The 142,420-nt window shown below is 35.7% G+C and overlaps 8 protein-coding genes across 10 annotated transcripts in view; 3 read left to right on the top strand and 5 right to left on the bottom strand.

The window, feature by feature from the left end:
• LOC138325735 (acid-sensing ion channel 1-like) overlaps nt 1-8,195 on the bottom strand; it is a 34,160-nt gene extending 25,965 nt beyond the window's left edge. The window contains exons 1-4 of the mRNA XM_069271590.1: nt 7,949-8,195; nt 3,825-4,229; nt 1,184-1,344; nt 1-45 (exon numbers count right to left, since the gene is read on the bottom strand). The exon at nt 1-45 is cut by the window's left edge and continues 36 nt beyond it. Coding sequence (XP_069127691.1) covers nt 1-45; nt 1,184-1,344; nt 3,825-4,226 — 608 coding nt within the window. The 5' untranslated portion in view covers nt 4,227-4,229; nt 7,949-8,195. The remainder of the gene's footprint in view (nt 46-1,183; nt 1,345-3,824; nt 4,230-7,948) is intronic.
• A 2,925-nt stretch (nt 8,196-11,120) lies between these two features.
• On the bottom strand, nt 11,121-27,629 carry LOC138326355 (amiloride-sensitive sodium channel subunit gamma-like). Its single transcript, XM_069272471.1, has 13 exons — nt 26,310-27,629; nt 23,049-23,813; nt 22,003-22,169; nt 21,066-21,146; nt 20,123-20,214; nt 17,895-18,058; nt 17,379-17,468; nt 17,033-17,159; nt 16,325-16,400; nt 14,630-14,687; nt 13,811-13,893; nt 12,532-12,607; nt 11,121-11,739 (listed from the first exon to the last, which is right to left on the bottom strand). Exons 1-13 carry the CDS (start codon nt 26,502-26,504, stop codon nt 11,458-11,460), a joined length of 2,256 nt encoding a protein of 751 aa, XP_069128572.1. The 5' UTR covers nt 26,505-27,629; the 3' UTR covers nt 11,121-11,457.
• Nucleotides 26,639-31,966, top strand: LOC138326482 (uncharacterized). The gene is made up of 3 exons (XM_069272581.1): nt 26,639-26,661; nt 27,182-27,275; nt 31,640-31,966. Exons 1-3 carry the CDS (start codon nt 26,639-26,641, stop codon nt 31,964-31,966), a joined length of 444 nt encoding a protein of 147 aa, XP_069128682.1.
• Nucleotides 31,967-41,985: 10,019 nt separating this feature from the next.
• LOC138325734 (uncharacterized) lies at nt 41,986-50,393 on the bottom strand. Its single transcript, XM_069271589.1, has 3 exons — nt 50,354-50,393; nt 49,897-50,194; nt 41,986-47,870 (listed from the first exon to the last, which is right to left on the bottom strand). Exons 2-3 carry the CDS (start codon nt 50,171-50,173, stop codon nt 44,779-44,781), a joined length of 3,369 nt encoding a protein of 1,122 aa, XP_069127690.1. The 5' UTR covers nt 50,174-50,194; nt 50,354-50,393; the 3' UTR covers nt 41,986-44,778.
• A 356-nt stretch (nt 50,394-50,749) lies between these two features.
• On the top strand, nt 50,750-68,039 carry LOC138325733 (deoxyribonuclease TATDN1-like). The gene is made up of 13 exons (XM_069271588.1): nt 50,750-50,903; nt 51,057-51,106; nt 51,338-51,358; nt 51,743-51,787; nt 52,017-52,066; nt 52,275-52,338; nt 52,949-53,095; nt 55,592-55,634; nt 56,110-56,236; nt 57,045-57,121; nt 57,561-57,631; nt 66,447-66,579; nt 67,443-68,039. The coding sequence occupies exons 2-13, from the start codon at nt 51,061-51,063 to the stop codon at nt 67,546-67,548; spliced, it is 930 nt and encodes a 309-aa protein (XP_069127689.1). The 5' UTR covers nt 50,750-50,903; nt 51,057-51,060; the 3' UTR covers nt 67,549-68,039.
• Nucleotides 68,040-68,490: 451 nt separating this feature from the next.
• LOC138325732 (tyrosine-protein kinase Yes-like) lies at nt 68,491-93,054 on the bottom strand. Of its 3 annotated transcripts, XM_069271585.1 has the most exons (12): nt 92,904-93,054; nt 91,400-91,628; nt 89,676-89,696; nt 86,721-86,817; nt 86,177-86,281; nt 84,368-84,459; nt 82,256-82,414; nt 81,730-81,876; nt 81,020-81,279; nt 80,221-80,374; nt 77,061-77,192; nt 68,491-73,807 (listed from the first exon to the last, which is right to left on the bottom strand). In XM_069271585.1, exons 2-12 carry the CDS (start codon nt 91,560-91,562, stop codon nt 73,587-73,589), a joined length of 1,551 nt encoding a protein of 516 aa, XP_069127686.1. In that variant the 5' UTR covers nt 91,563-91,628; nt 92,904-93,054; the 3' UTR covers nt 68,491-73,586. The 3 variants fall into 3 exon arrangements, with proteins under 3 accessions (XP_069127686.1, XP_069127687.1, XP_069127688.1); XM_069271586.1 differs by lacking the exon at nt 89,676-89,696; XM_069271587.1 differs by lacking the exon at nt 89,676-89,696 and having other exon boundaries at nt 91,445-91,628.
• Nucleotides 93,055-97,175: 4,121 nt separating this feature from the next.
• Nucleotides 97,176-101,347, bottom strand: LOC138325731 (uncharacterized protein PF3D7_1120000-like). The gene is made up of 2 exons (XM_069271584.1): nt 101,146-101,347; nt 97,176-100,790 (listed from the first exon to the last, which is right to left on the bottom strand). Exons 1-2 carry the CDS (start codon nt 101,321-101,323, stop codon nt 99,424-99,426), a joined length of 1,545 nt encoding a protein of 514 aa, XP_069127685.1. The 5' UTR covers nt 101,324-101,347; the 3' UTR covers nt 97,176-99,423.
• Nucleotides 101,348-116,874: 15,527 nt separating this feature from the next.
• LOC138325730 (amiloride-sensitive sodium channel subunit gamma-2-like) lies at nt 116,875-131,597 on the top strand. Its single transcript, XM_069271582.1, has 12 exons — nt 116,875-117,043; nt 119,803-120,466; nt 120,936-121,093; nt 121,594-121,674; nt 125,133-125,224; nt 125,620-125,783; nt 126,388-126,477; nt 126,781-126,980; nt 127,573-127,630; nt 128,029-128,117; nt 130,185-130,260; nt 130,723-131,597. Exons 2-12 carry the CDS (start codon nt 119,903-119,905, stop codon nt 131,248-131,250), a joined length of 2,100 nt encoding a protein of 699 aa, XP_069127683.1. The 5' UTR covers nt 116,875-117,043; nt 119,803-119,902; the 3' UTR covers nt 131,251-131,597.
• Nucleotides 131,598-142,420: the final 10,823 nt, after the last annotated feature.

Genomic DNA, 142,420 nt, shown 5'->3' with positions numbered 1-142,420 from the left:
AACAGCATGTCGGATAGTAGGTGACCGGCCTGTATTCTTTCGTGTCTGAAATAAGATTATAACAATAACTTGTCAACACGGAATTCATTTTCCTAAGAGTAGATGTGGATATATGTGTAGATATATATATTTCTTATTATTACTATTATTGTTACATGTACGTCTCAATACTCATGTACAAGTGTAACGACGTTCTTTTTTTTCGGAGAACACGACGTGATTTTCACTCACAAAGTAATGACGTCACAATATAAAATACAATCTGATTAAAACCATGAATTCACTTTGACCCTGGTTATTTCCAATTATTTCCTCGGCATTAATACATAAATTGATATGGGACAAGGAAGTAATTTCAACCGTGTGGACAAAAAAAATAAAATAAAATTTTCGAGGCGATCTGCCCTTTAATCAAGACATAAAAAACGAACACGATTACATAATAGGATACGAACAGTAATGCGGGACAAAGTAGAAAAATATTCAACTATACAGCACAATGTAGCTCAATTTACCCTTCTGCAAGTGGCATACATACATTGATATATATATATATATGTATATATAAATATACAAAAAAAAAAAAATAAAAAATCAGAACCGTTCCTTGTCTTCTCCGAATCCCTAGGTATATTCCGGCATTGTTCATCTGAATTTATACTAACTAAGCATGTAAAATATGCTGGTTCAGGTGAAACACAGTTTAGACAAGTTTCATTATATAAGTAAAGCTACATTCACTAGCCAACTTTAGCTATATAAACTAACCAAGGAGAAATGAAGTCTATAGGGGTATAATTGTCACTCAAAACAAGACCATTATGACGTCACTAATGTTGACATGATAACGTCAACTGATCATCGTCAAAATGTCTGTTGATAAACGGTTTTCATGGTCTAACTTAAAAAAAGTGTTAATTCATAGACCCCCAAAATGAGTTAATAATGTAAATATCAAAATTAAACTGGAATATATGGAATATATAGTCTATATAGATGCCAGAGCTTTGCAGACAATATCTCATAATGCGCTAGCTCGCATTATGAAGATTGTCTACAAAGCTCTAGTTAATGCTTAAATATTCAAACTTTGGTTACAAAACACATAAAAACTATATATGCTAGAGCCTTTATGTTGTAACTTATGACCCATCACTGTCAATCATTCTTTTCAAATGCTTACCTAGGGTTATCCATAAGCAAACTTTGAAACGTTGATGTAATTTGCTGCAGTTTATTTTTCGGAGGTTTCTTTTGATCACTAGGTAGGGTGATGGTTTTATCGTATTCACTGGAATTCACTCCATCTATTCCGCTCGTAAACCGTTTCTTTCTCCTATTCTTCTAAAATCACATTTAATAATAAAAGCAAAATAGAAAAAAGAAGAAAAGAGAAATATATGATATGACTTTATCAACAGCTCCCTATGCCAATGGTTGTAAATCACAGAAATATCGCTGTAATACACGTATCATTAGGACTGATTGTAATACACGTATCATTAGGACTGATTGTAATACACGTATCATTAGGACTGATTGTAATACACGTATCATTAGGACTGATTGTAATACACATATCATTAGGACTGATTGTAATACACGTATCATTAGGACTGAGTGTAATACACGTATCATTAGGACTGATTGTAATACACGTATCATTAGGACTGAGTGTAATACACGTATCATTAGGACTGATTGTAATACACGTATCATTAGGACTGATTGTAATACAAGTATCATTAGGACTGAGTGTAATACACATATCATTAGGACTGATTGTAATACACGTATCATTAGGACTGATCGTAATACACGATCATTAGGACTGATTGTAACCCACGTATCATTAGGAATGATTGTAATACACGTTTCATTAGGACTGATTGTAAAACACGTATCATTAGAACTGAGTGTAATACACGTATCATTAGGACTGATTGTAGCACACATTAGGACTGATGTAATACACGTATCATTAGGAGTGATTGTAATACACGTATCATTAGGAATGATTGTAATACACGTTTCATTAGGACTGATTGTAATACACGTATCATTAGGACTGATTGTAACACACGTATCATTAGGCCTGATTGTAATACACGATCATTAGGACTAATTGTAACCCACGTATCATTAGGATTGATTGTAATACACGTATCATTAGGACTGATTGTAATACACGTATCATTAGGAATGATTGTAATACACGTATCATTAGGAATGATTGTAATACACGTTTCATTAGGACTGATTGTAATACACGTATCATTAGGACTGATTGTAACACACGTATCATTAGGACTGATTGTAATACACATATCATTAGGACTGATTGTAATACACGTATCATTAGGACTGAGTATAAATACACGTATCATTAGGACTGATTGTAATACACGTATCATTAGGACTGATTGTAATACACGTATCATTAGGATTGATTGTAATACACATATCATTAGGATTGATGTAATGCACATATCATTAGGATTGATGTAATACACGTATCATTAGGACTGATTGTAATGCACGTATCATTAGGACTAATTGTAATACACGTATCATTAGGACTAATTGTAATACACGTATCATTAGGACTAATTGTAATACACGTATCATTAGGACTAATTGTAATACACGTATCATTAGGACTAATTGTAATACACGTATCATTAGGACTGATTGTAATACACGTATCATTAGGACTGATTGTAATACACGTATCATTAGGACTGATTGTAATACACGTATCATTAGGACTGATTGTAATACACGTATCATTAGGACTGATTGTAATACACGTATCATTAGGACTGATGTAATACACGTATCATTAGGATTGATTGTAATACACATATCATTAGGATTGATTGTAATACACGTATTATTAGGACTTATTGTAATACACGTATCATTAGAGGACTGATTGTAATACACATATCATTAGGACTGATTGTAATACACGTATTATTAGGACTTATTGTAATACACGTATCATTAGGACTGATTGTAATACACGTATCATTAGGAATGATTGTAATACACGTTTCATTAGGACTGATTGTAATACACGTATCATTAGGACTAATTGTAATACACGTATCATTAGAATTGATTGTAATACACGTATCATTAGGATTGATTGTAATACACGTATCATTAGGATTGATTGTAATACACATATCATTAGGATTGATTGTAATACACGTATCATTAGGACTGATTGTAATACACGTATCATTAGGACTGATTGTAATACACGTATCATTAGGACTGATTGTAATACACGTATCATTAGGACTGATTGTAATACACGTATCATTAGGACTGATTGTAATACACATATCATTAGGACTGATTGTAATACACGTATCATTAGGACTGATTGTAATACACGTATCATTAGGACTTATTGTAATACACGTATCATTAGAGGACTGATTGTTAATTGAAATGATCTAAAGAGACAATTTTGAAACAAATCAATGAATAAACATCGATATATGTTGTTTCTGTATTTCTTGTCTGGTCTTACCTCAAGACCATGAAACTTTCGTCTTATGTACATATTTACATAGCCAATCAATCATTTATTGTATAATAAATTTTAATTTACGTAAATTCTGGTTGGCTAAGTCTAAAGTTTATTATATAGATCCTACTGTTATTAACTTGTATTCTACAAATCATTACGAACGCGTGAAAAACGCTTTATGTGCAGCTTAACTGACGTACATGTTTTCATTTTGAACTTATTTGATAAATTACAATACGATAATCCATACACATGTTAAACACCTGCCCAAAACTAATACCTGTATAGTGTGTGTACTAGGGTTGATGACTTCGTCTATAACCTGTACGTAACGTTGTAACTTTGCACTCATCCGAGTCAGCTCCGACCTTCGTAAGGTGTTGGTGTTGCATAAAGTGACCGATGGCATTTCTAGATTACTGAAGCCCAACGAAAGTTTGGTAATTACTGGCCAACTGAAGTACTGGTCAAACAAAAAATACAGGTGAAAAATCATTCCTCCTATTGCCCCGAGAAGTAACATCACCCAGACGACCTTAGCACCAATCAGTCTGGCATTGCTGATATACCCAACACCTTGAAGGGATGTCTTGTCCGCGAATCGTACGCATAGCCTCCGGAACGACTTCCGTTTGCCTGTCGAATCCAGAGAAACGGTGCCATCGTCCACATTTGGTTTCATTTTCTGCAAAGACATAACAATGAAACCTATTCATTCATATACATGGGAAATTCAATGTTTTATTTTACATGTTAGACCCGTGTTCTACGAACAGGATCCCCAAACCACACCCCAACCCTTCTCATCCGACATTACAACTAAATCCAAATTTGGCCTTTAGTTGTATAATAGGTGATGTCGGTGAAGAAATAGCGCTTTCTGTGCCGGACCGTCTGGTTCTTTTTGTGTTGTACGATACTTCATTAATCATTATGATCTTTGTCTCGTGTGTATGTTATGGTTTCATCTTATTCCAGTATCAGTCTTTTTTTTAAATTTTATATACATACATTCTTAATACATAGAAACATACTTATGAGGATACTATCTGAAGTTGTTCTTTTTTGTAACTTTTTTATTTTTCGAAACGACATGTTCATAATATGTGATATTACACCAGCATTGCCATCTTCATCATCCACATCATCTTTATTATTATTATCATCATCGTCATCATCATCATATCATCATCACCATCATAAACATCATATTCATTAAACTCATCATTGTCATCATCTTAATCATCATCATAATCATCAAAATCATCATTATCATTCATTATCGTCATAATCATCATCAACAACATGAAATATCATCATCATCATCCTTCTATCTGAAGTTCTTTACATGATGATCAAAATTCCCGAGTAGATTTTATTAAAGGCATTCATTATCAGGATAAATAAAAAATGAAAACATATTTGTAAATAGTTGTTTGTCTACAGCGTAAAAGTTTAAAAAATATCTCATCCAACTCAATCAGAAGTGTATTGTTTGTTTACCATGTTTATCTTTCTGTCGTAATGGTTACACTGCTGTTCTGGAGTATTGATCAATCAATAATATCGTCCGAATACTTTTAATTTGAGTCTCGAACTAATCATTATATTGACTATGGGATCGTCAAAACGAAACAGAGCTATGTATGCAAGGCACAGTCGGTTAACTTTGTAAATAGTTACCCAACCGTTTCTATCCCCAATGGAGAAAAACGACCCAATAGTTTTTCTCTGAATCTTTACTAGATATTGTTATGTATTGTTGATGTTCAATCAAATTGAAATGTTTCATCCATAAATATGAATACGTGTTTGTTTATCTTATCCTAGAATTCTGAATAAATTGTATTGTCTCTCAAGGAAGTGTTTATACCATAAAACACTCTTTAAGCCTACGATATCATCAGTTAAATGGGTAGATATGATCAACAGTACTTTAACACTTTATCGTAAGTATAACCACCTTATTGGGTGCAAATATTTTAATTAAAGTGCTTCAACAGTATGATCAATTTACTCAGATATCACTATAAAATAGATCTACAAACTATCGCTGTCGTTAAAACCCTATCATGAACGAGACTCAATGTATTTATACTACTTAACAAGCGGGTGCAAGTGACCATAGTGCCAGGAAGACGAATTCTCAATGGTATGCAAGGAGATATAATGCTTTATCTGTGGCTGTGTGGTGCCCCAACTTTTCTTACTCGCTTGACCTGTTTACAGGGACGAATGCATCGTGAACTATGATAATGCAGAGTCAAGCACAGGAGAAAGGTGCAAAACTACATTCCCCATCCGTATTTCCAGATGAATGAAATTGACAAGACAGAGAAAGACAAAGTTCAGTATGTTATATACAAAATGTGTTATTGAGTGACTGGGTGATGTCTATGTGATGGTATTTACCCCTGCAGCTTAACAATGATAACTAGATCTATTTCTGTATGCTTCATTTTTGTCGGCTTCCATGAGTACGTTATCCAAATAGCTTGATATATACACTTCATTATGACCAAGATTGAATTCCTTCAAAGGAAACCGTGTGCATATCTGATTATATTGATATTTTCGATAATTTTGTGTTCTATTTCACCCGTCAATACCAATATTTAGTTATTAAGACATATCCATTCATGTGTAACCATTCCCCGAGGTCAAAATGGCGTCTCTTTTAAAAGTACTAGAATTAAACCATTGGCGTAGTAATTTACCTATACATTTACATCAGGACCATACTAACTCTCAATTCGAATGGTTTCTGATGCAATAATCAACGTCACTATCCATGCGACACGACAAAACATGTCCTTGTCATTGTACGATCTAGAATAGCGCAGGCTAATAGATGTATTTATTGACATTTTAACATTCTTTTCGTATTATTGATGTTTTTAAATACTTTTATTCGTCTTTGTTCCTTATATAATCGTATAGCAGAATCTCGCATCACTTAGTGCATCGATAAAGAGAAATTGTGCCGAACTTATATGGTTTCTGGTTTGGAAAATAGTCGCCTATTTGCTTAAAATAAAGTAGGATATATATGATAAGAATTATGGCAAGTTTTCAGTTTCAGTAATTAAAGTTATATACATGTAATATTTGTATGGAAAGTCATCACTCATCAGCACCTATTGCATGGGTATCTTTAATTATTGAGACATCATTTGAATATCTGTGCGGTCTCCTAAGATGTTTAGTCAAGCGTGAAATACCTTATTTATGAAAACTAAGAAACGTTTGATACGTGTATAATGTAGACGTGATTGTAGTCATCGGGACATCGATACGCTTCATTAAGTATGCATTTAACTTTTGTGTGAACTCTTGATGTAGATGGGCATGATGGGGTACATTCTTAATCTTGAGAAAAATAAGACCCGGATATACATACATTGGTGTGTTGTTTATATATCGGTCATGGAATAAACAAAAACATCCAGAGATCGTAAACAGGAATGGGTTTCTTTCATCAAGCATGACGAATTGTAGAAACCTGTCTGCTGAGAGTTTGATTACCGTACCAGAGACGGATTGTGTCTCACCATTCATCGGTGATTTTATCAATAGTAAGTTTAACAACAATAAACATGCCCACCATTTCAGAAATATCGCAAACACTAGTACTCATAGCACCATTAGGAGATGGACTATTACCCTAATGAGGAATGATTACAAAGGAAGAGTTTTTAGATCAATTCTAACACAAACACATGCAGTTTAAAACCAATTTATATTAGTTCAATACTTCATTACACAATAAGCTTGGAGTCAAATAGCATCTTTAAATGAGGAACAAAATTATCCATGTTTAGTATAGCCATACGAGTGTAGCAATGCTTTGTCATGCCTTCATATATCTGAAAGAGGCAAAATTTGATTTAGGCTCCTCATTTAACAGTTTTTGTGACTGTATAAGTTGTTTGAAAGGCACCTGTACATTGTATCATTTCCATTCCCGTCACTCTCTAAATCTAATTCCGATTGTAATCTATATATTAGTATCACACAGATAACAGTGATGAGGAGATACATACATGTACATGTACATCACAAAGATAGTGAATAACAAAACACTTAACCCTCTTTAAAAGTAGGTAATAGTTGGCTGTCACAATGAGACCATATACAATACATATATATGGTTTAATATGGTTTATATCCATATAAGGTTAATGAGTATATATGTGTGTGACACATTAAAGAGTATAGTGATGGATGTACGTGTTTATAACGAGGGATGTAAACAGGTGTGGTTAATCAACAATAGGAGGAAACAAGACACCACACTATAACAGTAAAAACGATATATTACTCTGATCGCTTCGCTGTACATGTGTAGATTACAGATATTGATGTTTTCTACAAACGTATTTCATAAACATACAATGTACTTACCGGAGTAGTGTAGGTCCTAAATCGTAGTCAATGAAGTGTGTTGTTATCAAATATGAGTGAAATCTGTGAACTGCATGCCAGGTACATATGACTAGTGGAGAGCGACTATACGGTACAGCCTACATCTTATTATGGGGAGTCAGTCAAGCATGACAGGTGAACTCGGACATGGTTGTGTGTGAAACATGTTGCCTATCTGAGCCGAGCTCTTACGTGAAAACGTTGTCGCCTCTCCTAGGATTTAAATCGTGATCGGAAGAGACCTGAGATGATTCACACTGTCAATCTTATATTAGTAAATAAACACTACTGGAAATCGTTTATAACAAATACTGGAGAAAATATATTAATTGTGTTTACAATTAGTTATTAGCACAGTGTTGTTTTCGAACCATTATCGATATATTTAAGTAATATCAATTCATAAATAATTGAATTAAATTGATTGAATTGAGACAAATAGATATGTAGTTTACTGGCTATTTTCAAAAAAGAAACGGAAAACATATACGACCAGATAGGGGATCAAACAGGAGACCATACATGATATAGAGACGATCATTATCTACTAGCTGAACTAGATGGTTGGTGAACTGCTATGTTTGAAAAGATTATAAAAGGACAAAGAATTATAATAAATAAATCTAAATAATTTAGAAATATCACTGATTTAAAAAAAAATCGCCACAAAATGACATTCGCCCAGTTACTCTTACCCCAAACTGTCTTTATAAAATCGAATCTGGTCAATCTAGCGCTACTACTACATGCTATAAACACTAGTAAACATAATGGCATGGTTATTTGGCGAAAAAATATGTACTAAACGATGTGGACTTGCAAGACTGAAATGTACAAATGTTTGAATATTTTGCCAAAATTACAAACACCACAACAATCTATGAGTCAACAGTAATATATATGGTTAGGACGGATACATTGACACCTTTAACTAAGTTACGTTCAGCTACACCTAAGAAGTGATATACTGGCATACAAAAATCACTAGTTTAAACGGGGTCTCAAACCTGAAATTGTCTATCGAATTTATCGCCCTTCGCACTCGTGAAAAATGTCATCCTTTGTTTAATATACATGAATGTTAACACTGATCATGACGTCATTATGTCAAATGGAGAAACGAAGTTTATAACTGATGAATGTCAGTGCATACACGGACATACATGTATAGTATTGCTGGTTATAAAGCCTTGCCAGTAACTAGTGTTTTATGCATCAGTAATATTGCTAAATCAACCATATAGTACAGGATTTCGTCGATGAAGTGATAGTTTTGTGTGAATATGTTTTGAGACTGACAGATCATAGGATGCAGATGATTACTCACTCGTGATTCGTGTATTTAAAGTCTACAATTCAATGTGAATCATGAAGTCGACGTATTAGATACAGAGATTGAACAGTGTTTTGAATTCGTTAAAGGTGGTATGAACGCAATGGGATACAGGCATGTGAATCATTCAATGTAGCGCGTTAGCGCTACATGTAGAATATGTCTGTATTCCATTGCGTTCATACCACCTTTAACGCAATCAAAACACTGTTCAATCTTTATATTTACATAAGAAGTCTACTTTTACGTCAAATTTAAAACGGTGATGGTTGCTAAGTTAGGTAACTACGGTAGTCAGGATGACCGAAGATATAGTTCCGATTGTTGAATGTTATAGCTACAGTTTGATTTGAAATAAAACATTGACACCTTTCAATTATTTTTAAAATATGTTTTTTTTTCAATTTGATAATATATCAATAATGTCCATTTCGAATAAAAACTGAGATAACCGAGGCGGAACGACTACCGGTATGTATCGTTGTCATGGTAGTGATGCGTTCCAAAGTGGAGCGAGCCGCCATATTTGATTTTCAACCGAGGAAAGTAACTGTGATATAGCCTATTGATGGTATTACCGTTGAGCTGATGAATGTTTGTCATGTATGTGTCGGTCTACGAACGCGATATAGACTAAATTCTTTATAGTTATGACTTTTATTTTATTGTACGGAGGAAAGATAAGTGTTTGCATGGTGTGTGTAGGCCTATTTTGAATGCAAAGACGGGGGTAAAGCTGATGATACTGTTTCGGATAGGGTACTACCTGTACTGTTGTTCTTCTTCTGGAAACCTGTACATGGCCTGTTAACCCATTGTTTCCTTAGACGACCCCAGAATTGTTCGCAGACAATAAGATGTTCTGTATATTTAGGTGATATGAGTGACCGTACACACATACTGACGTAACTACTGTGCAGGTTCGGACTACTTCTAGTTCACGCCTCTATAAGATTTTGCGTCATAAGTTGACGGATTTCAAAATAACAATAAAGAGTTTTTATTAGATCCAATTAAATATATAATTGATATCAAAACAAAAGATGTGTTAAAGCATTGTAATGGTAATAAACAACAAAATAAATCGCTGGTCGGGGCTACAACCGGGAGACTTTTCTCAGGAAAGCTCGGGAAATTCCATAGTTACGTCAGTGTGTGTGTACGGTCACTCGTTTCACCTAAATATACAGAATATCTGATTGTCGGAGAAAATTCTAAGAGCGTCTAAGCGAACAATAGGTAAACAAGTCAGGTGCAGATTTCCAGAAGAAAAAAAACCCATTAGCCTATCCGAAACAGTATCATCAGCTTTACCCTTCGTCTTTGCATTCAAAATAGGCCTACACACACCATGCACACATTTGTCTATCCTCCGTACTCTTTCATGTAGCTGGTCAGCTCCATTTTCTCTCTCTCCAAGGTAATTATCCAGATATTATGTAGGACTTTTCGGCCGTAGACTTCAAAATTACTCCGGGTTGGGTGGTTTTTCAATTTAATACATTGATGTTAATACAAATTTAAAACATTTTAATAAGTTGTATTCTAAAGACGCACTTTTTTCTTACGTCTCTCGTTGTAGACTTGCACAATTCCAGAAACTCGCATTTTTAACAACAAAAATCTAATACGAATGATTTGAAATATAAGGATTGAATCTTGCTTTGGTCGATTTCATGGGGTGATGAATTGAGTTGCTCTGGAAACAAATTCAACATGATTCGCAGTTCATTCATTTTGTTTCAAGTGCAACTATATTCAACACCCCATGAAATCGACCAAAGCAAGATTCAATCCTTAAATGAAGAAGTAAAATGAAGGAAGTTACTCCGATGTATAACAACATAAATATCTATTGATTTGATGTGCATATACACTACTTTTTCATGTTTTAAAGTTGTATTCTATTTAAAACATATACAAGTCAACATCTTTCAAACTATACATCAAATACGTGTCAAAAAATAAATTCATACAACTATATTGAATACTGTAGCATGATATGCAAACATGTTAATAATAATTAAAGACACATATCTTCATGGTTTTACACATTCAGAGTTTAATCCAGTAACATCATGCATTGAAGAACTGGCTAAGGAAGCGTTTCTTTTGCCAATTAATAATTCCCTGGCTGTAAATCGCTTGACTTTCATTAATACTGATATCGTGCTGTAGCAAATCTACCATTATATAAATGTTCTTTAGCAAAGTGTGGCTGGTTAAAGTTCAGCGCATCAGGCGTCTGTCCATGATGTTTATTTTCCATTGAGGAGAGTTTAGAGACAGCCTCGTCTATACTACCGAGATGGCGAACCTTATATAATCCGTACTGACACAACTCGACAACTAGCTGGACTACCTCGAACACACTAAGGATAGAAAGTCCAATCCACAGACCTATAGCTCCTCCCACATCTGACGCGAACTGGGCTGTCTACAAACACACGGAGAAGACGCAATGTTAGCGGTCACACGTCAACAGTATTAATGATTTGATAATAATATTTTAACTTAAAATATCACAAAACTGAAATCCATATTTCCCGTATCACAGTTAAATAGAAAACGGGTAATTCGTAATACATTGGTGTACGCATTTAATTTTTAAACAATTACCTATTGACCTATTATCGAAGTAAACTACTGTAACAGGACCCAGTTTCTTGAAAATTCCTTAAATTCAAGAAATCCCTTAAATTAAAATTCTCCATAGGAAAGCATTACAGAATTTAAGGAACGTTCCTTAACTTATTTTTTCCTTTACTTCTGAAATGCCTTCCTATGGGGAAATTTAAATTATGGAATTCCTAAAAGGTAAGGAATGTTCATGAAACTTTAAACAGGAGAGGATCGGCACCTTTAAACACTAGCCCGTTGCTCTACCGATTGATATTTATCGATGATCGACCCAGTCCAATTCCAATACAATATTACAATACACATCAGCGTCTACTAGTGATCCAGTTCTATCACATGTGTCAAAATATTTGCAGTAACCTTTGTATCTACATATGTAAGTTGCAAGTCTCTTGATCCAAACGTTATGATGAAATAGCATAGACAAACGTATATATAAATAAGAAGAAAAACTTAGCAGAAGAACCTGTTATGAAAAAGTATGACTTCCTTAGTTCAACTTCAAAGTGTGTGAGCAGGGCGAGGTGGCATAATTACAAGAAAGATATACGATCCTAAGACGGTTTTTTGTTTTGTTTTACATACTTACCTCTATTTCCGGATCCTCATTTATTTCCTCGTGATTCAGATCCTGGTAATACACTACTATTTTCAGGAAGTTTAAACTGAATAAAAAAAATCATCTTCTGCTTATTTCTAGTTAAATGTTTTTATAGAAAGTGTGTTTAATATATGATACATATACCAAAACAATTATTCAAAGTTATACGAAAAACACATACGTCACTTATGTAGTATAACTAGGAACGTTTATCATTGGTTGAAAATTCATTGTGACTTCATGACTTAAAGACAGCAAACAATGACGCAAACTCATGACAAAATGGCGGCTTCAGCTTGATTTTTGTAATTAAGGAATAGATTTTTATTTTGTTGAGGTTATGAGGGTATAATGATAATGTAGCACGTGTAAATTATGTAACCCCAGCGAAGCCGGGTTACATAAAATTTACACGGGCGACATTATCATTATACCCTCATAACCTCAACAAAATCAAAATCTATTCTTTATATTTACAGTTTTTCACACAGTCGCATATTTTTTTATTAAAATACACATATTGCTGTGTTTCCCGTCATCGACAACTAATTCGATTAAACAGCTGATAAATCGGAATAGTCATCCATATGTCCCCACCAAAAGTGGGGTCATGACCCCACGTTGCTACGCCAGCGACTATTCCCGTAACAATAGAATCGCCGCACGTGTTGCACTATCATTATACACTGATAATGATAATACTAGAAAGCATGGTTATTGAGTCTATATAAGTGCAAACTGTAAATATTACATTTTAACGTTGATTATTTTTTCGGAATATACATTGTTTTTCAAATGCCATGGTTCGCAAAATTTAAAAAAAAACCCGAAAAACTCATTTCATAAAATCTCGAAATGAAATCTCATTTAAGATCCCATATTTATAATTTTGGAATATACATATATATCGATGGCTTATGACGACACTAAACAAATGTCCATTTCGGCATTTTGCTTTGTGGCACGGCAGGAAACATATGACGACCCGCGTTATGTAATTATCATTTAATTTGTTTTTGTTTTTGAATTGTTAACAAGTGATGATTAGTGTATTATCAGAATTACCAATCGAAATCATCAAACTCGTTTAGCATTCACAGTTTAAAAAAAAATGGTGTTGGTTACGTGTATGTTCCATTGAAAAAGACAAAATACACCTCGTACCTCTAAAGTATACTTGCAAAATCCTTTATGACAATATTTTATAATTCTATACGTATTTTTTATTATTAAAACAACATTCCGATCTATTTTTAAGTGCCCTCACCTGATTTGACGGTCGTCTGCTTTAGCTATAATATCAGCACATTGTTTCGGCCGTCTTTGACACAACCCCCTCAAGAGTGTCATCTGTCAAAAACAATTACCTTAATAGTTTGAATCTAATAAAAAAAAGAAGCTATAGAGTGCAAATGACTAAACCATAACATTCCCACTACTCGTAACATACATAGGCATCAATCTCTCTGCTCGTGTTAAATTTCATTAAAATCTGTCCTCATTTTTTGAAAGAGACTGTTGAAAAAGACGTTTCTATCAACAGTCAAGAAGGCAGACAAGAACCAACAAAGGGTATAAAATGGTAGTTCCAGTATACAACCTCTCACCTTGGTATGTGCACTGAGATACAAATGTTCGCTTAAATTCGCCAGCGGGCGTAAACACAATGCAATTACAAACGCGTCAAGTATTTGCAAATACAATACCGTATGTTCAAATTGAGAAAATAGTTTTTACGTGACGATAAAGAGGTTTATAGTATACACCAACCACGAAAACAGGATATCGTTAGTAGTTAAAATTTTTCTATTCCATTCATTTTTGAAAATGTTGGATGAATCGTGTTAGACAAAACTGTGATGGATATAATTGAATTTAGTTTCAATACAATGCTATCCAGTCTTTGCATATTACAGAGTTAATTCCTTTGCGGGTAGGTAATCACTGTGAGGTCATCATTTTGTGAGCGAAACTAGCGTTTTCTCTGTAAAGTATGACGTTACGCTCCCAACCGCATGACGTCACAATCGATACCTACCGCAAGGGCAGATAACTCTCTAATACGTAAATGCGGATTTGTCCTTACCGTGTAAGACTTTGTGGGCCATTGTCGTGTACTCATTGACCTCAACCATTCTTTCTCCCTGTTAAACATTCATTGAAAGTGTTATTGATGGAACAGAATCTTTTGATATTATTCGAATTACAAACAAAAAACTTCATATGTACAAGATAATGGCTCATCTGTATTCCTTCTACTAGATCGTGACAACCAAAGAAGGAGTTAAGTCTAATGAAAGTGTCATTGGTGGAACGAATCGAAATCCTATGGTTTTATCATAATGATAATATATATATATAGGTTAGAGGCTAACTTATATTTATCCCTGCTACCCATTATTTTAAATCAGGGCAATCATAGAATGAAATGGCGATAATCTTCCTCATTAAACAAAATTTAACATTGACATTCAATCTTCCATATGATGGCAATATATACAGAAATAATTTTAAATTCAAAATCGATTAAATAGGACCGAAATATTAGAAAATATGTGCTTTATCAAGATTTCTTAATATGTACAAAAATAAAACCAGGTAAACAACCGAACGTTTTCTGCTTAATTGACTACACCTGTCATATAAATCTATCACAAATCAAAGTCACGGCGATATCATTGTGAAGAAGCAACGTGATCGAATGGTTCTGTACACGAACCGGTCAATGTAAGGAGATGATAATTAAAGTTTTACTGCATTGATTGCTTTGCAGTTTGGTACTCCATACCCGCAACAGCAATCTTTTAAAGTTTTAATCCCGATAAACTAGGCTGTTCACCAAAGTGTAGCTTTTCAGCCAAATCTAACGTACACGTTAAAACGGACAACCTATGTTATCCATGTTGGCCAAGTAAGTATTTTGAAAGAAACAGTTTTCTATTAATATACGGATGCTATTGTGGGTACTCTGTACCAATATGTAAAAAATGAAGGTTATTAAAACGTTAGTTAGAGCATATTTGCTTTCCTGACTAGGACCGTGTATGATAACATTTGATCACCTGGCCTCCTCATATTCAATATGAGCTCCAAAAGGCAACAATGGGGTTTTGAGCTGCTTCACAATATTCTAAGTACTTTCTGGACGAAATCAGTTATATTCTCATTTAAATATCAATAAAGTTTAAAACTTACGTTGATCCCAAAACTAAGTTGGTAAAGTACGATTAACTGTCGATCAGTCCCACCTTACGATGATTAATAGAATCTGTCCCTACCTAGAGAGTGTGACAACAAAATCACAACCCGAGGGGTAATTTATGAACGTCCAACCCGAGGCTTGCCGAGGGTAGGACATTCAGGAATTTCCCCTATGGTTGTGATTTTGTTGTCACACCCCGATAGGTAGGGAATGATTCTTTTTTTTTCTCCAACATACAGAAGAAAAAGAAAAGATAAGTGCCTAAACAGAAGCATTTCACCGCGACATGAGCATGGTTCCATCGTCTGCGAGTCAATATTGATGACGTCATCGACAATGCACACCATGGTCATACCTAATGAAGTCATGACGTCACGTTATTGTCTTCAGGTTCAAAAGGTTAGCGTCACATGCAACGTCACAATATTTACGCCAAAAACTGATGTCACAATGGGACTAATTCACGTACCATATAGACCAGTCTGTATATATATACAGTGACAGTAGAGCAGTATGCAAGAGACAGATTAAATTTTGCAAGAGAATATCGTAAAACTCGACCAGATCAATGATACTTACGTGCATGGATTATCACACTCACACGTCCTTGTTTTGTCCTGGAACTCTTTTTCAATTTCAAATTGACATTGTAATTCTGAAATCGCGAAATGTTAAATTGCATATCGCAGTACAGAATTAGGATTATGTAAGACCTGTTCTGATCGATTTAAAATAACACCACTAGGTATGATTACTCCTTTTCATTTCCAACTGGTTTTACATTAGTTTAAAATTATTTTGTCGCAAAGACACGGTGGGATTTGAATCAAAAGTATTTTCTTCAATTTAGTAAACACCATCACATACAAAAAGACCAAAACAAGTATTACTGTTGAAAAATGAACAACGCAAAATTGACTGAATATTGACTGATATTAAATAGATATGTATATATCGAAATCTTCATCATGTAGACTCCCGAATTCTGTTATTCTTACATAGATTAGAAAGTATCTCCGTGTACGTGTACTGGCCTCTATTTGATCATATTTTGATTCCCGTTAATTGTTGAAGCGCATCAATTATCATACCCTACAGCCGGGTTGATTCAAGAAGTTGTCGCTAAAATTAGATCAGTTAAACAATAGCGATAGTAACGTAGGTCTACTAAGACCATAATTTACTGTGGAGAGTATATTAGGATTTTGTCGTTTTGAGGTAAACGTTGCTATTTGTTACCCGGGAAAGTAATCGACTGTACAGTTAGGTGTTTATTTTCATACTGACCTTTACGAGATCTACATGGTGTCACATTCTGTAGTACCGCGGATTGTGACAATATTTCCACTCTGAATCTGTCATGACATCCACATTGATCTATTATAGATTTACCGTGACAAACAACTTGGCAGGCCTACAAGTCAACATATGTTAGACATTACATAATTATAAGAAGATAGATTAATGCATCACAGTTAAACGGAAACTAGACTTAAAACGTTAAAGAAGTCCACATTTCCTAAAAACAACATATACTCTCTAGTCTTTGAAATATTTAACAGTGATCCATAAATTAAAACAAAAAACTTTTTAAGTCCCTTTTAATGCGTAACATAAACGTCTTGAAATCAACCTGTCTTGTATACTTGATTCTATAGAGCTGTTCAAACTCTTTGCCGTCGTTACATTGGCCATACGGGTGTCCAAGCCTCTCGATATTTATCTGAAAACAAACATAGTTTACAGTGCTAACCGGATGAGTCCTAAAACATCTCTAATCTAGGTTGGTCTTTTTTGTCTTGTTTGTTCTCTGTTTATAGTTAAATATCATGACTTTTAGAATTAATGTAAGATTTTTTTTATAATTTTTATAATGTTAAGATGCATGTCTTGATAGTGTATTTGTTGTTCATGCTGTGTCGTATAACGAGATTAAGATGTTTAAAGATTGGTAATAAAAACATCAATAAATAATTGATATGTAATTTAGTTATTCCCATTGTAGAATCTCAACATTTATACAATTTACATATTACAAACCATTGAAACTACATAGTATAGCCATCATCATTTTCATCATTATCACATGACGTATGAAGTTACAATAGTTAATCCCCATTGAATTACTATGACGTGAATAATGTCGAACCTGTTTTAGTCCAATGTGTGTCTCAAAAGCAGAGGAAACAAAGAACCCTTCGTCTGCTGGGAAGGGAAATGTGGACTGGTCATTTATGGTGACCCGAGCACCATAGCCTTGTGTTAACCCGGGGATGTATTCACTATTCTCCATAAAGAGTATTATAGACAAACCTAAAACCAAACAAAATGATTATTAGTATATGTTTTGTAACATATATATTGCTTTAAGATCTAAACTATGGTTTCCAAGCAAAACATTAAATTTCCGCATAAACATTTTTTGGCTGGGATGATATTTTCACGAAAACCGCTTAAACTTGATTTCCTCGTTTTTAGTTTAAATCGCAAGAAGATTGGCCCGCTAAAATAAGCTTCTGTATGATATATCGACAACTATCTACATACATCAATGTATTCTCGATATTTCATGGTTTACTATCACTGTTATTTCATCCATCCCTAGAACATGTCATAGTGAAACTGAAGGCAGTTCAGGAGAGAAAAACAAATCACAAGCCTGTACAAAGAGTATATTTGAATATTACAGAGACGATGTGCAGCTTCAAAGGCATATAACATTCCGTTGTTCGATTCTTTAGATGTACACCAAAATGCCAAACTATTTGCTACAATTATTATTACAAACAGAGCCTAAGTATGGTAGGTGGATATAACGAGAGTGACTCCTGTTATATCGAGAATGATAGAGCGTTTGAACAGAAGGTAAATTTTCTACACTATTGTAAAACTGAACGTAACAATCCCATACAGTCAAAATAATCAAATTTAAAAAAAAAATGAAATGATGTTGCTTAAATTGATTGAAATGATCACAATGTAAATAGTTTTATTTAAGTTGTACTGATATGGTCTTGTTTAAATTGTAATGACTATATATGTAATACAATGGAACTAATATTGTTTCAATTATAATGGCAACTAAAATGATATTATTTCAATTGCATTACACTAGAAAAGATATTATTTATATATTTACAGCAAGAAATTATTAATTTCGTCTCGTCACTTATCTCCTTATCTGTAATAATAAGCAATTACATCGCGAATTATTTTTTTCGCAAAATGTGACATTTGGTGACCGCTGGCGTGAATTATGATTTAAAACATGTTAATAATCACCAAACCGCCGACAGTAATATAATGGCATCATGCGGAGTTAAGATTCCCAATGCTATAAGCCGGAGGTAAGTATTTGTACATAGACGCCAGCAGACCAAACAGGTCTGTGACATGACCTTCGAAATCAATTACGTCTATTCTTATGTGTGTATTCAATACAAACGTGTAGCTTGTTATCACCTTAAGAGTAGTTTACAGCGTTTTATTATAGGTTCCGTGGGAAAGCTCTCTCCAAAAATAAACCACGTTTCATGTCTTTATTCGACCGATCACATTGGTCTACATCCAACTCCTTAGTATGACAAGTAAAGATAAATGCGATTGAATGTATATGTTGCTGCAACATATCATTCACGGCTTAATGGTGTTTAAAAGTAATTTGTTATACTAAATATTCATTCATTGTGGGTATGTTTGTAGATCTATATACATCTGACTTGTTATGTACTCAGCGACACCTATTACGAATCTGTAGAATAGGAGAGTATAAACATCAATGTAAATGCATGTAAAATCGAAATATGAGAGCACACGGGTAAATTCCAGGTTCGGAATATATGAAGCAGACTATAACTGCAATAGCAATATTACAACCCATTTATTATTTTTTAAAAGTGGGAGAAAGAAGAACAAACCTTCTTTATTTTGATAATAAGGTCGGAGAAGTTAATGTTATCATATTCCGCAAATTCAAGGGGAGTAACTGAGTACAAAAGTTTCATGAATATACTGTATAGTAAGCCATTCCAATAGGTGTAACTGAGTACAAAAGTTTCATGAATATACTGTATAGTAAGCCATTCCAATAGGTGTAACTGAGTACAAAATTTTCAGGTATATGCTGTATAGTGGTTAAATTTTGTGGATGGATTATTTTCGTTAAAGTTCGCGTTTTCATTGAAGTCCTCGAACTCTAAACACATGTGAAACATTCAGAAAATTATCAACGTACCTAAACAAACAAAGCACAAACTGGAATGTTTGTTTGTTTGAGTTTTACGGCCCACCGGCAACCAGGGTCATTTAGGGCCAAACTAAACTGAAATGTAGAGAGTGTTATAAATGAAATTTCCTTTATTCCCTTGCACAACTTACCGTGTTTTGGTCCCGGAATTTTAGACGTGAAAGTTGATGACTGTATTGTGTAGCAATTGCCGAACTCTGGTGTCTGGTACAAGGTGAAGTTACTGAAAACCACAATGTGATCAGTATTATAAGTATCATATTATGTATAGTTAATTTGTAATTCATACTAACAGATAAAATATCACTGGAAAAAATACATGTAAATAAAATTTTAGCGAATCATGGTCTGAGTATTGTAGATGCATAATTTACCAATATTCAAATCAAAATTTTGTGACAATGTTAATTGTTGAGTTGTAACAGCTGAATAAATTCTGCGATAAATGGGTTGTACAGTATCATTCCTTGGGTTAATGTATTAATTGTGACGTCGTTATAGTGTGTCAGAGAAATGTCATCATCATGTTTGAGATCATCAATATAAAATTATAAATTATTCCTGTTAGGGTATGACTACTTGATGACTTATAAACTCTTACGCCGACAAAGAGACAAACGATTGATCTCTATGTATTTATATATTTCACAAGGTTCTTTAATGTATCAAAATATTTTGAGATTATCATTAGAATGATCACAGATGAACGTTAAGCTATATTAAAGGTCTTTTTAGTGATCTAAAATCAATTAAACTATGTTAAACGTTCGCAAAGTTTAGATTTGTACTGACACACGGATATTATAGGCCCCGGGAGAGAAAACGGTCTTTCCTTATTTAACGACGTCCATCATACAGAGGTGATATAGTAGTCCAGTTTTTCACTGTGATTGATAAGGTTTTGGGAGGCTGCGGTAAGTGGGACCCTTGTCCCTTTTTTAGTTCACAGCAGTATTCCGTCAAAGACATAACAACACTTGGTAATAAGGTAATACTCAAATGATAATCTGATAGTGACAGTATACATACCGGACAAGGCAAGTACTTTCTGAAAAAGCATGAATGACCACTCACTGTGGGAAGCATTCGTATCCGTCAAAGGAACAGCTGATTAACATATCCTTGATTCGATGCCCCATTTCAACCCGGGTTTTCCTGTGACGAAAAATCAGCAATTGCATTGATTGAATATTCTTATTTAAAGAGATATTACCCTTAACAATCAGTATATTGTTTGTTTTACACCTATAAGATTTGAAGTGCTACACTAAACAGTCAGTATATTGTTTATTTCCATCTATAAGATTTGAAGTGCTACCCTAAACAGTCAGTATATTGTTTATTTCCATCTATAAGATTTGAATTGCTACCCTAAAACAATCAGTATATTGTTTGTTTTCCACCTATAAGATTTGAAGTATTACCCTAAAACAGTCAGAATATTGTATGTTTTACATCTCTATAAGATTTGACGTGCTACCCTAAACAGTCAGTATATTCTTTGTTTTACATCTATAAGATTTGAAGTGCTACCTTAAAACAATCAAAGTAATGTTTGTTTTATATCTATAAGATTTGAAGTGCTATCCTAAAACAACCAGTATATTGTTTGTTTTAAACCTATAAAATTTGAAGTGCTATCCTAAAACAATCAGTATTTTGTTTGTTTTACATATATACCATTTGATGTGCTACCCTAAAACAATCAGTATATTGTTAGCTTTACATATAAAACAGTTGAAGTGCTATCCCAAAACAATCAGCACATTGTTTGTTTTACATCTATAACATTTGAAATGCTACCCTTGTTAGGTTTCGAATTTGAAGTAAAAATGATCAACAGACAAAATTAACTTCTAATATAACTACTTATATTTTTACAAATACACAGCTAGCTTGATATACTTTAGAGCAATAATTGATTAATTAAACAAACCAGATAATGTTTAAACCATATATTGGAATTATATGTACTAACTGTCGTGATATTGTCATGCATTTGACACTGTACCTGCTTTCTTTGAAGTAGAGATTACGGATGGTGTCCTCCAAGTTAGCAACTGGGTCCCGAGGGGGTCGGGGTGGCTCGTGTTTTTCCTTGAATTCGTCTTCATCATAATCTATATACTCATCTATTTTATCATTGTCGAAGTCGTCGACAAACCGTTTCTGTCGGTTCTGAGAAATATTCAAATACATCTGTTAATATTTCTGCACTCACACCTTTCAATAGTCGGACTGAGCTTGGTACACAAAACAAAATAGTATTGCCCAACATAAGTATATATATTTCATACTGACTGCTTTTGTAAAATGGTTGGTGTGCAAGAATTATAAAATGTTATGATATTGCACTTCGGGGGATAGCATACAGTTATATTAACAATTCACAAAACTTGAAGAGATAATTTTTTGGAAAGAAACCATACAGTAATTAATTGTCTTTCGGTCATGTAGTCATGTAGTCAAGTAGGGTATCATGGTATAAAATGCTGAAATAATCCCACTAAGATATCGAAATTGATGATACTGGTGCAGTGATCCCTAAATTCAACAAGGTACAGAAAAATCACTTAACCGTATTCATTGCACCCAAACGAAAATGTTGGTTTCTTAAAGTGAACTTCAGCAATGAAAACCATTCAATTGGCATACCTAATAAACTCTTCGTCCTTTAATGACATGTCAATAGGGCGTGATAGGATGCTTAATCAACCAAGCAATCCTTTATTGGGGTGGGTTTCCTGTTTACATGGCAACCAGAATAAAGGTTGGGTTCAACAATCACCACAATTAGGATATCGAGAAATTATATTGCTTTTCTTCCTACACACATATTAAAATGATATGCATATAACAAGTTTGACGCCAGAAGATGTTTGTCAGTATAACAAGAATAGAAGACGACACCATTTTCTATGCTTAACCAAGTCTGAGCCTCACTAAATATGCACTCTTCTACTTCTAGAATATAATTACCGATCACTCGATAAGTAGCTATTTGAAAAAGACTTCTCTTCTAGGAAGAGCGCATGTTGACTTGACATATGAACTCACCTTAGTGGGCAAACCAATGTCGCCTGTTTCCGAGCCTTGAGAAGGTCTGGTCGTAGTGCGGCGATTGGGCCTCCCACCACCTGCAGTCCTGTCGGCGGGGCTATTTGTCACATTCTTGGGTTGATCAGGTCCAGCTATGTCAAGATTTTCATCAATCTTGATACCATTGTCGCTTCCGTTCATAACATTGTTACTTCCGTTCATAACATTGCTACTTCCGTTCATAACATTGTTACTTCCGGTAATATCATTATCACTTCCATTGACACCGATTGGTATATGAGTAACGGCACTGGTAATATCGGTTGATGTTTCAGCCACAAAGCTGAATTCAGTTGGTTTAGGAACAAATTGATCTCCATCCTCTTCTTCGCTTTCCCTACTGTCTATAAAATTGTCCGGATCAACGTAATTCACAAGGTCTTGTAATTGTTGTGACGCTTGACCGATGGCAGAAGTTCTGATTGGATTTACGTTACAAATAGTTACGGCTGGCATTTCTAGATTACTGAAACTGAGCTTAATTTTTGTCTGTATAGGCCAGAGGCGAAACTGTGCGATAAGATAAAAAAGATGGAAACACATCCAGCCGATAGCGACCACCAGTAAAAACGTCCAGATCAGTTTGGCATACCATAGTCTAGCATTGTTTATGTACGGAACCCCTTGCATGGACGTTTTTTCCGCGAATCGTGAAATCAGCTTCCGGAAGGATTTGTATTTGTTTGAATCGGATGATGTTTCCATCTCTACTGTGAGCTGGTCCTGAGGATAAAATAGATGTCATTATGATATTCACATTCTGTGTCTGCATATTACAGAGTTTTCTGTCCTTGTGGGTAGGTATTGGCTTTGGGCGTATTGCATACATTTCAGAGAAAACGACGTGAGTGTCGATCACAAAATGATGACGTCACAATGGATACCTACTCACAAGGCAGATAACTCTGCAATATCCAAAGACGGAACAACATGTACAATAAGATTATCATCGTGCACATTTTTGTTACTACAGTTCACAAATATCAATTACATGTATATATTGGTAATAGTATATTGCAAGTTGTTTATTCAGAGCAAGAAAAAGCTATAGGTTACCTGAACGAAGACAGAATCTTTATTATCCTTTTCTTTTTTTTCAAATAGTACAGATGACGCTAATGTTTCCATTACTGTTATCTGGTGGGGTATACACCATTTTTATGGATAACTGATCAAACCTATTACGGTAAGTCCTTAATGCGTTATATATATGTACACACACACAAAGTAAGTGATGATGGAGACGTCTCCATTTAAATGTGATGACGCTTTTACCAGCGGAAATGACACATTTCACACAAAAAACAAACAAACAAGGGTTTATTATGGCAATAAAAAAAATATGTGGAAATCAGAGCGGTAATAGGGGTTAATTTCATATAACATTTTATAAATATCGTTAGGAATCAATAAACCTCTCTTTGTGTCACGAAATTAGAGTAAAGTCTCAAAAACGTCTAGAAATGTTTCAAACCAACTTGGATAGTCCTAAAGATACATAAATTGTACTTGACTTAATTAAATTAAATCACTTGATTTTTTGCTAACCCTGTCGAATCCTGAAATTAAAATTTGAATCCGACATGCATGCATGGAATGTATGCATATCGTTACTAATATATATCAGCATTTTTATTCATTTGCTTGCAGTGATGCGTACTGATACATTTGGTGAACTATTTATTAACCAAAACTACAATAAAACGAGTTTTGATAACGCCAACAACCAACAACGTTAGTAATATTCGTATTTTTTTCATTGAAGGTTTTCGTCAATTCCGTATTCTACTCATGGCTGATGAATGTGTGCTTGGCTGACCGACCTTTACTAACAACTAGGGTTACTTAAAGACGGTCTTCCATGTATGTGTTGCGTTGTGTGCGTGTACTTGGGAGACTGCGGTATATTCGTTTGATGTCGCATCAAAGAAAACAATTTCGTATGTTGATCTTGTGTATACGATATCAAAGCAAATTCTCTTACTTATCGATGTCAAACTGAAACTTTCATAAAGAATGGAATCAAAGAGACGGTGTTTGATTAACGGAGTTGTTATATAGCTGATACAGTGTAGTTTCAATACGTTCTTTAATTAATGGAGATGTCACAAATTGATGGTTTCAATACTTTGTCATGTTCTCGAATATTTGTTATAGATACTTGCGATGTCTATTGGTTTTGGAATAGAAATGCATATACAATTCTTTCTATCGAAACTCCTTCTTTTTACACAAAAACATGAAGCATATGATTTAAGAGAAAGTATGGCTGGTTACGGGTTGTAATATTATCTTATAACATACAAAATAAAGAAGGAAACATTGAATGGACATAGCAATCAACAGACAAATCGAGATACATTGAGACGTGAAAATTCTATTTTTCCTTATGTGTTTAGAAGATTAATTACTCTCTGTAACAGACGACTTACTTTACTAAATAAAGATGAATTGCATATAGTGAGCATTCCTGTCATTTTGTGAAAATTATTGAAAGTAAAGTAGTATCTTGGTATATAAATTTCGGTTTCCACGAGTGCGTTATCCAAACAACATCGTCACACACTTTATAATGATTTAAATTAAAAGTCTTCGAAGCGGGGGACAATTTGCATATAAGATGTTAATATTTCCGATAACTTCATACCTAAATTAAGTTATCATTGCATATTCATGTGTAGCCATTCCCCGAGGTCAAACTCACGTCTCTCTAGTGACGCCTTGGCGTAGTAATACAGGCCTAGACTACATGGAAAATGGAAACTCCTTCTTTGTATTTTGCTGAGGAGCTCCGGTTTATAGGCATTTTTCGTTGGCTTACTACTTTTAAATGAATTAGTTTAAACGTTTTATTTGTACATAAATATCAAGTTTAAACATTACATCATGGTCTGATATGACCAGTTTTTCAGATTAGACTTTAACATGAAATTAGCAATTTTATGTATTTATTCGAAAATCATACATTCAAAAATGTATTTCTTTTATGATCAGTTAAAGCGTTATCTATTTCTTCCCAAAATCATATCCATACACCATCGGAACATTCTTTTTATAGTATATCTTCGTTTGTATACCTATGTAGGAGTATAGAGCAAAAACCCTTCAGCACATACAGGTCAGAGGTACATCTGAGGGTCGTAAAAATGGCGGAGTTACCAATCTCTTTAGGTTTCTGGATAAAAATGCGAAAGTAGCACTATACAATGTACTACATACCTCGTCTATCCTTGTTTCCGACTGATACCGATAGTCAGGCGGAGGCTCCCAGAATCCACCTTTGTATATAGTCGGGTCTCCCCTGTTAGGCCGTCCCGATAACAAAGAACTAGGTCTATGGGGTTTTAGTTCAAGACTGGAATCCATGGAGTTCTTATCCGACATGTTGCTTACCGTGAATTCTTTGTCAAACATTTAAGAATTGAGAAAACGTCCGACTTCATCAATTTAATAGACCATTTTGGACAGTACCCAAGTTAAATCCTCCAGAAATGAATCATCTGAAATCGAATCCTGTTGCCTGTACCCGTTATGGGTAACTGATAAACATGTCAAATGGTACGTCAAAAAGGTGTGTTTTTGAGGAGGTGTTTCAACCGTTAGTCACTCAACCTTGCAGTCCGCCGTGATGAGACAGTCAAGGATGACTGAGTTAGAGGAACATTTCAAATGTTACTTACTCAGATAAAAGTTTGAATGATGTTTCTGATTATACAGACAATACTCTGTATTGATATCGTCATATATTGATGTGATGATTGTCTTAACCTAGTAAAACAGCTAGTACGAGATCAACTCAGTGTAACTGTCGCGATAGTCGAGACACTTCACTGACTCCATGATTAGTAAATACACATTGGTATTAAACGGTTAATTTACATGGATGTACATAAAATCTGATTATTGAAAAAGATACTGTCATACAAGTACAAACAGGTTTAAAAGTCTTTGTCGGTTACAAACAAACAAACAAACAAACAAAAATATTGACTTTGTTTCCAACGCATATGCAAAAGACTTGGCTTTCACTGTTATTCGATACTCTTATAATTTTCTTAAATTGAATTTTTATTTTGAGTTCTTGTTTGCAGGTGGATAGAACCGGAGAAACCGGAAGTTGTAGCTCCTAAGTGTGAAGTAGCAATCGCAACATCTGCCGAAAACTTCTCCGAGATCTTGCGATTGGTTTGATCTTAAAGGTATTTTTATTGTCGTAAATTATTGACAACGGACAATGGACACAGGTTTTCCCAACATAGTGCCTGACGTCCTGTATAGTATAGTGAGTGTGCCGGAAGCGGAAGTTGCAGTAATCTACTGAAGCTGGGAAAGAATATGAAAAATAAGAAGTGTTTACGTAATAATATTGCGTGCGAATGCAATAAATATTGCGCGTAATTGCGTTCGCAAGCAAAGGTATTACAGTCACACGTAATGTTTTCTTTTTGTCATGTTCGTTCCAGTCACCGTAGAATCCAGGTGTTTTAGAGATTTTCCAGTCCTCAGCGTTAAGTGTCCTGATCAGGAACCCAACGCGGGTTTCATACCTGAAAACCTAGAATGCTGCGTCAGTCGAGTGACAAAGACCGCGTATTGCTAGCCTACACTATCCCGTTTCTTTTTCACATCAACACCTATTATTTTTCTTGAAGTTTACGAAATCGTCATCCGAGACTCTATTTTCACAGGGAAAATAAAATGTCATTGACACTTCTGTCGCGCGTTCCGACTATGATTCGAAACCAGGTCTTCCGCGTAAAATAAAGAAACATGCATGCGCCATCGGGTCACACTTAATAACGACAATGTTTCTTGTCACTTGTCTTTTGTTGTCATTTTTAAGGATGATTGGCTCCCTAGGTTGCAGTTACTTACTCTATGAGTCCCAACGGCCCGTTCTCTTTACACGTGTATAAGGATAGATAACCAGAATGGTAATCTTGGTGACCATAAGGATGTTGTGATAAAATAATAATGCTTGGTGTTACACTATAGTTTATAAAGGAGACTGAATATTAAGTATGAATTTTGAAGAGTAAACTTTTATCAAAATGTATCTTGTATCGATTCTGTGATCATAAACATACACAACTCCAATTTGGAAATTCTATCGCAACCTTAGAAAGGCCCCCCGGGAGTATCGAGGATGGAAGGTAAAACTACCTTTATTTGGATAAGATGTTTATCTAATTGAAATAAACATAATGAATAGATCAATTATTTGTTTGTTGCTATAAATACTTGTCTGTATTCTTATAATTGTCTGTGAATTAAACAGAAATTAACAGACTCAAAACCCCCCTAGAGGGCCCAAATTGGTTGTATTATCACGTTCAGCATCCATACACATTAGGAAAATAAAATCATAAACATTTATGATGACTTATGCTTAAACAATTGACAAAATAGAAACTTTCTCAAAAACTTTAACATGGATATATGACAAATTAACAGACTCAAAATCCCCCAAAAGGCCCCCAAATTGGTTGTATTATCACGTTCAGCATCCATACACATTAGGAAAATAAAATCATAAACATTCATGATGACTTATGCTTAAACAATTGACAAAATAGAAACTTTCTCAAAAACTTTAACATGGAAATATGACAAATTAACAGACTCAAAAAAAACCTAAAGGGCCCCAAATTTGTTGAATTATCACGTTCAGCATCCATACACATTAGAAAAATAAAATCATAAACATTTATGATGACTTAAGCTTAAACAATTGACAAAATAGAAACTTTCTCAAAAACTTTAACATGGATATATGACAAATTAACAGACTCAAAATCCCCCAAAAGGCCCCCAAATTGGTTGTATTATCACGTTCAGCATCCATACACATTAGGAAAATAAAATCATAAACATTTATGATGACTTAAGCTTAAACAATAAACAAAATAGAAACTTGCTCAAAATTTTTAACATGGAAATTATGACAAATTAACAGACTCAAAAAAAACCTAAAGGGCCCCAAATTGGTTGAATTATCACGTTCAGCATCCATACACATAAGAAAAATAAAATCATAAACATTTATGATGACTTAAGCTTAAACAATTGACGAAACAGAAACTTGCTCAAAAACTTTAACATGGAAATATGACAAATTAACAGACTCAAAACCCCCCTAAGGCCCCCCAAATTTGTTGAATTATCACGTTTAGCATCCATACACATGCAAAATAAAATCATAAACATTCATGATGACTTATGCTTAAACAATTGACAAAATAGAAACTTTCTCAAAAACTTTAACATGGAAATATGACAAATTAACAGACTCAAAAAAAACCTAAAGGGCCCCAAATTTGTTGAATTGGTTTCTTGTCACTTGTCTTTTGTTGTCATTTTTAAGGATGATTGGCTCCCTAGGTTGCAGTTACTTACTCTATTAGTCCCAACGGCCCGTTCCCTTTACACGTGTATAAGGATAGATAACCAGAATGGTAATCTTGGTGACCATAACGATGTTGTGATAAAATAATAATGCTTGGTGTTACACTATAGTTTAAAAAGGAGAGACTGAATATTAAGTATGAAGTTTGAAGAGTAAACTTTTATCAAAATGTATCTTGTATCGATTCTGTGATCATAAACATACACAACTCCAATTTGGAAATTCTATCGCAACCTTAGAAAGGCCCCCCGGGAGTATCGAGGATGGAAGGTAAAACTACCTTTATTTGGATAAGATGTTTATCTAATTGAAATAAACATAATGAATAGATCAATTATTTGTTTGTTGCTATAAATACTTGTCTGTATTCTTATAATTGTCTGTGAATTAAACAGAAATTAACAGACTCAAAACCCCCCTAGAGGGCCCAAATTGGTTGTATTATCACGTTCAGCATCCATACACATTAGGAAAATAAAATCATAAACATTTATGATGACTTATGCTTAAACAATTGACAAAATAGAAACTTTCTCAAAAACTTTAACATGGATATATGACAAATTAACAGACTCAAAATCCCCCAAAAGGCCCCCAAATTGGTTGTATTATCACGTTCAGCATCCATACACATTAGGAAAATAAAATCATAAACATTCATGATGACTTATGCTTAAACAATTGACAAAATAGAAACTTTCTCAAAAACTTTAACATGGAAATATGACAAATTAACAGACTCAAAAAAAACCTAAAGGGCCCCAAATTTGTTGAATTATCACGTTCAGCATCCATACACATTAGAAAAATAAAATCATAAACATTTATGATGACTTAAGCTTAAACAATTGACAAAATAGAAACTTTCTCAAAAACTTTAACATGGATATATGACAAATTAACAGACTCAAAATCCCCCAAAAGGCCCCCAAATTGGTTGTATTATCACGTTCAGCATCCATACACATTAGGAAAATAAAATCATAAACATTTATGATGACTTAAGCTTAAACAATAAACAAAATAGAAACTTGCTCAAAATTTTTAACATGGAAATTATGACAAATTAACAGACTCAAAAAAAACCTAAAGGGCCCCAAATTGGTTGAATTATCACGTTCAGCATCCATACACATAAGAAAAATAAAATCATAAACATTTATGATGACTTAAGCTTAAACAATTGACGAAACAGAAACTTGCTCAAAAACTTTAACATGGAAATATGACAAATTAACAGACTCAAAACCCCCCTAAGGCCCCCAAATTTGTTGAATTATCACGTTTAGCATCCATACACATTAGGAAAATAAAATCATAAACATTCATGATGACTTATGCTTAAACAATTGACAAAATAGAAACTTTCTCAAAAACTTTAACATGGAAATATGACAAATTAACAGACTCAAAAAAAACCTAAAGGGCCCCAAATTTGTTGAATTATCACGTTCAGCATCCATACACATTAGAAAAATAAAATCATAAACATTTATGATGACTTAAGCTTAAACAATTGACGAAACAGAAACTTGCTCAAAAACTTTAACGTGAAATGGGACGCCAACGCTGACGCCGACGCCGGGGTGACAACATTAGCTCCCCCTATTCTTCGAATAGGCGAGCTAAAAATAGACCTAATTGATAAATCAATTACGTTGTCAAATTCTTCCATTTTGGTGTATGTCAAGGCGGTCCCATTAATCATATGTGCAAGGCTACACAAACAATTTTTTTAAATATCATTGTGACTGTATTTTATAACTAATAATGTTTTTTAATTCATCAAAATTCTGTAACGGAAGATTTAATCGACGTTAATGTTATTATACATTAGTTGTTAAGAGTTTTCGTATTCGTTTCTGATAGATGAGGTCAGACGGATGGAGGAGGAGGCCAGACAGATGCGAGCAGTCAGCTTCGTACAACAGTGGAGTTGGCTTCATTAGGAAGGCGCGAAACAACAGAAGGTAGCATGGGGTGACATCTGGAAGATGGAGGGATACAGACTGGGATATGAAGTCGACGTACGACGTGCTACCAAGCCCGACGAACCAGTTTACGTGGGGTCTCAAGGAAAGCCCAGCATGCACATTCTGTGGACGACCAGCAAACATAGCACATGTGTTGTAATCATGTACAGTTGCCCTCGCAGACTGGAGATACACATGGCGCCACGACCAGGTCCTCAACGAGCCAGGGGCCAAAGTTCATCAACTTTGGGAAGGCAGAAGTGAAGGGAAAAAGCAGCGTGGAGGGAGATGGGATACTAGCAACGGCAGCAGACTGGGAGATGAGGGCTGACATCCACCAACGCATGGGATTTCCAGAGGAAGTCGTGTCAACACCCCTTCGCCCAGACATTGTGTTGTGGTCCCGGAACTCCAATCAGGTCATTATGGTGGAACTCACAGTACCATGGGAGGACAGGATTGAAGAGGCACACGAGAGGAAGAGGCTGAAGTGCTAGCAACTCGTGACGGATTGTCAGGAACAAGGTTGGAGGACATTATGCCTTCCAGTGGAGGTCGGATGTCAAGGGTTTCCCGGCCAGTCACTGTGGAGAACTCTGATAATAATGGGCGTCGTGGGGGCAGAAAGGAAGAGGTTGGTGAGAGCAGTGAGCAGGCAGGGAGAGGCGGAATCAGGCTGGATTTGGAGAAAGAGGGACGAGAGAAGGAGCGGTCACCAGCAACCGTGCTAGACACATACGGTGACGAGTCAGAGGAACGTGACGCAGCAGGCAGAACTAAGTTGTAGCAACAACCAGACAGCATGCTGCAGTAACATCGAGGCAGCAGCAAGAGCCGCTCAGTTCCTGACTGGGATTGATCACCCCAGTCGGCACACCTCTGGAGACGTCGTGGATCAAGCGCCTAAACGTCTGAGGAAGGAGGACCATCCATCCGATGATGGAACTGGCCAGCATTGGAAGATTCCGATGTATTCAAGGTATCAACATGAACATAAAACAGATGTGGTTTGTGATACAAGAACATTTAATAAATTGGGCGATTAAAATTGTTTCATTGTTATTCTTATAAGGAATGTCGTTATCGATATGTTACTATCACTGACGTTATATCTATCACATAGTAAAACTGGAGGCAGCTCATGAGAAAAAGACTGAGTGATCAACCACATACTGAAGAGACTTACTTTGAAGTTTACAGTTTGTTTGTTTGATTATTTTCACGTCCTATATAACAGCCAGGGTCATATAAGGACGGCCTCCAATGTATACATGCAGTGTGTAGCGTGTGTGTAGCGATAAAGTGCGAGGTGCGTGTTTTGAGAGACTGCGGTATATTCGTGTTGTGTCTTCTTGTATATTGGAACTGTTGCCCTTTTATAGTGCTATATCACCGTAGCATGCCGCCAAGACACCAAGAAACACACTCGCCCGGTCACATTATACTGACAACGGGCGAACCAGTCGTCCTACTCCCTGTATGCTGAGCGCTAACAGTGGCTAAGCAGGAGCAAAAACTACCACTTATATAGACTTTGGTGTGTCTCGGCCAGGGGACAGAACCCAGAGCCTTCCTCACAGACGCAAACGCTCGACTTAAGGCCAAAAGTGAGGCGGTGCCAATGGAGGCATTATAAAAGATAAAGTCAGTTAGGAAGAAAAGAAAAGATAATATCTTAAATCTAGTCGCATTTTACGATCATGCAATAGGGGCAGCAGGTACAATTCTAACGCCCTACCTGAAGTTTACAGAGATTGACACCCGATTTCAAAGCCATGCAGTCAACCGCAGTGTGCACTTATTCGGTTCTTTCATGTACATTAAAGGACCAAATTTTGCTGAAATCACCTATTTTATTTTGCCTTCAGTTTTACTATGACACAGTCCAGGAGCGGATATAACAACAGTGATAGTAACCATGGAGTATCGAGGATGAAGGAATCTTGGACTGGGTCGAAAATAAGTTTTATCATCTTTAAAGAATGCTTGATATCATGAAGCTAGAATTTAAATTAAATATAGAAATAAAATCAATTGGCACTTGCATTATGGCTTTGTGCTGCTAATTCACCGCAACGTGAAATTAAGCACTGCTGATTCGTAATGCCAAAACATTTATTCGGGTCTGTCAGGACGATAATTTCACAACCTCAAAAAAATTTGAATACTTCGAGTATATAACGAAGCCCGGAGCACCGGTATTACGTGATTCGGGATCCCGGGCATGAATTGCCAGCAACCATTAATGGTGATTCCAGTAACATGTACAAGTACAATAATCCGACATGTAATTCCGGTACAGTTTTGCAATCCGACCGTAATATTCCAAAAAAGGACCTCTTATTCCGGGAAAATATCAACTATATAAATAACAATTTTTAAGACCATATAATAGAACTGAAAAATGTTTTTGAGTTATGCTAGCAGGTATGGTATTCGGGGGGGATTCGGGATTCCAATAACGAATCCGGTGTCAGCACCTTATTCGGGATTCAGTAACATGTATATAGACACCATTTTATACACTTGAAAATCGAAAACGACCTCCTGACATCGTATTTCGGTATACAGTTTGTGAATAACGAAATCCGGTGCCAGCACCGTATTCGGGATTCGGGATTCCAATAACGAATCCGGTGCCAGCACCCTTATTCGGGATTCAGTAACAAGTATATAGACATCATTTATATACACTTGAAAATCGAAAAACACCTCCTGACATCGTATTTCGGTATACAGTTTGAATAACGATTCCGGTGCCAGCACCGTATTCGGGATTCGGGATTCGGGATTCGGGATTCCAATAACGAAATCGGTGCCATGCACCTTATTCGTGATTCAAAAAACAACCTAATAAATAACAATTTTAAGTCTTAAAAAACGGATCGAAAACATAATTTCACAACCTCAAAAAAACGTAATACTTCGATAAATTGTTTTGAGTTTGAATAACGAATCCGGTGCCAGCACCGTATTCGGGATTCGGGATTCCAATAACGAATCCTGTGCCAGCACCTTATTCGGGATTCAGTTACATGTATATATAGACATCATTTAAAAAACTTGAAAATCGTAAAACACCTCCTGACATCGTATTTCGGTATTCAGTTTGAATAAACGAATCCGGTGCCAGCACCGTATTCGGGATTCGGGATTCAGTAACACGTATATAGACATGATTTAAACACTTGAAAGTCGTAAAACACATCTGTACATCATATTTCGAATATTCATTAATACAACACGACTAGCGTTTGTATTAATGCTATCCGGTTTACCTAGATGTGTATAAACTGAGTAGGACTTGCCCCACAATGACATCTAGTGGTGACCTCTTAAACCATTTTCCTTCATAAACTTCCATTCATAAAATTCCTATTTATTGAACAACATTCCTTTTGACCAATAAAATGTTGCATTTCCTTTACTGCAGCAGTATACTGTCATAGAAGCTTGCCTTATGATTGCATGGTGGAATTCACACACAGTCTCTGTAAAATATACACACACAAATACTCCCAAACTGTGTCTACAAGTGTATACATGTACATACAATCTACATCTGGTTGTAACTCCTCTGTCCAACTTACATAAACTGTTAATGATAATACAAATTGGAATTACTATATAAGACTAATAGATCGCAGAGTTAAAAAGTAAACAGTTCAGAGCTACTTTCTGTGTGTATACATTATAATATAATTCTTTAAAAATGATTATTTGATAAGATTGATGTTCTCATGTGTGCATGGTTCTACCTACATTAACAATTGTGCAACACGAGTCAAGAGTGTAGGACAAAAATTCATTTTATAAATGAATATAAGACTTAACTGCTTTCATTAACTTTGAAATTGTTTATTTTATGAAGGGATTTTTAATTAAGAAGGAATGTCCAAATACAATATTATTCCTTCGGACCAATCAAAAATGTGGCATTGCCATTACTGGAGCATTTATGTGTATGCCAGTCATGGGGAAGCCTACACTTCTGATTGTGTGGAATTCACAGTAGCACTCTGTGTAGTAATATACACACACCTACTCTACATGTGTACAAACTCCTCCTCCTTCCCCACCGTATACGATAAACACTGTTAATGGCAATACAGATTGGAATTACTTAAGGCTTACAGATCTTGAGTTAAAAGTAAACTTATCTGAGTTTCTTTCTGTGTACACTATAGTTTCGTTTTAAAATGATTATTGATAAGGCTGCCCACATGTATGCATGGTTTCACTATATATATACAATTTTTTTTATTAACTGTGCAACACAAGAGTCAAGAGTGTAGGACAAAAACTCATTTTTAATGAATATAATATATACTTAAATGCTTTCTTTATTTTGTAATCGTTGAATTTATGTAGGAATTTTAATTAAGAAGAATGTCAAACAAATTATATACATTAATTGAATATTCTTGAAATAATTGATATCAAAGTCGGTCACCCGACCACCAGACATTAGACTGCTGATAGATATGCAAAGCCTTCAATGTATCTGTTTCCTGGAGAATGGGGCATCTGCCTAACAGCTTGATGTTTTTTTATATGGATTGGTCAAATATTCATCATTAAAAAATAATAATTTTTCACAAAACCAGAGTGGTGTATCAGATGTCATATAATCAACAGGACTTGATGGCAGTACTGAATTCATAAAATTCATTTAATTTCATTTCAATTTTTCTGTATCTGCTGCGTTGTATTTGCAGTACTTTGAGTACTTTGATTTTTTGATAACTAATACGGTGAAAGCGCATGTATACACAGTTAGGGAGTATGTGTGTGTATATACTACAGAGACTGTGTGAATTCCACCATGCAATCATAAGGCAAGCTTCCCATGACAGCATACTGCAGTAAAGGGAATGCAACATTTTATTGGTCAAAAGGAATATTGTTCAATAAATAGGAATTTTATGAATGGAAGTTTATGAATGAAATGGTTTAAGAGGTCACCACTAGATGTAATTGTGGGGCAAGTCCTACTCAATTCTACACATCTAGGTAAACCGGATAGCATTAATACAAACACTAGTCGCGTTGTATTAATAAATATCGAAATACGATGTACAGATGTGTTTTACGACTTTCAAGTGTTTCAATCATGTCTATATAACTGTTACTGAATCCCGAATCCCGAATACGGTGCTGGCACCGGATTCGTTATTCAAACTGAATACCGAAATACGATGCCACTATAAGGTGCTGGCACCGGATTCGTTATTGGAATCCCGAATCCCGAATCCCGTATATAGTGCTGGCACCGGATTCGGTATTCAAACTCAAAACAATTTATCGAAGTATTAAGTTTTTTTGAGGTTGTGAAATTATGTTTCGATCTGTTTTTTTATGTCTTGAAATTGTTATTTATTAGTTGATATTTGAATCCCGAATAAGGTGCTGGCACCGGAAACGTTATTTGAATCCCGAATACGGTGCTGGCACCGGATTCGTTATTCAAACTGTATACCGAAATATGATGTCAGGAGGTGTTTTACGATTTTCAAGTGTATAAATGATGTCTATATACATGTTACTGAATCCCGAATAAGGTGCTGGCACCGGATTCGTTATTGGAATCCCGAATCCCGAATACGGTGCTGGCACCGGATTCGTTATTCAAACTCAAAACAATTTATCGAAGTATTACGTTTTTTTTGAGGCTGTGAAATTATATTTCGACCTGTTTTTCAAGGCTTAAAATTGTTATTTATCAGTTGATATTTGAATCCCGAATAAGGTGCTGGCACCGGATTCGTTAATCAAACTGTATACCGAAATACGATGTCAGGAGGTGTTTTACGATTTTCAGGTGTATAAATGATGTCTATATACATGTTACTGAATCCCGAATCCCGAATCCCGAATACGGTGCTGGCACCGGATTCGTTATTCAAACTCAAAACAATTTATCGAAGTATTAAGTTTTTTTGAGGTTGTGAAATTATGTTTCGATCTGTTTATGATGTCCTGAAATTCTTATTTATTAGATAATTTTTGAATCCCGAATAAGGTGCTGGCACCGGATTCGTTATTGGAAACCCGAATCCCGAATCCCGAAATCCGAATACGGTGCTGGCACCGGATTCGTTATTCAAACTCAAAACAATTTATCGAAGTATTTAGTTTTTTTGAGGTTGTGAAATTATGTTTCGATCTGTTTATTATGTCCTGAAATTCTTATTTATTAGTTAACTTTTGAATCCCGAATAAGGTGCTGGCACCGGATTCGTTATTTGAATCCCGAATCCCGAATCCCGAATACGGTGCTAAGTTCACGTTGCCCCTGTATATATATATATATTTCTTTCATACCTACGGGTGTAATACTGGCTGGTCCAGGGCAATACACTCATGTTGCCTGAGGCTGTATTGCATGGCTATTATTTTTTTTATCAAAAAATAAGAGATTTGAAAAATTATTAAAAATCGGGATATTTACTAGTAAATTTCCCGATTTTTTAATAATTTTTCAAATCTCGTATTTTTTGAAAAAAAAAATCACATGACTGTCATATATACTCATCAGTCCATCCACCATGTACAAAAATGAATGACAACATCCATTTTCATTGAGTTGGCCCCCTGTGGTCTACCCATGCAATAAAGCCTCGTGACGTCACGGCGTTAACAAAATATCTATTTCCTCGGTAAGATTTAAACATTTTTTTCACAAATATGACTGGTTTTATTATAAAAGATGCACACAATGAAATTTGTGTTGAAAATATCACATAATTTTTCATGTATGGGAAATTGATTTCCAGTCGTGGGTTTCGTCGAATTTATTTCAACATGGCGCGATATATTAGTTGTTAAGTTGCAATAAAACGTCGAGGTATGAAAGAAAAATACTCTTTCATAAGTGGATATGAAGGATAGGGATATTCTACCATTGGGATCACAAAATGTTGCAAAACCCTCGGCAAGCCTCGGGTTTTACTACATTTTGTGACCCTCAGGTAGAATATCCCTATCCTTCATATCCACATATGAAAGAGTCTTATAGTATAATACAGAATTACACATTCATGAACATGTTGTATATGATGTTTCAGTATGTAAAGTATAGAATTTGCTGGTCGTCGTGGCAACTTTTAATGAAGGGATCGACTAAATTGACTTATTGTGAATGAAGTGATTTTATGATATTACGAGGCGGACTTAAATTGAGATAATTGCTACAGCTAGGCTTAAAATGAGGTACATTATATGATCTACAAGTGTTACCTTACTAATTAGTTAGTCAGTTGGGAATATTAGTCTGTAAGAAACTTGTAACCTTAAATGAAGGTCACCAAACATTCATGTAAGCATGCTACCCGTCTGATCACAGGCTGTATAGACACTTCTCTCTATATACAAGTAATACTGCATGTGACACGGGCGAGTAGGCGGCTCTCTCTCTCTAAAAATGATACACACAATAATATTAATTTGACACATAATTACATATATAGAGAGAAAAGTGTCTACAGAGCAAAACACCTGTGGTCTGATATAAGTAACAAGTCTCTGGGCCTCTTGGTTAGTTAGAGAAAGTGTGAACAGTTTACCCCAGTTATTGGGTAAAGTTAATTAGGACATTCAGGACAGTTCTTTCTCTCTGTATACTGCAGGACCAACTTCAGCATATATCGAGGTCTCTTGTTGGTGACTTAGAAGAGGTTGTAAATGCCCAATTTGTTTTCAACGTACTATGTAAGACGGGGAAAATGGCAAAATTAAAATTCAGTAAAGATATATCTTTTGTTTCATAGTCCCATAGCTATACAGTGTATCCTAGAACAGTAAAACTGCAGACCTGGTTCAAGGGGAACAATCCTAGGATTTTTTATCCATATCTGATAAAGTCTTTCAGGAGGAATATCCAAGATCATCAATCTCATCTGAATCCAAAGTGTCTAATTTTTCGATTAAAAAATCCCGACTTAATCTAACAATTACATAAGTCATTAAATGGACACTAGAAATTAGCTGCCCCCAAATAATCAGAACCTAGCTCTTTCAGGTAGGCAAATTATAAATAACATAAAAACATTTTATTAAATAGTTTTTTAATTGAAATGAGATTCATATTTAAAAGATACATGAATTATTAAGATAAAACTGTATAACAATTGCAGAAATTATTCAGTCTTTAAATAATATCACAAAAATTCCACCAAGTAAAATCCCTATGACAATTTTTTTTCTTCTTTTTAATATTCCTTAAAATTATTTTGTTTTAAAAAAGAATTATAAAGATTGCTGTTTTAAATTGACTGTGATAAAAAATTAAGGAGTGTTTGATAGTATTAAAACTTCATATTTTCATTTTTTTCCACAAAAAATAAATTACAAGGAAATGATTATATCTTTTTTTTTACAAAAGCCACATTTTTAAAAGCAATATTATAACAAAATCTAAAACATGAAGCTATTCTGTCTTTGCATATAAGTGAGTTACCTCCCTTGTGGCATGATACGTTATGCTTTAAATACAATCCTTAGCAATCTGAAAGGGCAGATAACTCCGTAAAATGCAATACCAAATATCAGAATAATCAAAGTTATCATTGAAGGTACAAAGTGTAGGATATTGTATTCAACCCAAAAAAGTGCCCTTAAAAATGAGGGGAACTTTAAATGAAACCAAATTTAACAAATTATTGCCCAAAGTAAGCCACAAATCAATCGGCAAAATATTTATTAAACAATTCATAAAGATGTGTAGAGGGCGCCTATAGGGTTGTAACAATATCTAGTACAACAAATTACAACATACTACTTTACAATGTAGATAACTCTGAACACTGATCATGATTCAAGGAATTGAATTCACTTATCAAAAAGTTGTCATGAAATAAAGTTGCTCGTAATAAGGTATTCATAAGGAAAGCAAATATGAGACAAAAATTGTAATAAATTAAACATAGTAATGTATTTTTTACTACGTATGCATATGGTTTGGACCCATTTGGTCCCTAAATCCATCATTTTAACTACATTATAATTATTAAGAAATTGAGTTCGTGTATTTGAAATATTAAGTACATCCCTAAATTGTAATGGAAGTTTTCTAATTTTTCAGCTTAAAGTTGCCATGGTAACCATTAAAAATATGCATAAATGAAGCAAATTTTATTTTTCTCATTTTTAGCCAATAATTATTTAGATACATCCTAAGGAGAAATATATAGTTTGTTCACAGATGTGCTCTATGGGCAATGATACACATCCATCATACAGTACTTATATTGTATCAAGGATATACTTGATATTTGATATTCAACTAAAATAACAGGGGGGGGGGGGGGTTAGTGGTGGGGGGGGGGGCAATAATGGCACAAACCATAATGGCACAAACCATACATGTACAAGTCATCACAATATGAATGACATATATTTAGACAAAACAATTACATGTCTTTTTTTTTTATTTTTTTCTTTACTTTCAATTTTCTTTTAAAGTATATGTGATACTTCAGGCCAAGTTCACAATTTTTTAGAACTTAAAAAAAAAAACTTTTTAGAACAAATGGACATGGTTAACCAGTTGTTTTACCAATGCTGAAATTACAAATATGCTTTTTACTGCTTGTGAAAACATACATATATCTAAAATTTAGTTTTATTTCCACATTTTTCTAAATGAAGACCAATTACATCAAAACAAAAAGAGAGCAAGTGAAAAACTTAAATTATCTAAAGGAAATATACGCTCATGAATGTAAGCTAATTAGGATTGTATTTTTGAAAATTTTCAAATCTTCTAGACTGTCTATTGGTTTCTGCTAGAGAATGATACAAAAAAAAAACAACTAAGCAAAGCTAGAATTCTGAATATCTATAGCTCTAGTTTTTGTCAAGGATCCACATGTTATAACCAAATGTCTATCCGAGATCAATTGCAGCAAATTAGCAGTGGTCTTTTCGGGAAAATAATTTTGATTTAAATGAATGATTCTGAATGCAATAAGATTATTCATATCTGAACATAGCATATAGTCATACTCAGATAAAGTCTACAGATCTAGATAGACTGACATTTCACCTCTAATTAATTTCTTCCTAAAATTTCAGTAAAAAAAAGAAAAGAAAAAAGAACAAAAAAAAAAGAAAAAGAAACACACACACACACACACACACACATCTAAGATGTAATTGGCACATTAAGTATCTACAATTAAATTTTGTTAATAAACATGTACAAACAAATAATGTATTTACCAACTGAATAGCCACAGGTCAAATTTTACCACAGGCAATCCATATGGAAAGGCGGTTTGATGGTATACAGAAATTCACATATCAAAATGTGATTTTTGAGACCAAAAGCTCTAAATAATAAGATGAGTATGTACATTTTATGGTTTCCAAAATACAATTCACAAAACAATATCTCTACGTACAGTCAGCTTTGTAATCTTGTGTAACATATTAAACATATATCCTATGCTTACATTCTTTGAAAAACATCATTCCAACAATAATAAAAAAAAAAAAAAAAAATTGAAAAAAGACTTTTATAAACAAGAGGCCCAGAGGGCCTGTATCGCTCACCTGGTTTGTAATTCCAAGAGAAGTTCTGAATACAGGTTCATTGTTTCTTTTCTGAAGGAATTTTAATATTAACCTCTAAATCCCCTATTGGGCCCCATCCCTCCTGCCCCCAGGGGGTCATAGCCAAAATTTATACAAGTTTTGTTCCCCTTCCCCCAAGGATGTTTATGGCCAAATTTGGTTACAATCCAAGCAGGACAAGTAGCGATTTATAGGATTTACCTCTATTTCCCCTATTGGGCCCCACCCGTTCTGCCCCCGGGGGGCCAGAGCCAAAATTTATACAAGTTCTGTTCCCCTTCCAAAAAGGATGTTTGTGGCCAAATTTGGTTACATTCCATGCAGAACTCTATGACTAGTAGCGATTTAAAGGATTTACCTCTATTTCCCCTATTGGGCGCCCCCACTCTCCTGCCCCCTGAGGGTCAGAGCCAAAATTTATATAAATTCTGTTCTCCTACCCCCAAGGATGTTTATGGCCAAATTTGGTTACAATCCATGTGGAACTCTATGACTAGTAGCGATTTAAAGGATTTACCTCTATTTCCCCTATTGGGCCCCGCTCCTCCTGCCCCCGGGGGGTCAGAGCCAAAATTTATACAAGTTTTGTTCCCCTTCCCCCAAGGATGTTTGTGGCCAAATTTGGTTACATTCCATTCAGAACTCTATGACTAGTAGCGATTTAAAGGATTTACCTCTATTTCCCCTATTGGGCCCCGCCCCTCCTGCCCCTGTGGGACCAGAGCCAAAATTTATACAATTTCTGTTCCCCTTCCCCCAAGGATGTTTGTGGCCAAATTTGGTTACATTCCATTCAGAACTCTATGACTAGTAGGGATTTAAAAGATTTATCTCTATTTCCCCTATTGGGCCCCGCCCCTCTTGCCCCTGGGGGATCAGAGCCAAAATTTATACAAGTTCTGTTCCCCTTCCCCCCAGGATGTTTGTGGCTAATTTTGGTTACAATCCATGCAGAACTCTAGGACAAGTAGCGTTTTAAAGGATTTACCTCTATTTCCCCTATTGGGCCCTGCCCCTCCTGCCCCCGGGGGGTCAGAGCCAAAATTTATACAAGTTCTGTTCCCCCTCCCCCAAGGATGTTTGTAGCCAAATTTGGTTACAATCCATGCAGAACTCTAGGACAAGTAGCGATTTATAGGATTTACCTCTATTTCCCCTATTGGGCCCCGCCCCTCCTGCCCCCGGGGGGTAAGAGCCAAAATTTATACAAGTTCTGCTCCCCCTCCCCCAAGGATGCTTGTGGCCAAATTTGGTTACAATCCATGCAGAACTCTATGACTAGTAGCGATTTAAAGGAAATGTTGACGGACGGACGGACGACGGACGGACGACGGACGCCGCACCATGACATAAGCTCACCGGCCCTTCGGGCCAGGTGAGCTAAAAAACCATAGTAACATGAAGAAAAATAATTCAAATTCTCTTTTCTGCTTGGTTCCTACCATGGCACACCACAAATACTGTAAGGATCAAATCCTATGAATATACATTGATAATGCCTTTCTCAATATATTATTATGACAACAACAGAAATAAAACAGTAGATGCTGACTAATGATCACACAAACTAGAATTCAGCTGAAACTCCCACCGTTCCATATATAAGGACCTTGGTATTCAACATTACAGTAAGTGATCAGTCGAGACAGATACCATTGCACATTTATTGTAACTAATTAAAAGAAATATTGCACTACAGAACAGATTATATATATGTTAGATGGATGGAAACGTTTAAAATATACATCCTTGATATTCCAGGGCTTTCTATCACTGTCATAATATCAGACTGTGTCTAAGTAAAACTAAAGGCACTGCAGGAGAAAAAACTAACCAATCATTGGCCTGGCTATCTTTGAATATTTAGAGTGATGCTCAACTTCAACTTGCATTGCCATACAGTATACTGTTTATTATCTAATGACTTTGATGTACAAAAAAAACAAACTACCTTCTCATGTATTGTGGCACACACAGAGCCTTCACTTTTACTATGACATCGTGCAGGGGTGCATATAATGACAGAGATTGGAACCCCTGGAATATCAAGGATGATGAGCTGGAATTCAAATTATCTTTTACTGCATGCCTTAAGCTCAATGCATTTTGTTTTGGAGATTTTTGAACAGTAATGATATGCTGGTAAACAATGATAAAAATAATGCTAAATATATAAACAATGAACAAAAGCAGACATTATATGAATGGGTAATGTCTGATATTGAAACATGATTAACAATATCAATGAATCATATGTTTATAATTATAAACATCATGATCAGTGTCTCATGAAAAGTGGACAACAGCAGACATAAGTCTGATTTTGAAAATAATGAGAAGAGTTCAAGCAAGCAACATAAGTCTGATTTTGAAAATGATGAGAAATAGTTCAAGCAAAACATACATATAATTTGGTAGTGAACAATGAACATAAAAAAATACCATGGGGCAAATGCATGAACTGGCTGATGGTAAAAATAATCAACGTTTAATGAGCAACAATCAACAATGTTGGATACAAAACAGTAGTTAACGTTGAAAAATACCTATAAAAATAGCTGTCAGAAAAAATGATAAAAAATACATTACAATTCATACATGTACACTTAAGTGTTTGATATGAGCAATTTCTGATGAGATCATAATATTAATGCAGACATTTTGCAAAATAAATACACACTCTTCCATTATATACACACTCATACCAACTAGAAATATTCACAATAAAAAGTTTTCAATACACAAGTTTTCGTCTTTTACTGCTTTGGACCTGTTCCACAGATGTACAAGTGTCCTTCTTGATCATATCTACATTGCTTATCCCTTTTCCCTTTTCTGCACTGAAAACTAATCGACAGCTCCCAGCCTTTGTGACTTTCCAGAACGTTTTCAGGTTATTTTTCTGTTCCATTGGGGTGACCATCACACGGCAAAGCTTTATCTTGGTGCCCTCTTGTGGACACACATAATACTGACATCCAGGGTCCCTGTCCTTTTTACTTTCATGTCTTTTCCTTTTTCGTTTCTTTTTCTCTGTTGTTTTTGGAGGGAAAATTGTGGGTTCTGGAATTGGTCTAACGATATTAGTGCTTTCACAATCTTGAATAGAGGAAGATGCTGCAGTTTTTGGTTCCCCTGTCTTTGAGGGATTTTTACCTGTTCTACCCGAAAGAATTGACTCCACCGAAAAGGAAAGTCCAGAACAAGATTCCCTTGTTGTGATGGTGAAATGGTTAGATTGGGCTAGGTTTGTGCTGACTGTTGGTATTTGAATCTGCGACCGATCACTTGCGTAACTTCTGACGCTACTATTCCTATTAGTAGAATCTATATTATTAAATGTTTTGGAATTGCATCCATAGTCACTTGAAAGCGGTAGGAATGATGGTGGGTCTGAAGCTAGTTGCTGTTGATTGTTGATAGTACAAACTGGAGAGAAAGAAACATAGGGTTCTGTGTCCGAGCCATAATCTGGCAAGTTATCAGATTTCAGGAGTGTTTCAAATTCTCTATCCTTTGTTTTAGGAGGTGGTGAATTGTCCAATTCAATCTGAGGAACAAATGCCTTGGGTGTTGAAACATCATAGTATTCCTCTGTCCGAGAATCATCAAAATCCATGTTTGTTGGTGTTGCAAAGTTCTTTGAGTTTGATGGGAAGTTTGTTGGAGTACCTGGGGCACAATCACTTTCCAAAGATTGAATATATGGTAAAGTTTGACTAGAGGGATTTTGACTGGATTGGCTTCCACAAAGAGTATTAGTAACACATATACTAGTACTTGCAGCTTGTGTTGGTGAAAGAATTGGACAAGGTAGATGACAAGTATTCTGTTGAATTTGAAGTGAGCTAAAGTGAGGAAGTTGAGGCGGTGACAATACCATGGGTGAATCACAGGATGATTTGTCGGGGAAATATTGCGGCATTTTGGTCTGCTTATTGCATAATCTTTCAGTGTTTGAGAAGGAAGGACTATTACTAAGTCGCTTAAAACCAATGGACTTGTTGTTCTGCTGACTGAATAATTTCACACGTCTTTTAGTACATGTGCTAGTTGCTCTCTGATCCAGAACCTGCCTTGAACAGAACTGAATTGGAGAACTTTGTAGCTTCCTTTCTTCCTCTATTAGTCTTTGTTTTGCAACATTGCTGTTTAGTACAGGTAGTTGTGGTAATTCCAAGTCTGATTCAGAACTGTCACAAGATCTGCTATTAAAAAGTGAGAAGGGCCAATCATTTTCTTTATTAGCAGCAGACCTCTTTGATTTCTTCTTGCGTTTGGACATTGATGAATGCCTCTTTGACTTTTTAGTTGACATTTTCTTTTTTGTTGAAGTCGTTGGTGTTTCCTGGTTCTGTTGCATTTGGCTCTGTGAGATGTCTTTCATCCAATCTGCTGCAATGTTTGCAAAGTCTAGTTTCCTTCCACGAATCGCAGACCTCGGAGAATTAATAGATTTATGACATACAGGAGAAGATAAGTTATCTAAACCTGCAAAAGAGCAAGCTTCAGGTGTCTTGTTTTCTTCATTTTTTTTCTCATGTGTGCGACTGGCAAGAATTTTTTTGGACTGGCTGCCATTACTGTCTGTTATCAATATAGCAGACAATTTTTTCCTGACATTTGATGTGATTTCCTGAACTGGGGGGTTATCTTTTTCTACATTGAGATCTAAAAACATGGCATTTTCACTGTCTATGCTTGGAGTAAAGATAGAGTTAACGCTCTGTGTAGAATTTGGTATTATACTACTCCCAGTGTTGTGTTCGTGACCATATACCACTGTATCATTGGATGTTTGATCATGTTGAAATGCTGAATCCTCATCAACAATCTGCTCACTGTCTCGGTTAAAACTATGTATAGATTTCACAAAATCACACGGTATAGAGATGTCTTCCTGGATTTCTGGTCCAGTTCCAGAGTCCCTACTGCATTCGTCAAATGGGTTTTTGGGCATGGAAATATCAACCTCCATTGTCATATCTGTTTCACAATGACTGTTTACCGGTTCTGCTGGGACCGGACTTACGACCATAGCAAAGTTAGACAATACCGATTCTCTGTCATTATTCACAACTGGTGCAGGCGATGCAGACATTTCCATTGGTATATCACATGTTGCGGCTACTGGCTTAAAATCTTTAATTCCTTCTATAGAACAATTAGTATCCAGCTGTTCCGAAAGGATATCAGTCTGTTTCTCCTCTGTACATCTCACATTATCAAGATTAAATTTTGACATGAAGTCCTGAATGTTTGGCATTTTGTTGATTATTTGGTCAAGTTGCTTGAAGTTAGTATGTGTCTGAACAAACTTCTGGTGCTTCATGCTGCCAAGATGTTCCCGCAATGTGCACCTGTACCAGTAGTCGCATGCTTCACAGAATCCCCCTTTACCTGAAGCCACAGAAGGCTTTCCTTTGGTAGAGTATCGATTCTTTGTCTTATTCTCCACTGTCCTACACAGAGTCACTCCTTTGTCAAACGGTGAAGCAAGGTCATCATTATACCGGATTTTAGGAAAGCTGTCTTTGAAATGCTTGAGGAAGGGTCTAAATGCTTGTTTATCATCTTCCACTTTCAATATGATGAAGTTTTCTTTATCCGAGTTCTTCCACTGAATTGGTGTAATTCCATCAATGCCATCCGAATGTAGGGCCCTGACCTGCTTCAGTTTTTGAGCATGTTTGTGGGTTGATTTCAGGAAGTCTTTAGCCTTTTCTACCTTAACACCCAGATTTAAGGCATTTTGGATAATGTCTGGGCCCTTATTGGACTGCTGACAAGATGACTGCTTTGTAGCTTTTAGCAATAATGCTTTACCTACAAAATAAAAAAGCAAATTTATCAATTTAAAAGGTTACTAGGAAAATAACCATTCTTTCTCAGTGTGTTGCACCATTATAGTAAAACAAATTGATACAAAAAAATAACAGAAATATCTATGAAAAAACTCTGAAAATGGTACCGCAAATACTGAAGTAGTAAGTACATTTTTCACCCATCTATGGCAATAAATTCCTACAGTAAATAGTAATGCCAAAGGACTAGTAGCTTTGAAATTGTTACTAGTCAGTTGGAATAATGTTATGTATATATATATTTCTATTTCAAGATATTTCGGCCGCCACTTGCCGAAGGGTTAATTGCGCTGTGCTGTTGAATATTTGTCTAATTTCATCACTGTCCGGTATTACTGTTCGCATTATATTATGTTATCGTATTTGTTTTGTGTGTCTTGATAAAGGGGCAGATGGCCTCGAAAATTTTACAATTTTTTTTGTCCACACGGTTGGAATTACTTCTTTGTCCCATATTTCTATTTCAACATATTCTTCCGCATATACCGAGTATCTGATAGTTGGACCTTTAACGCTGTATCATTATGATCTTTGAAATATTGTAGGTGTTATAACATAATATTTATATTATTGGTCTACATGTTTATCTGATCACACTACAGTGAAACCTGTCCATGAAGACCATCTATTTATGTATAAGAGACAGACAAAAAAAAGTCTTTATAGCCAGCCAGGTGGTCTTTAGACTTTATAAACAGTTTGAATTATGTTTAAATCTATAGGGGTTTTGGGATTATCCAGCAGATGGTCTTTATATACAGGACAAGTTGTCGCTATGGCAGGATGTGGATCAGTCATAATATTCATGCGAAATGAAATTCAAAGTCCTTCAATATACCAAATCTAGACATTAAATAAATTTGATGCAAGACATCTAAAAAATGTCCTGCCTCCATATGAAACTGTAATAGAATGTGTTGCAGAAACTAACAGTATGATATGTGCATGCAAACAAGAAACATGACAATCAGAGGTAAAACTAGCACTATAAATAACATATATATACCATTATACAGATTAATGTGCCATGAGTACCATGAGTGAATCTGGGTCCCTCCAAACACTAGCCGAGTGCTCTAATGACTGAGCTACCTGGTCACTGATGATCGACCCAGTCCAATTTCGCTACATATGATTTACTTTTTTAAAGAAGCTTTTCGTCCACAACTTATGAACAAGTGCCTCGAGCTCATTGGTATAATTTTCAAGTGCCCTTTTTATGTAATTCATATACATGACCCTGCTTTCATTATTATTATTATTTTTTTTTTTATATTGTCCAATCAGTGTTTAGAGAGATATTATCTGCAGCTTTATATATCTTCTAAATATACGGACACATTCCTACTTCATCAACTCAACCTTTATGTTATCATGATCATAATAAGAGAAAAAACTGCAGATATGAGCTCTCTGAACACTAGCTGCGCATGCGATGACGTAGCTCTGAACGACTGACGGAAGATTTCTGACAGATGGCTGTCGTCAGACCCCGGAGTGGAGGCAATGATTATTCGTTCTATCTGAACACCAAATGGACAATTGTTAGTAGGTTGAGAACGAAAAGCTTGTCAATGTCAAATTGTTATGTACACTCTTTCTGTACTCATGGCACATTCATCTGTCACATTAAATGTCTTCTTTCTTTCCTTCGAGACACATTATTATGCTTTAATTGATTCATATTTATGGAAGACTCACAAGTTCATGTAATATGCATATGGGATACAATACTGAAGCATCACACAGTTGTAAAACATCTTTAAATTCACAAAATGTGGGCGTTTACATATCTTCAACTTCTTATATACTAGTATAGTTTTATCTAGACTAAGTTTAAAAATCGAGGTCCACTAGTCCAAGGGCATTTGAACTGGGAACTTAAATTCATAAATATAGTGAAATTGGGAGCGAGTCTAATTTGCGTGAAATGGAAATAAAAATGTATTACGACTGAATTATATTGGATAATGCCTATTTATACTAACCTCTGCTCAGTGGTACGGCAACTTTTTTATCCGGATCCGGACTTGCATTTGGTGTTAGTGGACATGCTTTCTGAGCAGTGCTATTGGAGTCGGTTAATAAAATATTAACATCTTTGGACAAAAAGTCCTCAACCTGACCACCAAGGTCTTTAACCCTCCGTATAATTCGTTTCCTCAATTCTTCCTCTCTTACATCGATATAAAAAGTTCTTTTTGTCAAAATTTTCTCTCGGAAGTCAAGTTGTCTCCTAACTTGAGATGAACCATCTTTCCTCATTGTTGTTGTTTTGAAATTTCTCTACAAAAATAAATTGAGAAATGTATAAAATCACTGGAGAAAATAATACGCATTTTACTTCTAGCTTATTGTACGTATACCTTAAGTTCATAAGTAAAGAAAAGAGTGGAAGCGTTCTTCAAATTACCGATAAATAGAAAAGAAATTGAAAACACCCACCTGCTAGCAATTTCGTGTTTGCAAATTCCCCGCTACTGGTGACGTCACGGGGGAGCTATCCTTTGTACTTCCTGTTCATCAAGGGACTGGTAATTGTTTCTCTTTAGGTCGATTTACGGTTGAAAGTACTTTACCTATCTCGGTTACTTATTTTTTATATTGACTAATATGACAGTCACTTTAAATGAGTTACTTTCAAGAGCTTCATACTCCTAAAACCTGACAGGCGACGCTTAAAATCACAAAATCGCCAAAAACAATATCGGGTCACTCAACCGTGATCATGCGTGAAACTCTCAACCGACTAACGTTACAGTAGTAATATTATTGTGTGGACATAAATAATTAATGAGTCTCATAATCGTTGATTATTTTTTGTTAGAATATGTAGTAAACATAGTTTTATACGAACGCAAGCGCTTATTTTTATATGCTGCTACCTAAATGTTGATATCGAAATATCGCTAGAGTAGCCTCCCTTGTTGTAGATCCACGTTTTGATGTCTGGTGGTGCAATGCATTAATTTTGTGTAATCTGAAATATTAAGTGGTAATGTTGCTTTAAGTTGTATTAATCATGGGCCATTAGAGTATATTTGTTCCGTAAAAGTATCAGATTTATGCCCATTTATCTAAATACCCATATATTCCTGATTGAACACCTGGACATTTTCATTATTTTCAGTGTATTTTCAATTCACAGATTCATGCACAGAATGGCATCTGCAGCTAAATCTGTGTTCAAATTCATCGGTAAGTATCACTAAAAACCTTCTTAAGCGTGTATATAATCACATATCTGTACATGTATTACTTCATTAATGTTCAACTCTCAATGCAAGTATTGATTTACAAAAATTAAAAAAGAAATTGTTTAGACCTATTGTGTTCAGCAACTTTTTAAATATGTAGTAATTATATGTGTATATATATATTGATGCACATTGGATATAGCTTTATATGTTTATACATGTTTCTTTACAGATATTGGTGTGAATCTGACAGGTAATAATTAAAATAATTAGTAATTGAGCAGAAAGAAAAAAATGAGGTACATGTACATGTACTGTACCTATAATGAATTAAAAACTCATTTATTTTCAAGCTAAATACAATAATCATGTAGCTGATGATAACTTGTGAGATTACAGTAGTTAAATTTAAATGCCTTATTAGAATTTTAAGGAAAACGAGAAAACTTTATCTTATCTCGCATCTTAACTGGAGCATGTATATGCATACTGACTTAACTGCTAATGTACTGGTATATCATTGTGTAGCTCATTTATCCTGACTGATAGTTGTTTATGATATTCTGCTGATGTAATGATTTAATCCTGACTGATAGTTGTTTATGATATTATGCTGATGTAATGATTTTAATTGCAGATCCAGTTTTCAGGGGAATTTATCATGGATCTAAAAAACATGAAGGTATAATTATACTGTATCAATATTTCTGCTTCAGGTAAAGTAAAAATATTTGGTTCATTAATATATACCAGTTGCTAGATATTGCAGTATGTATAAATGTTAAAACTCAACTGTTGCCTAAAACAGACGCAAATATATATCATGTACATGTATCTGTAAAATTGTAGTTTTTGATTGTGTTCTCATGCATTATATTTTAATGTGACTGTGTGATATGTTAACATTTCAGATGACTTCATGGATATCTTAAACAGAGCCTTTGATTATGGCATGAAGAAGGTAAAACAATACATTCATTTTTTACAAATCTTTTGAAAGGAACTTTTAGTAGGAATTATGAATATACTAAAGAGTTTTTTTTACTGATTTTGAGCATTGCTATATATCACACAAATTCTACATCTACATATATATATGACTGACTTATTTGATTTCCACTAGATTGACATTTTAGTGAGTTTATATTTTACTTTGTGTTGTCTTTCAGATGATGATCACAGGTGGCAGTCTGGAGGATTCAACAGAAGCCCTACAGCTGTGTAAAACACACGGTAAACTTAATTTGTACATTATAGAACAAAACGACATTACCATATTCACAATAATTAGACTCCCCTTGTTGATTGCGTCTCCCCTTTCCTGGAGTCTTAATTCTGGAGGATGTGACTGAAGCTTGATCTACAACTGTGTTAAACACACAGTAAACACAAGTTGTACAATATTTAACAAAATTACATGTCATTTTATCACTTCTTAATGAATCCTTATCTCATTTACAACCAGTACTAGAGTTATGATTAATGTCTTATACTTAATTAGTACATGTATATTTATGTATATAAATAACATACAATCATTTCTAAATTTCTAATGCTGTTTTTATATACATATTACATATATGTATTGTATTGGTTGGATATGGCATTCCTTTTTCACTTTGTAGCTGTATAGCTATAGGTAGATCTACTTGAATATTATTTCTATACATTGTATGTTTTTTTCCTAATGGTTAGTACAGTAGTTTTGAGGGATGGAGTCACCTTATCTTATGTATCTATCATTTTCAATCACAGTTAAAATTTGTAAATTGATCGCTCTTCCTGTAAAATGTTATTTTTCTATAAGATAGCATTATATCCATTCTTAACATATATTATACAGAGGCCTTGTTTTGTACTGTGGGATGTCATCCGACTCGCTGTGGTAATTTTGAGAAAGCGGGTGACCCCCAGAAGTACCTGGACGACCTTTACACCTTGGTGATGGACAATAAGGACCGTGTGGTGGCTGTAGGAGAATTGGGATTAGGTAACTTGTTATAACCTTATGTTGAGAGGGTGATACAATTATAACTGATTATCTTTTCACATCACCATCTGAATTCTGATCTACAAATAAGTTTTAACTGATTAAACAAATTTTTAAAGATACACCACCAACGAATGATAATGTTTATCTGTTAAAACACGAGCAGACAAATTAGTATTCTTATTCAGTAACAAAAGTTACTTCCTTTATACTTAATAGAATAATTCAAAAGTTTTAGCTTTTTTAGTTCAGAATAAAATTATTTGAAATAATCAATTACATCCCCAAAAAATAATGGCACTTATATATGCATATGGATTAAGGTAATGATTGTGCAGACAACAAAAGCAAAACAAATTATTTATGTGCATGTATTTTTGTGTTAATCACACATATGTAGTTTAAACCTGTGTATAAAGATTTACCCATTTAATGGACATAAAAAATGGTCTTTATAACCAGGTGCTCTTTATACACAGGTTGAATGATGTTAGAATTGGTCATTTGGGATCCTAGACAATTGTCTTATGAAGAAGGTGTTCTTTATACAGAGGTTGCCATTAAAGCAGTTTAATTTGTTATCTTAAGGTGTTGTATACACAATTAAACATCACTTATTGTCCAAATGATAAATATTTTTCATGCTCTGTCGGTGATGGAGCAACTTAGTAAAAGATTTTTATACTCAGTAATTTCAAGGCCCTGCACCTTTTCAATTGGGAACACACTACATGTGCATTACATTTTTCTTGAAACATGTATATTTTAGAGAGTTTTTCTTGATTTGGGAAAATGTTTACATAAAATTAGGGAAATGTACCAAAAATAAAAATCACTGAATTAGTAAATGTACAGAAATATTTGCCCAATTATTTACTGTGTGACAACTTTATTTACATGATGATATTGGATCATTGCAAAGCCATTCAGATAACAAAAACACACACAAAAAATCACTGCATATAGTTATTCACATTTTTTATTGAAGTACTGATAACTTAATGTTATTATTTAACTTATTATTGATAATAAATTATTTGAATGAAAATTAATGTATAATTTTGTAAAAGACTACATTATTAACATACAATGCAGCATTAAGAACAAACTGAATATACTGATAAAAGGTTTAGCAAACGGATAAAATGTAAGATTTAAGGAATAAAAGAACTGAATGAAATTGAATCATTTATGAATGAATGTTGATTATATCATAAAGGATAATGATGTATAATTCTCGAGCCTGACTAATAACTTAATAAGGTGTTGGTATAACTGGTCTTGTCTTAAAATGTCACACATTCCACCTCTGACAGACAACCTCAGGCCATTGTGTCTATAGCAGTATTATCTATATATGTACCCTACCAGTGATGTTCTGATGGAATGATAATGTCAGATTTCCCCTAACAGTACAGGTCCAATATAGACTGACAGTACTGTACCCTGTAGGTATAGTATTGTACAGTCAGTAATCATTATACACTCATTGAGTGTTGATGTCTTACTGTTAATAGCCTCATGGCCATGGTGGCATAGTGGTTAAAGTGATTGTTATACTGTGTTTGAAAATTCATAGACAATGAAATAACATATAAACAAGAAATGTGAACATAGAGGTGGCAGAGGGGTCAAATGTCCTGAAGGTGCTGGTCGTTGAAGGTTTGATGGAATATTTTTTTTCAATATGAACCAGATATCTCACTTTATATATGTAACATTATGATTGAAGGAAAATATGTATGAGATCAAAAAAATCTTTGTACTTCTGGATCAAAGTTTTAGGTCAGATATATAGGTAGTTGACAGCTAACGACAATTAATAGATCATTATTTAGGTTATTATTCAACATGTATAATTTTTGCTACTTTGCAGAAAAAAACCAACTGCAGGAACACTTAGTTGTGTTAATGATCATGGCTGGTTTAAAGTATTAAAAACCAATTGAACATACATTATCCATTGTGTACTTGTTGTTTAAAATGAAAACATTGTAGTAAGCATGACCCAAGGACAAACATGCATGTATATAGAAACTGGTGCTACAGGGCAGTATTTTATAGATCTAACATACCTCTAGGTGTCCAGGGTTTATAAAATGTGATCAAATTGTTCTCTTTGATGATCTTCAAATCAATATTTTTGTGACATTTTTATGTCATTACAGTTTGTTTCAGGAAGTAGGTTGAAGACAGCTTTAATTGATATTCACTAATGCATACAAATAATATAAAAAAGTTCTATGAAAAGCTTGTAGATGTTATATATATACAAATGTTACATATATATATATATTTGTTGCATAAGACACATTTGGTATTCACTGATGCATACAAATAATATACAAAATACAAAAAGAAAAAAAAATTGATGTTCAAATGTATTTATATGAAAGTCAGTGTATGCTTTATCCCTGTCTATATCTTACTTTTAATTATTTATCAGATTTGTTTTGTCAAAAATGAATTAAAAGTAAGTTGTTTTTTTATTTAAAGATTTTGACAGACTCCACTTTTGTCCTAAAGAAACTCAAATGAAGTAAGTTTTCATTTATAATGATATTAGATAGATTATTTAGATTGCAATCCAATTGCAATATTTTTATCAATACATTGTAATCAGTGACAAGTGGAGATAACTCTACATACATTTTTTGTAAATTCAGAAGAAATTTTCTCATAATTTCCTAGACAATTGTATTTGAAGCTTTTTAATTGTCATTTGTTCTTCAGAAATCTTAAAGTTTACAAATTACACATCATATCCTTTTCAAGATTAATGCTGATGTTTTTATTGTCTAAATCAATTAAATATTGTGCAATTGCAGAAACCTTATACCCATATTAGAAGCTTTTAATACAAACATGTATTGAATTAAAAACTACACAGTTTTTAGTATACTGTATTTATTTAATTACTCTTTGGTTTGAAATGGATGGATAATGTAATATATCACTGAATATAAATACAAAAAAAAAAAAAAAAAATTCAATCATTGTGTTGCATATACCAGGTATTTTGAGAAGCAGATGGATTTGGCAGAGAAAACAAAGTTGCCTTTATTTTTACACTCACGGAATGCACACAGAGAGTTTATAGACATTATAAAGAGGAACAGAGAACGCATCACTGGAGGTGTGGTAAGTTAAATTATCAATATCGATGATAACAGATAAAATTACAAAAAAAAGGTAAAAAAAAAAGGTAAAAAAAGTATTTTACAAATTCCAGACTGTACAAATTGTAAGTGGTAAGTTTACCTTTATCAGTATGAATGATATTAGACAAAATTACAAAACAAAGGTAAAAAAAAGTACTTTACACATTCCAGACTGTACAAATTGTCAGTGGTAAGTTAATCTTTATCAGTATGAATGATATTAGATGAAATTACAAAAAAAAGGTAAAAAAAAGTACTTTACAAATTCCAGACTGTACAAATTGTAAGTGGTAAGTTTATCTTTATCAGTATGAATGATATTAGATAAAATTACAAAAAAAAAGTAAAAAAAAGTACTTTACACATTCCAGACTGTACAAATTGTAAGTGGTAAGTTAATCTTTATCAGTATGAATGATATTAGATGAAATTACAAAAAAAAATGTAAAAAAAAGTACTATACAAATTCCAGACTGTACATGTACTTACAACGTTAAATTTTAACATTTCTGTAATTTAATTCTTTCTTTTAATAATTGATTTTTTCCAACAAATTAAGAGGACTTGCGCTTGTCTCTGGAATATCCAAATCATCAATTAATTTTGGCTTTTAAAATGCTCTCTTTTTTCAACCTTTTTTTTGACAGATTAAGTATAAATTCCCCACCCGTCTCCAGAATATTAAAATCATTAATATTTGGCTTGATGATTTTTGTCTGCAAGATAATCTAATATAAGAAGGGTCAGCAAGCCATCAGTTTTCATAGATAGTAGTTTTGATTTTTCAGGTTCATTCATTTACTGGGACAAAAGAAGAAGCAGGGGAAATCTTACAACAAGACTTGTACATTGGTATAAATGGCTGGTAAAGTAAAACTTCTATGATGATTGATATTACATCAGTTTGGTGTGTACATAGTAATTCTGTTATTGCAAATTCATCTGCTGTTGAGCAAAATTTTACTTAAAACACATGATATCACATGTAATCCATACCTTAAGCTTATAACTCTAACATAGAGTTGCATGATTATAAAAGGTTTTTATGCATTTTATTACAACCAGATACCTGGTAATCATTTTTCTTTCAATGCTAAAAGCATATATTTCGTTAATTGAAATAAAATAAAATTCCCTGGTAACAGTATTCTAAAGAATTATCACAAATAAATCATTGATTGACATATGTAATTAAGACACACGGGTGTCAAGAATGGAAGAAAAAATGGAATCATCTTATTTTTGCATGAAATGAATTAATTAAAATTTTCATAGTGTGGTGTATGACTCTTTTTCTTCAACAGTTCACTGAAAACACAAGAAAATGTTGATGTGATGTGTTCTGTCCCTTCAGACAGACTTATGATAGAGACAGGTGTGTACAAATAAGCTAACTTAAGGTAAACCTATATATGTATCCTTGGCATTTCAACTGTTTCATGTGGACATCTCTATCTCCATAGCAGTTATACATGTGGACATCTCTATCTCCATAGCAGTTATACATGTGGACATCTCTATCTCCATAGCAGTTATACATGTGGACACCTCTATCTCCATAGCAGTTATACATGTGGACACCTCTATCTCCATAGCAGTTATACATGTGGACACCTCTATCTCCATAGCAGTTATACATGTGGACACCTCTATCTCCATAGCAGTTATACATGTGGACACCTCTATCTCCATAGCAGTTATACATGTGGACATCTCTATCTCCATAGCAGTTATACATGTGGACATCTCTATCTCCATAGCAGTTATACATGTGGACACCTCTATCTCCATAGCAGTTATACATGTGGACACCTCTATCTCCATAGCAGTTATACATGTGGACATCTCTATCTCCATAGCAGTTATACATGTGGACACCTCTATCTCCATAGCAGTTATACATGTGGACACCTCTATCTCCATAGCAGTTATACATGTGGACACCTCTATCTCCATAGCAGTTATACATGTGGACATCTCTATCTCCATAGCAGTTATACATGTGGACACCTCTATCTCCATAGCAGTTATACATGTGGACATCTCTATCTCCATAGCAGTTATACATGTGGACATCTCTATCTCCATAGCAGTTATACATGTGGACACTCTATCTCCATAGCAGTTATACATGTGGACATCTCTATCTCCATAGCAGTTATACATGTGGAACATCTCTATCTCCATAGCAGTTATACATGTGGACATCTCTATCTCCATAGCAGTTATACATGTGAACATCTCTATCTCCATAGCAGTTCTCATACATGTGAACACCTCTATCTCCATAGCAGTTATACATGTGACACTCTATCTCCATAGCAGTTATACATGTGGACACCTCTATCTCCATAGCAGTTATACATGTGGACATCCTCTATCTCCATAGCAGTTATACATGTGGACACCTCTATCTCCATAGCAGTTATACATGTGGACACCTCTATCTCCATAGCAGTTATACATGTGAACACCTCTATCTCCATAGCAGTTATACATGTGGACACCTCTATCTCCATAGCAGTTATACATGTGGACACCTCTATCTCCATAGCAGTTATACATGTGGACACCTCTATCTCCATAGCAGTTATACATGTGGACACCTCTATCTCCATAGCAGTTATACATGTGGACACCTCTATCTCCATAGCAGTTATACATGTGGACACCTCTATCTCCATAGCAGTTATACATGTGGACACCTCTATCTCCATAGCAGTTATACATGTGGACACCTCTATCTCCATAGCAGTTATACATGTGGACACCTCTATCTCCATAGCAGTTATACATGTGGTCATCTCTACATCTATCTCCATAGCAGTTATACATGTGGACACCTCTATCTCCATAGCAGTTATACATGTGGACACCTCTATCTCCATAGCAGTTATACATGTGGACATCTCTATCTCCATAGCAGTTATACATGTGGACATCTCTATCTCCATAGCAGTTATACATGTGGACATCTCTATCTCCATAGCAGTTATACATGTGGACACCTCTATCTCCATAGCAGTTATGCATGTGGACACCTCTATCTCCATAGCAGTTATACATGTGGACACCTCTATCTCCATAGCAGTTATACATGTGGACACCTCTATCTCCATAGCAGTTATACATGTGGACACCTCTATCTCCATAGCAGTTATACATGTGGACAACCTCTATCTCCATAGCAGTTATACATGTGGACATCTCTATTATCTCCATAGCAGTTATACATGTGGACACCTCTATCTCCATAGCAGTTATACATGTGGACACCTCTATCTCCATAGCAGTTATACATGTGGACACCTCTATCTCCATAGCAGTTATACATGTGGACATCTCTATCTCCATAGCAGTTATACATGTGACACCTCTACTAGCATTATACATATCCCATATCTCCATAGCAGTTTACATGTGGACACCTCTATCTCCATAGCAGTTATACATGTGGACACCTCTATCTCCATAGCAGTTATACATGTGGACATCTCTATCTCCATAGCAGTTATACATGTGGACACCTCTATCTCCATAGCAGTTATACATGTGGACACCTCTATCTCCATAGCAGTTATACATGTGGACATCTCTATCTCCATAGCAGTTATACATGTGGACACCTCTATCTCCATAGCAGTTATACATGTGGACACCTCTATCTCCATAGCAGTTATACATGTGGACATCTCTATCTCCATAGCAGTTATACATGTGGACACCTACTCCTATCTCCATAGCACAGTTATACATGTGGACACCTCTATCTCCATAGCAGTTATACATGTGGACACCTCTATCTCCATAGCAGTTATACATGTGGACACCTCTATCTCCATAGCAGTTATACATGTGGACACCTCTATCTCCATAGCAGTTATACATGTGGACACCTCTATCTCCATAGCAGTTATACATGTGGACACCTCTATCTCCATAGCAGTTATACATGTGGACACCTCTATCTCCATAGCAGTTATACATGTGGACACCTCTATCTCCATAGCAGTTATACATGTGGACACCTCTATCTCCATAGCAGTTATACATGTGGACATCTCTATCTCCATAGCAGTTATACATGTGGACACCTCTATCTCCATACAGTTATACATGTGGACACCTCTATCTCCATAGCAGTTATACATGTGGACATCTCTATCTCCATAGCAGTTATACATGTGGACACCTCTATCTCCATAGCAGTTATACATGTGGACACCTCTATCTCCATAGCAGTTATACATGTGGACACCTCTATCTCCATAGCAGTTATACATGTGGACATCCTCTATCTCCATAGCAGTTATACATGTGGACATCTCTATCTCCATAGCAGTTATACATGTGGTCATCTCTACATGTATCTCCATAGCAGTTATACATGTGGACACCTCTATCTCCATAGCAGTTATACATGTGGACACCTCTATCTCCATATCAGTTATACATGTGAACATCTCTATCTCCGTAGCAGTTATACATGTGAACACCTCTATCTCCATAGCAGTTATACATGTGAACACCACTATCTCCATAGCAGTTATACATGTGGACATCTCTATCTCCATAGCAGTTATACATGTGGACATCTCTACATGTATCTCCATAGCAGTTATACATGTGGTCATCTCTACATGTATCTCCATAGCAGTTATGCATGTGGACACCTCTATCTCCATAGCAGTTATACATGTGGACACCTCTATCTCCATAGCAGTTATACATGTGGACATCTCTATCTCCATAGCAGTTATACATGTGGACATCTCTATCTCCATAGCAGTTATACATGTGGACACCTCTATCTCCATAGCAGTTATACATGTGGACACCTCTATCTCCATAGCAGTTATACATGTGGACATCTCTATCTCCATAGCAGTTATACATGTGGACACCTCTATCTCCATAGCAGTTATACATGTGGACACCTCTATCTCCATAGCAGTTATACATGTGGACACCTCTATCTCCATATCAGTTATACATGTGGACACCTCTATCTCCATAGCAGTTATACATGTGGACACCTCTATCTCCATAGCAGTTATACATGTGGACACCTCTATCTCCATAGCAGTTATACATGTGGACACCTCTATCTCCATAGCAGTTATACATGTGGACATCTCTATCTCCATAGCAGTTATACATGTGGACACCTCTATCTCCATACGTTATACATGTGACATCTCTATCTCCATAGCAGTTATACATGTGGACATCCTCTATCTCCATAGCAGTTATACTCATAGCATTATACATGTGGACACCTCTATCTCCATAGCAGTTATACATGTGGACACCTCTATCTCCATAGCAGTTATACATGTGGACACCTCTATCTCCATAGCAGTTATACATGTGATCATTTACACTCTATCTCCATAGCAGTTATACATGTGGACACCTCTATCTCCATAGCAGTTATACATGTGGACACCTCTATCTCCATAGCAGTTATACATGTGGACACCTCTATCTCCATAGCAGTTATACATGTGTCTCATCTCCATAGTTATCATGTGACACTCTATCTCCATAGCAGTTATACATGTGGACACCTCTATCTCCATAGCAGTTATACATGTGGACACCTCTATCTCCATAGCAGTTATACATGTGGACACCTCTATCTCCATAGCAGTTATACATGTGGACACCTCTATCTCCATAGCAGTTATACATGTGGACACCTCTATCTCCATAGCAGTTATACATGTGGTCATCTCTACATGTATCTCCATAGCAGTTATACATGTGGACATCTCTATCTCCATAGCAGTTATACATGTGGACATCTCTATCTCCATAGCAGTTATACATGTGGACACCTCTATCTCCATAGCAGTTATACATGTGGACATCTCTATCTCCATAGCAGTTATACATGTGGACACCTCTATCTCCATAGCAGTTATACATGTGGACACCTCTATCTCCATAGCAGTTATACATGTGGACATCTCTATCTCCATAGCAGTTATACATGTGGACACCTCTATCTCCATAGCAGTTATACATGTGGACACCTCTATCTCCATAGCAGTTATACATGTGGACACCTCTATCTCCATAGCAGTTATACATGTGGACATCTCTATCTCCATAGCCATTATACATGTGGACACCTCTATCTCCATAGCAGTTATACATGTGGACACCTCTATCTCCATAGCAGTTATACATGTGGACACCTCTATCTCCATAGCAGTTATACATGTGGACACCTCTATCTCCATAGCAGTTATACATGTGGACACCTCTATCTCCATAGCAGTTATACATGTGGACATCTCTATCTCCATAGCAGTTATACATGTGGACATCTCTATCTCCATAGCAGTTATACATGTGGACATCTCTATCTCCATAGCAGTTATACATGTGGACACCTCTATCTCCATAGCAGTTATACATGTGGACATCTCTATCTCCATAGCAGTTATACATGTGGACATCTCTATCTCCATAGCAGTTATACATGTGGACACCTCTATCTCCATAGCAGTTATACATGTGGACATCTCTATCTCCATAGCAGTTATACATGTGGACACCTCTATCTCCATAGCAGTTATACATGTGGACATCTCTATCTCCATAGCAGTTATACATGTGGACACCTCTATCTCCATAGCAGTTATACATGTGGACACCTCTATCTCCATAGCAGTTATACATGTGGACACCTCTATCTCCATAGCAGTTATACATGTGGACATCTCTATCTCCATAGCAGTTATACATGTGGACACCTCTATCTCCATAGCAGTTATACATGTGGACACCTCTATCTCCATAGCAGTTATACATGTGGACATCTCTATCTCCATAGCAGTTATACATGTGGACACCTCTATCTCCATAGCAGTTATACATGTGGACACCTCTATCTCCATAGCAGTTATACATGTGGACATCTCTATCTCCATAGCAGTTATACATGTGGACACCTCTATCTCCATAGCAGTTATACATGTGGACACCTCTATCTCCATAGCAGTTATACATGTGGACATCCTCTATCTCCATAGCAGTTATACATGTGGACATCTCTATCTCCATAGCAGTTATACATGTGGACACTCTATCTACATAGCAGTTATACATGTGGACACTCTATCTCATCTCCATAGCAGTTATACATGTGGACACTCTATCTCCATAGCAGTTATACATGTGAACACCTCTATCTCCATAGCAGTTATACATGTGGACACCTCTATCTCCATATTATACATGTGACATTATACTATGTGGACACCTCTATCTCCATAGCAGTTATACATGTGGACATCTCTATCTCCATAGCAGTTATACATGTGGACACCTCTATCTCCATAGCAGTTATACATGTGGACACCTCTATCTCCATAGCAGTTATACATGTGGACACCTCTATCTCCATAGCAGTTATACATGTGGACATCTCTATCTCCATAGCAGTTATACATGTGGACACCTCTATCTCCATAGCAGTTATACATATCTGTGGACATCTCTATCTCCATAGCAGTTATACATGTGGACACCTCTATCTCCATAGCAGTTATACATCATGTGACATCTCTATCTCCATAGCAGTTATACATGTGGACACCTCTATCTCCATAGCAGTTATACATGTGGACACCTCTATCTCCATAGCAGTTATACATGTGAACATCTCTATCTCCATAGCAGTTATACATGTGAACACCTCTATCTCCATAGCAGTTATACATGTGGACACCTCTATCTCCATAGCAGTTATACATGTGGACATCTCTATCTCCATAGCAGTTATCATGTGATCACCTATCTCCATAGCAGTTATACATGTGGACACCTCTATCTCCATAGCAGTTATACATGTGGACATCTCTATCTCCATAGCAGTTATACATGTGGACATCTCTATCTCCATAGCAGTTATACATGTGGACACCTCTATCTCCATAGCAGTTATACATGTGGACACCTCTATCTCCATAGCAGTTATACATGTGGACATCTCTATCTCCATAGCAGTTATACATGTGGACACCTCTATCTCCATAGCAGTTATACATGTGAACACCTCTATCTCCATAGCAGTTATACATGTGGACATCTCTATCTCCATAGCAGTTATACATGTGGACACTCTATCTCCATAGCAGTTATACATGTGGACACCTCTATCTCCATAGCAGTTATACATGTGGACACCTCTATCTCCATAGCAGTTATACATGTGGACATCTCTATCTCCATAGCAGTTATACATGTGGACACCTCTATCTCCATAGCAGTTATACATGTGGACACCTCTATCTCCATAGCAGTTATACATGTGGACACCTCTATCTCCATAGCAGTTATACATGTGGACACCTCTATCTCCATAGCAGTTATACATGTGGACACCTCTATCTCCATAGCAGTTATACATGTGGACACCTCTATCTCCCATAGCAGTTATACATGTGGACACCTCTATCTCCATAGCAGTTATACATGTGGACACCTCTATCTCCATAGCAGTTATACATGTGGACATCTCTATCTCCATAGCAGTTATACATGTGGACACCTCTATCTCCATAGCAGTTATACATGTGGACACCTCTATCTCCATAGCAGTTATACATGTGGACACCTCTATCTCCATAGCAGTTATACATGTGGACATCTCTATCTCCATAGCAGTTATACATGTGGACATCTCTATCTCCATAGCAGTTATACATGTGGACACCTCTATCTCCATAGCAGTTATACATGTGAACACCTCTATCTCCATAGCAGTTATACATGTGGACATCTCTATCTCCATAGCAGTTATACATGTGGACATCTCTATCTCCATAGCAGTTATACATGTGGACACCTCTATCTCCATAGCAGTTATACATGTGGACACCTCTATCTCCATAGCAGTTATACATGTGGACACCTCTATCTCCATAGCAGTTATACATGTGGACACCTCTATCTCCATAGCAGTTATACATGTGGACACCTCTATCTCCATAGCAGTTATACATGTGGACACCTCTATCTCCATAGCAGTTATACATGTGGACACCTCTATCTCCATAGCAGTTATACATGTGGACACCTCTATCTCCATAGCAGTTATACATGTGGACACCTCTATCTCCATAGCAGTTATACATGTGGACACCTCTATCTCCATAGCAGTTATACATGTGGACACCTCTATCTCCATAGCAGTTATACATGTGAACACCTCTATCTCCATAGCAGTTATACATGTGGACACCTCTATCTCCATAGCAGTTATACATGTGGACACCTCTATCTCCATAGCAGTTATACATGTGGACACCTCTATCTCCATAGCAGTTATACATGTGGACACCTCTATCTCCATAGCAGTTATACATGTGGACACCTCTATCTCCATAGCAGTTATACATGTGGACACCTCTATCTCCATAGCAGTTATACATGTGGACACCTCTATCTCCATAGCAGTTATGCATGTGAACACCACTATCTCCATAGCAGTTATACATGTGGACACCTCTATCTCCATAGCAGTTATACATGTGGACATCTCTATCTCCATAGCAGTTAAGCATGAACATTTGTTTCTTTAATCATTTCACATTATGTGTTCATTCAGGTTTGTCAATCTGTTATTATACCCATTCACATCTAAGATTTAATAAATATGAGCATTCAATTTCAACTAGTGTAAGATTCTATTTATTGCAGTAGACCAGATGGAAATATTGGACAATGCATTTGACTTATGACTATAATCGTATTTGACCCAATAAGCATCACTTTTCCTATAAGGGCCCCTCCCCCTTTTTGTGGCCTCAATTTCACTTGTGTTGACATAAATACAGTCTGAAAATATGAACACTGTGTAAGTTTTCTTTTTGATTTCTTTTGTAAATTGATTTATGGCTTACTCTGTGCATTACTGGTAATTTTGTGAAATGTTAGCGCAAATCTTCTCCTTACAAGTGCCCTTCATTGTTCAATAATTTAACTACCCTGGGTGCTTATCTGGTGTAATACAGTAATTAATAAATGGAAACTCCATGTGACCTCATAATATATTTTTTAATGCATAAATAAATATTATATACCTGTGTGTCTTTTGATAATTATGACATGGCCTTATAATATTGATGCAGCAAACCCGTTATATGATAAATTGACTTACTCTATGTCTGTTTCAGATGCTCCCTGGTGTGATATTCGTCCAACTCATGTAGGATCAAAATTCATCAAAACCACATTTCCGTCCAAAAAGAAAGAGAAGTGGGAAAAAGGAACTTGTATCAAAGGTCGAAATGAACCTGTTCATATAATGTAAGACATCAAAACGCTCTTTCATGATATATATGTAGTGTACCATTTGTTTCCATCTCATTTGTTGGAAATGGAATTTGTAAATTTGCACCATGATGCAGCATCTATTATTTATACTTTCTGCATCATCTTTTTCATTTTGATTCATCAAAATTCTTCATATAACCAATGCATATACGAAAGTGTATTGAACTCACATTTGAACACATTTTTCATGATAACTAAAAAAAAAAGCAAAAATTATTTGCCAGTCATCATATACGGTATAGAAATGAATTATTATACATTATCTATCTGGAGGCCACCACTCTATCTATCTGGCAGATATTTGTGTGAAGGCCACCAGAAAAGTTAAGTGGCAGACACCAAATACATTATGTAGAGTAGTGGCTGCCAGATAACTATATGGCGGTCACTATGTGTTTAAGTGGCAATGACATGTATCCTGAATAATAAGTTTCTATATTGTATGTGAGTCGGCCTACCCTTTCCATAATGTGAGAGGTTTTCAAGCTATTTTATTTTATTAGAAGTGAGTAGTTATTGAATTGTTCATGGTCGCTAGGTGAGAGTATTAGGTAGTCAAAATCTTTCAAAGAATTTCTCCTGAATACGATATCTAAAGTTAAGCCAAAAACTCCTGATAAAAGCCAATATTGGATCTGAAGCATGCTGTATGGGGTGGAAGTGACACCAAAGGGTCAAAGACTGTATTTACTCACGCATCTACATTCAGAGTTGAAAGATTTCCAAACCTTTAAATAACTTGTACAAAAATCATTTCATGAAATATATTTGTGCATTATAAAGATGTGCTTTCTGCTAAACACTAGGTTAATAAATATTACAATTTCTTCTTTCAGCCAAGTTTTGGAGGTTATGGCAGCTGCCAGAAATGAAGACATCAACGACTTAGCAAATAAGATGTATGAAAATACATGCAGAATGTTTTTTAATAGCGATAGCTGAACTAAAAAAATTATTAGAAATGAAATAAACAAACCTGCGTATTTAATAGCTCTAGTTTTGATGATATACTTTGAAAACAATGTTACTTTTAAGCCATGTAAAAAGCATGTGTGCAATACTAAAATTGCAATATTGGAATAATTGAAATCCAACTGCTTCTTTTCAATAATATTGTTGATACTTTGTCAGCTCAAATTTTAACGACTAAAATTGTGAATGAATTCCTTTCAACATACAAAGCATATATTCATGCGACCTTGTGAGGTAGCAAATGTGTTATAATTATATTGATCTAATCTTACCGACTAATAAATTATCTTTTAAACATAATAATTTTTTAACAATCAATTAGATTGTATTGTATGCAATAGCAGACCATACGTATAATTTCTTATGATGGACCTTTTTTTCTTGAACTAAATTATATTCAGAATGTTTTTGCTGTTAATGGTTGTTATCCAGCATTCTTATTAAAATATGCTTTAAAACCAGTATTGTTGACTTTTTAATTTCTATTCCGTCTTTTCATATCAGAGTTCCCTCCCTTGTGGGTAGGTATCAAAGATGATGTCATTATTTTGTGATCCAAATCCACGTCACTTTCCCTGAAAAGTACAACGTTGCAAGTGTTGCGCTCGCAAACAATCAATTTCTACCCACAAGGGAGATAACTCTGTTATACGCGAATACAGAATTAAAAGTCAGTCATTCAAGTCCCGATGATCTAGATGTTGCACATGGATGCTAGTATTATTACCAGAAAAACACTGGCCTAAAGTCAGTACCTGGTAACTGCCTCATGGCTTTCCAAACTAATGGCCTAGGTGGAGGGCTAATGGTATTCACAATACAGTAACCACAGCAACTACTTGGCTTCCTCCTCCATCTGCCACTTTTGGTTTAAAAAAACAAACTTGCATTAAACAAAACTCAATCCAGAAATGCCTATGCCTTTTTTTATTTGTTACATGTATTTACAAATGGCAGATTATCAAAGAATTTATACAAATACACAAACACCTTATAAAATTGATGATTTTATAATATATTGTATACAAAAATAAAGTTAGATTCAACCTATTTATAGCAACAACATCCCACATTCAATTTGGAATTAACATGTTTGCTACATGACAACATTTCCAAAAACACCAAACAGTACGGTGTAGTATAATTAATCTACAAACCTAATTAATCTTGTGCTATTCGGATCAGAGTTACTTCCCCTTGTTTCACCTACTCCATTGTAGATAACTGAACTCGCAATGAGGGAGAGGAACTTCCAATGAGCGTGATGTGAATTAAACAGTTCAAGCAGTGTCAGATATTAGGAAGGAATGAAACAAATTGTCTCTGTGGAAATGATTAATAAGTACAGACCTGGTATTTGCGGCCATTTATTTATAATCATATGAGAAGTTTCTTAATTGTGCACACATACCTGCCAACCACAGTATAAGGGAGAACAGTGAAGTGTTAACCAGTAAGGCTAACCTTGTGAAAGGTACAGATGAAAGGAATGAGAACAGATTATATAAAATAATGGATAAAGAGAAAGTTGACAAGTACGTGTAGAAAACACAACATTATTATGACTAATTTACAAATGCATTTAGTTTAAAATCAGATTCTCGAGCGTAAGACCTTCAACATGTTTGTGCAATGATGATGCAACAGTATGTTAAAAGCCACAGGCCTTTGGCTCTATAGATATACCGACACCTCTACATATGTGTAATATATAGAGGTGTCCATAATGTATAGCCAAAAGCCTGTGGTTAATAACAAGTTGATCTTATCATATATGGAATTTGTTGAACATCAGGAACAAAAGGAATGTAAATATCGAAAAATGAATTTTTCTAAATTTTGTACATACCACATACATTTTGTTTTCATATCAATAAGTCACTCTCTTAAAGGGTGAAGCAACAAGTGAAAAAGATGCATGTGAGAAATAAAAAAAAAAATACATTAAGTACATTTTCCTTCAATCATATACAAATTCATTTTTCAAAGGCAGGAATGAGAAACTGGACCTTAAAAAGATCATGATATGTGACAGTAAAGATATATAGGAATGTATATATTTACCAAAAAAGATAAATGCCTGAAGGGCAGATGTAGAAAAAGTTATTGTAAATTCAACAGTTTACAAATTATCACATTGTTGTACAGCAGACTTTCTCAAACTTAATGTCAGAAACAACATTTATATATATCTGAAAGCTCAACAAGATGTGTACATTAACTATAAGGCAAACAAACTAAAGTACTGTACCTATTACTAATCATATTCACATCAATTCAGTTTTGTCAAAATATCGAGGAATGACGATTTAAAAGGACACAACATATTGAATTTTATTGGAGCAAAAGAGAGTTGGTGAACAGCACCGGAGAGTTAAAAAAAAAGAAGATTTCTATCCAGTGCTGTTTAAGATTTTTTCTCATTTATTTTGTTATCAAAATCAAACCAATTTCACATATGGTGCGCATGAAACTAAACAATGTTAGGCCGGAATTTTAACACAATGAATAATTCACCTTAATATAGAACAGTTTCTAGCTATCATATGGTATCGTCGAACAAAACACCATTGGTAAATTCCAAAGAAAACCTTGTCCTTATCCATTCTAAATATACATGTATTGGTATTTAAAATGCCTAGGTTTAATAATGAAAGTGAACCGGCACATAAAATCATGTAATTCCGTTAGCAGGCATGTGATATATATGTTACCATGTTTTTCCAAAACTTGTTGGTTAAGCATATTGTGATCATGCATACCTGCCAATTTAAGGCATAAGAAATTTGATCCAAACAATTTATATGATATCAAAACATTTTTTTTATCTAAAAATACAGAATAAAGATTAGTTTAAGAAATTTGATATAATAATGAACAGTTGTTCTATTGATCTTGTTACTTGGTACAGATTTCTAATCCTTGGTCTGCACAAAAAATGTAATTTAGAATTATCATATAAATATATATAGACAGAGGGTTGAAAGTGCTAGATCCCTGTGCTGAAAAACAATGAACACTTTCAACCTTCAATACATAGAAGTGCATGGTTACTGATCAAGCTAGAGTTTAATGGGTAGAAAAGATTTCACAATGGAATGTAGTTAATATATGAAATGCAGCTAAAACACTGACAACTGTTTTGACAAAGAGAATCTTACATGGGTCTGTCAAGTGAACAGGGATATCTCAACCCGAGTGAAAGAATTTGACTGTCAACCCGAGGCTTGCTGACAGTTGACATCCAAAGCCTTACATATCATTGTCAAGCGCATGTGTGAGCTGTCTCTTCCCTACCCTGGTAAAAGACAGACTTATCTTTTCCCAAGCATCCGTGGGATAACCCTGTCAAGTATAGGAGAAATTCTTTTCTTACTTAACATAATCTATGATTCCATGTAATGGACTATTAGATATGATACAATTGGAAGCACTTAATATGTAAAATATACTTTCTACAAATATAAACAACATGGCAAAAAATGAGGAAGGTACATCATGACATGAACATGTACGTGTTATCTAACAAATTAAGATTTAATCTTGGAAAAAAAGGTGAAAAATCTATAAAAATTGTTGTATTATAGTTCATCTTCCCCTTCCAGGGAGAGGGCTTATATAGGCATAGCCTGCTGCCCAATCCCTATTAAATCATTTTAATGATTTAATAAGATATTTTGAAATGAAATGAAATCTTCCCTTTTCTAATAATGATATGAATTCGTTGTATAGCACAATACCCTTGCTTATTCTCAAACGATAAGCTGTCATTATAAAATTACTAATCATGAATATGGGATTTTTGAACTGTCAGAATTTAAACTGATGGAAACTCAGTTATACGACAAGCAATACGCTATAATCAAGGAATGTCTTGATATATAATAATTGCTCATATTTCATGATTTGAAAACAAACAATAATTCAAAACAGTTGTAAATATTTATCTGTTAACCTGTGTCTTATCCATTTTGGAAAGTTAAATAAATATCTATAAAAAATTGAAAAATCTTTCAAAGTAAATTGAGGAACTTTTAATACACTGATCACATGAATTGAATATTTCATGATATCATTTTTTAGACACAAGCTTTGAGAGAATTTATCTCGCATGACATCTTCATGATGTGACTGAACCTGTCAGTGAGTGAATCCATGGAAATGAAAATGGCACTGATTATATAGGGTGTAGATGTCTAACTACTAGAGCCTCTCATTTTGTAGTCTCTAAATGAGCACACAAGATAATGAAACAAGCTGGATATGAATAGCTATTAGTACGTCGGCAACCTGGATTACATAAGGTGTTAAAATTAAAACAAACCTTTTCTGTACCATACATAAAGCTGTATAAAATCTGACTGTGCATTCATATAATTTTTATCAAAACAAAACATGCGATTCAAAAGATGAATACAAACATTACATATTCACAATGATAATTAACAACATAAAATGTATAATTATTTGTTCTATTTCAATATTGCATGGTGTTGACCATATATGACATATATCTATAAAAAATCTCTTGATGTTCTTTTACTGAACAAAAAAAATCATATTGTAAAAGAATCCTATATTGCAATCTTAAAGTTTGCCAACATCCTTGATATTCCAGGGATTTATATCCATGTCTGATCTATGTCATAGCAAAACTCAAGGCCCTGTCTGCCACAACAGATGAAACATAATTTGGTCTTTTAGTGTACATCAAAAAAATCAAATAACCGTGCACTATTAATATGACTTTGAAGGTGTTTTTCATCCTGGAATCCATTCAGTTTTATTACACCTGACATATTCCAGGGGTGAATATAATGACAGTGATAGTAATCCCTGGAATACCGAGAATGATCTTTCAATGAAACATGACATTATACACAAGTATTTCATAAACCAGATAAACTTTTTCTTCCACAAAATAAGTGATTTACATTTTTTATCTGTGCTCAATTTCCTTTTACTGGCGTAGTGATCACACATTAACAACACAACCAGACTACATTTGTACATACAGTCAAACCTCGATGTATCGAAGTTCAAGGGACCGTCAGAAAAACTTCGAAACATTGAGGCTTCAAATTATTCATGGTTGAAATTAAAAACGACTAAGTGTATCTTTGCCGTACTAATCGGGATTTAATAACGCAGCTTGTAAAAACAAAGCACCGGGTATCGGCCTGATCAGTGATATCAATTATCTTGATGATATCAAGCAAGCAACACAAGCTGTCATATAATCCCTATCGTCCGGCGAAGGGCCGTCGCGAGACAGCTAGGTGTGACTGCATACCGCGGGGTATCGGCGAACACCTGATCAGTACAGGTAAATTTTTATTCGAATCATCGAGTGTCAGTTACCTATGATTCTATAACAAATGGTCCATGAAAAAAGTTCGATACAGCGAGAAATTTGATTCATCGGAGTTCGAATCATCGAGGTTTGACTGTAGATATATTTTAGTACCGCATCAATTTTGAACTGTATGTTTCAGTCATTGAAGGTAAATTTTACACATCAAAAGATAGCATTTCTCACAATCATTGTAACCAAAATTACACGGACATCATTTTTTTGAGGCAAAAAATATACTGATAAAGTACTTGCACAAATACCACTGGTGTGCAAATTATAAAAGTTTTTATGGTAAAGTTAGTCTATATATAAAAACATATGATGAATGTTTTTGATTTTACTCTTATTTTACTTTCCAAGCTACGTCTGAGAAGAATTTCCATACTGACTGCACATTGCAAATTTTACATGTCTACATTTGTACATTGCCAATCATGCATCTTTTCACACTAGAAATATTATCCTGAATGGTCATTTCTCATTTTTTTTATTTACTTTGACTTGTATAGACATACTTACAACCTGAAAAGCTATCACAATACCCTTGTGTAAAGGGTAAAACAAATAATGAACAGCGACTTAGATAGCTTCATGTCACATTTCAGCTGATTTAAGAAATAGCTCAGAGCATGGCCCCTTGAACCTACAACATCTACATGTCTCCTGATTCCTTGTATGGTGTTTCCGCGGATACAAAGAAGTTATCGAAGAAGTCCTGTAGATACACGAATGTTGGCCTGGTTTCAGGGTTTCGTTTCCAACAGCTGAGCATGATTTCGTAGTAGGGATCAGGACAGGATACTGGTCCTCCTGTCATCTTCGGCATCCTGTAGCCTTTCTCTACTTTACTTAGTACTTCATGACCATTCATTCCTACAGAATAGCAAACACATGTACTCCATTTGGTACTTTTTAACAAAGTCTTAATCACAGAAATAATATATGTCTGATCATTTTGGTTTTCTCCCTGTTAACACCCCCCCCCCCCCTATCCAAACACCTTCCACCCCCATACATAATGGCCATTCAAAAGTGATTTTTATAAGGTACATAACACTTTTTACAAGCGTTGAAAGATAAATAAAGTTTTATTTTATTTAATTATTATACAGTAATATAATTGATTTTGTATACAAGTGATATATTTACATGTTTTTTTTTTATATACGAGGTATATCAAGATATATCCTTAATGGCTGTGAATGATGGCCTATGTCCAAGACATGTATACAATGTATTCTCAAATATATCTACCTTTATTTGAATAGGATACATAACTACTTACTAACAGCACCTTAAACAAGAGATCCCAGAGGGATCTTGGCGCCCACCAAAGAATGATCTATGTCTGACAACAGAAAGAGGGATCTTTTCCCTGCTTTTCAAACTTTTACTACATACTATATATGAACCTTGAGAAAGATCCTTTCAGTACTTTCTGAGATATGTAGCAGTAACAAACTTCAATTATCAAAATTCAAGATGGCTACCTGTCGATCATCTTGCTGACCGATCTGTCCCAAAATGCAATATGCACAACTAGGGTCGTAGGGGAACCTACATATAAAATTTGAGAAAGATTCCTTCAGTACTTTCTGGGAAATAGTGTTAACAAACTTTAACTATCAAAATCCAAGATGGCCGCCAGTCGGCTATCTTGTTGACCGATCACTCCCAAAATGCAATATGCACAACTAGGGTTCAAGGGGAACATGCATATGAAATTTGAGAGAGATCCCTTCAGTACTTTCTGAGAAATAGCGGTAACAAACTTTAACTATCAAAATCCAAGATGGCCGTCAGTCGGTCGGCCATCTTTGTTGACTGATTGGTCCCAAAATGCAATATGCACAACTAGGGCCCTAGGGGAACCTATATATGAAATTTGAGAAAGATCCCTTCAGTACTTTCTGGGAAATAGCGGTAACAAACTTTAACTATCAAAATCCAAGATGGCCGCCGGTCGGCCATCATTGTTGACCGATTGGTCCCAAAATGCAATATGCACAACTAGGGCCCTAGGAGAACCAACATATGATATTTGAGAAAGATCCCTTAAGTACTTTCTGAGAAATAGCGGTAACAAACTTTAACTATCAAAATCCAAGATGGCCGCCAGTCGGCCATCTTGTTGACCGATCTGTCCCAAAATGCAATATGCACAACTAGGGCCCTAGGAGAACCAACATATGAAATTAGAGAAAGATCCCTTCACAACTTTCTGAGAAATAGCGGTAACAAACTTTAACTATCAAAATCCAAGATGGCCGCCAGTCGACCATTTTGTTGACCGATTGGTCCCAAAATGCAATATGCACAACTAGGGCCCTAGGAGAACCTACATATGAAATTTGAGAAAGATCCCTTCAAAACTTTCTGAGAAATAGCGGTAACAAACTTTAACTATCAAAATCCAAGATGGCCGCCAGTCGGCCATCTTGTTGACCGATTGGTCCCAAAATGCAATATGCACAACTAGGGCCCTAGGAGAACCAACATATGAAATTTGAGAAAGATCCCTTCAAAACTTTCTGAGAAATAGCGGTAACAAACTTTAACTATCAAAATCCAAGATGGCCGCCAGTCGGCCATCTTGTTGACCGATTGGTCCCAAAATGCATATGCACAACTAGGGCCCTAGGGGAACCTACATGTGAAATTTGAGAAAGATCCCTTCAAAACTTTCTGAGAAATAGCGGTAACAAACTTTAACTATCAAAATCCAAGATGGCCGCCAGTCGGCCATCTTGTTGACCGATTGGTCCCAAAATGCAATATGCACAACTAGGGCCCTAGGGGAACCTTCATGTGAAATTTGAGAAAGATCCCTTAAGTACTTTCTGAGAAATAGCGGTAACAAACTTTAACTATCAAAATCCAAGATGGCCGCCAGTCGGCCATCTTGTTGACCGATTGGTCCCAAAATGCGATATGCACAACTAGGGCCCTAGGGGAACCTACATGTGAAATTTGAGAAAGATCCCTTCAAAACTTTCTGAGAAATAGCGGTAACAAACTTTAACTATCAAAATCCAAGATGGCCGCCAGTCGGCCATCTTGTTGACCGATTGGTCCCAAAATGCAATATGCACAACTAGGGCCCTAGGGGAACCTACATGTGAAATTTGAGAAAGCTCCCTTCTGTACTTTCTGAGAAATAGCGGTAACAAGAATTGTTAACGGACGGACGGACGGACGGACGGAAGGACGGACGGACGACGGACCACGGACGAAAGGCGATTTGAATAGCCCACCATCTGATGATGGTGGGCTAAAAACCTAACTTTGATATAACACAATAGAACTTTTTATCTGGACAAGGCAATCAGCCATGTGTTGGGGTTTCATAGAACTTATTAACCTGGATAAGGCACTCGGCCAAATGTTATGATTTCATATAACTTATTTATACCTGGATAAGGCACTCGGCCAAATGTTATGATTTCATATAACTTATTTATACCTGGATAAGGCACTCGGCCAAATGTTATGATTTCATATAACTTATTTATACCTGGATATGACACTCGGCCAAATGCAAGGATTTCATAGAACTTATTTATACCTGGATATGACACTCGGCCAAACGTTAGGATTTCATATAACTTATTTATACCTGGATAAGGCACTCGGCCAAACGTTAGGATTTCATATAACTTATTTATACCTGGATATGACACTCGGCCAAATGTTAGGATTTCATATAACTTATTTATACCTGGATATGACACTCGGCCAAATGCAAGGATTTCATAGAACTTATCTATACCTGGATAAGGCACTCGGCCAAATGTTAGGGTTTCATAGAACTTATTTATACCTGGATAAGGCACTCGGCCAAATGTTAGGGTTTCATATAACTTATTTATACCTGGATATGACACTCGGCCAAACGTTAGGATTTCATATAACTTATTTATACCTGGATATGACACTCGGCCAAATGTTAGGGTTTCATATAACTTATTTATACCTGGATATGACACTCGGCCAAATGCAAGGATTTCATAGAACTTATTTATACCTGGATATGACACTCGGCCAAATGTTAGGGTTTCATAGAACTTATCTATATCTTGGTAAGGCACTTGGCCAGATGTTAGGGTTTCATAGAACTTATTTATACCTGGATAAGGCACTCGGCCAAATGTTAGGATTTCATATAACAGGACACCAAACGACCATACGTCAGACTTGATACTGAACTTCCTGTCAAAGGCAGCTTCAGGAGCAGTCCACTTGATGGGAAACTTGGTATCTGTAATAAAGGAAAGGGTTGTATTGTGTGACAGCCAATTTCTGATAAGTCTTTATATATTACAGAGTTAGCTCCCTTGCGTTAAGTATCCATTGTGATGTCATTCCATTCATGATGTTTCCCCTAAAAGTATCATGTTACGCTCCCAAACACATGACGTCACAATCAATACCTACATGCAAGGGCAGATAACTCTGATATGCAAAGACAGAATTGAAAGCATATACAGTATATGCTAGGGCTGCTGCGGTTCACCGGTATATTGGGGTATTGCAATGCACCACCAAAAAATATTGTACCGCGATACAGTTTACCTGTACCGGTTTTTTACAATATATTTTCTTAGTATCATAATTTCATTAATTTGATATAATTAAAACGTCCTGTCATTAAAACAAAACCAGCAAGTTGTATTTGTTTTCCTTTCCGATAATATGAAGCCATGTGGGTATCCCTTTCGTTTTCATTCGATTCAGATGTCGGTCAAATGTTTGTAACTAACGTGTATAATGATTCAAACATTTGCATGACGTTGAATATAAACAATTTGACATTAGGCTAGTTTCTGAAATATTATCAAGATGATTCGCTCCATCAATCAACAATACCGGAATATCTAATTCTCTAAACACATTTAAGGCCCGGTGAATACATGGCTGCAGGGATTTTGCCAGCTTTTTCAGGCTTCATCGTCCGCCGCCATTTTTGATTTCCTACACGTGTCAAAACAACACTGCAAGCCGGTCAGCCCTTTGATGTTTAATCACGATCGTAAGCTTATTTTGCCTGGACAATTGTACGTAAATTTATTCATCATTTAGGTTCAAAAGTGTAAATATTTGCAGACACTATCATGTTTAGTTATTGCATTATTAGGTTACGATTGTCTGTAACAGTTAGCCTAGCATTTTCACAAACAGACTCGTATTTTTTTAAAACAAGAACACATTTGAACATTTTTGTTATCCAACAACATGGTTCAAATCGATGTAAAACTACATAACATAGCACTGTATGATTGTATAATGTAAAGGGTGTTTTTATTATGGAATATATACAAAATAGACAACACATATGTTAAGGTCAAAATATTGCAATACATATCACAATACAGTTGTTGTGTATCGCAATATATTGTGGTACGCTTCTGCCGTATCGCGGCAGCCCTAGTAGATGCCAACAAATATTTTCATATATAATTGCAGTGACAAATAAATATATTAACAAGAGGCCCAAAGGGCCTTAACGGTCATCTGACTACCTTGACAATAGTAAAATTAATTATATATGGTGTCACTTTGTCAGGATCATGTCAGGATCATTTTCAATTTCTTTCAACAAATTTTATTTCAAACAAGAGGCCCAAGGGCCTTTAAATATAGGAAATTAATTAGACATAGTGTCATGGTAGTCATCTTCGATTTGGGATCAACCAGAGATGTAACAATACTTTGTCTGGACCATGTCAGGATCATTTCATGCAAGTTTCAGCCAAATCCCTTCGGTAGAACTTGAGAATAAGTTCAAAATGTGTTTTCAAGATGGCGGCTGTGACGGCCATCTTGGATTTCGGATTGACCCAAAAAATAACAACACTTTGTCGGGACCATGTCAGGATCATTTCATGCAAGTTTCAGCGAAATTGCACCGGTAGAACTTGAGAAGAAGTTCAAAATGTGTTTTCAAGATGGAGACTGTGGCTGCCATCTTGGATTTCAGATCGACCCGAAAAATAACAACACTTTGTCGGGACCATGTCAGGATCATTTCATGCAAGTTTCAGCCAAATCGCACCGGTAGAACTTGAGAAGAAGTTCAAAATGTGTTTTCAAGATGGCGCCTGTGGCGGCCATCTTGGATTTCGGATCGACCCGAAAAATAACAACACTTTGTCGGGACCATGTCAGGATCATTTCATGCAAGTTTCAGCCAAATCGCACCGGTAGAACTTGAGAAGAAGTTTAAAATGTGTTTTCAAGATGGCGGCTGTGGCGGCCATCTTGGATTTCGGATCGACCCGATAACAACACTTTGTTGGGACCATGTCAGGATCATTTCATGCAAGTTTCAGCCAAATCGCACCGGTAGAACTTGAGAAGAAGTTCAAAATGTGTTTTCAAGATGGCGGCTGTGGCGGCCATCTTGGATTTCGGATCGACCCGAAAAATAACAACACTTTGTCGGGACCATGTCAGGATCATTTCATGCAAGTTTAAGCCAAATCGCACCGGTAGAACTTGAGAAGAAATTTAAAATGTGTTTTCAAGATGGCGGCTGTGGCGGCCATCTTGGATTTCGGATCGACCCGAAAAATAACAACACTTTGTCGGGACCATGTCAGGATCATTTCATGCAAGTTTCAGCCAAATCGCACCGGTAGAACTTGAGAAGAAGTTCAAAATGTGTTTTCAAGATGGCGGCTGTGGCGGCCATCTTGGATTTCGGATCGACCCGAAAAATAACAACACTTTGTCGGGACCATGTCAGGATCATTTCATGCAAGTTTCAGCCAAATCGCACCGGTAGAACTTGAGAAGAAGTTTAAAATGTGTTTTCAAGATGGCGGCTGTGGCGGCCATCTTGGATTTCGGATCGACCTGAAAAATAACAACACTTTGTCGGGACCATCTCAGGATCATTTCAGGTAAGTTTCAGCTCAATCCCACTGGTCAAACTTGAGAAGAAGTTCAAAATGTGAAAAGTTAACGCACGGCGGACGGCGCACGGCGCACGGCGGACGGCGCACGGCGGACGGCGCACGACGACGGACGAAACATGATGACTATAGGTCATCCTAAGGGTCAGGATGACCTAAAAATTAAAAGGTATATACAAACTGTACATTTACTGTCTGGAGGTGTTTATGATGATTTCTTATACTTAAGTAAAATTGAATTTTGACTAGTTGAATGAATTATACTTTGGCTCATTTAAACTACCTCAAATTAATATATTTCAATAGCTACATACCCCAGGCAAATGATCACAACAAAAACAACAGGTTAAGTATAAAATTAAACATATTTACGTTCTTGAGCTTCATAAATATCTTCCTGTATGAGCCTGGCTAGTCCAAAGTCCGCCACCTTCACTTCGTTATTCTCCCCAACAAGGATGTTGGCCGCCCTTAGATCTCTGTGGACGAAGTTCTCTCTTTCCAGGTATGCCATGCCATCAGCAATCTGAGGTGTCGGGGAAAAAAATCAATATAATATTCGTTGTGTTGGACTGTGGTAAAAATAAGTTTAAATGACACTGAGGTAGGTGTGGAGAGGTTTATCATTGTAAAAGTCTTACCCAAGTCAAACATTGAAATTTACATACTTCATCTGGTTTTAATAACTAAGATACCGCTACATACAAAGTGTGACTGACACATTTATAAAATGACGTTAAAGAATATAAAATATATGAAGAGATTTAGAAATTTTGCATTGTCATAGGCAATAGAAAACTACTATAAACGAGTATTCTCTAGGAGATATATAGTTTAAAGATTGTTTTATGGTAATTATCTTTTTGTCCACCATACCTGTGCGACACTGAATGTTTAATGGTAAATATCTTTCTGTCTGCCTTACTTGTGCGACAGTAATTGTTTTATGGTAAGTATCTTTTTGTCCATCATACCTGTCCAACACAGAATGTTTAATGGCAAATATCTTTCTATTCGCCTTACCTGTGTGGCAATAATTGTTTTATGGTAAGTATCTTTCTGTCCACCTTACACAAATATCTTTCTGTCTGCCTTACGTAAGTATTCTTCTGTCCGCCTTACCTGTGCGACACTGAATGTTTAATGATAAGTATATTTCTGTCCGCCTTACCTGTGCAGCTATATCCACTAGGATTGGGAATCCTATATGTTTGCCCTCGTCCTTCCTGAGATAGTCTAGCAGTGCCCCATTGACCATCAGTTCAGTGATAATCCACAGCGGCTCTGTGGTGGAGCACACTGCAAGCAGCTGTACCAGTTTACGGTGACGTAACTTATGCATGAGCTTAGCCTCCTGTAAGAAATCCTGTGGAGTCATGGCACCTGGCTTCAGGGTCTTTACAGCAACATCCACAGTATTCCTCCATTTCCCTAACAACAGTAGAGTTACCAGCTTTAGATTTGTTATAAAATTATCTACACAATTTGACAAATTAAAGTGACCTACTCCTAGTGTCTCAAGGTATAGGGGAAAGGGTCTGAATAACTTTAAATATCAAAATATACACTATTTATTATATAAAATGTCTCTCCACTAAATTTTCGGTACAGAACCTTTGTCAAGAAACATACACTGCATTTAACTTTTCAAGTCAACATTTTGCTACCATCTGTTGGTTTAAAATCACTCTATCTATGACATCAACACATTATAAAGGTAAAACGGCGGATGTGCCAAACATATGCCTGAAGCCCCCACCCTAACAAATTTGGACATTAAGTCATGTAACAATCTAAAGACAAAAATTTTCACTCCTGTTATCAAAGATTTATCATGATGAAAGTTGATTGCTATAAAATTATTTGTCATTTCAAGTGTACCTGCATGGACATCACCAAAGCAACCACTTCCAAGCTTCTTGATAAGCTTCACAGACTCCCTGGCTACTTCAAGCTCTCGGAACTGAACCATGGGGCGGATCTTTGGACAGGCTTCTCCCAATTGACAACACAGTCCATCACCAACAGCTGTGAATAAACAAATATGACATGAAGTTTGTATTTTGTCTTATTTAGTAATATGAAGATATAAGAATAAGGTGCCAAGTGATCAGCTGTATACAATCTTTTTTTTCTTTTGAGCATATTTATACTGGAATAGACCCTTTTCTAAACTTCTAAGATATGATAAATTCGTAAAGAGCTATCTAAACTTAGGTAAAAAACTACACTTGTTCAACTCGTTTAACTCACTCATTCCCAAAATTTCATAATGAACTGATCTAGTCTTTGGTTTAGAAGAGCCTAAATATCCCTTCAGGGTTGAATGAGTCAATTATGTAAATAATATATACCTAGTATTCAGCATAAGAAAATCCAACCCTAACCTTGATGGTTTGATACTTACACTGGTAATGGGCGATGAGTTGTAGCATGCTTTTAAAGGTTCGCCTTGGACTAATATAGAATCCTCCATTGTCCATCTTACGAATTCTGTAGTGTTTCACACATGCGTCAGCTGTCTTGAGGTCGTGGTCACGAATCGATAGCACATATGATGCCTTATCTGGGAAAAAAGTAATTGAGTACTGTATTTTAAATGGATGCAACACAACATTTTGTCATAGCATATTATTTTCTCGCATCCTCAACACTGTGAATATAAAGGTAAAGATTTAAACCAGAGGGCCTGTATCGCTCACCTGGTTTTTTTTTAGTAATTATCACAAGACTCTGACAAGTAGAAAAATAAGCAAAACTGACTCCCAAAGTTTAATTTTGAATCACAACCATACATTGATGCTATTGATACCATACAAATATGCTATCCAATACATAGGTTCAGAGACAAAGTAATTTATATGAAAATAGTAGCCTAATTGACCTTTTTGACCCCGCATCTATTGCCATCTAAGGCCGTGGAGGTCAGCCCTATCATTTGTACAATTTCAAATCACAACCCTATATGGATGCTACCATTGCATTATGAGTGCTCTTCCATGCTTAGTTGCAGAGAAGAAGTAGTGTATGTGGAAATAGCTAAATTGCCCCTTTTGACCCCACCCTTCAGGCCCCCGGAGGGTTAGCCCAATCATTTGCAAAATTTTGAATCCAAACCCTATAAGGATGTAACCATTGCATTATGAGCGTAATCCCATGTTAAGTTGCAGAGAAAAAGTCATTTATATGGAAATTGACCACTTTTGACCCCACACCTCAGGCCCCAGGGGGTCAGCCCTATCATTTGCAAAATTTGGAATCCCCACCCTATAAGGTTGCTACCATTGCATTATGGGTGCTATACCATGCTTAGTTGCAGAGAAGAAGTCATATATATGGAAATAGCCAAATTGATCCCTTTTGACCACGCCCCTAAGGCCCCCGGGGGATCAGCCCTATCATTTGCACAATTTTGAATCCCCACACTATAAGGATGCTACCATTGCATTATGGGTGCTATCCCATGCTGAGTTTGTGAGAAGAAATTGTTTATAAATAGCCAAATTGGCCCCTTTTGACCCCTCCCCTCAGGCCCCCTGGGGGTCAGCCCCATCATTTGTACAATTTTGAATCCTTACCCTATAACGATACTACCATTGCATTATGGGTGCTATCCCATGCTTGGTTTCAGAGAAGAAGTCGTTTATATGGAAATAGCCAAATTGACCCCATTTGACCCCACCCCTCAGGCCCCCGGGGGGTCAGCCACATCATTTGTACAATTTTGAATCCCCACCCTATAACGATACTACCATTGCATTATGAGTGCTATCTCATACTTAGTTTCAGAGAAGAAGTCGTTTATATGGAAATAGCCAAATTGACCCCATTTGACCCAGCCCCTCAGGCACCCGGGGGGGTCAGCCCCTTCATTTGTACAATTTTGAATCCCCACCCTATAAGGATGCTACCATTGCATTATGGGTGCTATCCCATGCTTGGTTTCAGAGAAGAAGTCGTTTATATGGAAATAGCCAAATTGACCCCTTTTGGCCCCGCCCCTCAGGCCCCTGGGGGGTCAGCCCCATCATTTGTACAATTTTCAGTAAGTAGCCCATAAGGATGCTACCAATCAAATTTTGTTGAAATCCGACCAGCGGTTATGGAGAAGAAGTCGATTGTTGACGGACGCCGGACGCTGCGGTATCCCATAAGCTCACTTCGGTCCTTCGGACCAGGTGAGCTAAAAATGATTAATTTTGTCTCGTGATAAGGCAATCTTTATGTTAAATATCGTAAGTCCCATAGGCCACCAAAAAGTAATTTGAATTAAAAAGAAATTTTAATATTAGTATTAACAATCAACGTAATTCAAAGCATCACTCCTATTCAGATTAAATACATGATATACCTGGTAACACATTAACGATGCCAAAAAATAATTCACTCATGTGATGATTAATTTTAAGTGAAAACAATGAAAATGAAGACTTATTCTTTACTTGTATACAAGAAACAGATAAGAAGCTAAGGCATTAAAGATATTACAACACTTATTGTAATGTCAGACAATAGTTACCTGCCGACTCCCTGACGAGGAAGGTTCCTGTGGCATTGCCTGGCAACATAAGCTGTTTCTCTCCCTCCTTCCTGTCCACATTATACCACCAACTGTCAAACACAAACGTTTTATCACTTAATATTTAATTCATGTTCTCCTTCTTACCTAACATAATACAATAGCCATGAATCCTTCTAGACCACGAGTATTGTGCTGTAATTATAAACAATACAATAGCCATGAATCCTTGTAGACCACGAGTATTGTGCTGTAATTGTAAACAATACAATAGCCATGAATCCTTCTAGACCACGAGTATTGTGCTGTAACTGTAAACAATACAATAGCCATGAATCCTTCTAGACCACGAGTATTGTGCTGTAATTGTAAACAATACAATAGCCATGAATCCTTCTAGACCACGAGTATTGTGCTGTAACTGTAAACAATACAATAGCCATGAATCCTTGTAGACCACGAGTATTGTGCTGTAACTGTAAACAATACAATAGCCATGAATCCTTCTAGACCACGAGTATTGTGCTGTTATTGTAAACAATACAATAGCCATGAATCCTTGTAGACCACGAGTATTGTGCTGTAATTGTAAACAATACAACAGCCATGAATCCTTGTAGACCACGAGTATTGTACTGTTATTGTAAACAATACAATAGCCATGAATCCTTCTAGACCACGAGTATTGTGCTGTTATTGTAAACAATACAATAGCCATGAATCCTTCTAGACCACGAGTATTGTGCTGTTATTATAAACAATACAACAGCCATGAATCCTTGTAGACCACGAGTATTGTACTGTTATTGTAAACAATACAATAGCCCATGAATCCTTCCAGACCATGAGTATTGTGCTGTTATTGTAAACAATACAATAGCCATGAATCCTTCTAGACCACGAGTATTGTGCTGTAATTATAAACAATACAATAGCCATGAATCCTTCTAGACCACAAGTATTGTGCTGTAACTGTAAACAATACAATAGCCATGAATCCTTCTAGACCACGAGTATTGTGCTGTAACTGTAAACAATACAATAGCCATGAATCCTTCTAGACCACGAGTATTGTGCTGTAATTATAAACAATACAATAGCCATGAATCCTTCTAGACCACGAGTATTGTGCTGTAATTATAAACAATACAATAGCCATGAATCCTTCTAGACCACGAGTATTGTGCTGTAACTGTAAACAATACAATAGCCATGAATCCTTCTAGACCACGAGTATTGTGCTGTAATTATAAACAATACAATAGCCATGAATCCTTCTAGACCACAAGTATTGTGCTGTAACTGTAAACAATACAATAGCCATGAATCCTTCTAGACCACAAGTATTGTGCTGTAACTGTAAACAATACAATAGCCATGAATCCTTCTAGACCACGAGTATTGTGCTGTTATTGTAAACAATACAATAGCCATGAATCCTTCTAGACCACGAGTATTGTGCTGTAACTGTAAACAATACAATAGCCATGAATCCTTCCAGACCACGAGTATTGTGCTGTAATTATAAACAATCAATTAATCCTCATTCAAAGTGATTGTTATCTAGGGAAAAAGTTTATCCTGTGCCAAACCACATCTAGGTGTTCTTTTGTAATTACAGCAACATAATAGTTAGTGGTTGCAACATATTGGTTGAGAACATTTTCATCATGAGAAACATCTCTCCTTGAATCTTTGTGTAAACTTATTTTAGCTAATGTACATGAATCATGTCTGTTTCAAGCTTCCATCTTAGAATAGCTGTATTTATAAATTGATATGCTGTATTGTTAGTAGCCGAATACTTACTCTTGTGCCTGTGGTGTATTGTCGTCCTTACAGACATAGTTACTAGGGATGTATCCAGTCTGACCAGTGGTCATGTGACGTGCCATCCACCAATCACAGTTTTGACTATAAATAAAACAAAAGTTTCATTAATGTAAAATGTCAGTAAGAGGTAAGTAAACCTCACCATAAGTAGTTATAAATATTAACTAGAGTCGATACTTAGATAATTTTCTTCAAAATACTCCTTGGTAATTTGTAAGTACTCTAAGTATGTTACTTCTAATTACAAAAAGATATGTAATCCACTGTTTTGACCAACATACAGAAAATTGATGATCAATCAGCCTTACCGTAAAACACAATAGAAATAGTAAGACACAATTGATTCAGTCTGGCAGTAATTACCCCCTGCAAGCTTAGGACTACTTTGCATTACAATGAACTTTTCCCAATTAGTGCAGAACATATCCATGGTTAAACTTTTTTGGATGCTTTTAAGTTCTTGGATCAATTTCTGTGTATTCGTAACATGCTGTATGAGTGAGGTTATAAAATCACATGCCTGGATTCTTCAACCTCCAATCGGTCGCCTTTCTTAAATGATAGGTCATCATCATTGATGGCATCAAAGTCATACAGAGCACGCACAGTATTGGACTCTGAAATGAAAAATATTCGTAAGGTGTCTTGTTTTTATCATACCAATACTAGAACATGTACCACGTAATGACGTCACAATTTGTAACTAATTATAACAGCAGGGATGATAACTCGGTAATATGCAAAGACGGCATTGATTTACCATCTGTTACAAAAATTCTTTACAAATGCTTTTATATAGATTTATATCGATAATTTACTGGTATATATACATAAGTTTATAAATGTCTTTGTCACATATAGAGATGGTCCACAATGTTAATGCATATCTTCACAATATTATAACTACACTATTGTATGTGTTGACGGCTTCTCCAGAAAAAAGTCTACCCCTCCTTATAAGGTACAGGGCTCAATGGTTTTTTTTGTTTGTTTTTAATTTAACTGTATAGTAGCTATAGGGTATAAAACACATATTTCATTAATGATAACATATTAAAGGTCAAAATCTACCAGAGGATAAATTTTTATAAAATATATAGCCTAAATATTATAGCCATGCAATCGGATTAATAATGCTGCTAATTGACCAATTTTTGCTAAATCTAGATTAAATATATGTAATATAGAAAAATATTGATAAAAGCTATTTGTTTGCATTCAATTAATTTTTGGTTATTCTTTCAAATCTGTCTATAATTTGAGTAAACAAGCTCAGCTTATTTGACGAATTTAATTTAGACCCTTATATAATTATAACTAGTATGAAATTCCATTGCCTCATAGAATAGCCTAGGAAATACATAGTCTGAACCTATAGATTATGAATCTGTACAAAGTGGTAACCAGATGAATCTATTTAATCTTTTATGACATTCTCAGATCACATTCTTATCTTTGATAATGAATATCTCTGCTATTTCAAAACACAAATAAAACATCAGGGCTGGGGTGAGAGGTTGGTTGTGTGAAGCCATATTAAAAGCAGTATAGCCTTTATAGGATTATTGAGAAATTGACCTTTTTGTGATGTGAAGTAGCGAAGCTGCATCAAATGTGCTGTGGTCAGAAATCATGAATGCAGAAATAAGCAAGTGTGGGAATGATGTTGAATTACAAAATGATTGAATGACAAGTATTAAAAATCAACATAAAGTTTTCATTAGTTCTAAATCTGAATATACAGACAAGAATGCCCACAAAATGTTTTACTGTTTACATCCTCAAACTTTGTGTTTACATGTTGGCTTTACACTTCAATTATAAACATGTACACTTGCGGCTAATTAATGATTTCAGTTAATGATTGAAGATGTCATCGACACATTGAAAAACTAGTATATTATAAATGTTTTTACCAGGTAATTGAGAACAAAAGTGTCACTCAACTATGCCCTATACATTACAACAAACAGTAATGATATATTTAATATGTTAACACCAAGAAATGTGTAAATCAAAGTCAATTCAAAAGAAAGAAAGGACAGAGATTATTAAGGAATTTCCTTAAAACACAATTACATTTAAAAGCCCACTACCTTTCCGCAACAAAATTTAAAAGTTTCTTAAAAACATTAATAACATAAAATATATATTGATGGCCAAAGATGAGGTAATTATAATTACAACACCAAACATTTGCAAGATTTCCTGTGTGATATAGGATAACTAGATATTCATTTTGCTGTTTTGCAGTCTGCCACAGTGACAGTCAACTACCAGGCAGTATTTAGAAAGGTGGCAGGAAACATAAGACAACCTGTGTTATTGAAATTAACATTTTTTTTATTTTAATTTTTTTTTTCATAAGATGATGAGTATTGACGGTAAGGTCATAACTTTTGTGACTCTACAAGATTATCGATCTCGCTTTACATTTCCATTTTAAAATCAAAAGCTGTTTCGAAAGGTAGTGGGCCTTTAAATACAATATCAAGAAACCTTTAAAATTCAGACAGGTTCAATGTTGAAGTCATCAGAGTAAATTGAAATTACCAGGGTAAGCAACACTTATATACACATGTACCAATTTAAATAGAATAGAAATGAGATACATGTACACAGAACAAATTAAACACAGAGATGGCTGATGTTGGTCTGCAGTGTATACATGAACCTAATCCGAGATACAGGGATCTAGATACATCAATCACAGCAAATACATACACACATAATAATGATACCACTTCTCATCTATGATTATGTTTAAATTACATACACAATATTTATACTAGTATATTTATAAGGAAACAAAACTTTAGTTATTTAAATCACATAGAGGTCATAATAATGCACTCATAACAAAAATTATGAAGTAAAAACTACATAACACATGAAAACAAACTAGCTGCACCTGCAAATGATTTGTGCTACAAAAGTGCTTTCAAAGGATTACTGCTTGTGAGTAACCATGGTATGAAAGAAAAAGAAACAACTGATTTCATAGACCAAAACTTCAAAAGTTGAAACCATGGAAATAACCATGGTATGAAAGAAAAAGAAACAACTGATTTCATAAACCAAAACTTCAAAAGTTGAAACCATGGAATTAAATAAAATCTCATCTCTGACTGTTTTTATCAAAAGTCAGAAATAAAACATTTATTGTGCTACCTTTGCAAAGATCATCTGTATAAAACAGAGTTATTTATCTTTGTGGGTAGGTTGATTGTAACATCATGTATGTGTGAGTGTAATGGAGTAATATGCTTCAGAGAAAACAGCGTAATCTGATACCTACCCATAAAGGACATAACTCTGTGTTATATGCAAAGACGGAATATTGAACAGAGGAAATATCACTTGCAATAATTGTCAGTCAAACCAATTAACTATTAATTAATAAAGATAACAATGTATTTCCAGAACATGCCATATAATGGGATCAGTGATAAAAACAAACCAGAACATCACTCACCTCTCGAGTGTGGGAAATAGCCTTGAGAAATGGATATCAGTGATTAATATGTGTGCTATAATTATATATATTAAAACCAACTCTCAATAGGCCATAATAGAAAATGGCGCAACTTCATATCATTGTCATGTAAACGTGTGTACCTTGTGAATATATTTATATATATATATATAACCTGTTTACCAGATAAAAGTGCTGATCCTGAGTTGTAAAGTACTACTGCGGTATTAACCACAATAATGAAATGAAAGGGACTCTGTACATGATAAGAGAGTTTTTTTGATGTTGACATGTTAGTAATTGACCGTCTATAGTCTGTTATTATATTTAAATTTTAATAACATAATGAATAATTAATGTGTCAATACACTTTAATTTACAAGTTTCTACATTTCTCCAAACATATTTCAAAAGTATGCCTTGTACCATTCACTTTTCTATATATTGCCTGAAACATATACTATTGATAGTTTTATCTTCTATCTGTACATGTATAGTCATCATCAATTCATCATCATCATCATCATCATCTTATATTATTGATATATCCCTAAAATATTTGTGATTTCAGTACACTTGCGATATTTTTAGATTTGTTACTTATAGGCATCTACAAGCTAAGACAAATTCTTAAAGACTTAAGTTAACCCCAATTTCAATATTGGAACATGAATCAAATCTTTCTGCTAGTAATGTATATGTAAGACTCAATTTATACCAATTACCACAAATATATATCTACTGTACATATAACTAAAGCCTAAGCTTTGACAGATCCTCTCAGCCTCCTGTATTACTGCATGCAATACACTATATATAAATAGAGGATATTCCTTATTTCTTGATGAATACCAGTTATATTTCATAGAGTGAGGTCGAAACTTTGATATTTTTCACGAGTGCGAAGCACGAGTGAAAAATATTAAAGTTTCCATCTCACGAGATATTACTGATATTCATTAAGAAACAAGGAATATCCTATTTATTACATTTATTTGCTCACTTCCATTTACAGAAGACCATCACTACTAGTCCCGCCAAAGGTTATTTTGCCATTGTATTTCGCAGTTATTTGCCTTTGCGATTATTACGTCATATTTTTGTGAGCACCACATCATATTTATACACAAAAATATCATAATGATGTCATTTTCGCCCACAAACTAATGATGTAGCAATCAAAATGATATTTTCACTGTCAGTGCTGCATTCTGATTGGTCTAAAGTGAGTGGAAATATAAATTTTGATATTTTCACCAGAGTGAAGTATGTCGCTTTTTTATTCACATTAAAACCTTATATTTCACTGCGAAAAATGTAATAATTACTAGCAATGCAGCATTGCTGTATTGGTAACTAAACAACAGATCTACATTCCTTAAATTACCACTCATCTCCTCAACATCGGACACAAATTACCACTCATCTACTCAATATCGGACACAAATTCAAAGTTAACATCAATTTTGGTCACAATGATATAGAGGTACTAACACTATTCAGTGTAATATATAAATAGAGCATGACATACAATCTGCTTTTGACAAAAAAAATTCTTCAAATCTGCAGTGGAAGTGCATTCAATATTTCTAATTGATGATTATCATCTCTATACACTGTACGTCATGTTATTTGTGATAATCTACTTTTATAAATTGAATGATTTAGCAAGCATTAGATATCAAGCAATGAATCTATGATAAGCATGGCTTCACAGCACTCACCTCTACTGGAGGGCGGGGGTGGCAAAGGGCGGACAGGACTCGTACTGTTAATCACCACGTTGACATCATTCACGTGGAGGGAAACTGCCTGATTGTCAACTTCGTTCACCGGTGGTGGCTGACGTGTCGGCGGGCGCTCAGGGTCACTCAGGCACTGGCCCATGGTTCTGCTAACTGTTAAAGTTTTCTCTCATCAAACTGCTGATGTGTTGAGGCCTATGGGTCAACTCTTTTTTAAAAGAAAAAGACAGAAATGTTATTCAAATGGATTTTTTCAGAAGTTTAACAAAAGCCAAAGTTCTTGTTAATTTACATTTTATTAACACATAACCATTAATCATGAAATTTTAGAGCATCTATTCCAGTTTTCAAATACATGCAGACATCAATTCGAAATGTGTACCAGTGTAAACGACAATTGTGTATATATCTGGAAAATTGAAATCAATGATAGATTATTACTTGGAATAAAAAATTTGTGTCTATCTTTGTGATTCACAAGCTACATGTACCATGCACCTTAAATAATTGCTGTATTACAAGCCACCTATCTCCTATAAAACCTAATAAACATTTTTGCACTACAGGGCATTTTCTCTTTGAATTTGGGAAATTGTGTGACAAACCAAACAAGATTTGGATAAATTATGAAATATGAAATAAAGCATAACAAATAAGATTTTTTTATTTCCAGTGTAGTTTATGTACTTTTCTGAAGCTAATCCACAAATATTTAAAGCCTTAACCAACTACATGTAGCTTAACTTCATGCAATCTTTTTGGATAAGTTTTCAAGAAACCTAAATTTTGGGAAATTTAAGTCTTGAATTGGGAAAAAATAAGAGGTTTAATGTTTTGCCATGGGAAATAGGGCCTAAAATCATCTAAAATCACATATTAAGGTGTAAAGTAGGCACTCTTTGTAAAGTTGACTGAAATATGAAAGCACAGAAACACACTAGATGATAATATTAACGTATTAAATATTTTGTGTATTGCCCCCTCCCTCTCCACTAGCTTTATAGGCACTATACGTTACGTATATCCCAGTGCCATCCATTAAATTATGTATAGATTATAGAAAACCGCATTGGCCAATGATATATTAGCTCTTGCCTGATGATCTTCGGGATTTCCCAATATCATTGTATGTATGTCGCACTGGTCCCGAAATGCCTGTTACCTGCACGACATATTACTTACCTGTTGATAGTGAACAATTTTAACACGTTTTCGGAATGTTTCTATCAAATATTAAAACAGTGAGTAGAACTAGAATTAATTAAATGATATGACTAACAAAATATTACATTATTTGTACTAAAATTCACATCCGAGGACAAAATTTGAGTTCATTTATTTTTGGAACCGATTTCAGATTTGTTGACAGTTTGTGAAAAGACACACCTGTCATTGAAATATTGGTCAATCCCTTAATCATTTAAAAGCAGAAATATAAATTTCACACACGTATATAAGTTTGTAACATACTTTTATAACTTACCTTATAAACAGACTTATATCTGGGAGGAATCCCATCGAAAATTAACTTTAAAACTCTTGTCTACTTCATTTCAACCAGGAAGTCAGGCCGGAAGGAGAGGCATGTCTCGCATTATCACGTGAGGTCTCGCCGTATAGCGAGAACAGTATCTATCAAGAGTTGTCGCTCTTCGCACACAAATGTTCTTCTTGACAGGGGTATCGCAGTAATTATATTTAACACTGTTTAATCTCTGGTATCACTTTGGGCCGTTTAACGGCCACTCAGTGATAGCAAAATATTTTGCATGAAGATACATTATGGTCAGCTGCATATTGTATGCTATTCATGATATCCGATTTCTTCTCCGCTCATGGTACAATTTGTAATTCCAGAGGTCAAAGGTCAAAGACGGGGTTGGGGATTCACATTTTCACTGTTTAAGTCCTAATATTAAATTAAATGCTACAACATAGATTACATTTTTTGTAGGTTTTGCTGTAAATATTGGTATTGTGAAGGTCAGTTCAGAAAACTGATGAAAAATTCAATAAGTAGGTCACAGTGACCTAGTTTTAATATTTTTGCTGAAAAACTAGGATTTTTCAATTATTTGATAGCTGGAAATTGGTGTTCAATATTGCATAAGGATCTTGGCATGACCTGCTTAAGATGATTACACACAAGAGTCACATTAGCTAGGTCATTTGCATAGATAAGGTCATATTCAATGAATGGTATCATCTGTCCACTCAGCTTTAGTCCGCTAAACCTGCCTATAATATTAGGCTTTTTTTTTTTTTTTTTTTTGCCTAATATATATTAGGCAAAAAAAAAATAAATTAAAAAGCCTAATATTATAGGCAGGTTTAGCGGACTAACTCAGCTTATGCTGTTTTTCCATGTTTAAAACATGCTTTTAAATTAGTTAGACTGGTTTTATGAGCTTAATTCAAGCAACGCCTTCACTGAGGTAGGATGTTAGAATTGTGTCTGCTTCCCCACTGCATGATTGCATTTATATAAGGCCTAAGTACTGCATAATGTATCTTCATGCAAAATATGTTTTGCTTAGCACCGAGTAGCCGTAAACGACCTTTCCGAAAAAAGTCTTCTCGGTAATAAGAACGACGACGGGAAACATGATACGACTGGCGTTATGAAAATTTGTTTTTGATTTAGATAGGTCTATTTTAATTGAATTGTTTCGGGCCCAGTTTCACAAGCATTCCTTAACTTTAAAGAATTCCTTTACTTAAAATTTCCCGGCATAAATTAATATAGTGCCGAGACAATATATCCTACTTGAGAAATCAAAATACATATCTTACAAATAGAAAATGAACCCCCATATATCCCATTCTAAACACAGGGATCTGAGAATTAGTTACAAATTATATGATCATGGACCCACCAGAGTGCCCTAAGACCATTTTTAGACGTTTTAGAGGTCTAGATAAAAAAACGATAAAAATCATATTCTGCATGGTACTATATACGAGCAAAGGGTGGAAAACCTTAGACCTCAAAATTTCCAACCCGCCCACCTTTAGCGGCTTTAAAAACACATTTCTAGTATATCGTCATAAAACCGGTTACTACCGTTGGAAATAGCGATAACTTTCCTTTCGTAATCATCCTACACATCTATACAAGGTGCCGTTATTACAAGATACAAGATACAAGATACAAGAAACCTTATTTAGTGTCGAATATATAAAACATGGTAACATAAGCTCGTTCGAGCTTGTATTTCGACAAAACAAAGTATATTGTATATATAACAGAAATTAAAACTAAAGCATCACAGTTGTCAGTAATTATAAGTACAGGCACTACATAAGCTATCACAGAATTTTTCACAAATTTATATTAAAGGGGTGACAACACAAGCAACAAAGCAAACCAAAATAAGAAAATAAAATAAAGACATAAAGACATGTGTTACACCACAGGATGCAGGGAGACATTAGGAACAAAGTTTACACTTACAGTCCGGGCCGTCCCACTTACGGAGCAGCCTCCGAAACTCTGCATAGTTTTCAACCTTACGCAGGTCATTTGGGAGGCTGTTCCATATGCGGGACGCCTCGTACCTGAATGATTTCTTACCATACCTGGTGGTGTTAACTCTGGGTAGGTTTGCTTTGTTTTCAGATCTGAAATTATAAGTGTTTTCTTGTTTTTTTAATAAGGTTACGTATGTAGTCAGGAGCAATATTGTTAAAAATTTTAAAAACCTCACAGGCCATCATTTTCATCCTGTGGACATGTAAAAAAGACAAATTTGATCCGGCTAGCAGTTCTTTAAGTTTAGAGGTGTGGTCATTATGAATGAATCGCAAGCCCCTCTCTTGCACTCGTTCGATTTTTCTAGTTGCAGAAATACTGCAGAAATGCCAAATAAGGGGACAATAGTCAAAGTTTGATAAAACAAAACATTTGTAAATTAAAATTTTGGTTGCTTTAGGTAAAAAATGTCCGATCCTTTTCAGAACTGCTAGTTGCTTAGATGCTTTCCTGCATATATCTGAAATATGTTTATCAAATTTTAAAAGATGGTCGATTTCGATACCTAAAAGTTTAACACTATCTTCACAAACAATTTCAGTGTTAGAGATATTAAAATGTTTCACAGTGTTCTTACCCAGAGAGATAGCCTGAAATTTCTCTGGATTTGCCTTCATTCCATTTATGTCAAACCACTTAATTAAAACACTGGCTTCATCTTCTAAAACTTTCTTAAGATTGTTTATATTTTGACTAAAATAACCTAGGGTATTGTCGTCGGCATAGTTATATAATGTGGCTTCTTTGATGAAATAAAATATATCATTGATAAAAATGTTAAAAATCAAAGGCCCCAGTATCGAGCCCTGGGGGACGCCTTTAATGAGGGACACCCACTCGCTGGTGATGCCCCCCAAACCAACCCTCTGCTTCCTGTTCCCCAGGTAGCTACCCATCAGACGAACAGCATCACCCGATGCCCCATAAGTTTGCAGCTTCCTGAGGAACAGGTCATGCGGAAGACAGTCGAAGGCCTTGGAGAGATCCATCAAAATAGCCCCAACCTGGTTGCGGCAATCCAAGGCCTGTCTCCAGTCCTCCAGCATGCGCAGCAGAGTGGTCTGGCACCCAAAGCCCGATCTGTAAGCAGCTAAAAAAGGATGGAAGATATCTTTAAAAAAGGATGACAGCTGATCATGCAGAATTCTTTCAAAGATTTTAGAGATGCTAGGAAGTATGCTCACTGGTCTATAATTACTTTTGTCTAAAGGGTCGTTTTTTTTAATACTGGTGTTACTTGAGCATATTTTAATTGATCCGGAAAGGTACAGTGGGATATAGAAAAATTTAGGAGATCCGAAAGAATTGGGCTAATAGAATCATTACACGACTTCAGAATTCTGCATGATATGCCGTCAACCCCTGTGGCTTTCTTCTTTTTCAGTTTCGTAATAACCTTTGACACATCTTTATTTTCCACTCGAGAGAAAGTAAAATTGGAGGTACTGGTAGGGTTTACGTGATCTTCAATGTTAACAATACTTTCATGAGTATCAAAATTCATGACTTCATTAAGACGATATAAGCCCCATTTTGACAAACACCTTCACTGGTACTTGAAGATCATCTAATAAAAAAATTCATACTGACTTCGTGGCCGATATAATATGCATGAGCGAGGCTTCGGCTGCAATATCATTGGCCGACTATAAAAAGTCTACAGATGTATATGTATAGTCACGGCGAAATTCATAAATAGATGTACAACGTCCCGAGAAGATAGACTTTTTATGTAAATCTTTAGAAAGTAAAAGTACACTGGTCCCCAAAATGTAATGAATAACAAGAAAATGTTAGGTTAATTTTGGTTAAATTTATTATACATATTCAACATATCATATAAATAGAAAACATACAATGGTCATATTAATCTTAAAACAGCACATGGATATTAAATCACATAATGTTTTTACAATGTTATGATTTCCAGAATAATTAGCGTTAGGGAATTGGGTCTCTCTCTGGTTTGGAAAGAATCTGAAGTAAACTCACACTTTTTTCTATTCAAACAGAAAATGAGTATACCAATAATGTAACATGATTACTTTCTTTTGGAGAAAAAGAGGGATAGGGTGGTAGTTATGACTCTACCGATGTCATTATAAGCTCCTCTGAAGAGAAAGAAAGAATATACGGTTCCTTACTTTACCAAGGTAGGCTCTCCAGGAGAGAATTAAGAAGAGAAGGGTCATGACTTCAACAAAATAAGCTCTCCAGGAGAGAACTAAAGAAGAGAAGGGTCATGACTTCAACAAAATAAGCTCTCCAGGAGTGAACGAGAGAAGAGGAGGGTCATGACTTTATCAAAGTAAGCTCTCCAGGAGTGAACGAGAGATGAGGAGAGTCATGACTTCAACAAAATAAGCTCTCCAGGAGTGAACGAGAGAAGAGGAGGGTCATGACTTCATCAAAATAAGCTCTCCAGGAGTGAACGAGAGAAGAGGAGGGTCATGACTTCATCAAAATAAGCTCCCCAGGAGTGAACGAGAGAAGAGGAGGGTCATGACTTTATCAAAGTAAGCTCTCAAGGAGAGAACGAGAGAAGAGGAGGGTCATGGCTTTATCAAAGTAAGCTCTCAAGGAGAGAACGAGAGAAGAGGAGGGTCATGACTTTATCAAAGTAAGCTCTCAAGGAGAGAACGAGAGAAGAGGAGGGTCCTGATTTTATTAAAGTAAGCTCTCAAGGAGAGAACGAGAGAAGAGGAGGGTCCTGACTTTAACAAGATAAGCTCTCTAGGACAGAAAGGGAGAAGGGATGGATGGGTCCTGACTTTATCAAGATACAATATGTAAGCTCTTCAGGAGAGGAAGAGAGAAGGGATGGATGGGTCCTGACTCTAACAAGATAAGCTCCCCAGGAGAGGAAGAGAGAAGGGATGGATCCTAATTCTACGCTCTTGCGGGGGGGGGGGGGGGGGGGGGGGACATCGTTCTGATACTACTACCAAGGTAAAATCAAACTCCTGTGGAGAAAAGAGAAGGATGAAATGGATCTAGACTACCAAGATAAGCTCTCGTATTGAATAAAGAGAAGGAGGTACGTGCGTTCTCGACCTTTCTATGGGTATGTGAAGTTCGATGTTTCAGACACACTTGAAAATGCCTTCAGCTCAAGGACGGAATGAATTGTGTTCCTGGTCATAAAGACAGGACAAGGATTGCGATGTTCCTTACACAAGGACGGATTGAATAAGAAAGAATTGAGGAATTTTCCATGCCCAAGAACAGAGTAAGGGAATGTACCAGACCCAAGGACAGAATGAGGAGTGTTCCAGGTCCAAGGACAGATTGGGGGGATGTTCCAGACCCAAGAACAGAATGGGCCAATGTTCCAGACCGAGGACAGAATGAGGAGTGTTCCAAGCCCAAGGACAGAATGGGGAGTGTGCCAGACCCAATGACAGAATGGGCGAATGTTCCAGACCCAAGGACAGAATGAGGAGTGTTTCCGGTCAAAGAACAGAATGAGGAATGTTTCCGGTCCAAGGACAGAATGAGGAGTGTTCAGGCCAAGGACAGAATGGGGAGTGTTTCCGACCCAAGGACAGAAAGGGGAATGCTCCTGGCCCAAGGACAGAATGAGGATTGTTCAGGCCCAAGGACAGAATGGGGAGTGTTCGCGATCCAAGGACAGAATAAATGGTGTTCCAGACCCATTAAGAGAATGGGTAATATTTCCAGTCCTATGACAAGAGGGCGGTAAAGTGAGTGTTTTCACAACAGGACGGAATCGAAAATCGGGCGATATGCACTTTACCAAAGGACCGACTGTGTGTGTGTTCGAATTCCTAACCCAAAGACGAAATAGGGAGTGTTCCTGGTCTTAGGATAAACTCGGGAGTTACCGTGCCCAGATTGGTGCGTTTTCAAAACCTATGGACGGATTCACTAATGTTTCTCCGTCTCACCAAGAAAAGATCATACTGACCTGGGAAGGACGGACTGTCGTAAGATCATGGACAGAAAGAGTTGTTTCCCTTCAAAGATACACTCGCATAGAACGAAGAAGCAGGGGATTCATGGACATCGGGAAGCTCTAGCAAACCGAGGATGGTAAGGATTTTTGTATTCTTATTTTCACCGACCATTCATAGAACCTAATACGTATAGATTGGTTTCACCTAGATCTATCAAATTTGGCACATAAGTTAAATACAGTGGGACATTTTGATGTGTTAGCAAGACCATGATAATGTTTCAAGATGAATAGAGCAAAACACTGTCTATCAAAAGTAAACCATATACCGAAATTACCACACATTACGACAAGAACACATCGAAGAGTGAGTAAGAAAAAGTTAAAGGGATGAGAAAAGCGATGGGACCATGGAGCATTATCAGTAATGATATCTTGATTTCTCCGTCAATACACCCATCCGCTTCTGTTTCAGTCTAGTTTCCCTAACATATCCCATCACACCAGATCACACATGAAAAATCACAAAGTTTAGTTTTAGAGCAATACAGGGCATCAGGGAGAATGCACGGTGGTTTTGTCGTTGATGGTAACTGACTTTCTCTTCGACTTTGGACTCCTTGTTCTGTTTTCTGCACTATTTTGCTCTGAAAAGTTCTGTCGCGCTTCGATATCAGGATTATCTTTACAGACATGTACCCATTCGTCTACATTTGATAGCCTTGATGTTGTCACCGAAGTTATAGTATCCATCTTTTCGTCTTCGTTCGACCTTCTTGCACCAGTAACAAAGACGTCCTGATCCACTGACACATTTCCTCCTACGTTTGATGTTCCTTCCATAACGTTTTCTGTCACTGACATTTCTGTATTAGTCTGCATCATTATCTCTCTAATATCTTCATCTTTCTTAATCTCTTGGGTAGACAAGTATACCTCTTGTTGGCATGGCGATGTGCTATCTCTTCCGAAATCATCATTTTCGACCTTTCTACGTATACGGGGCCGCGCCACAGCAGATTTCAGTCTCTGTCTACGAGACTTTAATGTTGGACTAACATTGTCTAAATGCAGATGTTCATTATCCTCATAACCAGCTGTATCTGCTCCCATCTCGTCTATCATACCATTCTCTTTGTTTCTTCTCATAGTGTTTTCCCTTGATCTGTGTTTGATGAATCTAGTGCTTGCATCTTTATGATAGTCATCGTTATTATCTGTTGATCCAGGCCGTTGATCATCCACATGACAAACATAGTCTTTATGGGAACCCTTCTTTATTTCTTTGAAGCCACCTTGAACTTTCCCTTTCTTGGTAGCTGGTAAAGGCACACTTTCATTGCCTGATTGCAGACCGGCAATTCTCTTCATTCTCATTGATGGCAGTTTAGGGTCTATAAGCTGGTCTCTTTTTACCTTCGCCTGTTCTTTGCCTTGAAACTTAGACATATCAGTTTCCTTTTTGCTGTACAATTTCTCTAATGGAGGTAAAACGTCTTTTCTTGTGGTATTTGCCCATTTCTTTTGAACAACTTGAGATCTTCTTGGTTTGTCGGAATATAGGTTCTCTCCCTTGGCATAACCTTTGGTGTCACTGATAGGGGGCAGTTTTCTATCTCTTTTCTTTGACTGATAATGTTTTTCATTTTCTGCGAGTTTACTTGATGCCGATTTTACCTCGTGAAGTTTTAAGTATGATGATTTGTTACTGTTACACAATGGTCCTTTCAATGGCGGTAAAGTAGTTTTCTCATGGCGCTTGATTGACCCGGATATTTTTTTCTGATATGACTCTCCATGTTCTTTTGATCTATTTTCCTGCTTATATGCAACGTCCTTCAAAATTTTGTTGATTTCTTCCTTCAGGCGATGGAAGTCACGTGATGCATCATCACGCTGATGTTCGTACATTTTATACAAACCTGAAGGGAAGAGAATGAAAATGCAATGTAGGAGTAATCAATGAAAATGATGGGTGATGCGTGTTTACAATGTTCTATATGAAATAATGAATCATTTATAAGGTAAATCAGGAACCATGTGTTATAGAGTTTAAGCCGGTCATAAAGAATATAATTCATAAAATATGATTTCGTAATAACATTGTATTTCTTATTCAGACTGATGAGAAAAATATGAATAATTGAAATCAAGATCATTTTACATCTTGCATGAACGAATTGATAAGGTGTAAGTACATGAAGGGCACTTATAACAACTCGATAATGTAACTATCATCATTGAAATAGAGATATTATGGGAACCAAGTGCACTTACTCTCAAGAGACTTTAACTTTTCCTCTAGGCATTTGATGTAGGCCTGATTTTCTCGGTGCTGACTGGCGCGGGTCGACTTTGGCTGTGCATGACCCATAACCGGAAGTGAAGCTCCTGCAGGACCTTTACTGAGCATGTACAGTTCTGTCTTTATGTGGCCGATTTCCTGTGTGAGCATCTCGTTGAATAATCGCTGATAATGAAATCTGAAACACAATAAATTTGAACTCTTAATTATTGCTTGGTTTGTTTTATTTTACGTCCTATTAACAGCCAGGGTAAGCGTGTGAACGTGCCAGGTTTGGTGCTGGAGGAAAACTGAAGTACCCGGAAAAAACCACCGACAAGCGGTCAGTACTCGGCAACTGCCCCACATGGGATTCGAACTCTCGACCCAGGGTGTGTGGTAATATATCAGAACATCTTAACAACTCGGCCATCGCGTTATGGAGTAGCAGTATATTACATGAATTACAACAGTAACGCTGAACGAAGTAACTGTAGCTGTATAGTGATTTTCTATTCTAATGTTTGCACTGTATGCACATTTTTTATAAAAAACTATTTTGACTGTTGACTTATAATAAGTCACGAATTATATGTACTTGATCCGTTATTAGCCATCTAAAGTGATTAAGAACGTCAATGAAATTCATTCAAAATGCGTGTTAAGCATATATGTAGGTTTGACCAAGATTTCAGACATGTAGTTACAGTGAGGACATGCATTTTGCACACAGTAAATTTATTTGAGAATATCAGATATGCTCTGCTTTTCCACTATTCTTCTTGGCTAATACATGGTCAATTAGAGTTCGATATATACCATATCGACTAGATGTTTACATTGTTTGAAAATCCGAGTCAATATTCCTTAAATGTGAATTTTATTGCCCACATGTTTCCAGCCCTTCAGAGTGGCGTCCCATGGTCATGTTTTAAAAGTGTTGTAATTAAAATGCACATCAGATAATTCTTTTTGACATTTGAATGAAAATTAAACTGCATACCTAATACAAAAATTAAAGACCTTTCATTCAGTTCATGTGGTGTTATGCTACTGCGTTGGTTTCCTGGTCCTTTATATAGAATACACAGCGTACCAACATACTTACAAATGTATGTTACAATGCCCTGTGCAGAAAATAACAGAAAGCTAACATTACAGTGCCAGTCAGGGGCGTAGCTTGAGGCTTTTTATGTGTGCAAGCCCATGCGAGGGGTCTGTGGACCGCCTAGGCACTCAGCGGGTCCAGGGCAGCGCCCTATTGGAGTTGGAGGATCGGGGGGGGGGGGGGGGGGGGGGGGCGCAGCTCCCCTTCGGAAAATTATTTGGACTTGTTTAGCCTCTGAAAATGATATTTGGTAATGCTTGGTATTGCTAAACTTCAGTTATTAAAATCAAATTAATAGGTTTTCTATCTGAGTGACTCTTGGGGAAAAAATGAATGAATATAAAAACTGCCCCTCATATGATATCATATAAAAAAGCAAAGACAAATAAAGTATACGAAATTTGTCTTCATAAAGCTAATCTTGACGGGAAATTTTATTTATATATTTATTCAATTACGGGAGGACTATTTTTCAAAATTTTGGCATTTTTTTTCTCTATTGATGCGTTTTTGTTGAGAAAATGACGTCTTTTGGCGCGACAGATGTAACACGCATCTGTATGCAACTGAACACCACAAAAAATTTGACACAGAAATTCCTCGAAAACGCACTATCATGACGTCATTTCTTTATAATGAATTGTGACGTCATACTTCAAAATGGTGGACTTTGTAGACTTGCCGATCGACAGATCCGAAGAGAAAAGATAAAAAAGTTAAAAACCACACAGTACAAAACGGTACTAATTCAGTGACATAGAGACATGAATTTTTAATATAAAAATACATTTTTCTTCTTTTTTAATAACATGTCAGAAAATATAGACTGCGACGTCGTTCTACTTTTTTATCGAACAAAACCTTTGTCTTGCAGAAATGACACAAAATGAAATTTTTAAACTGACTGTTGCTTAAAGAGTGGTTGTGTGCGTTGTAAGACTAAATCGAGTACTAAAAGCCGGCGCGCATGGTAGGTAGTCGTGGGGGGAGTAACGAGCGCAATATACATACTGGGCAGGTGCGACATGTGGGCGTACAAAGGGGATGCGTGGCTCAACAGGGCACCCTTGTAGTCGTCCCCTGGTGGCGAGGGCGGGGTGGGGAGTTGGGAGGGTGCGGGCCCGCAGGGCCGGAGGGGTTGAGGGGTTTTTGTGTTGTTTTGTCTGACCCGCTATGGAGTACCAAATGAGCGTGGGCAGCTGAGGTTGAGGGGTAGGGGGTGGAGAGAAGAGAGGAGTCTTGGGTTAGGATGAGGGATAGTTTCCGGCCGTAGCTACCGTTTATATCTTGCACGTTTATCACACATGACACCGAGAGAAGTGGTGGAGGAGCTACGAGGACGGGCGGAGAGCTGGGGGGAGTTTGAGTGGCTGACGTGGGGGTAGATGGGTGGTGTGGGTAGGGTAGGCTTTTTTGGGTGCTATCGAGGTGGGGGCGCGTGGCGCCGTAAAGGAGGGGGGCACGAGGGTGCCATAGTGACGCATGGCCCGATTGGGTAGCTGAGTCATGGAGTCGCGGAAGATGTTGTTGATTAACGGCGAGGGTAGTCAGTGTCGGCGTACATTGGACAAGCATGCTGGGAGGTCAGGGTGTTTGGGGGGGGGGGAGTGCGTAGGAGTCAATCCGCGATTCGACGGAGACCCGTCATGGAGCGTGGGCGGGGGCCTGGTGTTGGTGAAAAGGAACGGATAGGGGGGGAGGGAGTGGGTGGTTGGGGGGGACGGAGGGGGGGGGTGGGGACTGGATGGATATGGGGGGGGAGTTTTGGAGGTGGAGTGAATGATTGGAGAGGTGAGAGGCGCAGGGGGAGTGGGAGGGGGTGAGGTCTGGTGGGGTGTTTAGGGGGCGAGCTCGGGGGTGGCAGCGTAATGATGGGAGGGGTGAAAAACTTTTGTAGGATCGTGAGGGAGGCGAGGGGGCGGGGGCGGGAGGCGGCGGAGGAGGGCGTTAAGGGTTAGGGTATGGTTCGGCGTTGTAGGGGTGGGGTGGATGAGGGGGGGATAGGATGCTGGGGGGGTTGTGTGTAGGTGGTATCCTGATGGGAGGGTTGCGGAGCGTGTGGTACGTGTGCGGTGGAGGGGGTGCGGGGGGGGAGGGGTGGGACACTGTTGTCTAGGTTGTGCCAGTTGTCACGTTGTGGTGTCGGGGGATCCGCGCAATAGGTAGGATCACGGCTACAGTGCGTGATGTGAGCTTATGAGATAAAGAGGGTGAGTGCCCTGTTGTGCACGTTTAATTGCGTGTGAGGCTATGGAGGGCGTATGAAAGAGGAGTTCCCCGCCCGGAGGGCCGAGGGCGATTGATGGGTGTGCCGGGAGTGCAGTATACGAGATGTTTTTTAGTTGTTCCGGGAATCGATCAGTGGGTCGTTTGGGTGGTTGATAGATTTAGTTGGTAGGTTTTGCTGGTTTTTTTTGGGGGTGCTAGCCCGAGAAGAGATCTGGGCTAGTGTGGTGGAAAGTGTTTTCTGTAGTAAAGGAGTTAGTCGCAGACGATGAGTGAAGTTATTTTTCGCTGGATAAGGACATCGAGGAGTGGTGTAGAGTGGGGCCCCATAGGTACGAGACTGCTGGGGTGGGGGCAGGTGCCTGAAATAAGCAGTGGGTAAGGGACGAGTTCAGGTAGCGGTGCGTAAGTTAGTGTGATGTAGAAGAGCCCTGTGCGAAGACGGTGTGATGGTGTCGGTATCGAGGGTGTGTTTGATTGGAGCTTGGAGTCTGTCTCGTAATGTGTTGGGCACGTAGTTGGATGCGTTAACAAAACCCCCCCCCCTCCCATAAATAAAGAGCGTATTTAGTATTTGTATACGGTGGGTTAAACGTGACGATAGCGGTGTACCTCGCGTTATTGGGGGGGGGGGGGGCGGGGGGGGGGGGGGGGGGGGGGGGGGAGGGGTGGGGGTTTGGCCTGTCACCAGATAAAACACTCTAGAGTGGGCATAGACAGAGATGAAAGGGCGAGTAAGGAGTACTTTTTTGTTGCCTTGGGGCGAGGGGAGCGCGAGGGGGGGGTGGTAGTTTTGGGCGCGTGGGTGGCTTGTGTAATTTAGGCAGTTATGCGAATACCGAAGGACAGACGTGGGAGACTTCTTTGTTTGGTGGTTTGCTGTTGATTATTCGGGTGGAGTGGGGGCTCTTTTGGGGCGCGTAAGGGGCTGCCACAGCAAGGGACAATATGTGTCGTGACTTTATTTATTTTTTTTTTATTTATATAAATATATTTTAATATTAATATATTAGATATTGAGCCGATATATAATGTTAATACAACAACGATAATAGTTGCGATAAATTATAAAATAATATATTTGACTTAATTTATAGAAAATATCATTGCAATGTACTAAGAACTGGTTTTGTAAACAGGGCAAGGGTCACCCCATATTAAAAACAATTTTAATAATAATATAATAAAATAATAAAATAAATCAATTTATATTATAATTTATTATATATAATACACTTTTCAGGCTTGTATTTCTTTACTCGGCTTCTGAAGCGCACCGGCCAATATTGATATGCACTACATGCAATGATGTTCTGAACGAGGCTGGGTGGTTAAGCTTGCTAACTGTGGCTGGCGGCCTTCGGTGTTCGCAGGCATTTGCTCGCCCCGGTGAGGAAGACACTGGGTCGAACCGTTCTGTGGTATTTTTTCTACTAATTTGTCGACAGGAAATATCAATGAAGGGAGAAAAGCAGAAAAGATAACGGAAAATTGCCGTTTGTGAACAAAATAAATGTTTATAATTTGATATTCATTTCTATAGAAACCGGCGATACAGTCACGTCTAAAGTATGACCTAATATTTGATAGGCACCTAACTTGACTTAAAGATTATTCGCGCAAGTTATTTTATTAATAGTTTACCTATTCATTATTTTGAATAAAAGCCCCGTAAATCTACAGAAACAACCGATGCAATGAATGTCAGATTGAAGAAGACGATGACATTAAGAGTCGATGAAGGCAAAATATAATGTCATTGTTGTGGATAATATTGCTATGTCAAAACGTCATTAAAATGTATTAAATATCTACATGAATTATATTTATATTAAATATCTAAATAACGATTAGTATGTGAGTCAAACATTTTGTACAGCAAATTGGATGTGGAAGGATGACGTCATAGCGTCTCAGGACATTATTCTTCCTGACATCAATGTATTCTATTTATTACCTCCTGTGTAAAACAGGAGATAAAATAGACTGAGCATGTAATTATTTAGTCCAACAATGTTTTGACTGAAAAATGAAGTGTCCTGTTTTCATCATCATCTTTGCTGTTTATTCAGACTGTTTTTACATCAGTAGATCAAATCATAGTATCGCTCAATCTCAAGATGTTTCAAAACGTACGGTGTTAGTTATTGGTATACAGTACTGAATCAGTACGCCATAAACAGACATTATCTCTGTTTTAATTCTCGCCTTTTAACCATGAAAGTATATGGGAAAACTATACAATCGTGACAATTGGACTCACCTTACACAAGGATTTATAAGTGAGACGTCATTGCCTTGCATGACTACTCTTTACACACCCTTTAAACTGTAGGTGTATTATTATCAGCTCAATATTTTTGTTTCTTTGTCACGACAGGCATAAAATAAACCTGATAGTGGAAGTGAAATAGGATCATCTGTATAATTAATACCCATAGGTCTACACTTACCATATATAATGAATGCGCTAATGAGCAGCTTTAACAGGTAACAAAATCACGATTTATATTGTGTTCAGATGGTTAATTAAAAAAAATCTTAAGGCTATACTACATACCATTCAAATATTCTTAATATGTAAATTCAAGTGTCTTGGTGTTTTAATTGAACATGTTTTGTACAGTGAAGTGAATATACTTCTTTGAATTAAGATGAAAGTTGGATTTTTGTAAGAACGTGACAAATCCCTATATTCCGCCTTAGCATATTACAGAATTTTTCTTCAATTTTGGAGGGTATCGACAATGATGTCATTATATTGTGACGAAACTCGCGTCGACGTTTCCTCTGAATAATATGACGCTTCGCTTGCAAACAAATGATATTACTATCAATACCACTATTCAAGGGTAAGTAACTTTAATATGATGAGACGAAACCTTGTACAGAAGTAATGTTAGTGATAAATGAAAATAAATTAATATTAACGGCCTAATCACCCGCTATATGTGAAAGTGGGGAAATAATAATTTTTTTAGCAGTTCGGCTTATCAGTATACAGTATTACAAGTAATGAAAATATAAATACTGTTAATTTGGTTAAGATGGACAAAAATAATAAATAAACCATTACTAGAAAATGTTTACTGTTGGCATCGAGTTATAGATACTGCCGAAAAAGTTATGAACATATGATACATAAATGTATACAAAGATTCTGTTTAATGGAATTTTCGGCAATTCCTATAAAATTGATATTTTTATCCTTATTTTACAGTGATTTCAGATCGCACCCCACCCCCGACCCCCATATCAATAATTCAGACCAGCGGCTTGTTCTACTCTATCTGATAATATTTTCAATCTGACTTTAATAGCGCTGCCTCACTGACCTACAACACCGATTATACCTAGTACCGATTAAACTTCCAGAAATGTTTTAAAACTTGTCATAGCAACCATCGCTGTATATAGGCAACCTGTTTAATCAGAGCAGTTTTGGGTTCCCAAATGACTAACTTGACTGAACCTGTATTTAAAGACCACTTGGACTCAAACACCATTTTCCATGGTTTCTTTGATATTTTTTATAGACCTGGTTGTTAAACCGATGATAAAGATGACGAGAGGCGGCAATGTAAGTGACTTAGTCATCAGATAGCAATAGATCAGAACAGTTGGCACAAATCGTACTCTCAGACTGTGAAAGGGAAATGGTTTAATTTATCATAAAACTGTTTTTCTAACCAGTAAGTAACTATGCGACGCAGTAGCAATGTGATATTTTGGTTATATTATGAAAAACAATCTTTGAAGAGGATTACTGTAATATAGGTCTTCATGTAGCAAAAGTCGTTAAAAACACAATCAAAGAGCTTTGTCCTACAATGGGTATACTCCAAAGGCAAGAAGGCAAACTTCTGCTGCTCACAATGAAGTCCATTATTCCTTAAAACCTTCATTGATCGATCAAGTGTTTGTCATGTCTGGCTGAAATCGTCTCAACAATATCACATAGATGATTGTTTTCACTCGAACGTATCCCGGGATTAAGTCAATTCAGTTCAATTAAGTATGAGGAATTATATAAAAATATAGTCTCCTTTTAAAATGTGTTTATTTTGCAAACGTGTCAAGGTCATGTTTTATACAAAGAAATAATGTCCAAAATAAATAGATTGATTTGATTTACTGTGGAACTCAGTAAAAACAAACATCTTAAATATATGAGCCATGATATGCTCAGATTATAGATTCTTCATTCATTCAAGTCACATACATGAGTGAGAAACCAACAACCAACAAAACTGGAAACAGAATAAAGGCATATCAATTGTAGTGACCCTTTGTAGTAACATGGGGTAATTCTGTATCACATATAGCCAACATTCCTTTTATATTTACATGTATAAACTTTTTATAGTAATGTAAAGGTAATATTCTATTTTTGCAAATATATAAATAATGCCTGCTCCACTACATTCAATACAAAAAAAATCTTTCCTGAGGATTATTGTTCTATTTTCATGTTTTGAGGTTTGAGATTTTGAATTTTTTCTGTTTTGGTGTTTTAGATTTGGATTTTTCTCTTTTGAGATTTGATAATTTGATATTTAATATTCTAAATATTTGCTGATGTGTTGGGCATGTGGTCCACATATTCTTATTACTTATATAATACGTGAATCCTCGTACAGATGCTGTCGTTCAATGCACAGAAGTCTCAAGATAATGGCAAATGAACCTTAGTTTATAAGTTGGTGATAAACGTCTTCATTTCATGTCATTAAGGATGGTCTCGTATGTATGTAATGCATTGTGTGCGTCAATGTCTGTATTTTTGAGAGATAGTGGCTTATTCGTGTTGTGTCTCTATGTACAATAATATTGTGAGACCATTTATAGTGCTATCTCACTGAAGCATTCCGCCAAAGATATCAGACAGTCGTCCTACTCCATTCACGGTAGGCACTGAGCAGGAGCAGACCGACCAGGGGACAGAACCCAGAGCCTTATGAACCAAGGGGGAGATTAGGGAAAATATCAAAAGCGCTTTGCAACTTCTCTCAATGCGATAATTTACGACTACAAACAGGACAAATGGTACGGTATATAATGTCATTTTGATGTATGTGCTTGCGCTGAAATTGCTAAATTGAACGTACATGTCTCTGTCCTTTGTTATTTGAATCTTCACGTTTTAGCCACAATTTGGTTTGGGTTTTATATAGTTAGTTTAACGACCTATTTACAGCCAAGGTAATGTAAGGACGTACCAGGTTTGTTGTTGGGGAAAAGGTGGAGTTCATGGAGACCAGCGGTCAGTACCTGGTAAATGGTCCACATGAGACTCACGACCCAGAGGTGGAAGGCTTGTGGTAATAAGTCGCAGACAAAATCCAAAATTCCCGCCATGTTATATCGATTGTGGAAAAACAAGTTAATGAATATAATGGCATTATATTTACTTGTCATGAGTATTGACAATCCCGAGGTCTGATTCAAGTTGAATAAATAAAAGCCATTACTGCAAACAACGCATCCCGGAAATATGAATAGCTCAATAAACTGTTTAAATAGTTATCCATTAATGTGCTTCACTCATCAATCAATGCATCCCTGATAGCTGTTAAAAAACATTAAATTATTTTTTTGACACGGATCGTTTTAAGTTAAGGCAGCGTTTATAAACATCACAAAATATTTTGTACTTTCCAACAATATGGGCGAACACTGCAACACGTGAAAGCCTTAATTTATACTAAGGTATATTTGTAGATTTAGGGAGCTGTAGCGTGGGACTGTTTAAATATACTAGGGAAGTCTCGGTCAGTAATCACAATGGTGGACTATATCCACTGTCCAAACAGCTATTGTATCGTCTGTTAGTAGGTCACTATGTACAATAACCCGACTCTATTCTCTGTTCAAACACTTCTTATTGAATCTCAAACATCACACTAGATGTCTATTTCCTCCTTTTTCTTCGCGTTCAAAATACGCGATATTTCACATATAAAACTGTTCTAAATGAGATTGTTGGTTTGGTTGTACGTTCTCTCACCAGCTGGAGTCATTTAAGGACGCCCACCACTGTATGAATTGTGTTTGTATAAATGTCTGTTTATTTTGGGTGGCTACGGTATGTTCGTGTTATATCTCATGAAACGTTGCCTTTATGATCGACTGTTACACGCTCCTGATCTTCTTTACTTTTCGTCGATACCACTATCTGTATCTAAGGCTACAATATTTCAGTGGCTATTATCATTATTTCGCTATTATCAGAAAAAAATACCAATAAAACTGTATAATTCAATTTTGCTTGTTACGAGCATTTTAATTGGCTTAAACAATTACTTTATCGGCCTATAAAGGAAAAAATGGCATCGCCGTTTGTAACGTTGCTTCTGATTGGCTGAGATGACGGCATAATGATTTATTAGACAAAAGAGTCCTAAAATGAATTTTGAATATTGAAGGGATTATCATTTGTGAATTGAATTGTAAGGATTAATTTGAATAGATTTTATGTTATGGAGATATAACACAAAAATCTGAGTGTACTCTCATCATAGACCGCTTCGTGGTTTATTTAGAGTACACTCAGATTTTTGTGTTATATCTCCAAAACATAACAAATCTATTCCAGTTAGCCGTTGAATAACAGTGTGTCTTAACTAAAATAACGACAACAAATAGGAAAAGTATGTACAAAGATAAATTGACAAGGAAATTTGAAAAAAAACCGTAATAATAATAATAACAAATCCATAGGTTCTGGAAGAGTAAGTGTTTTATGATTCATTGTCGTCGTGCATGTTGCAAATCTAGAGAAATAGCATATTATGTCACCAACATTGCCAACTGACACGATAACCATGTAGCAATAACAGGCCACAAAGCATCGAAATCAGTGTAACTGGTATGTTTTGTCGGGACTTCGAAAATGACATCGGACCGTTAGATGTTAATGCTGAATGTCTCTATTAATGCATTCTCGTTACCCCAGGGGTTACTGTCACTGTCGTTACATTCACCGCTATACGATGTCATAGTAAAACTGAAGGTAGTTCAGGAAAAACATCTGACCAATCCAATCACCACAGGTACAGAGATCGTGCCACCAAACTTCAAAGCCGCATAGTCAAACATTGTGTACCGTTACTCAATTCCTCTGATGTACATTAAATGACCCAACTACTAGTTCATCTGTTGTCTCACACATTATAAGATATTGGTAGTAAACACAGGGATATCAAGGATGCTATAAGTGTATCATGTGTAGTAACAGATGAGTTCCAACTAGGACGTAAGTCTAGCTTTAATGATTGATGCATTACGTCATATTAATGGGTAAGAGGGCGTTAGCAACACTACTGAACACATAATTCAGAAGGTTTCTTAAAAGGGCAACAGTTCCACTATACAAGAAGACACAAGATGAATATACCGCAGTCTCCCAAAACACGCACCTCGCACAACATACACGCAACATACCGCATACATGGGAGGCCGTCCTTACATGACCATAGCTGTTAATAGGACGTTAATAAATCAAACAAACAAACAAACAAACAAACTTCTTCTTTGTTTGTTATTCATTTGTTATCATATATAATACGTAGGAACGCCTTTCTTACATTTAATATATAGCTTCACTAGACTACAGTCTAGTTTCACGAACATTTCAAAACTTTAAGGAATTTCTTAACCTAAAATTAAAGAATTTCAGTTTTTAAGGAAGGCTCCATAATTTCAGATTTTTTCTGTTACTTAATAAATAAAAACTTTGAGAAAGTTTAACGTTATGTGCCGTAATTTCCATCCTCACGAATCAATAAAAAATTTTGATTTGTTATTCACCGCCATAAGTTACCATCATATTAAATACGATCACAGGTTTTAATTTTACAGGTATAAATAAAGGATACAAACGATTTTTTGGCAGTACTGCCAACAATCATTGCATTAACATAGATACATAGATTTGATACATAGATACATAGATTTATTCTGACAACATACATGTTAACATGTACAGGATTTTTTATAATCCTATAATAGTCAGCTCTTAGAAATTCACGGATTTATTTTTTCAGTGTATAAATACTTTAGTGGCTGATTTTTCCAATGTGAATCGAGTTCATATTCAAATTGCTTAACTGTCCTAGACTGAACAACATTTGATGGGAGACTGTTCCAAGTATTCACGACTCTCTGGGTAAACGAGTGTTTTCTCACGCACAGCCTTGAATGCTCTTTGTACACTTTCAAATCATGTCCGCGGGTACTTGATCCCTGGTTGATTGAAAACAAATCTGCGACTTCTTTATCGTATTTTCCAGAAAGTATTTTGTACATTTCAATCATATCCCCACGTGACCGCCTGTATGCTAACGTTGGAAGTTGGAGTTTACGCAAACGTTCTGTATATGGCAAAGTTGAGAGACCTGGCACTTGCTTTGTTGCTCGACGTTGAACGTTTTCTATTGTTGTTACATGCTTTTCCAAATACGGACACCAGGCTTGAACAGCATATTCAATATGAGGCCTAACTAATGCCGTGTATAAAAGTTTAAAACTGTTCTGGTCCATGTATTCCATTGTCCTCCGCAACACTCCCATGATTGAATTTGCTTTGTTGACCTTTTCACATATATGTTTGTCAAAGGTAAGTTTATCATCTATGGTGACACCAATATCCTTCTCCGAGTCAACAAATTTTAAAAATTGGGCATTTTCCTTCAGTCTGTATCCATATTTAGTTGTATTTGAATATCCCAATCGCATCATTTTACATTTGTCTGGGTGGAAGCAGAGTTTCCAAATATCTGACCATTGGCTTAATGAATATATATCATGTTGTAATATTTTGCAATCCTCTTCATTTTTTATTGATCTAAAAGCTTTCATATCATCCGCATACAGATAGGTGTCTGTCCCGGTACTAGTTACATCGGGCATATCATTTATATAGAGAACAAAGACCGTGGATCTACTGTCTATAAAACCAAACTGAGCGTTACTAAATAGCTTATTTCTTTTCATGTGACTCATTATTTTATCCCTTATTATTGATTCTAATAATTTACAAACAACACTGGTCAGGCTTACTGGTCTGTAGTTTGAAGCCTCCTTCCGATCTCCTTTCTTAAATATTGCCGTTATATTAGCGCATTTCCAGTCCGCAGGTAATTTCCCAGTGTCGATTGATGTTTGAAATATTAATGTGAGAGGATGGCATATAATATCGCGTGTCTCTTTAAGAACTCTAGGATGGATCATATCCGGTCCAGGTGATTTTGAAATTTTCAACTTCATTAGCTTCTTCTGCACGACTTCTGGTGAAATATTTAATTGAGTGATCGGTTCCACATCAATCTTTTCAATATCAGGTAGTGATTTATCTTTATCTTGGGTAAACACTGTCTGGAAAAAATTAGCTAGTACATTTGCTTTTTCATCATCTGTTGTAGTGATATCCTCTTTGTACAGATTTGAAATATTGGATTTAGTTGTTGTCTTAGATTTCGCGTATCTCCAGAACTTTTTAGGATTGTCCTTTACTTGTTGTGCTATTTGTTTCTCACGTAATTTTACCGCCTTCCTTGTGAGTGACCTTACTTGATTCTTTACAATATTCTGCGTAGACTTCTTGATCCCGAGTGGACATATATCTGTTCCATAATCTGGCCTTATTTTTGATTTTAGACAATGTCTTTTTGTCTAGACAACTTTTGTGGTTACTTAATTTGTGCGATGGTTTTATTTGTTGTACTGGAACTGTGTCCCTGATTGAGTTTTCAAGTATCTCTTTAAATTTTGACCACAGCTGTTCCACATCATCTTTACAATCCAAAAAACTATTTTGCCAGTCTATGTTAAGTTTTCGGGACAGTTCTTGAAAATTTGCCTTTTCATATACATATCGCGTTTTCATATTATTTTCCATTTCCACACTGAAATTACAACGTATTCCGATGACTGAGTGATCACTTTTCCCTAAAGGAGGATCGAGTTGAATCTGTTCTATACAATCTTCCTTATCGGTTAGAATCAAATCTATAACGCTAGGGTTATCCGTTCCACGTCCACGGGTGGGCTGCCGTATATGCTGATCAACGAATTTGAATTGTTTTGAAGCTTCACCACACTTAGTATTACAGACTGACCAATCAATGCCTGGTAAGTTCAAGTCTCCAAATAGTATTTTGCAGCTGTACTTCATTTCTGTTGTTTTTAACAGTAATGCACACATGTTTTTGAAATTTTCTTCAGTCGCATTTGGACTTCTGTACAAGGAACCAACTAGTACTTTATCCTTGGCGTTGATATCCACTTCACACAAAATATGTTCATCAAATTCAATGCTGGTGATCTGGGAATATCTAAGACTATTTTTTATATATATGACCATTCCTCTTCCGAGCGATTTATTTGTCACATTTAGTGATATCATTCCATATCCCTCTATATTATATTCAGAAAGTTCAATTTCTCTTTTACAATTCTTTGGTTTAACTTCAGAAATAGCTATTATATCTGGGTTTTCTCGAATTATCAATTTTCTTAACTCCTGTAATTTATGTTGGGTCAAAGTATCTGCATTTGTAAAAAGAATGTTGAGATGATTGTGTATATCTGTGTACAGCGAGTCTAATCTTTCCGCACTTTCTTCATCTTTATTGTCCGCATATCCCACGGTGGGCCGCGAACTACGTATTTCCATTCCCCCGACTTTTCACTACGCGATTTTGCCTCCGTGACTTTTTCCTTTAATAACTTTCTTTCTTCCTGTGTCATGTCATGAGTGACACTGATATTTTTAATACTTTCGTCAGTTACCTCGGCGAGATTTTTTAAGTTGCTCATGAACAAATTCTTTGCTTGATAATCCTTAAAAATTACTTTAACTGGCCTCGTATTTCCTATTCCGCTGTCCTTTTGTTCTCTTTTGCCAAGTCTCGTGATTTTTCTCACGTTATCTTTCGTAGTTCTCATGATATCACAGAGGCGATTCACAAATGATTCATCCTCATGTTTCCTTGTTTCCGCATTCTCCGATTCTACCTCTTTGATGTTGAATATAATTATATTATTCTCTCGTGACTTTCTCTCGTTGATTTCAGTCAAGACCTCCTTAGGCTTGCTGACAACTTGGCTGTACGTCCTCGGCTCTTCTTTCCTTGCTTTATCTCTCTCGTCTAAAAGTTGCTTCACCCGACTTTCATCGCATTTTGTCGTCATCTTTACCTCGAGATCGGCTATTCTATCTTCATAGACGGACATGAACTCTTTACATCTCATTTCTATCTCCATATCAGCATTCACTATTCTTTCCACAGTCTCTCTGCAGTCCGAACAGAACCACATAGAGTCCGAGTTCTTTAACATATCGTATTCTGCCTTCTTTTTATGAAGGCATTTTATGCAATGTTCGAGCTTACATCTTCTGCATTTCAGTAGCCTCGCTTCTGATAGTTGGAAGTCGACCATGCAAGTATTGCACTTCAATGTACTTTCTGCATCTTCATCGCTATTTGATGGGGTGACATACTGATGGACTTTCGTCTTGGATCCACTCCTGGAAGCTGATTTCTTTGCTGTAACTAAGGCCGCTCCGCCATTGTCTTTGGCACTTCCGGTTGGCATGATTCACTAAAATTGCTGATATGTTCCCTTATGGGTCGAAAATCGGCCTAAAAAGGGCACATTGATATCAAATATGTCGTTATGCTACCATCCAGTTGCTGAGCAGGTAGAGGAATATATACTTAATTATGAGGTTTCCGTTGCCCCACAAGAAAAAGTCCGACTTGCCAGTTCAATTGTGACGTCTAGAGTGCAGTGAAATTAGTACATATGGTCAGACTAGGAAGCCACATTGTTGTCTACAATTTCTTTTCACATTATTACAGTTCTTTTAGTAATTGTTTCATTTGTAAGTGATTCCTGCAAGTATGTTTTACATACATAAAACATAAAAACATGAAATTAACAATTCATAACATCTGTGTTCTAACTAACGTTTATAAGACTTCTCATATTTGTGTCTGTTCATTTGAATGATTTTCACAGCATTATTCATCAAATCAGATGGTTTTTAATAGATTACTGAAACTTTAAGTTAAGGAATTCTCCAAAGTTAAGTAATGTTCATGACAATAGGCCCTGATGTTTATATTTGTTTTCTATAAGTACTTGTTAAGCTATCCAATTGAAATGACTGGTTTAAAGTTATGACATTACCACACCTTAACCAAATAAAACATTTCTTTTAGCTGTTGATATTATACGGACATCTCCAGGTATGTAGTTTCCGGGTGATTGAAGATTGAAACTTATTTTAATATTAACAGATCGGCCATGTTATTTACATTCTATCGATAACATCAAGTAACTGACTATCATACATTTTAAACGTTAGTGCCTGAAGCTCAAGAGTTCAGTCGACCGGAGCCATACTAATACCTGTCAGTGTAAACCCAATATCAACTCGGAGAGAGAGGTGGTTTAAATGTAGCAACATTTTCGGGGTGGATATAGGTGCGTTCGTACATAAAAATAAACCATGGATACAATTCTAAAACAGATATCACCAATCTTTAACGGTAAGTCGTTTTTATCATAATATATAAAATTTGGTTTTATTCATGTCTTCTCTAATGAAGACCTATTATAACACAGGTACCATTCTTTGTAAAGTTACATTTTTGAATGACGAAAATGACTAATATCCCAGTCACGATTTCTCTGCTGACGTTAACACCTATCAGTCTATTCATTTGTATCACGGTGGGTCGATCTGCAGGATATGGTGTCCATTTTAATGGTCGATGTAAGTACAGGAGATTTCTGATAACAGAAAAACTTCAAAATACCATTGATGTAACATTCCCAACAGCAGTGTTGAAGATGATATTTTTTAAATTGCCTAATTTCTCTTTATTTATTTATTTATTTATATACCTCTTTTTCGCCGACCAGTCGGTTTAGTTTCATTTTTACATTGCACTTTATTCCTGTCGCGTATTTTGCGAGACTTAGATCTTAATTATGAATGGACGATGAAGTATTATAAGATAAAAAAAGGTTTATGTGGCGGGGGAGTCGATATACGAACAGGGGTATGTTCCATCGTGTATTACTTTTGATCGTACGAGTGCGTTTTGGCGCTGAACAATAACAAAGCTTTATAGTAAACAATACCATCTAGTATCGGAACAGGTTAAAGTTTGGAATGAAATACAAACTCACAGGATCACTACGGTATGTACATCACAATGCCAGAATACCTCTACCACAATAGATATTATAGGCCACACGCTTGTCATTTTAGTTTTCTAAACTTTCTACAATCAAGAATTTGAAACCACCGAAGAACAGGCGCCATATACCGGTCGTACATTGTAAGCCGATGTGCGTTCTCCGGGAACTTTCGGTTTTCTTCAAAACAATGTTTTGTGATACATTAGATGACCATAGTTAGACAGACACTACTGACTAAAACTCATGCACATGCAAATACAAGGTTACTTAACATATACTAGTCAGAACTACCAGGATTATATCGAAACATTTTATAACACAACCTATGAGTATACAACCTAAATGTCAAACGAATCACGATTTCTGAGATCATAACAGTAAGGAAGTTATTAAAAGAAACGCCATAACATATCATTTAAATTAAAGTTGATCTTTCGAGCCTACCTATTTTTACTTATTTATTTACATTGATTTTAAGTACATCATGTACTCGTAATACCTTTTCTGTCAAACGCCGTCTGTTCAGCAGACCGTAGCACGAGGATATTTTTTCATTCGTATGTACATTGCTAGATCCTTTCATTCATTCGTGTTTGAGCTTCTATCGATATTTCATCAATTTTGATATAGTTGTGTTCATACATCCGAGTATGTTATGAAATTCTAAACAGGCGTCGGACATATTGTGGATAATTTTCCTGACATCGAATACCCCGTACACTAGAAATGCGTTTTGACATGGTCGGTTCGTGGATTGTTGATGGTTCTAATTCTCTCTAATCCTTCTCTAACTGGATATCTGACAGTGTGGACAACGCTCCTGGACAATAAAAGGTTCATAATAATTCGCTCATCCCTCATTTAATCTGTTGGTATGTAAAGTTCAGTTCACTTCTATTTCATTCGTGTAGCTGCGCTTAAAACGGCGGGTGTTCACTTCAGGCGAGGGCAGAGGACTATTAATCTATAGCACACGTACCAATGTCGGTTATGTACCTACCATCTATCGTCAACATACATGTCTACGAACGCGCATGTCTGCGACAAGATAAAAATACACAAATAGTTGTCCTCATCAACAATTGTCTTTATTTGCATATTACATATATAGTCATCGGCACTTCCGGATAAATATTGATTGTGACGTCCTGTGTCTTCAAGTATGACGACAAATTTTTCAGAGAAAACTAATTGATTTTCTCTCATTTAAGCACTGATGTCATTATTTGTTTTAATTTCATCGGGGTGTGAAAGACATTTTGTTTGCAAAATGTTTGAATCCATGAAGCGGATTATGACAAAAGTACACAATAACCCGATGAAATTTAAAAAAGAAGATAATGACATCGTTATTTATAATTGATTTTTCAGACACATGATAAAATAAGATGCACTACATTTAAACGTACGATTCCATTGATTTCCCAAGGGGCTATTTTCCAAATCAATACGCAACGACTATTTTTCTATTGTGACATCAAGATATGATTACTTTCAATTTGGTTAAATGTGTTCATTGTTTAATTTAGTTTGTTTCTACCACAATACGTCGTGTTATTCCTCTATCAGGCCACTGTATAAATGATGGACTAGAGTAATTTATAAAATTGATTCTGTATTTTACTAATTTTATATTTTATATAGACATGAGGACACAGAGATTTTTCATTATGCTTGAACTGCATTGTAAATTTTATCTTAAAGCTAGTTATTATACGTTATCCAATCATCATTTTGATTAATATTTTGCGGTCATATTATCATTATTTTTTCGGGAGAAGACGGATTATAAGTTTACAACTTGTGCCTAATCCCATTTGTATATATTGTGCAAATAAAATATTTCTAAATCAAAGAAAGAAAAATTAATTATAAAACAATAAACCTACCCTGCAATATTAAAAGACAAAATACACAAGTCCAATTTAGTAGTTGAACAGCGTCCAACTAACGTCAATCAAGAGAATAGCAAAAATGGACAATGCCCATTAGCAGCTATTGGCGTGTCTTCAATGGCATCAGATTGATTTTAATGTTAAATTTACCACGTCGTCAATAACACAAACATTGTTTAATTTCCAATCCATTTTTTGTTTTACAGATTTGTCCGACAATGAATGAGTACAACTGACAAATGAGCAGTATCAGGGAGTAGTACGTGATTGAAACAAAATAGAGTGGTTTAGCCATCATCTGGAAGAATGGAAACATATGTACAACAGGGCTGTGATAAAATGGACGGCCGAATTTCGGAGTCAGACAGAGCGAGTCAAAACATTGACAATGACAATAAGAGTGTGGCGTCATTTGACTCACAAGGCAAAAAGAAGTCTTTTGGCCGGGTCATCGAACGTTTTGCGGAGAAGACGTCCATGCAAGGTGTTCCGTATATCAATATGGCAAAGACTCGGTTTGCTAAGATAACTTGGACTATTCTTTTGATCTTGGCAATCGGGATGATGGTATTGCATCTGTATTATCTTTCAAATCAGTTTTTCCTGTGGCCCAAAACCACAACAATTGAACTTGGCTTCAGTAATCTCCAATTACCTGCAATAACTATTTGTAATGTTAACATAATCCGGAACTCCAAGCTCCGCGATAACTCTGACACTGCACTTGATAGATTACGGGGTTTAACTTCTGCCGTCGACCCAACCAAATTGGATCCTACAAAAACTACAGGGTACACTGGCGTTCCAGGTACCGGAACTGTTCCAGGAACCGGAACTGGCACAGGAACTGGAATCGGTCCAGGACAGACAGTGAGTAATTATAGTTATAATCAAGGGGCGGTATTTTCCATATGTGTTTTTGCTACATTATTCAGATAATAAACATAATTTGAAAGTAATCAGACTACCACAGGGACCGAGGATAAAAGAAGGACCATATTTTGGGAACAAGAATAATGTCGTATTTTATAACACTGAATAAAATGAGTCCTTTGGTCCTTTTATTTAAAAAGGGATTTTAAGACAGAACCCCCCCCCCCCCCCCAAAAAATCGCAAATCTTACATGGTTATTTAATGAAATTATCAACTGGATTAACAAAACTATTTTCCCCAATTAGGGCCTTTATATATCAGATGTGAAGTATATGTATTAAGGAACTTCATATTATGATATTTGTTTTTGGAATTTGAAAATGGTCACCTTTAGGTCAAATGGGCCTGGACTATGATGTGGTGTTTTTTCTGTTTAGTTCTAATGGTACTGATCTCTCTCAACAGACTGGTAAGAGAAAAAAACGCTACGTAGAGACATATGACGCTATCGATTTGGATGACTACAAGGGACCAAGCGCACCAAAAGACACATCTGTTGGACCACGTGACACCGTGTCTGACATCGAGGCTACCTTCCGAGAGTTATATATGAGCGTAGAGAGGTATGTGTGGTCTACGGTAATGTTACAAGACTGTGCGGTGTTTTTCGGATTGAGCGGTTTGAACACATCCGCACGCATTTGGTTTTTTTAAAAATATATTATAATAGACATGTGTTGGTAATATTATCTGGGTCCAGTTTCATGAATATTCCTTAAATCTTAGGAATTCCTCAACGTAAAATTCTCCATAGGAAAGCATCACAAAAGTTAAGGAAAAATCTTGAGTTAAGGAGCCTTCCTTAAAATCCGTAATACTTTCCTATGTAGAATTTTAAGTTAAAGAATTCCTATAAATGATATACTAGTTTTTATTTTACAGGGATACTCGAGTGAGTATCGGCCATACTATAAATGATATACTGGTTTTTATTTTACAGGGACACTCGAGTGAGTATCGGCTATACTATAAAATGATATGCTGGTTTTTATTTTACAGGGACACTCGAGTGAGTATCGGCCACACTATAAATGATATCTGTTTTTTTTTTTTTTTTTTACAGGGACACTCGAGTGAGTATCGGCCATACTATAAATGATATGCTGGTTTCTTGTGCCTTTAACGGACAGACGTGCTATCCTGAGTGAGTATCTAAAGTATTGTGAAACTTATTGATTTACCATAACGTACAGGGAAGCTAATAACGTACCTCAGCGAAGCTTAGCCTACAAAAGCGATCATTAACGTCTGAGCGTATAGACTAGCGCACCTCTACACCTAATCTAACCCACGGTTTAAAGTAATGTGATTTTAAATTATGAACCTGCACTTATTTTAAATACGCTAGCGCAAATAAGACCGGGCCTTTAAATAAACTAGTTAAACTTTGCCGTTGGATCACACTGATGCTGCCATTAGGGTCAATTGTAGAACAAACGTAATATGTGATAACAAAAGCTTAAAACATTACTGCTAAGACACAATGTAACATCATATATACCTTGACGTTCACACATTGAGATATACTTTTAAGACACAATTTAACATCATATATACCTTGACGTTCACACATTGTGATATACTGTTAAGACACAATTTAACATCATATATACCTTGACGTTCACACATTGTGATATACTGTTAAGACACAATGTAACATCATATATACCTTGACGTTCACACATTGTGATATACTGCTAAGACACAATGTAACATCATATATACCTTGACGTTCACACATTGTGATATACTGCTAAGACACAATGTAACATCAAATTGATACCTTGACGTTCACACATTGTGATATACTGTTAAGACACAATGTAACATCATATATACCTTGACGTTCACACATTGTGATATACTGTTAAGACACAATGTAACATCATATATACCTTGACGTTCACACATTGTGATATACTGTTAAGACACAATGTAACATCAAATATACCTTGACGTTCACACATTGTGATATACTGTTAAGACACAATGTAACATCATATATACCTTGACGTTCACACATTGTGATATACTGTTAAGACACAATGTAACATCATATATACCTTGACGTTCACACATTGTGATATACTGTTAAGACACAATGTAACATCAAATATACCTTGACGTTCACACATTGTGATATACTGTTAAGACACAATGTAACATCAAATATACCTTGACGTTCACACATTGTGATATACTGTTAAGACACAATGTAACATCATATATACCTTGACGTTCACACATTGTGATATACTGTTAAGACACAATGTACATATGTAACATCATATATACCTTGACGTTCACACATTGTGATATACTGTTAAGACACAATGTAACATCATATATACCTTGACGTTCACACATTGTGATATACTGTTAAGACACAATGTAACATCATATATACCTTGACGTTCACACATTGTGATATACTGCTAAGACACAATGTAACATCATATATACCTTGACGTTCACACATTGTGATATACTGCTAAGACACAATGTAACATCAAATATACCTTGACGTTCACACATTGTGATATACTGTTAAGACACAATGTAACATCATATATACCTTGACGTTCACACATTGTGATATACTGTTAAGACACAATGTAACATCATATATACCTTGACGTTCACACATTGTGATATACTGTTAAGACACAATGTAACATCATATATACCTTGACGTTCACACATTGTGATATACTGTTAAGACACAATGTAACATCATATATACCTTGACGTTCACACATTGTGATATACTGTTAAGACACAATGTAACATCAAATATACCTTGACGTTCACACATTGTGATATACTGTTAAGACACAATGTAACATCATATATACCTTGACGTTCACACATTGTGATATACTGTTAAGACACAATGTAACATCATATATACCTTGACGTTCACACATTGTGATATACTGTTAAGACACAATGTAACATCATATATACCTTGACGTTCACACATTGTGATATACTGTTAAGACACAATGTAACATCATATATACCTTGACGTTCACACATTGTGATATACTGTTAAGACACAATGTAACATCATATATACCTTGACGTTCACACATTATGATATACTGTTAAGACACAATGTAACATCATATATACCTTGACGTTCACACATTGTGATATACTGTTAAGACACAATGTAACATCATATATACCTTGACGTTCACACATTGTGATATACTGTAAGACACAATGTAACATCATATATACCTTGACGTTCACACATTGTGATATACTGTTAAGACACAATGTAACATCATATATACCTTGACGTTCACACATTGTGATATACTGTTAAGACACAATGTACATATGTAACATCATATATACCTTGACGTTCACACATTGTGATATACTGTTAAGACACAATGTAACATCATATATACCTTGACGCTCACACATTGTGATATACTGCTAAGACACAATGTAACATCATATATACCTTGACGTTCACACATTGTGATATACTGCTAAGACACAATGTAACATCATATATACCTTGACGTTCACACATTGTGATATACTGTTAAGACACAATGTAACATCATATATACCTTGACGTTCACACATTGTGATATACTGTTAAGACACAATGTAACATCAAATATACCTTGACGCTCACAGCGTTGTGCAGTATATAAGGGTTTGGTGTTATTCTTGCCTCGACAACAACCCGTTTCTAACACTAACATCTGTGCGCTTAGATAATGTCATTAGCCCTACACTTTTATACTTTTAAAGACAATATAGAGCTGACCTGCAATACTTTGAACATAATATGAAATAAAGTTATTCAAAAAGAAAATCAAACAATTTTTAGAATAATGTCACTTTTCAATCATTTTCTCTTAATATACGTTAATTTCTTTTTTGCATGATCTTGGTGTGGTATCTAATCTTTTTACATATGATTTTAAAAATTGAGAATAATGAGCCTTGTCAGTCCATTGCCACTTCTTTCTTCTCTCAGTTCGTTCTACTATTCTTCTTTTTTACTTAATCTCTTCTTTTGCTGTTCTAAAAGGGTGCAACTTGCAAATTTCTGTCATTAATCGTTCAATTAAAACTCAAGAAAATTACTATCATATTGTATAGGGAATACCTGGTACTGTAAACCACTTTGTCTACATGGCAAATATTTATTTTCCTTTTCAGATTTGATATAATCCAGTCGAGTATTATATATATGTGAAAACACATAATAACTAATTAATATATATAATGCATATATACATATCTACAGAGAGAGTAAACTTTGTTTTTTCAATGAACACCTTGAGAGTGCATTATATCTGGCAGCCCTTGTAAATAACTTGGTTTACAGTATTAGAGAAGTTCAAAGTTTATAAATGAATATTACGATTTAAATAATGAATATTGAATATCATATGTAAATGCTTTTTGTACCCATGTAAAATCTCTTCAAAAAATAAAAAAATACAAAAAAGAAAAAAGAAAATCAAACAAAACCAAGTTATCAAATGTCCTAAGCACTTACACAGTCACATTTTTTTTTAAATTTTATTCAAAGCTAATAATAACTTTTGATAATATTTATCTTTACAGAAATTTTACATTATATCAAACACCGGCATATGGCAATTGTTATACAATTGAATCTTCAAAGTTTGTTTCAAAAACATCTGGACCAGCGAATGGTAGGTATTTGGGAATAGTGTATAAAAGAGCATCTAAGAAATGTCCATGTCTTTAGATTTTGGCTACTTTATTTTCTGAAAACATTAAACCTTATTATATTTGAGCGGTGCTTAACCGATATGACCCAATCATAAAGACAAGCGTTGCCTAACCAAAGAGGACAGTGGTAGAATAGAAACTATATTGATATAATACTGAAAACTGAAAAATTGACAAAAAAGCACACAAAAAAACTTCAAGAATAAGAATAACGAAATAATAATAAAGTTCACTAAAAAGCAAATACCTCAGAAACAAGACACGTTATTTCTCATCGAGAACAAAGGCTAATTTATTCTATTAGATAACTTAAGTCAAACCAGTAAGACTTATATTAATTTCTCGAATTTGACAGGTTTGAAATTGATTCTGTATGTGGACAACCAAGACTACATTAAAGGTATCACACAAGGACATGGTGCCCGAGTCACCCTACACTATCCAGGGACCATCCCAGACCCAGAAAATATGGGCTTCTACGTGTCTACCGCATTTGAAACGGACATTGGTTTAAAACTGGTAAGTACAATTCATTATGGCATAAGTTATGTGGTGTCCTATCCCGATGTTATAGTGATACAGTCATCTGCAGGTGATAATCATGAAGAATATATTCCCTGTTTATTTATATGTTTACTAAACGTCTCCATTAGTCCTCATCAACTTAATAGCACTTTGCTGTCCCTAGTCCAATATTCTGTCTTCGTATATTACAGAGTTATCTAGCTTGTGGGTAGTTACTCCATTGTATCGTCTTTATTTAGAGAGTGAAACTCACGTCGTTTTCTCTGAAATGTATGACGTTACGCTCGCAAACAGATGACGTCATCACAAAGGCAGATAACCCTGTAATATTGATTGAGATTGATTGTACATGTAATAATACGTTATAATGTTCACGTCATCAATTCATGTGTACTACTAATCAATTCTCTTAAAACTCGTGACATTTCCGTGCAGATTATGAGTTACTATTGACGTCCGCATTATCAGAGATTCACGATACATTTTATAATACGTAATAAGGATGATTTTCTGGGAAAATTATTTTGTGTGAAAACTCAATATGAATATTTGGTTTCCATTGTTACAATCTTGTTATTTTTGTGTCTCATGATGACAGGTTGATATCCACCGAGAAGGCCAACCTTACGGTGTATGCACAAATGGTGAAGACTTTGAGAGAAAGTATAAGAGGAAATACACAAGACAGGTGAGGGGGGCTGGAAATTTTTAGATGAGATACTTGTAGTATATGGTGATTTGAATGACTTGTAATTTGATACCATGGTTGAATCGTCCCTCTCCCTAATACGTATGATTAGTTATAAAGTGCATAATAATCATAAAATTATTGCTATTTATTGCCATAAAATTAATGACGAACGTGTTTCCTTCCGCGAGAGGACAACGTGTGCATTTGGACATTTACTTGCTAATTAGGAACATTTATTATTTTGAGGAAAAATAATAAAAGATATCAAAATTTATGATTTTTTTTCTTTCGAATCACAAGGCGTGCCTCACTACTTGTGAACAGGAGGCCATGTTGGAGAGATGTGGATGTTTTCAATTAGACATGGAAGAGGTATTCGTTTTGGCAGGCAGGACAAATGAAAAACCGTGCAACACTACCGCCGAAATCGAATGCCAAGCGGACTTACAGGAAGAGATACGAGAGAAGTCTCTAACATGTACCTGCCCAAACCCTTGCACGTATGTATCGCAAGCCAAAATGTTAAGACTAGAAACGCTAGAAATAAAATCATAATCCAAACTCTGAATGGATTAAAAATAAAAGGTGATAAATCAAATATAAACTCGTCCGTTGACTACCAGTGAAAGAAAATCATTAGACCCATGAGCTCCTAAAGAGTTAGAGACCTGACATTAAAACCTAGGTAAAATCCTTATCATAATTTATCATTAAAATAAGAACTACACTGTTAAAAGATATTTTAAAACATTTTAAAGACAAATATCATTAAACATTGACAAATGCTCCGTCATGAAGATATACATGGATCAGGTATTTGACCGTGATATCACAATTATCTACCCTCTACTGTCCAATTCAGAGTTAAAACTCCAAAATATTCATATCCATCATTAAATGTCTACCAGACATTTACCCTTCCGTTATCGTTGTACTATATCTATCTATTTACATCTAATGTGGAGCAGTGTTTATGACTTACACATACTGTAGGCATTATCATACCCAAGAGGGCTAATTTTCTCGATGATTAATAACACCAGCGTATTAAATTAAAATATCAAGGTTGTATTTTTCAATATCTACTTACAGTGAGACCCAGTATGTGAAAGCCCACAGCACGCGTCAGTGGCCTACGGAAGATTACTCGGTAAGCGTGTCAAAGGAATAATCCAGATAACTTACGAGGCGATGTGTTTATCTAAGTACTTGCCAAGTGCGTGATAGTCGGATTTTAAAACTGTCTGTGTATTAATTTTTCTTACGAATTTAAAAATTAACTCGGACCTTTATGATTTTTGTACTGCATCAAATAATTAAAGAGAAAATATCTGTTTAATTTGCTTTCCTATGGATTTAAAAATAATCTTAGACCTTTATATTTTTACTGCAACAATTTTTTTTTTCTTTTTTGCAAGCCTTGGGGAATTCGTTTTTAGCAAGGATATTATGCTTGATCGTTTTTCGTGTCGGTCCAAGCCGTCGGTTCCAATAATATATTCTTATAAAATAGATAAATGTTGTTATGTTTCATTTAAACCACAACAGACGGTGTTAGTACAGACGATTTGTGAGGCTGAGAACAGGACAGAAGATTGTCAACATCTAGCCACCATTACAGATAGAGCAGAATTAAGGTAGGATAAAAATTACATCTAACATCTAGCCACCATTACAGATAGAGCAGAATTAAGGTAGGATAAAAATTACATCTAACATCTAGCCACCATTACAGATAGAGCAGAATTAAGGTAGGATAAAAATTACATCTAACATTTAGACGACTATTACAGATAGAGCAGAATTAAGGTAGGATAAAAATTACATCTAACATCTAGCCACCATTACAGATAGAGCAGAATTAAGGTAGGATAAAAATTACATCTAACATCTAGCCACTATTACAGATAGAGCAGAATTAAGGTAGGATAAAAATTACATCTAACATCTAGCCAACATTACAGATAGAGCAGAATTAAGGTAGGATAAAAATCACATCTAACATTAGCCACCATTACAGATAGAGCAGAATTAAGGTAGGATAAAAAATACATCTAACATCTAGCCACCATCAGATAGACAGAATTAAGGTAGGATAAAAATTACATCTAACATCTAGCCACTTTACAGATAGAGCAGAATTAAGGTAGGATAAAAATTACATCTAACATCTAGCCACTATTACAGATAGAGCAGAATTAAGGTAGGATAAAAATTACATCTAACATTAGCCACACATTACAGATAGAGCAGAATTAAGGTAGGATAAAAATTACATCTAACATCTAGCCACCATTACAGATAGAGCAGAATTAAGGTAGGATAAAAATTACATCTAACATCTAGCCACATTACAGATAGAGCAGAATTAAGGTAGGATAAAAATTACATCTAACATGCACATACAGATAGAGCAGAATTAAGGTAGGATAAAAATACATCTAACATTACACATACAGATAGAGCAGAATTAAGGTAGGATAAAAATACATCTAACATTAGCTTACAGTGAGCAGACATCTAACATCTAGCCACATTACAGATAGAGCAGAATTAAGGTAGGATAAAAATACATCTAACATCTAGCCACATTACAGATAGAGCAGAATTAAGGTAGGATAAAAATCACATCTAACATCTAGCCACCATTACAGATAGAGCAGAATTAAGAAGGATTAAGGTAGGATAAAAATTACATCTAACATCTAGCCACCATTACAGATAGAGCAGAATTAAGGTAGGATAAAAATTACATCTAACATCTAGCCACCATTACAGATAGAGCAGAATTAAGGTAGGATAAAAATTACATCTAACATCTAGCCACCATTACAGATAGAGCAGAATTAAGGTAGGATAAAAATCACATCTAACATCTAGCCACTATTACAGATAGAGCAGAATTAAGGTAGGATAAAAATCACATCTAACATCTAGCCACCATTACAGATAGAGCAGAATTAAGGTAGGATAAAAATCACATCTAACATTTAGCCACCATTACAGATAGAGCAGAATTAAGGTAGGATAAAAATCACATCTAACATCTAGCCACCATTACAGATAGAGCAGAATTAAGGTAGGATAAAAATCACATCTAACATTTAGCCACTATTACAGATAGAGCAGAATTAAGGTAGGATAAAAAATACATCTAACATTTAGACGACTATTTCATCTAATACTTTAGAGTCCTATGATTCTGTTGTGGTTGTGGGCAGCCATTGATTTTTGCGGATTTCAGTCACTAGTGAAATGCGAAAAAGTATTCGCCCACAGAATAAGTTTTAGTATGAATATATACTTGTTTTTTACTCGTGAGAATTTCTAATTTATTTATAATGTTAATTAAAATGTCTTTAATTGTTTCTTTTTATGACTTTTGTCATGACTTTACTAGATTGTCAATTTGAAACATCAAGTTTAAGTCATCATTTTGTTCACCTCTTCCCCAAATGAAATATGTACTATAATTCCTTTCTGAAGCGTTCATCAATTAATAAATTAATGGGAATTTTCACATAGGAACATATCCATGGACCTTCACTGTCATTTCGCATAAACAAAGAAAATCGAGATTTATTTACTTCGGATATAACTATGCAAATAAGACTTGTTTTTGTTATACTTGATATTATGTATGTTTTCTGTAAAATCATCCATAAAAATATAGATTAGTTGAAATTGTCCTTATTGTTTTTCAGTGCCAATTTCCTTAAACTACTCATCTATTACGAAGATCTGAATTATGAGCAGATTTCAGAACAACCGGAAATCGAGGTAAGTCAATATGTTTAGACTGCAACCCTAACAAAGTATTTTCCAGTAGCAAACATGGAAAAAAGTTGTTCGAAATTTCCATGTGTATGAAAATCTGAGAAATGACACAAAAATGTCATAAGCAATGCTATTGGCGTCAAGGTATGCATCTACCTGCTTTTGATCATTATATGTTAACAGTATACCAATATATGATGAGTATAATATATGCCTTCACTTTCAAGTACATGGATATCTGGTATTGGGGATATTTATACTAGGTTAACAAACTTAAAGTTTTATAAACGTAAGTCGGTGGCATTGGGGGAAACTTATTAGTACGACTTAAAGAAGTGATACCTACGTGTACAGTTTATGGACGCAACCTTCGTAGACTACTGTACAACTTAACATAACAATACAATTAACGTAATTATCTTGTCAATTTGGTACTGTAAATTCCATTTTGTATACCTGTTACAGACTGCCCAGTTCGCGTCAGATGTGGGTGGTGCTATTGGTCTCTGGATAGGACTGTCAATGCTGAGCATGTTCGAGGTGGTACAACTACTGGTAGAGCTGTGTGATTACGGAGTCAGTAAGTGTAAAAAGGACGAAGCAAGGAAAGAGCGTGCCAGACGAAAACGGCAGCTCCGGCGGCAAAGAATGAGACAAAATGAGTATAACAACATGTACGGGGTGGATCCCGAATGGGCGAGAAATGACGTCAATAGCGTTCCGCCGGATTACAGAATACGGCATGGTCTCAATGGTGTGCATTCGGATTATAGGATAAGATACAGTACGGATGGAGGATCACCGGATTATAGAGACAGGCATGTTATAGATAGAGAACCATCAGAATATAGGGTTCGACACGGTGTTGACGGGATACCCACTGGTAGCAATGAGCACTATATCACTGCTACCCAGCTTCAAAACGCGCCAAAAGATGATGGAGGATATAATTACATTATGTATAAAGGAAATTCCTTCAGTGATCGATATTAAATATACAACGTTAAACATTACGCATTGCATCTGAAGTTACTTTGATTTATAGTAAAAACTGAAACCTCTAAGATGCATATAACATGTAGCGTTGTGAAATGTGAGCTTTCGTCATAAACTACGCAATACATATTGTTAGAACAAAAGGGATATTGTAAGAGGATGAGGTTAAATACCAGAATGTACGGCTGAATAACAGTGATCTGTTATCTCGTTTATTAGACAGCATGTGCTGCATTATTTTCATGACACCTTTCACTTCGTGATCATGTAAGAATTGTAAGAACTTTCAATGTTTGTTGTTGGTAAATTACTACTTCTTTCATTATTAAACATCTGTTTTTTAATGATTTTGTTCAATTGTTTTCCATTGATATTTACTAGTTTTACCAGCAGAGATATTGAAACTGTTGCAAAGATTTGTTGTTATTTCATCAACTGCTCCGGGACCAACGTAAATATAAATTACAATTAAAACAATATGGAGTAACCATAGATCGTAATAAAACCTTCTCGGTACATATTTTTTTCTTCTTCAGAAAGTATGCTGGTTTTGTTTTAAAAGATGCAAACAACGGGATTTGTGTTAAAAATGTCAAGCAATTTTTATATATCCTTTCGACGGCCGACAGGATTCGAACTTGACTCAATTTTGATAGTAGGTTATAACAAATGCCATCTATGAAAGCAGTTTGCATCTAGGTTTCGGTTTGATGCCATTTTTCACGATGATAACAAACAGAACACACTACAAACAAGCAAAAACAGTCACCGGAAGTCCCTTAAAGGTCACCACGCACGGGTCATGGGAGGCAGAAACCTGGGCGTGGGACTTGTTTTTTTTTTTTTTTTTTTTAATCTGTGCTTTCCTCTTCCTTTTCCCTTTCTCCCTATTTCTTACTTTGACATCTCTTCTATCGTTTAAGATCATCTGCCTGTCTGTATTTTGACAATTAAGCTCACAACGACAGGTTTTCGGGCACACACTAAAATCCGGATTTCAGACCTCAATTTTTGACTTATTTGGGCATGTTCAAAGGTGATTTGTGACGTCACTAATGCAATGACCGAATCGATATTGACATGCTAGATCTATATAGGGATGAACATCTCCTTTTCAAAAAAAAAACTAGTTTTTAGTTTTCAACGGTCTCAGTGGGGCTCCAGAAGGGTGCATGAAATGGGGCAAATGAATAATTACGCATATATATGGAGTATTGAGTTGCTTTCGCGGTTTTTTTTTACGAATTCATTCAAAATGGCAAAATATCATAAAACGTCGACGTATGAGAGAACTATACTCTTTCATATGTTGATATGAAAGATAGGGATATTCTAACCTTGGGATCACAAAATGTAAAACCATTTTTTGACCCTCGGGTAAAATACTATCCTTTATACCACATACGAAATATCAAACTACTTGACACAAGAGAGATAACTCTTACATACAATATAACGCTCCCACAAAATGTTCTAACGCAACATAAAGATACATTTATATTCCTATGAGGTGGCAGAACGTGCCTACGTGTAAATATCTTGTTGGATTTGAGGACGCTGGGGAAAGACCAAAAACGTCAGGATGGATGGCAATGATGGGCCGGTAATTTCTCACTAATAAAATAAATTCACATTTTGCATCGTGGACTCACATAGAATTAAAGTTTATAAGACCAAAAATCAATATATCTTTACACTTTTTGATGACTTGTTTTAAAAGATGACATGCTTTATAAAACGGTGTACAATTGTGCAAACAACTCGATATTATATATATTTTTATTATCAACTTTATAATTCCCTTAGTTTGTGTTCACATCACTTTTTGTAACACAATAAGTACATAAGAAGTTGTGATCTTCAGGCATACTCAATACTCCAGGGGTTACTATCACTGTCGGTATTCCCACTCCAACAATATTTCATAGCAAATCTAAAGGCAGAAGGAGAAAAAGTTACCTGCACTGGCTTGCAGATACTTTCTTTGATTCGAAGAATACAGAGCCAACGAAACCCATCTTCAAAGTCACACAGTAAACCAATGTACGATTGTTCAATTCTGTTGGTATACACCAAATATCCAAACTACCTTCTCATCCGTGGTCGCATACAGAGTCTTTAGTATTTCTATGAAATATCCCACGAATGAATTAAAACGACAATGCTAGTAACTAAAATCAAGAATACCGTCAGGAAGTCGTGTCGTGCAGTTCACAATTTATCAGTTCTGTCAATATTTATGTCTCATATTTGTTATTTTTAGTCAGCAGCCCTATGTCTACACTATAGTATTGTTCCATGCTGGTTGCAGTTTCTAAGGGATAATATATTCACCGTGACAATCGAGTGCGCCCAGTAGAACATATAATCAATGGTATTATAATATCAGTATGTCTCCTAAAGAGAGTGCTTTCTCACAATGAAAATAATCATCATTTGAGCTGTATGGAACGTTTTCTTAACCGTTCATTGTCCCTCCCGGCTCACTAAATATCTTCGAGTGAAGACTTTTTGTTGTAACATAAAATTTCCGCATAGGATCAGGTAATAGAACATTAGCATTGGTTACAATATTGAATATTTGTATTAACGATTGTAGGAAAGGTTTTTATCCTGCAACTGTCCAACATACTGACGGATAACTACTGCCGGATAAACGTGTGCTTTATCCGTCGATACGAAATGCTTTATCCGTGAATACGATCAAGTGAATTTGTTCCATATCTGTCGGAACTTATTCTTACTTGACCAAGTACTTGAACTTCCGGTGAATGAAACATCATTCAGTCCTGCTAAAACGTGACGTCACATTTACCGGAATGTCATTTTTACGATATCGAAAATCTCGTATGGCGTTGTCGTCTTTTTCTTGGCTCATGGCAAATATATGTATTGTAAAGTAATTCTTAAATTGGTATTTATTGTATTTTTGAATGTTTTCATTTTATTTCAGTGATATATCACACTAAATAGAATTACGGATACTGTTTGTGAATGCGCTTATTTATTTCCCACGGCAGTAAAAAAAGAGAACACTCTCATTCGGTTTTGTGAATGAATCTTTACCTCCGCATCAAAGAAGCGTCTCGCTTCGAGCGAAACCAAGTAAATAACTGTCAATTTGCCTCCAATTTGCTTTCGTTTTGATTGCCAGTTTTATTTTGGTGCTCGACACGGAAAGCCGAGATGACTTGGCATAGCCTCGTCATCTCGGCTTTCCTAAGTCTCGCACCAACATAGTAGTGTAGTAGTGTAAGATACTAACCATGTATTCTCTATATAGGCGGTTTAAGGATTATATCCAGCCATAATATACAAAGGCAACATTTCCTGACCTGAAATTTACCAGAAACTAATATGTATTTCTCCTATAAAAATTGAACTGAAAATGAGCAGAATAATCAATTTCAGGTAAAAAAAAACTAGCCTGAAATTGACCTAAATATTTCTTGACCTGAATTTTAAGGATAGAAGGTTTTGTCTGAGAATACTCACTTGTCACAGCTAAATTAATTTCTATTTAAATTAGATTCTAAAATGTTATCATTTTTATCCAAACTTTTGTGTCAAAATATGACCGATACGACTGAAGACCAAAAAATACGGACAATACGGTTTTAATTTGTAAGAAGTGTTTCTGTTGCTGGTTCATATAAACATAGGCATTTCAGATTAAAAACACTAGCACAAAATTTGTTTAATCGGATCTCTGTAGTAAGTACATGTATCTTTACTTAATGTGACTAATTGAAATTTCACGATTGATCTTCATATTTTTATATTTGTGTTGCAACCACATTATGCGGATTTGAATTAGATATCAAATGCAGTATTTATCGATTTACTAAAGAGTTTCTATATAAATCTATGTTTTATTTCAATTTGTTGAATCGTTTCTGAGATTGGATTACGTTCGCACTGGTATGTGTTTGCAATTACAGTATTCTAATAAAATTCTAAATTATATTTGACAATGAAAAAAAATATAGAAATTACTTAATGAAAATTTTTGTTTATTCATTTGAAACGGAAATAAGCTAATATGACTATTACCAGTGTCTAGCACACATTCATCTACCCGAGTTGTGTCCCCTGACACACTATTTTAACTGTTAAAGCTGTTGAACTTATAAGCTCAAAACTATCGCTCTCAAATTGCACGGAAAAGATAATATCCTTCATCGCGAAATTCTTTTATTATCTTTTATGTTCTGTTCTTAATATTATTTTTAATTATTTCTTGTTCGCGAGTTTCTAGTTCTGTGCTTCATTTAACTTAAAGGAATTAAGAACCAGACCCGACATACGTTTAAGCTCAGGCTTACATATCAATTGCTAACATTAATAAAAAATCTAACGGATACTGTTTCTTGAATACTGAAACCTATCTTTGTGATTTAAGGAACAATGAATCCTACTAATAATCACCATTACATTATATTTCCTAAAGAAACGGGAGTGACATTTGCCTTTCAGTTCTGTTTAGGCTTCTAAGAACTAAATTACTAGGAATCGGTTTTTTAATTATCAGTAATGCAAATGTAAGCTTAATTTGAACTAGAAGCCTATTTCAATCTTTCTTATAACACAATGGGTTTACATATTTTTTTCGAATTTTAATGGAAGGATCAATGTCAATTAAAAGTACTTTTGAAAGTTTTTTTCTTAATGATATATCCTATATTCGACTATTAGGGTTGATGTTTTTATCCTATAACACAAACTCAAGGTTCCACAGCATGACCTGACCATTACAAAGTCGTGTGCCTTTGCTATCCTGTCCTGGTAGCGATTGGAATGACGATTAAACCACTAGAGTGAAGTGTGCTTAACTTCCCGTTTGTATTTACTCCCAGAAAACAACATTCGCTTAAATGCCCGGATAATGACCTAAAAGGTACTTAGGGAATTAAACAAAATCTGTTTGTGGAGTATTGAACTGTAAAAACAAATGTAATTGTCGACAATACGTTTTACGGGCTATACTTGTTCTACAAAATGCAATCAAGTAATTAATTCGGTCGTTGCTTGGTTCATTCATAAAGATTGGAGATGTTAGTAGAATATATATAGCTCTACATGTTATCCCTAATCCGTTTCCGATTCAGATGCAGTGCTGCTGGCATTTGTAATGTGTACTGTTCTCATAATTATAGGGACACAGGTGGGGAGGGAGAACTATGGGGAGGGAGGACTATGAGATGGAGTGATGACAGTACATTGTGACTTTGATTGAGACTGAGGATGCTTTCGCTTTAACGGTAACTGAAAATCGATACCGAACGCGACCTGCACTGTTTCTAGCAGAGCAACAGAAATGGAATGTGAGCGGGGAAAATACTACTTCCGTTGGTTATTTACCGTCACCGATTCCCCATGGATCGTATTTCATATCAAATTGCATACGTTTCCACGACTTATACCATTACTATATTGATTTTCCATGACAAAACTTTTACTTACACCCTTGTGTAAACTGACGGATTTAGAACACTAACGTTTGAAAGAGAAATGTTTAGTAGACGATGCCTCAGCAGACGACAGCTGCGGCGTCAGATCCTTTTCCTGGTGACGGAAGACACGAGTGCCGATTTGAGGTACGTTAACACGAATTACTCGATAAAATCAATATGCAATATATTTTATCACTTAGCAGTACGCCCAGTGATGAACAGACGATGGCCTTCAGAGAGAAATATCTTCATAGCGCCATGAAATAGGGGTAAGTATGGCATGTTGTCATTGTCGAAGAATTTGTAAATTCACTGAAGCATACTCCTCCTGGTTTTAATTGCCTGCATGTCACACACCGACATTTTTGCTTTAAAACGAGTTATCTGGGTTTCATGTCCCTCTCAAGAAATTCTTAGGCGATGTAGAAATTCTCATTTTCATTGTTTATCAATATGCAGTTTTACATATACCTTGAAAAGCTTTATTTCACTTATTTTTTTCAGTTATGAACATTCACTAATTGCAAGAAAGAGTAATTTCTGCACGTTGAACTTTAATCACGTGATCATTCTGTTAGGAAATAGGGGGTGGTGTGATGGCAGAAAAATATGTGATACCAATATGTATCATTCACCAATGCTACCAAATACGACAACAATAATTACTCGTCATTCTTGATTTCTTAAACTATTGACATGCTTTAAACATATTATCTTAATGTAATGTTCAGCAGACAATTTACCTGATAATATCTTATTTAATATATTTTGGTTACTATAAATAGTTATTTTTAATTTTGAACCTTCTGTATTTTCGTCATGCTTTATGTATTATGATACCACGGGATACAATATACTTCGATGAAACTCGAGGATAGGAGGTTTTGCCTGTGAATACTCATTTGTCACAACTAAATTTCCATTTTAATTAAATTGTTATCAATTTTATCCGCACTTTTATGTCAAAATATGACCGATAAAGCAAAAGGTCAACAAAATAGGGCGATACGGCTTGAGTTCATGTTTGTAGTGTAGTGTTTCTGTTGCTGGTTCCTCCAAGCTTCATATAAACACAGACATTTCAGATTACTAACACAAACTTTGTTTTATCGAATCTCTGTAGTAAGTATCTATACTTAATGTGACTAATTGAAATTTTACCCTTCATCTTCATGTTTTTAACTTTCTATAATTTCGTCATGCATATTACATTTCACGGGATACAAAATATTTCGATGACAGCCACCGTAGGGAATCAGTATATAGTGTGTGTTTATATTTACTGAACTATCTTATCAAGTGCACCACAGATGGGAAATCCACGGTATGATAAAATGCTATCAATCTCTAGCATTACCAGTAGGTCCTCCAGAATGAAATAGCAGAATAAAGCAGATTACATTGAAAGGTTTTGTTTACATATGAAAGTTTAGTTTCAAAATTAAATGTTTTTTAGTAACATTGAGCCAATGATGAAAAGGGGGAAATACAGATTCTGCCTGCTGTTCAGTCCAAGTTAATTCTTTTTTTTTATTTGAAAATTATTTGTTTTGTAATTAAAATATATTAATCAATGATTTCCTCCCACCAAACTGTTTGGAATTCATGTTCACGCATGCAATTAGAAAAATAGCTAAGATTGTATATGTGTAAGGTTTTATCTATTATTTGATTTAGATTATTATGTATTGATGACGAGCCAATGGTTTTTTTTAAAACAGATGATCTTCTCTCAGCGAAGTTTATTCTTTTAAATTTCATGTTCATGCAATTCAAGTCTCACATTGTTTAGACCCCAAACTAATAAAACGAATGTCTGGAGTCCCATACCCTACCATACAATGACGGATTAAACACACAAGTATTGTTTGAAAGTGATTATAAGGGCGCAGCCCTTCGTCCACGAAGGGCACGAAGTACGAAGCACTTCTCTAAAGGTAACACGTACTTGACAATTTAAGAAAAAACACAATCTTCAAACTTCAATTCTATATACTGACATTTTCAGTTAGCGGCCGTCATATTTGCCCCATGTATAAATCCTATCTGCATGAATACGATGCCTTGAATTAAGCTCATTATATAATCAGATGGTTCAAACGCTCTTATGATACGACGAACGTAATCTTCATCCGACAGAAGCAGACCAAAAACAGAATATCTGTTACGAAAAAGTGTCAATTAGAAATGGCCATTAAATTAGAAAAAATACATACTACTAAAACTACCTGTCGGCACCAATTCTGTTTCAAACTTCATCATTTGGCAACTTTTTACAACACGTTTTAACACAAAATATACTCTTATGAAAAGTCTTAATTTGTAATAGATTTTATTTTGAGCGAAATGTATGTATACTTCCCACTAAATGCGTATTCGTAGAAATAGTCCTTGATCAAGTTATCAAATACCACATATTGACATGTGTTGGAGCAGTAATGTAAATTATAGAAATGTGTCAAATATCAAATGGGCATTTTACTGGAAATTCAATATGAGTAACACCACAGGTCAACGTTTCTATATGTGCAATACATAAGGAGAATGTTAATTTCCTGCTATAAAACATGTTTTATGAAATCATTAAAGAAAGAAACATCTAGAGGCCGTCATTAAATGACCAAATCTGTTTCATTGGAACTCCTTAGTGCAACTTTCGTATATTGACCTCGGATGTGATATCAGAGCATCATTTTGAAACTTAGGAACTCTTTTCATAACAAAACATGTTTGCCGCCTATTGCATTCGAAAAGCGTCAGTTCATTGTCGCTGTGTGTTGTGCTTCTCGAAGGAGAAAAGGTTTCTATCAAAAATAAGGCTATACATGTAGTAGTTTAACATTTCAATACGTGTTCATTATCGTATGCGCACGTAGGGCGTAACTATGTTTGATTTTCTTACATATTATTACACCTATTACATCCGGGGTAATGTTTTACATCTGAGGAGTTCTGATTGTAGCTGTTGATTGCACATTGATCAAACTAAACCAAAATATAAGTTTTCCAACGCTGAAATGTTTGAATAAATATCAACCGGGCTGTTAGATAATTGAATGAGATGTAATTCGTATATTAATTATACATGATGATATAGTACATTGTAAGAGCATCTTCTAAAACAATTAACAAATTGTTTGGTATACTGTAACCTTATCCTTACAAGCTGCCTGGTTTTATTGATTTTCCGTGGATTACATAGTACAATGATATTTTTTTATAATCGAATCCCCTCTTAAGGTTTTCGCCAAAAAAAAACAAACAAAAAAAAAACGATTACTGTTAATACACTTATTTTATCGCAGTCATTTTAGCGACAATACGAAAAGCTGTAAATTGTGATTTATTAGCGCGGATTTAAATTAGCGCGATTCCATGGTTCAATACCGGAATTGCACTTTTACAACACCTAATGCTATACTTTTAATTAGCTAAAATAAAACTACAGCTAATTTACGTTGACAATATTTTACCAGAATTGATCTGAGCGAGTGACTCCGATATACTCACCCTTCAGAAACACGTGGTTCTGTTGGGCTGGATATCACACCACATATGGCATGTTAAAGACACTCATATGTTTGAGGTGTTAGTGATAAATGTAATAACCGTTACCTCTTTTATAGTGTATGAATACTTCATAAGTGAATAAAACATAATATATATATATAAAGGAATTATAAGATATCTGTTAATGATATATTTCATCTTAGTTTTCCATAATATTACAGTATCATCTAATTATCTAATTGAATCAAAAGACAACAAATACCAATATAAAATGAAAACCTCTTTTCAGAACTCAATGTAACACTATGAAATCTGAACGATGAGTATACCAATGCCGTGGATAAAATGATTTTAATAACAAGAATTGTCGACTTCGAAGCTAAAACGCGTGTCTTGTTTCAAATCCATTTGATGCAAACACAATATTCCGGTGAAACCTTAGCAATATATACACAGAGAAACAATCAGCTATTCCTGATTCCGGAAATGAATCAACTGGCGTGCGCACTTGCACTTGTAAAAGTATGTCCCGTTTATTTGAGTTTCAAAGCAAGAAATCCCAGTCGTCAATATTTTAGTCCTTAAAACTAAGGACGACAAGTTCTCGACAGATTGGGTTTTAAAGTTTAATGTCTTATTAACAGCCAGGGTCATGTAAGGAAGTGCCAGGGGTGTTGGTGGAGGAAAGCCGGAGTACCTGGAAAAAAACCCACCGAACAGCGGTCAGTGCCTGGCAACTGCTAAACATTCGATCTCACGATCCAGGATCTCGAAGGACGAAACAATTGTTACTAATTGTCTAAAGGTGCCGAGATAGTATTGGTCTTTTGTGCGATTTCTTGTAGCTTTAGATCAATTCTGATGTCGTTATGGACGTTTTTTTCGACAATATTAAGTATGCAACTCGTGGCGTAAGACAGTTATGAGCTGACCTTCTTTTTGCTGTACACGAATATTTCTAGAAAGACTACGTAATCTTAGTCTCCGCTAACTAAATATTACCAGAGCATCTCTGTAATAAATGCACAATCAGCGCTTAGGCAATTCGATTTCATATGCCTGCCTACGCTGGAACGTAATTGACAGGATTCTTTTGGATTTAAAAGTGATTTTCGTCAGTTATGTAAATCAAATCGATGTTCTACGTGTTCCCCTACTTATTGTATAACCAAGACAACAGTCAATACAGGCTTCATAACGCTAGCAATGTCTATCACGGCACGTTGAGAAATATCACTACGATTATCATGGATTCTAAATATTCATATCAATACTCCTCTAATAAATGAAGGCAATAATAACCGATTTGTGCGTGCGTGAGACGGTGAGATTAAGCAAAATCGATATACAATAAATTGGTTGTCATTGACGGGATGAATTGACAACCCATTGTCCCGCGGTCATTATACACCATTTACCAAACTTCATTATTTTTAGATTTAGAAAAAATAAACGTGAAAAGGAAATAAGCAACTGCATTTCTGCTCGACTATTAATGATAACATTAAGTTCGTCATACATGATAAACATTTAACTCCAATGCTTATTTCAGAATACTGATAGGTGTTCACTTTGCTTGAAGATTGATATGCAGCCTTAATAATGGGATCTTCGTAACTTGACAACATATGGGCAACATTTTTTTTAAGTTCCTGTATAATTTAGCGAGGATTTAGAAGAATTAAACACATTACTATTGTATATTATGCTTTGAGACGGCTTGATAGGTGTAATAGTATAAAGCATCCAGGGCTTGCATCGGAACAACATCAATGTACCTTTCTAGCTTATTTCTAGACTATGACATTGTAATGCATTTCATGTTAAATAAAAAGTTCAATTATTATTATTTGAAGTCAAATAAACGCTGATAGTTACTATAGACACTACCAAACCTAATGGTATGGTTATTTGATGGCAGACATGTTCCGAAACTGCTGGAAGTTTTTCCTAAAACGTACACTTCTTCGCATAAAATGTACAAGCTACAAAACAAATTATAAGCCAACAGCAATACTTAAGGTTCGCCCCGAGGCATACACTCTTTTATCAATTTGGTTATGCTCAAGTTCACCTAAGACACAGATTTAAAGGCATGTAAAACATCACATGTGTAAAAGGAGGACAATAATTCACCACCAATAGTAACAATTATTTTGAGAATTACAATACTTACAATGCATATGTTTTAATTTTAAAGTATA

Source organism: Argopecten irradians, chromosome 6 (genome assembly GCF_041381155.1).
Source record: "Argopecten irradians isolate NY chromosome 6, Ai_NY, whole genome shotgun sequence".
NCBI lineage: Eukaryota > Metazoa > Mollusca > Bivalvia > Pectinida > Pectinidae > Argopecten > Argopecten irradians.
Note: the sequence above shows the minus strand (reverse complement) of the source record. Positions and strands in the feature narration are given on the sequence as shown.

Excerpts from the sequence above, each read along its gene's own strand:
- LOC138325730 (XM_069271582.1), top strand. The coding sequence starts at position 119,903 with ATGGAAACATATGTACAACAGGGCTGTGATAAAATGGACGGCCGAATT. Across the intron at positions 121,094-121,593 it reads TTATATATGAGCGTAGAGAG|GGACACTCGAGTGAGTATCG; the intron begins GTATGTGTGGTC and ends TTTTTTTTACAG. Across the intron at positions 126,478-126,780 it reads AGAGGAAATACACAAGACAG|GCGTGCCTCACTACTTGTGA; the intron begins GTGAGGGGGGCT and ends TCGAATCACAAG.
- LOC138325734 (XM_069271589.1), bottom strand. The coding sequence starts at position 50,173 with ATGAGGAAAGATGGTTCATCTCAAGTTAGGAGACAACTTGACTTCCGA. Across the intron at positions 47,871-49,896 it reads TGCCGTACCACTGAGCAGAG|GTAAAGCATTATTGCTAAAA; the intron begins GTTAGTATAAAT and ends TTTATTTTGTAG.
- LOC138325731 (XM_069271584.1), bottom strand. The coding sequence starts at position 101,323 with ATGCTCACACAGGAAATCGGCCACATAAAGACAGAACTGTACATGCTC. Across the intron at positions 100,791-101,145 it reads AAAGTTAAAGTCTCTTGAGA|GTTTGTATAAAATGTACGAA; the intron begins GTAAGTGCACTT and ends TCTTCCCTTCAG.
- LOC138325733 (XM_069271588.1), top strand. The coding sequence starts at position 51,061 with ATGCACAGAATGGCATCTGCAGCTAAATCTGTGTTCAAATTCATCG. Across the intron at positions 53,096-55,591 it reads TGTAGGAGAATTGGGATTAG|ATTTTGACAGACTCCACTTT; the intron begins GTAACTTGTTAT and ends TTTTATTTAAAG. Across the intron at positions 57,632-66,446 it reads CAGACTTATGATAGAGACAG|ATGCTCCCTGGTGTGATATT; the intron begins GTGTGTACAAAT and ends TGTCTGTTTCAG.
- LOC138325732 (XM_069271585.1), bottom strand. The coding sequence starts at position 91,562 with ATGGGCCAGTGCCTGAGTGACCCTGAGCGCCCGCCGACACGTCAGCCA. Across the intron at positions 81,280-81,729 it reads CTTTGGTGATGTCCATGCAG|GGAAATGGAGGAATACTGTG; the intron begins GTACACTTGAAA and ends TACTGTTGTTAG. Across the intron at positions 77,193-80,220 it reads TATTTATGAAGCTCAAGAAC|ATACCAAGTTTCCCATCAAG; the intron begins GTAAATATGTTT and ends CCTTTATTACAG.
- LOC138326482 (XM_069272581.1), top strand. The coding sequence starts at position 26,639 with ATGTCAAATGGTACGTCAAAAAG. Across the intron at positions 26,662-27,181 it reads TCAAATGGTACGTCAAAAAG|GTGGATAGAACCGGAGAAAC; the intron begins GTGTGTTTTTGA and ends TCTTGTTTGCAG. Across the intron at positions 27,276-31,639 it reads TCTCCGAGATCTTGCGATTG|TTGCCCTCGCAGACTGGAGA; the intron begins GTTTGATCTTAA and ends AATCATGTACAG.
- LOC138326355 (XM_069272471.1), bottom strand. The coding sequence starts at position 26,504 with ATGTTTGACAAAGAATTCACGGTAAGCAACATGTCGGATAAGAACTCC. Across the intron at positions 22,170-23,048 it reads ACATTGGTTTGCCCACTAAG|AACCGACAGAAACGGTTTGT; the intron begins GTGAGTTCATAT and ends AATATTTCTCAG. Across the intron at positions 17,469-17,894 it reads CACACATTGGACTAAAACAG|ATAAATATCGAGAGGCTTGG; the intron begins GTTCGACATTAT and ends GTTTGTTTTCAG.